This window comes from Falco cherrug, chromosome 3 (assembly GCF_023634085.1).
Source record: "Falco cherrug isolate bFalChe1 chromosome 3, bFalChe1.pri, whole genome shotgun sequence".
Classification (NCBI taxonomy): domain Eukaryota; kingdom Metazoa; phylum Chordata; class Aves; order Falconiformes; family Falconidae; genus Falco; species Falco cherrug.
In genome coordinates this window covers 42,705,996-42,850,174 of record NC_073699.1, presented here as the reverse complement: position 1 = coordinate 42,850,174, position 144,179 = coordinate 42,705,996, and positions in this window count along the sequence as shown.

The following is a 144,179-nucleotide window of genomic DNA, read 5'->3' as shown; positions in this document are numbered from 1 at the left end:
ATAGTACGCTCTTTTGATCCTCTTTACCAAGACAGCAGATTGATTCAGGTACCTTTCAGACCTACACACATCATGTTAACCTTGCCCTCAGGCAGCAAGCAGTTGGGGAATAGCTGACGGGGGGTAGCTGGAGTACAGGAGCCTTGTGAGCTGCTGCCTGGAGCTACTGTGGGGTCCACAACCAGGGGGAAGGAAAAGAAAAAAGTGGGATCTCTAATACATGTGGGGCCGGACCCAAAACTCACTTTACTGTATAAACTGCTGTGGACAAAATTATAAGATCTGAAGCTTCCATTTTATTGTGTGTTTGCATTCTCTGGAAGTCTTTGCTGGGAAACCTCTTGAACAGCCATTGAAGGTCTTAGCTGACGTGGGAGAATGAACATCTAGTTAGCTAAAGTAGCAATAAAAGAGGAATCCTTATGGAGAATGCAGAACAAGTAGTGAAATCTGGGAACAGCAGGGAAAAAAGGTCTGTCACGTCTAGGGGACTTGGCCAGGTTCTGAGAAGTACCTGGGGCTTCCCACTCTCCCTGTTCTCTGCTGACAGCAGACATCTCAGCTACTTCTTGACCAAACATCAGGTTTGTCCCCTCTGTCTGGTGTATATAACAACTGACAATCCACTTCTGTCACCAACTGCAGCTCAGACAGTTCATGTTGTGGGCTGACGAATTCTTACCCCGATAATATGCTTTTTAAGAATTCACAGGAAAGATTTTTTTTCTTTTGTAGATTTAACAGCTGCCTCTAACTGCAGCGAGAATCACGTAGATGAGACTGCCTTTGGGTTCAAACTCATGGAGTTGTGAGCTAGAAAATACCAGAACTAAGGGGGTGTGTTAGTTTTGGGTTTTGTTTTCCAAAATTAATTTAATCCTCCAGTTATTTCCTTTTGGATTATCTGTAACTTCTGTGATCATGTACTTAATTCCTGCAAGATCCCTGCCTTGTTCAGTGCAGTGAGTACTTAATGAACAACTGCTTAATCTTTTCTCTTTTTGTTTCTCCTAGCCTTGCTGTGTACTACTGCTAATGGTATAAAAAACACACTGGTAATTTCATGAAGTTTTCTGTAAGACTCATCACTTAGTTTTCTATTTAAAGAACTTTAAAAATCTATCTTTGAGGTAAAAGATTAATTTATTCAAGATTTTCTAGAAAGTATGAATACAAACTTTAAAATACTAAGGTGGTTTTATTTTAAATTAACACATTAATTTTGGATACCCAGTTCCATGCTCATAACTTGAACAAAAAGTGATAAGCAGCTTCTACCAAGTGAACAGCTCTGATGAATGTGAATAATGCACCTTGCTGAGCAACACCTAGGACCTCTGGGACAGTTTGAATCTAGTTGTTTAGAGAGCACAAATGTAACTTACTATGAGCACAATCTTTCTTTCACAATACTGCAGCATACCTTGTATTTCTTTCAACTTCTGCAGCAAGCAGAGGTCTTGCCAGCAACAGGTACCTCTATTCAAATTAGTCCTGGGCCATGGTCTACTCTGCTCTGTCAGGTGAACAAAAGCCCTGAAGAAAAAGTAATACATTGCAGTCTTTAATTTCACAGTTCGTGAATGTGCCTGCAGAAGGATACTAGCTTACAGCTACACGGGCAGTCTTAACATTGACTTAACTGTTGCACCTTACATTTTTTTTGTAATGTATTTTCTTTTACAAGTTTCTCTTCTTTTATAAGAGGTTTTCTAAATTAAGTATGACTTTGGAAGTCAAAAGGAATGTTCTATTTTAATACCCCTATATTTTCTTATGTATTTGTAAATACTTTGTTGTATAACAGTATCAAACAAACTCTTAGAACTAGGAATATCTCCATTAACTCATATTTACTGCTTCAGTTCTCCTGCATAATGCTTTCATGGGAGCTGAGGTAGAAGTAGGAATGGAACACTGGAATAAAATAAGATCTTAATGTGCTATGTTGACATTTTTCTTTCTACGATTAGCTTTACACATGAGACTACACTAGATTTGTGGAGTGTCTGGCCAGTATGTACTGCTAACATACTGGAGAATGTGCTGAAGATGTCAATTCTGTACTTACTTGCAAAACTTCTAGCAGGTCACAACCAGTGCTTTGCCTTAGATATCACAAAATCAAATCCTTATTATATCCCATGAGTTCCATATTAGGCTGGAATTCCAATGGAAATTCATGAGGGACTTTCTGTCTGCAGGGTTTTGTAATGTGGCTATGAATACCACTAAGAATGTTTTTCTTAAAAGCTGGATATCCACACATGCCCTGTTGGTAAACCACTGGGTTGCTGAATTAAGATTTTATTTACCACTGGAATAAATATACTACCCAGTATACACATAGTTGGGAACCACATATGGGAACCATTTGTAGGCTATATCAACATCAGTTAAGTTGTTTGCTGTATTTAGTGCTGTACGTTAGCATTGGGAAGCATGTATTTAAAATCATTAACTTTGCAAGCTAATCTCTTCAGCTCTTCCTCTGAGCATCTTGGTCCTTCCGGACTTGGAAGTATTTTGCTGTCCAGTCAGCCATGATTTGAACCCATTTTTAGAGAAAATTCTACCACCTTTCATGGATTTTTTTTTTTCCTAGTGTGATATTTGTTTCAACTTTCATGCTGCCAAAACCAATTGTGGAAACAAGATTTTCATAAAAGGAGGACATACGCAAGGCAGAGATATACTGGTTTTTATTGAACTCTCCTACTTGACAAAAAGTAATTATAGTGCTCTTAAGCCTTTTTCTTTTCTCCCACAAGAATCTATTACCATGCACTACATATAACTTCTGGAAAAAAGGAGTAAAATGCATTGGCCTGACTTAGCATTTTCCTTCTAATTTGTTACCTAGTGGTATGGGTAATGAGCAATGACCCTCTGAATAAAACATTTTTCCTGAATATTTTAATAAGCCATTTACAATTTTTCCAGCTTATTTATGGCCGTAACCACTTGATACTATATATTTTTTACAAAGTTGATTGTTGGCCCTAGCTGATACACCTGTCATAGTATCTATTTACAATATATACAACCTCTCTGCCAAGTTAGGTCATAGTTTACAATGTGGTTAGTACTGAATTCACAACATGGCACGATTCTGTACAGCAGTCTGAACTTGTGAAACCAACTAAATGGTGGTAATCTTATAGGGAGTTTTATTAAGCTGCAGCTACACAAGGGGATATTGGAAATATGTTGCTGAAGTAAAACTAAAATTTATATAATTAATCATTTTGAAATGAATTTTCTTCTCTGTGTGTGTATTTTTGTTCAGGATAATTAGCTAACCACATTTTGTTTATATAAGGTGTGTGTAATCTGTTTATAGAGCATGGCAGCTGACATAATGTAGCTCTTGGAGCACTGTGACATTCCCTTCCCACAAGTAACATTTGAAATGATAAAAAAACATTCAGATGAATAACTCCCCACCAGGTAAAAATCATTACAGCCCACATTCTCCAATAATATTTTCAATCCACCTTGTTAAACCATTCCACAGAAGCAAACACAGGTACAACCCCATTTGCTGTAACTGTAGAGCAATTCTTTGGCCAGTCTGGGGCCCCACAAATGTGTCTGAAGTTTACTGTTACTGAGAAGCATGTTTGTTGTAGACCAAAGTGTTATTATATGATCCAGACAAACAGAAATGAGATTTGATTAGGGGATTAGAAACATGAACACACAAGTCTCATGTCATTCAGATGGAAATATGACATATTAGGTCATGGGGAACTGGAGCCGAAGTATTTCCATTGCTGAGACTCATATCATTGTGCCTGGGCTCTGGAAAAGCTCTCTCTAAGATCACCCCACGCTGCTGAGAGGAGAGCTTTCAGAAACCCTAGGATATCAAACTTCTCTTTCTAATGGCCCCCCAAATATGCATATTTCTTGGATCAGAATCCATGTGAACGTCTTCTTTCTGGGCTGTTGTATATTCCCCTGCAGAATGATAAAGCAGGGACCATATGAATACCATTGTGGGATCCGCTCCACATGGAAGTGTCTGTGCAAAGATGGACGATGGACCAATTGCCTGTAGCTTCTGGGAGAGAGGCCATGCCAGCAGGAGCTAGAGCTGATGTGAACAGCTCAGCTTTGATTTGCAGAAGAAACACTGATCCCTCTTGTAGGGATATAGTACACTTCAGCAGGCCTGAATCTGATGGAGCCAACCCTCTAGGGCAAAGGTAACTTGGCAAAAGCGATGACTGCTGAAGAACAAATCTGCTGGCCCCTAAACAGCATAAACACGTGTAGTGGGAGGATCCAAACTAGAATAAATTATCCAGTGAAACAGTCTGGCAAGGGCCCGAGGGCTGAGCTGTGAACATCTCCTTCCATCTGCAGCAGTAAAGCCAAGCATGAAGAGGAAAGGGCAGTTAAAACAAGCAACCGTACTGACAAAAGAGCATGAAGAAACACTGCCTCTTCTTGTGCAGGGTCTTTTCCCCCTAGATAAAGCAGCTTTTGGTTCTTCACACTTACAGCCTGGCTCTCAGGACACAGAAAGAAAGCAAGGGGATGAATAAATGTTGCTGCCTTTTGCTACAGATTTCTATCAGTGAGATCCTCCTCCTACCCTGAAGGAAAGTCACTGCCATGTAACATGTCCCAGTATTGAAGCAGCACCAGTGTATGTATACAAGTGCAGATGTTTGCTCTGGAATCTGTATGCTCTCCAGCCGGTGAAGCCTCTCACAGCCACCCGGTTGCACAGCCTGCAAGAGTCCTTCTGACTTGGAAATTATTTGCAATGTCCACTAATGCTGCTTCTACCCATCTGTGGACTTTTTGACATGATGCCTTGATCTTACAATTGCTAGTTACTGGTGATGCACCTCTTTTATCTTACTGTGGTAACACAGCCCCCCACTTCACTGCAAATGAACTAGGTGTTTGCCCCTTTGTCAGCTCTAAGCTGCATGCCCGCAGTATCCATTCCTGCACTGTCCCTCCAGCTGAAAAGCCAAAAGAGAGTGGAAAGGATCATGTTCTGAAAATGAGTGAATTTAGTGCTGAATTCTATAGTGGTGGTAAGAGCGGATGGGTGATTGCTGTTCGCTTGCCCATTTCCATCCTGCTGCAAATCAAGACCCAGCAGGCACAGGTGAGATGGGGTGGTGACAGGTTTTTTTTTTACCAGAAAGGCATGTCAGGAAAGACGCTCGGCTGGCAGAACAATTGCCTTGAAGTGAGTTGAGACTTATGTGCAATTGAAGTTCTACTCCAAGGGGGAAAGTTCCCACTTTATTGAAGTAATTGGAAAATTTGCTGTCTAGTTCAGTAAGAATCAGTCCCAGTTCCTTGGGACAAAAGAAGACTGCAACGTGAAACTGAGAGATGCATTTTTCTTACTGCAGGTAGGTCTAGGGTAGATGTAGGAATGATGTAGGAGGTGGAAGGAGGACAGGTCATTCTTTCAATAGTTTGGACTGTGAGATGTGCATTGTGCTTACCAAGCACCTACCATACTGTATGGCATATATGCTGGTTGCAAATGCTCTTTCTTCTGAAAACAAGCTGCTATGGCAATGATACAGGATGAAGTGCATGCTGTTTTCTCTGTGAGTATGATGTTCTCATGCTCCTTTTTAGTATCAACCTGTGACTGTTCAGTCCTCTGACTAGTAAGTGGGCGCTGAAGGCTTCCTCATGGTGTATCTCATGCAAGAGTGGCAGATATTTTCTTGCTAATACTTCCATTTTGTAGGTACGTGTACCTGAAATAGTTATCCTCAGTTCTTTCAGCCTTCTGGGAGGTATTTGTTGTGCATGTACTCTGTCTTCTGAAAATGTCCAGTATTTGACCAGAATATTGAGAGAGGGAATAGGACATGACCTAGAGATTTATTTCTGAGAACATTCCTGCACAATAGTTATGTTTACACTGACTGTGTATCCTCAAGCCCACACTTAAAATGTAAATCAAACAATATTGCCAACATGTATTTTTCCTTGAGAGTTTCTCCGAATATGGAGTCATATTTGCTGTTCTGCCAGTACTCTTGCAATAGTGTCTGTTTTATATTTATGTGCAATTCTTCTTGTTAAAGAAAGAAAGAAAAGCATAATGGTCAATGTCTGGCTGAAATGTGCAATGGGATTCTTGACTCTATCATTATTTCATATGGCTAAATGATAAATAAATATACAAGGAGCATGCAGTGATAAAGCCTTGCGTATAATGTCGCTCTTCTACTATTTCTAATACATTCAGGTGACACTAAGATAATAAAGTAATGGTAGCAAATAGAAATTGGGTATTTAGGTAGTCTGCTTTCAAGCTATTTAATATGCAATGTACAGCTCAGAATTTTGCTACCGTGGTGATATGGATAAATAGCTAGGTCTTGCATGTTTGATTCGTAGTTTGTTAATAATATGTAATCAGTTAAAAAGTACAGAATGAATACATAAAATTATTTAATCATTTATAAATCACAAAATTTGCTAAATGATAGGGTAAGGAAAATTGAATTTGTTCACCCCTTTGTCATCACAGAGCACTCCAAGCTAACCTTTCATTTTCCTTATTGGGTCAAGTTACAGTGTCGCCTACTTCACAGGCGCGTTTTATGAAAGGCACATTTAGCAATCTTTGCTAGGAAAAATGCTCTGATTTTTCCTGAAGGCTCATAAGAAATTGCACAAAGAATGAAATAATCTTAGGCCACTGATCTTGAAAGCGCTTTCTTTTTTTGGCATTCTTTATACCGTAAAAGGGCAAAAGCCCAGTATCTGTAATGTTACTAAGTTCAGTATATTTCATCCTCTCCAAAAGACTTCATCTCTCTGGACAACCAAACCCCGTTAATCTAGGGAAAAAGAGTCAGCACTTAATAATAGAATGTAACTTTATTGAGCACTTAAACTGCGGCCAGGAAAAGCAAATGCACTCTGAATCAACTCAGTGCAGTGAAGTGGAATATAAATGTTGCAGAGCTTATCTGTGGAAGCATGTTGTCATTTTTCTGAGGTTTCTATCAAACTTTTAATCAAAACCATAGCTGAAATTGGCCTATGTTTCTGTGATCATTTTTGAATGTTCTGTTCCGTAAAGTCTAGCACACAGATTTATAATGTTTGAACACTAGTACTGTTGCCAAAAGTCACAAGAAAGTTGCAGGCTTCAGACACACATCATCAGTACATGTTATATATCTACCTCAGAAGCAAAGGGAAGTCCATTGGAAATGGCCACAAGTGCACTCCAGTGGCTAGAACCAACGATGCTGATAAAGTTGCAAGATGATCTGGGAAATGTATTACTTTAATGAATAAGGAGAAATGTATGCATGAAAACCAGCTGCAGACTAGCTAGGCTAAAGGCATGTATTGGCTCCTGTAAAAGTCAGCTTGGAATACCTATAGTTACAGTGCATTTCTGAATTGCCCTGCAGAATGGCAGCACTAATTTAATGTATCACTTAGTGACATGTGGTTTTTCTGTTCATCCACTTTTTTTAGCACAGCTGGTCATTGTGCCTCTTACCTTTCCTACAATCACCAATAATGTGAGAATCATACCAATATATGTGAAGATAATCTCCATACATAGTCCATAATTCTTATTGCACATACCTGAAGTTCACGTTTCAAACTCCTTCAGGTAGAAGGATCATAGCACTGCCATGAGCTTTATCTTAGGCTTGCTCTTTGTTTTGTTGTCTTCAGTGCATAAAAACAAGCACTTGCTTACGTGTTCTGATAGACCATGGAGGCAGACTTACCTGTCAGCAATAGGCAAGTTTCTTTTGCCTGATAATGCACCTACTAGCATAGCTATTAATCTAGTGATTTCATATAGCACTAGATTTTATATACAGACATCAACCCCCACATATCTCATATTTCAGCTATCTTTCATTTATATTAGAAACACAGAAATGAACACAACAGCCTAAATGAAAACCAGAAGAGAGGTTTACTTAATGCCACAGCTGATACTTTTGTCAAGATCTTAATAACATAAAAATGCTGTAAGGAGGATATAAAAAAAGAATAAATTAGTGTATATAATTATGTATTTGCAATGAAATGCTTATTTAGTAAATTATACTACCTAAACATCCCTTCATTAAAAAGTTTTGAGAAATACAGGTTGATCATAAAATATAAAACCTTATAGAGTATAAATTAAGGAAAAGAGATACTATGATTATCATTTATTGATACGTATTTTTTCCAAGCAGAACATTGTATGTTGTTGTGTTTTGATAATGTAGTAAGCCTGAAGAACTGACTTCATGTAAGAGCTGGTAGGCAATGTAAAATGTTAGGGTTTTTTACTAGTGGGTTGACAAGTTAGTTGTTTGCTTCTGATTAATAAAATTTAGAAGATAGAAAGAGTAAGTATATGGTGATAAAATGAAATATTGAATTGATTTTGTGAGGCATACCAAATTTGGGAAAATGCACTTCAATTGGTTCTCTTTTTCCTGAGCTCCTATCTCATTGGGCACTGGCTTTGGAGTAACTCCATCCTGTACTCAATTTTCAAAGAATTTCCATCTGGTTTCATGATATTGGCCCAGTGTTTGAAAGGTAAATAGGCATTCAAGCACGCAAAGATAGTTTTCAGAGTTAACTGACCACGATCAGGGCTTTCTGAGACAGTCACATAGTCAGTTGGGGGAAAAAGTGACTCATTTTTATGAAGCATCCAGCTTCATTTTCCTTTGTGTAGCCAAGACCCCAAATTACCCTGATGTGCTTGGCTGGGTATGTGATGAATAGGTTGGCTAGAGGAAGGAACTGGTACTGTCTATAATTTCCATCTACCTCTAGGAGGTCCATGTGAGGAAATCTCAAGCAATAATTTGAAGACTTTTCACATGAAGTAGTTCAGGATTACTATTTTTCTAGTTTTTGAAATAAATTGCATAAAGTTCTTTGGAGAGTAGGAGCAGTAAATGATGATGATTTTGAAACAGTACACTGTTTCCCGCCTAACATGTACTTCTTCCCTTTTGATTTTTACCCAGCTCCTCTCCCTGCAGCATCTGAACAACTTAAGTCTTTCTTGCCTTCCATAATCTTAACAGCAGTCCTGTTAAGAGAATAGTCATGTCTACATCTAAATGGCTGGCTGAGGGGGCCTTCCAGGCTCCTGAGTCCTTGGTGAGACCCTACCGTGCAGCAGCTGGCTCCACGGTTTCTGGAGAAAGAAAACCCAGGGGCTCTGACTTTAAGGACCCTGCAGTAACCACCAGCCTTGTCCCAGACAAGCCGTGATCCATGCCACGATCCACTCAGTTTAGGTGCTGCCATAACTGCCAACTGTGCCTACTCACTATAAAACTTCCTGGAGGGATACAGGGAAATAAAACAAGTTAGCAAGTAGGCTAACCTTTAGTAGACCTGTTAAGAGAGAAACTATTTACATATTCAAAACAGCAAAGGCCACGCTGTTTGCAAATAATATATGTTTTGGTTTTACAGCATCCATTGAAAATCATTAGGTAGCAGGGATCACAGAACTGCTTTCAGCTAAACCAGAAATAGAAGTCAGCTGTTACTAATAAACTCCATTTTCAATTGATTGAATAATTATTTTATTCAGCCAGTTTTCTTTTGAAAATTGTTGCATCAAATAGTTTGAAAACTGTTCCAGATGTCAGTTGTTCTTTACCACTGGGAATGCATGAGCAAATGGAAGATAGGTCATTTGATTGATAAAAATAACATATATAAATATGACCCCATATTCTATCTTACTATATCTGACAAGTAATTTTGCTCCTAATGAAACTAAACCTGAGAGTTCCTTTCCTAATTTAGACAAAAATTCAACTGTAATTTGGTGTGTAGTCAAAGAATACACTCCTGGGTCCCTTCCAGCAACGAGTACCTCTGGATGTTTGAAGGTGAAAGCTTTAATCTTGATACAGGTTCATCCTTCCTGATATCACTTAACTTAATGTCAGGGTTTACCGAAAATCTTCTGTCAAAACTATTAAGAACACATTGGTTTTTGATTGAATGACTCTTTTGTGAATCACACTGCTTCCAATAGAAAATGTTGACTCTTGGTGGAAATGCCGGAAAACCAAAAGTGCTACCTTGGAAGTACTTTCTCCATTCTTCCCATCCCTGCTTGCTGCTGTGTCCAGCTTCCTAGCTCAGATTACACTGTTTGTAAAGCATTTAAGTGCCTCTTAGAGCAGTGAGATGCAGTGTATTGTGGAGGCAGAGAGGACAAAATGTCACAGCAAAAAGTTTGCAAACAATTGTTTTTCTTCCCTCTTCTCCTGGCTCTGAGATCTGTTACTCTGAAATACTGATTTACAGCAAGATCATGTTACTTCTTAACATATTAGTCATACTTTTGACAGCTTAATAAGATTCAATAGCACATTTTAAAAAGCTGAAAAACATTTCAAAACATCATTCTTGACATGTCATTAAAAATAATTCTATTCTAAGGTACAGCACTTCCTTAAAAAAAACCAACACAACCCAAAACTTAAAACCAAACAACAACAATTCACCATGCTATTTTAGGGCTTAAAACTGAAATTTTTTCACTGGTATTTCAGGGTTTCTGAGACAGTAAATAAAGCAGCAATTTATAATGTCTTTCTGTGGCCTGTAAAGAAGTAGATACAATGAATACTGTAGTTTACACAGACCAGCCACAAAGAAGTGTTAATTTATTAAGACTAATGAGCTTATTCACGTACATTTGCTCCTTAGAAACAAAAAGTTCTGGATAAAATCCTGGCTACCCTGAACTTGGTGGGAATTTAGTCACTGACTTCAATAGCTTGGGACTCTTCTCTGCACCGCTGCATTCACGTTGCCTACTGGGACCTGCACAGAGGTCGTGCAGGAGAGGACTAACCGGCCCAGGCCAAAGACATGCCAAGGACTCTTCTGGCAACCAGCAGCATAAAATAGCATAGCCATGGCCAGTGAGGCTAGAATTTCACCTTCTCCATCCAGTCTCTTTTAACTGAAGTACACTTGTCCCCTGTTTCTCTGTTGCTCCCATGTCAATAGCTGTTCATAAATACAGGCATTGCCTAATTTTTTTCCAACGCAGGTCAAAGGGAACAAGAGTCTTTCTAGCAAAGTAGCTAGTTAGTGTAAAGCTGGATTTGACTGAATTCACTGCCCTCTCAAGGAAAAGAAATCTGCAGAGTAATAAAATTTTAAGTGTCCTTAAAGCTGTAAATGTTAAGCAACTATTTTATTTAATTGCATACCATATGCCACATTTGGCACACATTAAAATCTGCAGGTTTTTTATGTGTTTCTAACTTCTCACTAACTAGTACTTAGTTAAATTTTTAATCTAAAACTTCTTAAATACAGGAGTAGCCTACATGAGTTTACAGTCTTCTCTCGTGCAAGAAAGGAAAAGGTAAAAATCTGTAACTCTTTAAAGCTTTAGAGAGTCAAACCCCATATATAATCAACAGGCATCACCTTCCTGCTGGATCACTGAAACTTAGGTCATATGTTCCATCTAACATGCCATAATTTTTACAAATTAAATTGTCCTGTAGTGCAAGCTTAATGCATCCTGTCATCCACCATGTATCTATTTGAAAACAAACATCTAATTTGCATGTGTAAATACATGTTCTTTCAGGCAGGGAAGCCTAAATATGTTTCTCCTAAATCTGAAACTAAGCATTTAAATTAATTTTCTGTTTTTCAAGTCTTCAATATGAATTCTCTCTATTGACCATCTGTTGTGTATCTTCTTCCCTCAAATACATCTCCAAAGAGCTAAAAATAAGACATTATCCTGTATTGTAGAGTAAGGATGTTTTTTCACAGTAAGAAATCATATAAGATTCTGAAGGTAGAAAGGGCTCTACTATGTGCTAAATCACATTAAAAGTTATTACAGTTAATTTTTGTAGCCTTTTTTTAAAAGAAAATTGTTGCCAGAAGGAAGAATTTTAGACCACATAGAGGAAGAATTGCTGGCTTTTGATTCTTTCTTTTAGGTTGCAATGCCATAAATAATATTTTTTTTAGGGGTAGAATAGGAGTAGAAGTATTCATTTCATGAAATCAGTTTTAAAACAAAACCAACCCAAAACAACCCAACCCAAACCAAAGCCACAGTTTGCCTGAAGCTAAAGGCAGGAACCTGATGAAGTTCAACAAAGGCAAGTGTAGGGTCCTGCACCTGGGGAGGAACAGCCCCACGCACCACCACAGGCTGGGGGCTGACCTGGACCTGCTGGAAGGCAGCTCTGTGGGGAAGGGCCTGGGAGTGCTGGGGGACAGCAGGCTGGCCATGAGCCAGCAGGGTGCCCTGGTGGCCAAGGAGGCCGGTGGTACCCTGGGGTGTGTTAGGAGTGTGCCCAGCAGGTGGAGGGAGGCGATCCTCCCTGTCTACTCTGCCCTGGTGAGGCCACTTCTGGAGTGCTGTGTCCAGTGCTGGGCTCCCCAGTTCAAGAGAGACAGGGCACTACTGGAGAGGGTCCAGCAGAGGGCTGACTAGGGGACTGGAGCATCTCGTTTATGAGGAAAGGCTGAGGGAGCTGGCCCTGTTTAGCCTGGAGAAAAGAAGACTGAGAGGGAATCTTATCAATGTCTACAAGTATCTCAAGAGTGAATATGAGGATGGGGCCAGGGTCTTTTCAGTGGTGCCCAGTGACAGCACAAGAGGCAATGGGCACAAACTGAAACACAAAAAGTTCCATCTGAACATGAAGAAGACCTTCTTTACTTTAAGCACACCAGAACAGGCTGCCCAGGGAGGTTGTGGAGTCTCCTCCTCTGGAGACACCCAAAACCTGCCTGGATGTGACTCTGTGCAACCTGCTGTAGGTGAACCTGCTTTATCAGGGAGTCGGATTAGATGATCTCCAGAGGTCCCTTCCAACCCTGACCATTCTGTGATTTTGTGAAGGACTAAGAACTCAGAGCCTCCTCTACTCTACCTTTCCTCAGTAGTGATTTTCATAGATGAGATGCAAAACTATGTCGTATGTTTCACCTGTATTTTGCCTCAACAACGTGCACTTACTTTTTTCCTGAAAGTGACTGCATTGGAAATATGGAAGCACATGGAAATAAAAGAGATTTTTTCTCAAAAATTAATAATCCACAAAGCAAATGTTAGTACTTGGGTGCCTTCCCAAGGTACAATGGAAAAGGCATCTTTCTCCAGAATTTCTTTTTTTACTATTTTTTAGGATGGATTAAAACTGAAAAGTTTTTGTTTTTTAATGTAAGTCCTTCCTAAAGTCTTCCTGAACTCTGATTGCATATGGCATTCTGTAACTTTTAGTGTCTCTGATCACCAGGAATATTAAATCAAACCATGATCTAGAGTCATCAAAGGGATAATGTGCCATGAAAAGATGAACTTAATTCAATTTCAATAACTTTATTGGCACTATACTGTGCCCAGGTACAGTAGAAGTTAATCAAGACAATGAATATAAGACATCTGTTCATTCAAAATAATTCAGTATTAATTTAGTGTGGATTTTACACACAGAGAGCTAACTTCTGCAGTAAAACATCAGCTGTTTTTAATGCTGCTTAATATGCAAAATCAGCAGATTAGTTTGGCACAGATTTCTAATGGAACAGTCCTGACCTTGTATCAGAAACTAAAACTGTTTATGCTGTGAAAATAATTGTCTTCAGAAAGTTTGATATTCTGTGATGGTAACTTTTAAAACTGGTATGCTATCACTTGGAAAAAGGTCATTTGAAACTCAGAATTTGTTCCCTTCCTGTTCACATTTTATTCTTAAACAGATAAAGTGTTCTTGATTTTTCATCTGTGGCTCCACATTGTTGCAAATAGATACCCATCTGCTGTATAACTTGCTTATCAAGAAACTCAGTTGAAAGCTGAGGATTTGGAGTGATTGTACTGACCTTGCAGCATAAAATATTTCCTTACCATTGAAAAGAGTAAATACTAAATGCTTTTAATTGAGACTAATGAAACAGATAGTGCTTCCCATTTCAGTTGGTTCCCTGTATCATTTTTAAAACTTTCTTGAAAGCCATCTTAATGAAACATTCCTCCCAGTGAACTGTTTTGTTAAAATATTTGTGCAAGCCAAACATCTGAAGAGGCATGTTGCAAACATGAGTCAAGTGGAAACAGAGGTTTTAAAGTGCATTTGAGAAAAGTATTATTTGTAAGTTAGCTTCCATTTTCTGCTCAGGATGTCCCATCAACATAGTTTCTGGGAGGTTAATATCCAGAAAGAATTCAAAGCAAGTTGTTTCACATAAACTATCTTCTGTTAGCTAATAGTGGACTCTTTTCACTAGATTCTAGTAGTACATTAATAAATGTTTAGGAAGCAGAGTGAAAGAACTCGGATAGTCAACAACATGTAAATCCAGTATGTACTGGAGTTTTAGCATAATAATGTATTTGTCAAAAAGGTGGCAATGAGTGGGAATGTGCAGATATGTCTAAAACTGCTTCTATAAGTCTTTGAGAAAATTCATGTTAACAAGTCCTTGCCCGTCTACAATGGCAAAGGCATGAAAGACAGTGCATCAATATTTTGCCAATGGTAGATGGGATTCTTTATAACTAATTATGTGTTAGAGCTACAATTATTGACCTTTCATGGGATCCTTAGGAAAGACACAGATTACTTTTTTTCTTTCAGCTTTATTGCAATTGCTTTGCTACCCATTAATTTCTGAAGAGGCATGAGGACTGCAGCTCTTGTAAAGGACTGGGGTAACAGGCTCAAGAGTCAGGCAGGTATAAATCACTTTTCTTAGATGTCCTCTGTGGTGCTCACAAACCTGCATTCAGAAACACTATGGTAGTGTAAGTTTGTAACAGTGGACGAGTCTTAGCCTTTCTAGTTAATGTCATGTATTGCTTGTATGCAAATATGCAATGGAAAGTGAGTAATATGTGTGTGATTTTGTGTGGTTTAGCTTTTAATGCAGTTGTTAAGTACTAGATTAATTTCTCTCTACAAACCTACTGAATTGGCCAGATCGGTAAATATTCATTAAGTCTTATTCTGAGTTTCCTAATAAAGCACGTTGAACTATTCCTTTAAATATTGCTATTATGGCCTAATATAAGAAACAAGTATTACTTTTCTCCCAAAGGGGAAGTCAAAGATTAACACAGCCTCAAGTGGGATCTTTGTGGTAAGAAGGAGAAGTTTGAAGGATTACCTTAAATTATCCCAGCGGCCATTAGATTTCAGAAGTTCAAATTCACCAGTCCACTCTCAAAAGACTAAGTCTGCTGAAATAGCAGGCAATGTCATGTCTGTAAATAGCAAAAATGCAGTGGATTGGGCAGTTAGAAAGAAACTGCTGGTTTGCTAGCAAAGTTAACGAACGTCCTCTGCAAAAAAAGATATTGTGCTTGTCTTAAAATTAGAGATTTGGATCTTAACAAGTGATCAGAAAAAGGAAATCAGACTCTTTAATTCCTGATACATAGTTCTTCAAGTCTATTTCCAGAAGATTTTTGTAGCCAGGAGTGACAGACAGCAGAGGAATCATTTTTTAGTTATTTGTTTTAGCAGATCTACAAACTATGCTTTGACCTGAAGATTGAGATTCCAAAGACCCATTCTCCTTGGAACCATGAAGTTAAAGAAACAAAAAGTCATGAACAAGTGCAACTTTTTTTTACCTGTCATGAGGAGAATAAAGCTTTTATAATCGTTAATAATAAATGACTAAAACAGTTATTTTTTTCTGTGTAAGAAGCTGCAAGACCAAGGTAATAGAGCGTTCTCCAAAGGCATGCAATAGGCAGTAAAAACACTATTCTAGTATAGTGAAACAGAAATTCTTATCAAAATGGTGGTCATTCATTTTAAAATGAATGATGTTCAAGGAAAGACAAAGACTGTAGTTGGGCTTTTTTGAGGCATTATAATAGCAGTCAGCTGAAAGCGCTGAGTAATGAACCAGATGATACTACGTGGGGTTGTCCATCTAAGCTTCCCGGCAGTAAGGAATTTACTATAACAATTTATGGACTTGGGTTCCCATGGAAGGAAATACATGTATGCCTTTCTTGATGCAAGTGAAAGTAAAAGCTGAAAGATAAAGTAACTGTTCCCAGGGCTTTTCACATTAGACTTGATTTCTGCATTAATCATCTCTATCACAATCAGTCCTTGGCTGTAGTCCATGAAGACAAGGGAATGATTTCACAAAGCAAAGGAAGACATTTTTCATTTACTTGTGGATGCCCTCAGTCTGAAAGGTAATCTTTCAATAACAGAGGAATTTAATGTGAAAGCAATGCTATTGACAAGTAAGGTTAAACAGACTGAAGGAATGTCGAGTTTCACTTCAGATCCTAAGTAAAGTCACTTGTCTTTGTGCCCAATATGTTTGCAGCTTTGAATACTGGAAGTGTTAAGGTTAATCTTAACTTTCTTTTCTTTCCTTTTGCTTGCCCTTACTGGCCATTGCCAAACTGTAAACCAGTTGTAAACCAATCATGATGCTTATTGTGCTACTCAAAAGGTTTCCCCAAAAAGTTAAAAAGTTTTCCAGAAAAAAAAGAAAATTTCACAAATGAAAGGTCTGAGAGGTACCAGCCTGTGTTAATGCTCAATATAATTCCTAGCCATCTCACCCACAGCTGCCTGCTGAGATGCTCAAAGCCTGGAATTACACTAAATCCATGTAAACTCATGTCTGAAGTCAGAGGCAGCTGATAACACAAAGCTGGAATTTCTTTTGATGAATAATTCTGTAAGAATGACTATTTAGGCATAATGCATAGGGAATATTTTGCTCTGGGAAGCTGAAGCTGAAGCAATGCTGAGTTTAGGCTGTTGACTTGGCCCTGTTTCCCACAGCATTCTTGGGTGCAAGGTGGCCTAGGAGGACATTCAGCAATGTTCAGCTGTAGGGCTTGGAACAGGGTTCCCAGATCTGTCCATCCATTAGGACACCCGTGGCATAAGGAGTGCTCCTGTGGCAGACAGGGAAACACTGGGAGCCCAGGAGGTGACCTGAACAAAAACATAGGCAACGTTTCTACTAGGACTCACTTTTCACCAAATGTTTGCCTAACTGGCCTAACAACACAAAGTATTTTGATGACAGTTTTTCAGAATAAAACCCTCTCATTGTAAATTTGCAATCAGCGTCAGTAATTGGTGATGTTGCCATGTCGCCTAGCTTCTGTTTTACCTTTTCTTTTGTGCCGTGGAAACTTTAATATCTCTGTACTTCATGGAAGACCTGTGATCATGATTGTTTTTCAAGTGCTGTAATGTGCCTGAATTGACATATTTTCTTCTGCAAGATGAGTGCATAGAGCTGATAACTAAAGTTCCTGACTATTTGGATTTTCTTTGGGTGGGGGGTGAAGGGAGGGATGAAAGCAGAATATTTGGGACCTCTGGAGGTCATAGCTTCACATTTAGACAAAGTTGCTCAGAGTTTAACCAGCAAAGTTTTGAAAATCTCCAAGGACACAGATTTGACAGCCTTTCTTAGGCAGTCTGCTGTTTTTCCCTTGCTGCAGCTTGTGTCTGTTGCTTCTTGTAATGTTACTCTGTGTCTCTGGTACCACCTTCTCTGTAACCACTTGGCAAGTATTTGAAGGTGACAATAATACTCTTACCTGCAGCCTTCTCCTCCAGATTGAACAACACCCGTTCTGTCAGTTCTTTACCTACACCATCCACCAGTCCACTGGACCTTCTCATTTGTCAATGTCTTATTTGTATCAGAGAGCCCAAAGCTGGAGGGATTAATCCAGATGTGGTCTCATAAGTGCTGAATATAGGAATACAAATGCTCTTCTTGATCTGCTAGCAAGAGTATACTCTTACTAATGCAGCCCAGTGACTGTCCTTCATCCCTACAGAGGAACATGCTGGGTCTTGTTCACCAAGACCCCTAGCTCCTTGTTTTCAAAGCTTTCTCTCCCATCAATGTCAAGTCTTTATTGTTGCATGCTGTTAGTGCATCCCAGATGCAGGACTTTGCGTGTGTCCTTGACTTGGGAAACGGTGCATGTATGAGTGCATTGTTCTCCATCATGCTTTTAAACCCAGTTTATAGTCACTGACATATTACTTGAGTAATACAATCCAAAGACTTCTGTAGTCTCTAAGTAATTATAGCTGTGACTGGTTTCAGTCACAATATATGGCAGTTAAACCCAACAAAAACAGGCTCTAGAGTTAATAATTTAGCTTTCTGAAGTGAATGTTGTGCATGTAAGATGAAAACTGTATCCCTTAGGGTAATGGGGTTTTTTTCAGTGGGGTTTTTATTTCAGCACCCAGAATTATTAAGTATTAAATGCACATCCACATTTATTGCAAATGTTACAGTTCATACATTTGGACAGCTATATACTTAGCTATGCCTGAATAAGATACAAAATACCTTTTTTGCCTACATAAGCACCACTGAAATTCCTGCCACATATTCAGGCCCAGGATCTTAAGGAAGGCTTCCAAAACATGGTCAGTAGCTTCTGGGCTTATATCCCTTTGCAGAATCAGTATCCAAAAAAACAGGAAAAAGAGAGAGTCTTTGCCAGATAACAGAAGGCAAAGCATTTTGTTATTACGATGCACAGGTGGGGAATTGTGCAACTCAGTTTGTATAAAACCACAGTCCGAATAAGCCCAGGTGAGGGTTGGCAGGTGGATCCAGCAAAGCAGGCTTTGAGAATGTCCCTTCAATACTGATTGATGACTTGTAGCCAACTGAAGGAAAAATAAAAATGGTTGTGATGGCTTTCCTGCCACCTCTCCAGTGCACCATAAAGGGCCAAAAGGCTGCAACAATACAACCTATTAGAAATCACTTGCTCTTCTTATCCTTAGTTAGCTTTTACTTTTTCTGGTATGTAAGATGGTAGGAGGGATGGAATCTTAGCAGGACTGAAATCAGTAGGCATTTTCACTGTGCATTTTCACTCCAAGGATGGAACCAACACTTCGGCTTTAACTTAAGCAGTTTAAGGCTGACTTGTCTTTTCCAAAATAGCCATCTGGACTCCTCTCAGAAGTGAGAACAGACATACATAATGTGCAGAGTATTCCAGCAGGTTAGATACCTATCTTGGAGACCTTCTCTATTTCAGCTTTCCATTTTGAAGACAAATTGTTCAGCTACATACAGACTTCTAAAAGTGCTTGATTAGCACTTAAACATAATTTTGTGGACTTTAATCTTAAAATACATATGCAAGAGCAAGGTACTACTTTTTTATATAGGGTAACTTTTTAGCAGGTATGAAATTATATTTTTCAATCTGCAATGAAATCATAGTTGTTCAATAGGGAGGCAAGTGAAGGTCTATGTCTACTCTGTTTCACTGATTAGTCGCATTGCTCTGTTTCAGTCTGTCACAAAGATCAGGAAAACAGATATTAGAAAAATGGAGGGGAAGGATGTGTGTATGTTAGAATTTTCCTTGGATCTGATCTTGTTCTGAATCTGATGAGGTTGCTTTACCAACTAGTGGAAAGGATTAATATTGGGCACACAAAACTGTTAGCGACAAAAAGTTTAACTGTAAAAAGTTGAAATATCATCAGTTCTTCATGCACAAATTGAACTGGTAAAAAGACAAATATTTTCTGACCTCCTTCTATATTTCAAATTGTTCGCACAGTTGTTTTATTACACAAAATTCTTTGCTGTGGTGTTGGAAATTTCTTGTGCTACTCCTTTTTTTCTTGTGTAAGGTCATAGTAACTCCTTTGATAGCACAGGTCCAAGGCAAGTATAACCAGGAATCAGGCTGAGAACTTTCTCCCTAGAGTCATCTGAACTTTTAAAACTTAATTCTTCTAGGACTTTTTAACAACAACAACAACAATAATAGTAATTTGATTCATGACTTTAAATTTTATTCTTATTTTTAAAGTGAGCTCAGAAACGCAGATCGCAGCACTCCCATATCAGCCCTACCTATTGGTCATCAGCTTAACATGGACTTCATAGAGAACCAAAAACCTAAAAATCCTGGGAACTCAGCAGGGCATAGGTTTGTACTTTGTTTCAATGGATAATTTTGATCTCATAGTTCAACTGTGGTGAGTGTTAATGGTTCAGAAAAAGAAGTTAAAAATGATAAGCAGGGTGCTTGATTCTGTACCACAAACCATAAATGCAAAATTCTTTAGGTGCTGCAGAACTCCAGCTGACTTACTGTAGCTGGAAGGCCCTAGAAAGCTTTAAAATGGTTATTCAACACCCATGGTGATCTGTGTAAGGCAGAGCAAAATATGTGACCATTTATCACATGCATGCTTTGCTAGAGTCGAGAAACTTTTGCAGGACTTGGATGCGTGAAACAACTGGTGAGCAAAGCAATCAAGTAAACCTGACTGTTTTATTCAGTCTGGGCATATGAGACAGTGATTTCAAGCCATTGCCTTTCATTTTTTATGTTTCCGGAGCCAAAAACTCATGAGAGAACTAAACTGTGGGAAATCAAAAACAGAATATACGTTTGCATATTTCAAACACCTTCCCCACGACTATATTTTGGCTTGCTCAGCACTGAGCTATCCCACGGCTGTTCAGGCCCCGGTACATCATATCCGTGGCCTGGATGACAGGGTGTGATGTTGTCGGATAACAATGCAAAGTGCCTGCGTGATGAGGGGCTGGCCCAGTGCCGAGGGCAGACCTGTGATGTATGCACTGATTCAAGGCGCAGGATTCCCACATGGGAGCACAGCGGTGAAACAGTGCTCGGCGGATGGGATAAGTGCCCTCATTAGTCACACGCTGGACAGCATAAGTGCCTCCATTATTCACATGCAGGTCCATTGTATATTGAGGGAAATATGTATCATTATTGTTTACTCAGTCACAGCGCAGCACTTTATCAAGTTTAATGTTACTGAATTAAGTATGCAAGCACATGACCTTTTTAACCTTTTTTAAGCTGCTCCTATCATGCTGGTAGGTGATCTCAGGACTAAAAATAGAGTGACCTATTATATCACCAAGGCAAATGCTGTGCCAATGGAGGATTTACATCATTTAGTGGGGGACAATTTAGATATAATCAGACAGAATTACTCTTGATCGTAACAAAATGAAACTACTGCCCCACACATTTCATATTTTTTAATGGTGTTTTCTAATCTGAAGGCCAAAATGGAAGAAATACAAATGAAACTAACACTATTTGAATTTAAAATACAAAAGCAAGATCCAAATACTTTGATAGGTTGTAAGAGATTAAGGGTATTTATTTTCTTAAATAATATTGTGTCATGGATAGTATACAACCATCTATTTTACTGTTATAGAGGATTGATGACAGTTTTTATAACAGCTCAAGTATATCATGTTTACTTTGATATATATCAAAAGAAAGTAATATATATTCAGACTCTGAAATACATCACTGAAGGTGTTTAAATACTTTTTTGTATATGACACAAATTTTGAAAGCTTTTGGTGCGAAGGTAGAGGGTAAGTGAACAGTCCCTTTGCAGCTGTTCACACTGTGTTTCATGCCAGCGTGGACACCAAAGGCTTGGTGGCACTCACAAGCACTGCTTGGTCAGACATGGCCCTCAAAAAGCTACAAATTAACATTCAACAAACCAGAAAGAAGTAAGATGAAGAAGAGCAGGAGGTCAACAAAACAACCAAGGGACTGATCTTCTGCAGAACAATACCACAAATCAAAAAGCCATCCACGGACAACTCACTTAAAAGGCAATGAGGAGATGTTAACTGAAGTGCATGAATTGGCACCCTTAAAACATTACTAGCAAATTGTTGGGAGCAGGAAGATATGTCTTCCTTTCATTAAATTTGACCTAATATTTCTAGGAGTCTTTTTGATAGCACTTAAAAATTAAGTTAAAAAGCCCGTGGGGGAATTACTTCATGACATAACTCCATCCATTTTGGCATGGCCAAATTCTCCTCATTGCTGTTACACTGATCTTTTGGGAACCACATAATTCATTTTTATTCTCAGAAGTTGTTATTACAGAAACCTGCTCTTTCCTCTGCATCTATTTCCCTGATTTACACCTTTGCAAAGGTTTCCATTAGAGTCTTCTTTACAGCCAGCCTCCCTTTGCTGAGGGATAAGATGACAATGGGACCCCACTAAGCAGGGAGTGGTGAGATGTACCTCCTGGCCCACGTGGTGTGACATCTCCACCATTTCTGTAGCTGTCATCAACATCCATCAATATGCCTTTGGAACAGTGGATCAAAACAGATTAATGCTGAACCCTTTTATCATCTGGGAAATTGTGGAAGTGGAGTATCCCTCTGACTGACTTATTCCATATCCATTTCTAGTACTATTTTGATGAAGCACTTTCCAGACATCTCTCTGCTCACACTCCAATTCCTGCTTCCTCACAAGCATATCTAGTCACTGTTCATCATCACTAATTCCATGAAAAGCCTGATTTCTACTCAGACCCCCTAGTGCAAAGTTATTATATAGCGATTATTAATGGGCTTACCTCCAATTTCATTTTCCTGGTGTTAAAAGCAAATTTTACAAGCACATATACATTAACCCAATGGATCAGAGCAAAAAACAGATTGCTGGAAAGAGAGGCTGGCATGAGCCAACAAACTTACCATTCTGGTTGCTTTGTTTTGACAGATTTCCCTATGGGCATTTAGAAATAAGTAAAGGTGTTCAAATCTGTGCCCCTGGTAAGAAGAGTCAGAATTTCACCCAAACTTAAAAATGTAAAATTCATATTATGAGCCAAAATCAGGAACTGCTGGCCATAGATACATTAGATATACCTAACTGTACTGACATGTTTTTAGAAGACAGCAGTATTGCAAGGCAACTTTGAATTTTCATTTTTTCATGAGTGGTTTGGGTTGGAAGGGACCCTAAAGATCATCTAGTTCCAACCCCCCTGCCATGGGCAGGGACAGCTTCCACTTGACCAGGTTGCTTAAAGCCCCATCCAGCCTGGCCTTGAGCACTTCCAGGGATGGGGCAGCCACAGCTTCTCTGGGCAACCTGTTCTGGGAGCTCACCATCCTTATAGTGAACAATTTATTCTTTATAACTAATTTAAAACTACCCTCTTTCAGTTTAAAGCCATTCCCCCTTGTCCTATCTCTACATACCCTTGTAAACAGTCCCTCTCCAGCTTTCTTGTAGGCTCCCTTTAGATACTGTAAGGATGCTATAAGGTCTCCTTGGAGCCTTCTCTTCTCCAGGCTGAACAACTCCAACTCTTCCATCCTGTCTTCACAGAAGTGCTCCATCCCCTTGGTCATCTTTGTGGCCTTGCTCTGGACTCACTCCAATAGATACATCTCCTTCTTATGTTGGGGGTCCCAGAGCTGAATACAGTACTCCAGGTGGGGTCTCACAAGAGCAGAGCAGAGGGGGAGAATCAGCTCCCTCAACCTGCTGGTTGAACCTCAACCCTCTTTTGATGCAGTGCAGGCTTTGCTTGGCTTTCTGGGCTCCAAGCGCACATTGCTGGGCCATTGAGCTTTTTGTCCACCACCTCCTTCTCCTCAGGGATGTTCTCAATCCACTCTATGCTCAGCCTATATTTGTGCTTGGGATTGCCTTGACCCACGTGTAGAACCTTGTACTTGGCCTTGTTGATCTTCATGAGATTCACATGGACCCACCACTCCAGCCTGTAAAGGCCCCTCTGGATGGCATCCCTTCCCTCCAGCATGTTGACTGCACCACACAGCTTGGTGTCATTGGCAAACTTTCTGAGGGTGCACTCAAGCCCACTGTCCATGTCACTGACAAAGATGTTAAACAGTTCCAGTCCCAGTAGCAACCCCTGAGGAATGTCATTTGTTAGTGGTCTCCACTTTGATGTCGAGCTGTTGATCGCAACTCTTTGAGTGTGACCATCCAGCCATTTCCTTATCCACTGAGTAGTCCAGCCATCACATCCATGCCTTTCCAGTTTAGAGACAGGGATGTTGTGCAGGACAGTGTCAAATGCAGGACAAGTCCAGGTAGATGATACTAATTACTCTTCCCTCATCCACCAATACTGTAACCCCGTCATAGAAGTCAACCAAATTTGTCAGGCATGATTCACCCTTAGTGAAGCCATGTTGGCTGTCACCAATCATATCCTTATGTTCCATGAGCCTTAGCATAGTTTCCAGGAGGATCTGTTCTGTGATCTTGCAGGGCACAGAGGTGAGACTGACAGGCCTGTAGTTCTCTGGTCTTATTTCCCTTTTTAAAAATGGGAGTTCTCTTTCCCCTTTTCCAATAAGTGACAACTTCACCAGACTTCCATGACTTCTCAAATATGATGGATAGTGACTCAGCCACTTCACCCACCAGTTCCCTCAGGACCCGCAGATGCATCTAATCAGGTCCCATGTGCACCTTCAGGTTCCTTAGATAATCTTGAACCTGATCTTCTCCTACAGTGGGTGATTTTTCATTCTCCCAGTCCCTTTTCCTTCTGTGGCTTGAGTGGTATGGCTGGAGCACTTGCCAGTGAAGACCAAGGCAAAAAAGTTGTTGAGTAACTCAGCCTTCTCCATGTCCGAGATAACCAGCTCTCCCATTTTGCTCATGGTTTTCCCTGGTCTACCTTTTACCACCAATGCACCTATGGAAGCTTTTCTTATTGCCCTTGACATCCCCGACCATATTTAATTCTATCATGGCTTTAGCTTTCCTTACCTGGTCCCTGGCTGCTCAGAAACTATATTAGGATATTTTAGGATATATGAATTTTAGTTCTTCTGCTTGCTGCAATGATCAGATACCAGTCAAACCATAAAAACCAACCTAGATTAAAATTTTCTAGTTTTCTGGAGGATAACATGTAAAATTTCAGGTCCACAAATCAGATGCATATAAAACACAATAAGTATATAACAAGACATAAAACTACTTGAAATTTAAGAATTTTGCTAAGCTAGAATCAAGGGACAAATTTTAGATCCACATCAAAACAGCTCAGAGATGTCTGTGCCTATGATACTAGCTTACCCCTTACATCAAAGGGATGATATCATACACACAAGTAATTATTATTTAAATGTGCTCTCAAACTATAAGTCATGGAACTTGTGATGGAACTTTCTCTCACCTGAGGTAGAAATGTTCTGCTGAAAAGGAGGGGAGCAAATACTGTGCCTGGAATTGGAGGGAAACATGTCAACATGTAACTGAGGAAGCCTAACGAGATGAAGCCAAGCTTTCTCAGCATTCAGCTACTGAAAATTAGTTAAAACCTTCTTTACTTCTACTGCACTGCAACCACAGATCCTGGTCAGGTTCCAGCATAATTTTGCTACCTGCTGTTAACTATTGTCACAGCAGAGATAGTCCCTGCTACTGATACTGTACAACATTATTTCAACAAAAACATGACAAATAAATGTAATGAAAGTAGAGAAAGTGGGGAGGGTAGGGAAGAGTAATGGTAACAAGACTGTGTTAACACATAAATCAATCTGCCAGACTGCCATTCCAAAGCACCTGAAAATAAAATCAGTATTGCCCAAATGACATATTGCCTGTCCACAAACACTTGCCTTCCTTCTGGAAGGTATCAGATCACAACTTAGAGGAGTGATCTACACAGAGAAAGAAAACTGGCATATGCACCAAAAAAAAAGAAAAAAGAAAAAAAAAAAAGAGAGAGAGAGGGGAAAAAAAGGTTGAAGACCTTAAAAAATGAAGGATGTGATTGTGATTCATTCAGGTATTTTTAGGAAGGGAAAAGCTGTGAAAAAAGACAGCTACAATTTTGAATCTAGCTGTCTGTGTGAGGGCAATTAAAGACAAGGGTTTGAGGAACTGACATGGCTAGGGAAATTGTATGAAATGGAAACAGCTTATGTGTGTGCAGATGAAAGAAGAGGGAGCTGCTATAATTATGAAAGAACCACTAAGGTCCCAGCCAGGATGGTCAGCAACACAGACAACACAAGAAAGGCTGACTTTGGAGCACTGTGGGATTCTGTTTAGAAACGTGCATGAAGAAGAGATGCTCCAATTAACTGCTCAGAGTGACCAAGTGAGACAGAAAAATTGTCAATACCTACGCATCAACAGAGACATCTGCCTCAGCTGTTCTTAAGGTGAAATTAAGATGCAAGCTACAAGATTGTAAATGAAAGTAACTTGGCCGTTTAAAAGCAATACAAAACAAGTGACTTGAGCCAATGCAAGTTTTAGGCTTCATGTTTCTTTTCCCTTGCATTTATTACCCTCTGTCAGCTTTGCTGAGGAAGATCAGGCATGATTAATATTTCCCATTAGAAGAAATTTATAAGACTCCAACTATAAAAGTATAGAGTGAATTCAATACCTAAATTTTATAGCTTTCCATGTAATTGTTTTATTGTTGAAATATAACCAGCATTTTCAGTTTGCTGGCAGTTCACACATCACTTAATTCTTAGTTTCCTTTCCTCCCAGAGAATGAAACGCTGTGGAAAATATATACTCTATTTTATGCTGGTGGTAGGATTCCTTATTTTGTATCTGTCTACACAGAACACAGTTAAGGATGGGTAGAAAGGAAAATTCTGCCTGTAAACAGTGACCTGAAATATCAACAAAGGACAAGTTTTGGTCAGGTCAGTTACTAATTTACATTAGTAAATTGGGACAAACTGCATGACAGATTGCTAGATGCAGTCAAGCTGCCTTTGAGTGCTCCTGCTTTATATTCCTGTGTAGAGCCGCAGTACTTCTCCAGATGAGCACTGGCACTGCCTGTGCTCTGCAGATAGTAATTGTCCATTTGTCACCGGTTCGAATACTGCTTAAAATGTGTTGCAGACAGTTATCTGGTCATCTCTTTAAATGGGTTGAAACAGGCCTGTGCTCTAGCTTATTTTGGATGTTTATTATTACCACAGGGGTAGCAGAGGATGTTTGTATTCTCAGCATCTGGCCTTGTGAGTGCAATAAGGAAATGCGGACTTCTCTTCATTTTCAGGTGAGAAGAGTAATCAATACCAATCAGCAGAAGGACCAGCAGCAAGATTACCGAGGCTTGTTTGCTGGCAGGAACAATGCCAGATGCAACCTTGATACAAACTGAAGGGGGAGGGCAGAAACGGTTATTTTTCAGGTCTGTGGGTAATTCCACAGCTTCTACATTAAGAATTGCACCTCACACAGTGATATCAAGTTCTGATTTGTGCATTGTGCCTGATACTGTGCATAAATAACAAGAAAAGCAATGAAATTGACTTATTAAACGGAAATTCAGCAATGGGAACATTCTCACATGGTCTGTTAGACTTTCCAATAAATCTGTGCCTGGTCTAGGGGACTTTGAGAAGTTTAAAAATGCAGAGGCATCTGAGACAAATAATAAGCTAGCAAGAAATTGGCATTCATATCGTAGAAAGTGTTATCACATAGCCTCTTTTTCATCTAAAGGTACCAGAGTGTTTAACAGGACTTCAGAGAAGGATAGTAGATATTATTGCATTGTGGAGGCAAAAAGCTCAAAGCAGGCCATGGAGAAAGATGGGGACACAGGCTATACAGAGCATCAGAGGCTCATATCTTGAATTTCTGTTTTGCCTCTTAAGTGAACGGATCTAAACAGATGTTTGTTAGCTGCAAAATAAATCCTCTGGACTCCAAACATCTTCACTCCCCCTCAGACAATCTGCCTATTCAGTTAGCGTAAATGGCCTGCGCTAAATTTGGAGGTGTTCCACATCCCACCCAGCTATGAATCTTTCCACTGACTGAAGCTGGAATTGAAAAAAATTACATATCTCTGCACATGACCAGTCCAAATGAAGTTGTTCACAGCAGAAGAGAAGCTGTTCAAGTTGCTGCCACTCTATCATTCTAGCAAATACATCAGTCATTTCAGGTAGATTTCCTGCTCCATTTCAAACTAAAAGCAGAAAACACATCCAGTCATTTCCACACCCTAAGGAAAAGGCAAAGAGAAGAAAGTCTAATGTAAATTCTAACAATGATTTAGTAAACCTTCTGTAGATATCTGGTTAGGCTTTTAATGTTTTTCTACCTGTTGTTGAAGTCAAGTCATTGGAATACTTCATTTGCATGCATTGTTCAGATGTACAAGGGGTGTCCAGTTTCTGTTTTCTGAAACTATTAGGGGCACTTTAAATCAAGTCGAAACACTGAACTGCTCCATATAACTGATCCCTTTGCAAAACACAGGCGTCAGTGTTTCAACAAGGACAGAGGCAAAGCCCTGCACCTGACAACTGCTCCAACAGGCTGGGTCTGGGGACTGACTAGGTAGCAGCTCTGCTGAAGAGGACTTGGCATCCTGGTGGACATGGACCAGTAGGTTAAGCATGAGCCAGGATTGTGTCCTGCAAGTAGGGAAGGCACACTGGGCTATATTTACCATGAGCACAGCCTGAAGGGAAGTGATTATTCTGCTTTATCCAGCATGTGTGAGACTGCATCTGGCATACTGGGTCCAGTTTTGGGTCTCTTGGTTACAGGAAAGATACAAAGCAAGCTACAGCAGGTTCAGCAGAGGGCTTCCAGGAGGCTAGATCATGTGCCCTGTGATGAGAGGCTGAGGGAACCGGGCTTGTTCAGCCTGGAGAAGAGATTTGGGACTTAGAAGGTTGTCATCAAAAAGATAAAGCAAGGCCCTTGACAGTGATACAAGGAGGGAAAATGGGAGGCAATGATCGTAAATCAAAATAGAGGAGTGTTGTGGTTTAACCTCAGCCAGCAACTAAGTACCACACAGCTGCTTGCTCACTACCCCCAATTCCACAGTGGGATGGAGAGGAGAAAAAGGTAAAACCCATGGGTTGAGATAAGAGCAGTTTAATAATTGAAATAAAGTGAAAAATACTAAACCCAAAACCAACAATAAGCGCCCCCCCCCCCCCCAAATAATAATAATTGTAATGAAGAGGAGAGGAGAGAAAGAATGCACAATACAATTGCTCACCACCTGCTGACCAACCAGTCTCCAAGCAGTGATCACCTGCTCCAGACCAGCTCCCCCCAGTTTATACACCAAGTATGACATTCTGTGGCATGGAATATCCCTTTGGCTAGTTTGGATCAGCTGTCCTGGCTGTGTTCCCTCCCAGCTTCTTGTGCACCTCCTCACTGGCAGAGCATGGGAAACCTGAAAAGTCCTTGACTTAGAATAAGCACTACTTAGCAACAACTAAAACAACAGTGTGCTATCAGCATTATTCTCATACTAAATCCAAAACATGCTATATCAGCCACTAAGAAGAGAATTAACTCTATCTTAGCTGAAACCAGAAGGAGATTCCAGATGGACATACAGGAATAATTTTTCACTATGAGGATGAAGAGCCATTGAAACATGTTGCCTGGAGAGGCTGTGACATTTCTGTCCATGCAGGTTTTCAAGTCCCAGCAAAAGCAACCGTATCTGAATTCAGTGTTAAAGCTGCTTTGAGCAGGAGGTTGAATGTAAGACCTCTTGAGGTCCCTTCCAACCTGATTGTTCCTATGTTCTTATTGTATGATGAGGAATTCTGAACTTTTGACTCTTGTTTTTGTCTTTTTTCCTGGACGCCTTTCATTGCAATCCAGAGCTTTGTCCTAAACTATTTCATCTAAAGTAATATCAGAACATTTTGGAATAGGAGTGATTTATTGCAGGACTGCTGTGAGAGGAACATACGTCTCCACATATGTCTGCAGCTTCCCACCATGAAGGTGAATTTGAGAAAACTGCGTGGAAAATGTGTAACAGAGACTGCAGCTTGCCTAGTTTTCTTCTTCGTGTTAAGGAGCAGCTTTTTTCATTAGGAAATCAGTACAGAAGTATTTCACATTTGCCCCACATGTTCAGTTTTTATGGTGGAGGTTTTTAATCAGATGTTTTGGACAGGTGTGTACACTGGCTCATTCTTGACAAAATTATTTTGCTTCATTGGTGTGACTTGGGACACACTGTTTTGATCCAGCTTCCTCTTATTTTCTTACTGTAGCTGTTTGTTTCATTAGAGGTTCTACTTAGAATACCTTTTCTCTCCTTGAGAGAAACAAGAAAAAAGAGAAACTCCTTGAGAAAGACAAGGAGTCCTTCTGGACTCCTTGGAACACTACAGCCTCTTCCTAGCCTAAGCACAAGAAGCCCTTCTGCAGTTACGCGGCTGGGGCTTCAACAGTAATCCACTTTTTCAGAAGCTTCCTTAGAACAGAGTTCATGTTAACAAGCGGTGATTCTAGGACAGAGGCAATATTTTGGCAAGTGCAGATGGAAACTATTGCTGCACTGAAGCAGTGTTATCTTCTTTAAAATTTAGGAAGGATTGTGCCATTTCACATGTCATGTAACTTTCCTAAGCTAGTGAAGACTTTCAAAGATCTGAATTCTAAGCCCATTTAAAAAGGAAAAGAAAGAAGAAGAAAGGAAAGGGATAATAAGGCAGAAAAAATGTCTTTAATCTCATATCTAAAGCCATGTGTTTATTGCAAGGCTCCAAGGCTTCCCACTCTCTAGCACTTAACATCAGGTAACACAGCACCTCTTCTGTGATCTGAACGGCAGCACTTATCTAAATTAAAAGGAAGTTCATGAAAATTATGTATATTGTGTTCTCTCTAATGTTACTCACACACCCCTAAGAAATTGCAGTAATACAGTCCGAGAAAAGCATTGGGATCTAATGCAAGCTGATTTAATGAAAATATTAAATCTGATCTATTAAAAATATTAAATCCTGAAAATATTTTTTATTACTATTTTGAAAAAACACCTTATTTATTGATCATCTTTGAGATCATAACTCAATAAACTGCTGGAAAAAAATGCTCCAGGATTTTATTTTTTAGGAGTGGAGATATGAGTTAGTATTGACAGGTAGCTGGTAGAAGTTGGCATCAGTTATGTCTTCCCTTTCTTATAACTAGTGCGGTAAACCCAAACTTTACCACTCTGCATTTCGCTTATGGCTATATTCATGCCTTTGTTATTTCTTATCTAACAAATAATGTCTTGACTGTAAAATAGCATACTTCAGAGTGGGAAACTATCACTAGAAAGAACTGATTTTCTATGGAATGTGTACATTGTGCCACACTGCTAAATAAAGAGACACTGAGTATAAATGTCAGAAGGAGGTTTTTCTGGTTTCTGTGTCTTGCAAAAAAAGTTAAGGCATCAGTCCTTTTCCCCTTTACTTGTTAGCAATATGTATGGGGCAGTATGTATGCAGTAAGCAGGATTCTTAGGCATTTCACAGATTGTCAGTCAGAAGAATTCCACTGTGTATTAAAAACATGAATGTGAATATACAGGGTTGTGCAACTATAAATTGAAGTGATTTGATGTGTCAATAAAATCATAATGGCACGCTCTAAAATCCTTTGGCTCTGAGTCAAGTGTGATGTAAGAGTTTCAAAGAATGACATAGTCCATTTTTCTTGCCTGTTTATTGCATTAACCCCTGAGGCTGCCATTACCAGTTGTTACTGATGTCTGAGGTACTCAGACACATAACAGGTAGATGTAAAAATGTCAATATTTCTGCCTTTCACTTATGAAATTTCTATTCAGGAGTTAGTGCTGTATTAAAAAATGTACATGTTTATGATGAAGATTAGTATCATTAAAAGTAAATAAAACAGTAACTATCTCTAAAGTTTTGCTGTTTCACATAGTCCAAACCAACACTTTAAGGAAAATAGGTGTTAAAAAGCCCCATAGTTAAAGCAATTATTTCTTATTTCACTGAAAAAAATATGATTTAAGACAGTTATTGAAAACTTTAGTAATTTTTTTGGGGGGGGAGATGTCATTTGTTGTTTTAATACAGTAATTCCTTAAACCCCCTCAAACAGCCTTACTCTGTGCTAGGGCATCCTTAAGGAAATGGTCTGGACTGAGGCACTAAGTTTTAGTGTGACCTTTCTATGTCTAGTTCCTCAGTCTCTCCACCTAATTCCTACAAACTAAGAAGGTTTAATTCTTCTCAACTGCCTATGTATTCTTCGTTTTTCAAAGGTGCAAAGCTTCCCATTGGAGTATTGTCTAACTGACAAGTCATCCCAGTGTAGATCTGCTTGAAAAGGGTGAGAGGTTAAGCACCGAGTTGATCTGATGACATGCAAGTAACAAATAACTGGTGTAAGTGTGGGTTGTTAAAAGTCTGATGACCTGCAAGGTGTTTTCAGAGTTGCACTTCTCCTTGATGACAGGTCACAATGGTTCCAATGAGCTGGAGGCTGGCATGCTGTTTAATTAATAGCTCACACCAATTAGATTATTTCTGTAGACCACATGGGCAATAAGAGGTTATTAAAAATAAGTCCAGCTGACAAACAAATCTGCACCAGAATTTTTTTATGTAAGTGGTCAGGTCACCTCGTCAGGTGCACTCACCAGCACCTTTCTTCTGTCAACAGCTTTACCAATTGCTGTGGCGTTGGTTCTCTCTTTTATTCTGCATGACCCCCTGCTCAGAGACTATAACAATTAAATTGTTATGCCCTTTTCAGAAGTATTTTAAATTAAATGGATCTTAAGACTTAGGGCATTTAATTTGGTATTATCCTTAGGTACTACATGATCTTAACGAAGCTTTAAGGGAATGAACAACCTGACTTCAGGCACCTGAATGAAGTGCTTTAGTGCCAGTTCACTTATCAGGGCTTGTCCAACAGTCAAATATCTTACCCTAGAATTAATTTAGAAAGTGTTTAATTAGGAGCTCTAAATGGAATGTGCATTGGTGTACTGAGTTCTCTCACTTCATTTATTTTGCAATATCTATCAAAAATGTAGTTGGAATGCTGCATACGTCTCTCCCTCAGACAAGGCTCAGTAGAAATATTGAAGAGGTGCTATTAGATGTTCTTCCATGTACTGATCACTCCTCCATTGCTTTATTCAGGCTTGGAGTCCCTTGTTGTGTTACAGTTGGTTGAGTCTTGCTTTTGCTTTCTCTCAGCTAGATAAATCCCAGGTTTTTAATTCCAAAATAAAACTTTTATTTACAGGTTTTATTTCAAGGACATAAGAATGGCTGCATACAGGTGTGCAAGCACCATGAGCAATACAGCCTCTACAGCTTTGCTCCCTTTACTGCCAACTGGTATGATTTACTCTAGGGAGAGACCTTGCTTTTCTCGCTTTCTAGGACTTGTTTGCAATGGATTTCCATGTGTTGCCTATTTACAAAAAGGCAAATGAATGGTTCTCATAGTCCTGAGTGATCAGAAGATTATACAGCTAAGTAACAGCACTTCACCAAGTCATTGTGAAGTGATTTGGGTAACCGGCTAGCACTCTTTCACTCCTATTGTCTTCTTCCACCCCAGTTCCTTCAAGCTGCCTCTGCTGCCATCTCCTGCTCAGAGCATGACCACGGACAAGCAATTCATATTGGCAGTCAGCAACAAGAACAGCCTCCAACCGTCTGAAGGGCTGGGGATACTGTGGGTTTAGCACTTAATTCTGCCAAGCCCCTTCTGAAGAGTGCAACTGCCTCCTGCATGGAAGAGGGAGAGGTAGCCTCTACTTGTGTTATCATCTTAGGAAGACCACTCAAGTGGAGGAGGTAGGAACAAAGTGGAGGGACACAGAGAGAAAAATACTGGCTATAACTGCTCTGCTGTGTTTTCAAATTGTGCTCTGACTTTCATGAGCCAGAAAACCACATGTTTGGCCAAAAATCCCAGATGCAAACAACAAGCAATAAAGATACTGTCTTGTAAGAAATCATGAGTTATTTTAGGATGGAGATCCTTCTCCAATACTGGGCATTGTCCACTGTAAAAATCTCCCGTCTCTCTGTATCACTTGTGCTATGAAAACAGGATTATAATTTTTGTGTGTATTTAGAGATCAAGTTGAAGTGAAAGGAAATACATGGGAATTGGTTTTATATATCAAGAAGCAGATAACATTTTAAGCTGTTTCTTTTGGTGTACAACACCTATTATGGGTGCGGAAAGAAAATACAGTGCACTTAGTTCAAAGATAAACTGTGCTGCACTCCTGAAAAAATGTGTTTTATAAAGAATTTAGTTCTTGGGGACTTCTGGATCCAGCAGGCTATTAAGCCAACCAGCCTTGTTCCTTCCTCCCTCCTTCTCTCTTTCCCTCCTTTCTTTTTTTTTCTTTCTTTCTTTCTTTCTTTCTTTCTTTCTTTCTTTCTTTCTTTCTTTCTTTCTTTCTTTCTTTCTTTCTTTCTTTCTTTCTTTCTTTCTCTCTTTTTCTCTTTCTCTTTCTTTCTTTCTTTCTTTCTTTCTTTCTCTCTTTCTTTCTTTCTCTCTTTCTTTCTTTCTCTCTTTCTTTCTTCCTTTCTTCCTTTCTTCCTTCTTTCCTTCACCCCCCTCCCTCCCTTCCTTCCTCCCTCCCTCTCTTCCTTCCTTCCTTCCTTCCTTCCTTCCTTCTCTCTCTCTCTCCATCTGCATGTTGGAAAATTTCTAGCTTGAAATATGTTAATGAAAAATTGACCAATTATCAAACCTGGAAAATATTTGCTTTTGTAGAAAATATTTTTAAAATAGAATTTAAACTTTTTTGGCAGTTCACATTTAAAACGGGCTATTTATTCTATAATTGTGCAGCACATGGTTTATTGCAGTTTATATGGTTATACTGAAATTACATGAACTGGGGCACCTAAGGGAATGTTTATATTTCAGGGGAAAATAAAAAACTTGGCTGGATTGAAATGCAGCATGAATCATGAGAGAAGTTTAGAAGCACGTGAAGATGAATATATCCCTAGTGACTCAACAGAGAACATCTGGTAGGTGAGATGCTGTATAAATAAATACCTGAAAGGACTTTGATTTTAACAGATACCAGTAAAGCATGAAAATGTACTCTAAAAAAATGGAGAAATGTATATTATTTTATTAATTTAGGAAAGGTAGAATATATTGTGTATTTGTCTGATCATGCTGGGAGATTCATGGAGCTGGCAGAAGAGCTAACAGGGATGAAGTCACTCCAGAAACTCAAGGTCAGCTCTGTAGAGGAATACTCGTGCAGTGGAGCTGTATGGCAACAGATTTAAAGTTTAGGCACATGGCAACCACACTGACAACAGGAATCCTTCTCTGAGAATCTCCTCTCAGTGGATGGTTTTAGGGTGGGCATACAAGTAGCTGAAACTACAAAGCGGAAAAAAAAGTGTGGTGGGACCTTCCCTTCTCACCTGGCTCCACCTGGTTGCTGGCCTCCCGTCTTTGGTCCTTCCAACTCCAGTTTCCAGTTGAGAGGTGGAAGCACTCAGGGGCACACTGAAGGAGGGCACTTGCTCAGCTCCCAAGATCCCTTCCAAGACTGTCTATTTGAAGAAAAGTCAATCATTGAATTAGCAGATTTCAACATGATTACAGTTTGTAAGGCCGTTCATCAGTTACAGATAGATAACCCAAATTCAAACCCAGATTTCCCTATAAAATATTTTATCTCTTAGCTGGGGGTTATTTCCTATATTTGTTGTTATATAGAGAGAAACATAAGATTCACAGGGCCTGGATAGAGAAAATACGGATTTTCAATTTGGCACTTGACTGATAGTGAGAAGACTTTTGTTCTGATCCTCACTTCAGGGATTTCTTAATGTTTGTTTTGAAATAAACAACCATTGCATAAAATGCACAAACATTTCATGGAACAGAAATAAGAGTCACAAGCAGTGTCTATTCTAGGAAATTAGATGTACCTGGAACAGTTCGCTTGCAAAGAAGCCAAATGGCATAAGAATGGCCCATATTCATCCTACTAAACACTCTTACCCTGCAAAACAGGGTAGCCAAATTCAACCTGTCTTGTGGGAATTGTTGCTGGCACACATTAACTCCCTAACCATGTCCAGGATCTGTTTGGAGGACAGCAAACTGGCTGGTGCTAACACCATCCCGGAATGTGCTCTGAGAGTAAAACAGCGTGGACACTCCTGCAGCAGTGCCTGGGAATGCCCCCTGGTATGAGTTAGCTTACTGCAACAGGCAGAACCAAAACCTTCTCCCTCACAGGTGGGTTTCATTGGGACAAGAATGCTATGGTCCTTTTTTCTGGTTTATTTCAGCACACAAAAAGAAAATGGCTCCCCCTTCACACACCCACACACCATGGCAATCTCCAGCCAAATGTACTCTCTTGAATGAGACCTGTAGATCTGGATCCCTTTGAGCTGAGGAAGCCACTCTTCCACTGGAATCACTGTCTCCTCTTCTGACTGGTTTTACTTTCACATGGTTTTTTTTATACACATCAATCTTGTCTTCATAATCACACAGTGAAACCCCAGCTCTCCATTCTTTTCTGCACTTCCTTAGCAGCACAAGCGGCTTCAACCTGGTGATGCTGTGGTCTCAGCCCCCTCTGTGTCCCACTCTGAGTCCCGCTGGGACATGCTTGCTGTCCCTTCTTTCATGTCTGAACTGATCCTCATGTGAGTGACTATGTGAGTTCGTTACAGGAATTGATCCAACCAAAACTTAAAGTCTTTAAGTTTTCAGCCAGACCATTCCCCAGAACTGGCTTGCTGCTAGCCTCCATGTGAGAGAAGAGGTAGGAATAAACATTTGTAGGCAGCTCCGAATTATACAGACACAAGCTCAAGGGGAACTGTTGTAGTAGGTAGGCAGGAACACCGCCACCAAATCAGGATTTCAGGGGTGAGTGAAACACAGTGCAGCACGCACTGAAGCAAAAGCTGAAGCATGCAAGAATCTTTATGTCAAAACCTTACCTACCTGCAGCCTTTAAACACACAGAGGTTATCGGTGGATTTCAGTATGATACATTAGGAAACAGGCATATAACTGTTGCCTACCACCAACTTCAGGTGCCTGATTTTTGTGAATTTGGGCCTAAATTCTTCATAAGGAAGCCCAGTTCCCAAGCATTCTGAATCCCTCTATTTTTCTGAAGCTCCCTTCAAGAAAGTGAGGTCTTCCCTGACAAGCTATTGCAAATTATGTAGTATGTTTTACAGTAAGTTATTAAAGCACTGCTTTTCAGTATAAACAAAACAGTCAATATTTTAGTTGGTGTGAGATCTTAATTTCTTTTTCTTTTTTGTAAAAGTGCCTGATGTCCTGCACTTGGACTTAAACTGTGTGTTTGATTGTCAGGAAACAGAGAAATGCATGATCTATTGTATGATTTACTTAACTGAGTACATAAACAGCATTTTTTTAATGTGAGGAGCTAAAAGAGAAATGAAGCATATAATACTTGCATATTTAAGGAATTGCAGCCTATATTTGGTGTGTCTTAAGTTTACCAGCCACCTAGGGTTTTTGTATAGCACGTTCAGGTCTAGTAATCTGAAGAGATACAGTAAATCTTTTGACACACAGAGTCTGAAAGACTTTTGTTTATTGACAAAAATGGAAGGAAAAATCCTCCAATTTTTTTGATCCTTATCAAAATAAGCTCTATCTGTGCTAATTCACAATGTTAGTCCCTAAACATTTTTTTAAGCAGTAAGGGAGGGAACACACACACACAAATATTCAGCATGAAAATACTGTGGGTACACTTTTCTGTCAACATTAATCCCCTAATCACATGGAACTCCCCCTTCATGTGAATCCAAAAGAACTATGTCTGGGCAGATACTACCTTTTTCTTTTTCATGAATAGTTGAGTTTTTTTAACGAATTCATTCTGGCTGTATTAATGGGTGTTCTGTATTTTCTTTGTGTCAGAATTCAGACAAATGCTCTTATTGTCCAGCAAGTTGGCAGAAACACTGAATATTGGAGAAAAATGCCATGTGACCTATAATTCCAATCAAAACGAATACTACCACTCAAACAAGGCCAATCCAAAGCCTATTTTAAGTCAGTGGGAGATTTTCCATCAACTTCAATAGGCTTTGGATGAAGTCCATGCTGCATACTGGCAACAAACAGCTCATTCACAAACTACAGACCACTGCTTGTTTGCTGAAATTTTGGAATGAATAATTTTGAATAATGAAGAAAAAAAAATCCTCAAAATTGTAACCAGCTCATGGGCAATTTGTGCACATGAAGGGGAGGGAAATTCTCTGAAAAGAGTTGCTGTGCATTAGTAACCTTACTTTGATACAACAAAAGCACAGCAGTGAGCCACTTGATGGCTGATGTCTAAACTCAGTGAGCATCTGTCAGGGGATATGAAACATTGGGGTTGAGGTTTCGGTTCACTTATTATTCAGTGCTACCTTATGTATATTTCAAATGGAGCTTTAGAACAAGCTTGCGAAAGAGTTGGTGGCTCCTGCAGCTGGCAACTATTAGTGATAGTCTTTCCTGGCACTAGCATCACCAGTGGAGCTCACTAAACTGCTTCTGGTCTTTTGCAGCTTCCTTCTGTTCCTGTTTGATTAAACCCCTCAATCTTGTAAGCATATGGTTTAGTCATTACATAATTACAGAAGGCAGACTGAAGCCAGCAGTGTCATAGATTTCTAGCCTATATAAGGCGGGAAGGCACCTCCTAGGTCTTCTGACCAAACCCTCAGCTCAAAACAGGGCCAGCTTACTCCAGTTTGCTGACAACCGTGTCTGGTTCAATCTTGGATCTCTCCAAGGCTGGAGATTCCACAATCTCTCTGGGCACCTTGGGAACCCCGTTCTAATCATGGGCTACTCTCGTGGTTTAAATCGTCTTTCCCTGATACTAAATCAGGTTTTTCATTGCTGCACCTTCTGCCTGTGGCCTTTTGTCCTGTCAGTGTATACCTGGAAGGAGAGTCTGGCTCTATTTTTTCTACAACTTTCCATTAGGTCACTGAAGACCTGCAAGACCTTAGACCTTTTTCTTTTTAAGTCTCTCCCTGTACACTGTATTCTGCAGGTACCTATCCGATAGCCTTCCACTGGACTCACTCCAGTTTCATATCAGGAGCTCAGAACTGGACACAATACGCCAAATGCAGTCTCTCAAGTGCTGAACAGAGGGCAAAACCAATCTGCTGGCAGTGCTTATGCTGTTCTTGAACTTCATGAGGTTCCTGTCAGGCTGTCAAGATCCCTCATATCTCTCTTCCTAAAATAAGGCATCAAAATTCAGCCAAGTAAAGCAATTGGCATATTTTCTGCTGATGAAGACCATATGGGATCCATTTATTGCTGGTTAAAGTCTGCCAGAAAATGATACCTGCTTTCTGTCTAGCTTTTTGTTATTGATTGCCAGGTCACCAGGTCTTCACCAGTAAAAATATGGCAATAATATGGCAATGAAGTCCTATAATGTCTAAAGCAGCTTAGCAGATCCTGATGTGTCTACTGATACAATATGCCAAAAGTAATTATGTCTCCAAATAACTTGCTTATTATCTGTAAGACCAGCTCAGAAATCTTTGACCGATTCTGGCCACTTAGGTATTTTTGTGCATTTCACATTTAAAGATTATCTAGCTTGGTTTACCAAGCCCTAGTCATTACAACCAGTAAAACTTATCAACCCTGACCATACATGCATGCAGGAAATACTGCAGTTTCAGCTTGGCTATGAGTAGGTACTGCAATAACACTGAAAAGATTTTGAACTCTGTACTGCCTTGCTTCCTTAATACTCTTTCCTGGGCTGATCCATTTCAGGATAGAGAGGAATGCATATATTGAGTAAAATATTAAATTCAAAATGTTCCCTTAAACAAGCAGAAAAAATCCATTAAGGGTCTTACAATTTATCTGTTTTAAGAACTAATCAGATTCTCAGATGTGACAACCACACTTTCATTTCAGGCTGATTTAGGAAGTTAACTGAACTGTGTGTGATTACTTTTGCTGTCATCTAATTTGGAGAAAACTTGTGAAATTCTTTAAAATGCCTAGACATTCTGTGAACTGCTTATAATGCAAAGCTTTGTTAGTCAAAGCTGAAAGTACAATTAGTTGCTAACAAGCCAAAAGGTGACATTTTCTTCTGAGCTATTTCTCCACAATATCCAAAGTGCTGTGATTTGAAAGGTTTCAACCTGCCATACTTTCCCCTAAAGCATATGTTATACAGCAAGCAAGAAGATGGAAGTTCTGCTGTGCAGAGAAGTATAACCTGAGGTACTCTTGAGGTGGAAAATCTGGGCCCATAGTTGTATCAACATTGTTTACTTCAGAGCTGTTGAAAAAAATATTACTTTGCTCACTTTAGGTAGACACAACGGTTACCTAGTGACAACTGTAGTTAATTTTGCTCATACTGATGAAAACCATAAAGAAACCAAAGGCTCTGATTCACAGAGAATGAAATTTTTTATTTTGTCTAAATAGTTGTTTCAATTTACTTGCTTTCTACCTAAACTATTTTTTTGACAACTGAGTTTCTTAAAAATTTAGTACCTCTTCTTCGTCCAAACCCAGAGAAGAATAAATGATGTAATTTTGGAGATAGATTTTTTTCTTCCTTTACTTTGAAAGTAGTATTTGACTTTTAAAGACATGTGCTGGCTGGTAATTTTACTTCTTTTTCTATGGATTGCCACTGTCACAATTTCTGATGTTTCAGTTTTATTTCAGTGTTTCCTTACTGTCATGACTCTTAAGTCCCATTTGTCTCTTACTGGTTTTGTTAAAAGCTCTTCACTTGTGTCAACATCTCATTTAACCAGGCTCTGAGACACTTTGCATAAAAATATCACTGTTGTTTTCAGCTGGCGCTGTGTTATGAGTTTTGATGAGATGCCATGTATATTTTGGCTAATTGCATGCATCTGATCAGAAATTTAGTAGATTGACTGTATATGGTTGAAGTGTTTTAGGGAGAAAAATTGTTCTATCTTTTGTCATGTGCATACTATAATTAATATTTCTTCCTACAAAGAGATATTTGTCCAAAACCTGGTTGTGTATCTCATAATTCTACCAAGTTCCCATATCTCTTCTGTACCACAGCCAACTAAACAGTGCACAAGAATTGCTTATGTGGACAGTTATATTGCCTGATTTCATAATAGACCTCAAAGATATATTTCATACTTTCCATGGGATGGGCTAGGGAATCATGACTGAACAGAGATGAGCACACTTAAGCCCGTCAGTGACGGATGCCTCATTTGCAGATTCATTTGTGTACTATTCGTTGCCCTCTGCTGGATGTGGCTTGGCATTTGTTTGGGCAGGATCTAACCAATCGTGCTGGTGTCTCAAACATAAGAACAGCAGCAAAAAAAGAAGTGCAACAGGTCCTAGTGAGATGGTTCAGAGCGTTTGTGTTAGGTGCCTAGGCAGCATGCATCTTCTTGAGGCAAAATGAATTACCTGCGAGGAACAATTCATAGCGCAGGAGAGGATCTGACTCCTCATTGTGGAGCTCCTTAGAGCTAGCTTGCATGAAGTGCCTCTATGAACATAAGAACATGGTTAAATTTCCATGTCATTAAATCTTGCACATTATGTGATTCCATCTAGTCACTGTCTAGGACAGGCCCTTGCTCTTGCTAGGCTGGCATCTAGTTAAGTCTTCAAAACACAGTTGAGAGAGGAGAAGAAAAGACCAGTCTTCCAACGAGAGTTTGTCTAACTGTAGCAGTGAAAGCATTCAAAAGGGAAACCTGAAAGTGACACTTTGGCTGAATACCTGGAGGTTGGGGAATGTGGATGAGACTCCACCAGCAACAAAGCTCCCTCTTTGGACTACAGGGGAGCACAGCTGGGGAAGGAGGCACATTCTTGTTCAACATGGGGGGGGGGGGGAGGGGGGAACCCCAAACCCAACAGAACCCCACACTGCTTTTGTGGGAGCCTGAATTCAAAGACTTAAATTTCAGGACAAAAGTAGTCAGGAAAACTGACACTTCTTTTCTTATTGGAGTTACTTTTGCCAGATAATTTTTGTAAAACTGGAGCCTGTGTCCTATCTAGGTGACCATGTAACTTCTGAGCCTAGCACCATGCCCTTGCATGCATCTGGAAGGTATGACTTATAAAATGGAAAATTATTTTTATTTTATGATTTGTATTTTTTTAATATCTTCAAGTGTTAAGAATATGATTCTGACTTCTCCACTTCATGATGCTTGTGGTTTAGCTCTCCATCTTGGTGTCTGTCATCATATAATCAGGGATTATGTGGCAATATAATGGCATTTGATCCTAGATCTTCAAAACAGAAGATCTTTATGACAAATCTCTCCTCAGTCCTTACCCCATCAATCAAAAAGCTTTGCTGCTCCATTGCCAACTTGTCTTTGAACATAATGAGATGTGATTGAAATGAGTTATTATTCCTTTCCTCTTCTTTTCTACCACACTGTCAAACACTACCAATGAAGGAGTGAATGTCATGAGATGCTGACTACCTAAGTTAGATTCAGACTTTTTAGCAATAATAAGGCTATTACATGAAATATTAGATCACTTCCTGTTACACTAGGCAGCAGCCTTTTCCAGAAAAGCAAACATTTATATTTCCATCATAAAGTAGTGCTCACAACATTTTCCTTTAGTCTCACGGTATTGCAAATACAGCACTAGACTGACAGATAAGCTTACAAAATAGCACCTGGCCACCTACCTTAACTCATAAACCAGAAAACTGCAAGCATTAAAAATGCCATCGCCTTGCTCTCCTGGTTTGAGCTGTGAAAACTGTAATTATGCAGGAGCCAGACCAGTCAGGTTGGATGATGTCATTTAGTAGAAAAGGAGACTGTAGTAGGAAAGTTCTGCCAGTTCTCTTTACAGCCATTCTAGTGCAGGATTTGCATGTGAAATGAGTGTTCCATAATTAATAGAGTAGCATAGGTTGGGATACCTGGGACCATAAGGGAATGTGGTGCATTAGGCATGCAGACATGCTAAAGCTGTATTTCTATCTGCTTAAAGAAGAAATAGGAAAATTCTTTATATGAATATGAAGCCAGCTGAATGGAAGATTACAGTCATTTGTTTATTTATGTCTTCTCTAGAATAAAGTTCTGCTTTTACCAAGGAACAGGAGTTACTTCAGTGAAAGCACCAGGAATGAACGCGCTTTGTTCAGTATACCTGTGCCACTCTTATCTCCTTTGTGCTTTTCTTTATTGTGACATCCATCTTCTAAATATCTCCTCCACAGGACGCGCTGCAGCCTCTTACAGCAATGCCTTGTAAGAGATTTTGCTGAGTAATTCTGTGGTAATTTAGGCATCTTTTGGAGAGTTATGGGAAATTCTGAGATATATTAGCACCCATAGTTTTTTGAAAACTCATTTAATTTCCTCAAGATTTTGCACAGTTTTCCTTCCTGGGGGAAAAAAAAAAAAATCTTAATCTTTTTTCCAAAGTGAATTCTAGCTTGGAGACACCACATTCACTTCTTCCACTACTGCATGGGCTTTGCTAGAACTGTTGAAAAGCACTGTTGCAGATTTGGGGAGATATACAGTGAGAAAATTCACCAAAAAAATCAATGAAGACCAACTTCTTTCTTGTGCAAATAGGTGTTGCAGCATGAACAAACTAGTAGGCTGCAACATGGCTTTTACTGTCAGATTCTACTGTCTGTGCTGTATCTCCTTCCTCTAGAGGGGAGGGGAGGGGAGGGGAGGGGAGGGGAGGGGAGGGGAGGGGAGGGGAGGGGAGGGGAGGGGAGGGGAGGGGAGGGGACAGGGTGGGGCGGGGCAGGGCAGGGCAGGGCCACTCCTCCTCCATCCATCCCCCTCTCCCACAGTCCTCAGGGCTATTTGCTTAGCTGGAACGAGCTACAGCTGCACATCGTCCATGCCAACCAACCCACTGCCTTCGAGGCAAGGCCACAGCTGCATGTTATCAATGCTAATCAACCCACTGCCTTCATTCCTCTACAGATAGGATCTGAGCAAAGGTAGTGTTAATTGAAAGAACATTAATTTTTGTTGGACCACTGATGTCCTTCATTTTGCCTGAGACAAGGAAACCATTAAGTGGTAAGAGCTCTGATACATTGTTTGTTGCTTTTTTTTTTTTTTTTTTAAAATTATATGTACATGCAGAACCCTGGTGGGTTGCATCATTCTCTCATTCTTGTTCCCAGGTATGTCCTATCAATACAGAAGAACTTCACGTCTCATGTTAGCTATAAACAGCTTTTTAACTCAGAGTTCATCGCAGTACAAGGAATGAGTAAGATCTGTCCATGGTCCTCACAGTTAGCTCTTTCCAAGGGTGGTTTAACTTGTAAAACAACCAGCATACTCTTGCAAAGCAGTCTCTGGGTTTAGCTTTGAAATCAAATGTTCTCCATCAGGTGATAAGAGGTAATACCATCACTTACCTTTCAATGAGATGTACAGAGAATTTCTGCAATGCTTTCATGTCAATGAACATAACACAGTGTGACATCCACTGGAAACGAGCGCAGTAGTTATGAGATGGTGTGTGTATGACTTCCATCAGGATAGTCCTATGAGCATGGCTACTCCATGAAAGGTCACTGAAGAGCTTCCACCCTCACCATAGTTCTATGATAGACTAGGAGCAGTTACTGAAGAAAAGGAATTCTTATTTTTGGAATGGATATCAGAACTTAAAAGACATCAATATACAAACATAGCTACTATGTGGTTACAGGGACAGAAATCCTGCTTCTGACATCATTCTAAGCAAGTGGAAATAAACAAATTGAATTATATCTACTGATACTACTACAATTAAAATTATGTTTGCTTTAAAGCTATAAACACTGTAAGTTTTGCTTGCATCGCATGGTCTGCGGTGGCTGTTAGAGAACATTTTCCTTTAGTCTCACAGTATTGGAAATACAGCACTAGACTGACAGATAAGCACGTGTCTAAAAATGTAAACAGATTTTCCACAGACATGTTTTTTATTGATTTACTCGGAGCTAGAAATTAATAGATAGCTAGGCCAAAAAGGAAAAGTTACCCACTGTGTCCTGCTGGAAGATATACCAGGCTTACTACAGAATACAGACTAAAGACCCAGAAACATGTGTTGACTTGAACATATTGGAGCTCCTATACGTCATGAAGTATTCCAAATGTTTTTGCAATTGCTCACTTTGATAAGCTTGTTGGTGATACTTAGCTGATAAAAATCCAGTGGCACTTGGCCTACGGTGACTCCCCAAAACAACCCCAAACTCAGCTATGGTGTAAACTACATGCAACTATTGATCAAAATTTTTTGTTTGAAATACTTTATATGAAATTAAGTCATATTTCATTGTTCTACTGCCTGTGATTGAAAAGAGAAAGATGATTTCACTTAGTATGAATTAATTAGTTCAGGAAAAATGCAGGGAGAATGCAGGCTCACTACAGAAAATAATTCAGCTTGTACTGACTTCAGGAAGTTAATACAATAGAATAAATCAAACCTATACTTCCTGTTTCCTTTACTAAAACATCTCTGTAAAGAAACAAGGTTTCTTTCTCCTGTAAGAGCTTCCCCTATAAGGTTCTCTTTTTCTGAGAGTTTCCAGTTGCCTAAATTAGTTATAGCACAGACTGTGAATATGAATTCTTCATGTTACATTTAAAGTTATTTTTCTCAATTTCTTTAATGAGATACAGCAGAAAGCTAATGATGACCCCAACCATTTAGACTGCTTTTCTTTGTAGTGAGTTCACATTATTTTACATTGGAGAATAAGAAAAGAAAATTACTATTGTTTTGTTGACAATCAGAAACCAAGACTTGTTGAAAAAGAGCATATCTGAATGACAAGATACTGAATATGTGAAAAATACATCATCTAATCAGTAATAAGCTATGTATCCATCTGAACTAATTTTACTTTTCCCTCTAAAAGGGGTGAATGGCACAGCACTGATAGATCAGTTTAGGTGCTAAGTAGTTTTTCCACAGTAGTATTCCAGTTTCCAGATTTTTGGTTGAATGGCAGCACCTTTACGGCTAAGGTTTTAATGCTCGTTATTCATTATAATGAAAAGTTGTATGTTTAACACTTAACTCTGTTGGTAACATGAATCTTCTGTTTTGTTCCATTTTAAAAGTAAGAAAGATGAAATATTTTTATATTCTAAGACAAAGTTTTTACAGTATTAAATGTGTATTCTACCTTTGGACTATGACAGGGGCTATTTAACTGAAAAATGAGGACACCCAGTAAAGTCATATAAAATAATTAATGGTAAAAAGGAGCTTCTGTGTACATTCTGAAAATAAAAAATACCATTAATTTAGCAGGATTAAAGAAATAGAGAAAAACAGCTTTTTATATAGTTAAATATATTACCCATAGTTATGACACAAGATTTTTTTAATCGTAAGTTTTTTGAAAGGGATATGAAACCTTATGTGTCAGGGTATAATTCAGCCTCTAGTTAGCAGCATTTAGGAAAAAGAATTCTTATAAGTAAGTTACTATCTCAGAAATTAAGTAGATACGCATGTAGACCTACGCTAACTTCCCCAGGCCTGTTCATGCAAAAAAACCCACCATCAGTGTTAAGTTCTTTCCTCAATTTTTCTTCAGGAAATCCTCATATTAGAAGGACTATCATCAAAATATAGTTCTTAAGTATTTGAAAATGGATGTTAAAATTCTTCCTGCTAGTGGAAAGATACATCAGATCTGGGCTTTTTCTGATACAGCTGCATATGTCTTTATTTGATTTTATCTCCAATGATGTCAGTGTGGATGTTTCCTGAAATAAAGAAACCTATGGTGCACTTCTATTGTGTACTTAGGATATATGAAGAATATATATGAAATACAAGTACATATTAGTGTGTGTATGTATATATATGGAAATATATATATATGAATATATACAAAATGTAAGCACATACAAGGATGTGTATTGTAGACTAGTCCAGCACTACCATAATTCTTTTCCCTATCTAATCCCTTGTTGTTCTTTGTTCCTGTTTCTGACTAATCTTTCTAAAGTTGGGATGATTTTCTTGAGCACAATTGTCAAGAATCTGAATTGTTCTGTTCCTTGGACTCCTGTCTGTGCTTCTCCACAAAGTTGTGAAGTGTCATAACTTTGTTTAAAATGTATTGCTTTGTATTCAGTGGTCCCCTGGAAAATTTAGTCATATAAGCACTACTTCCATTTTGACAGGGCATGCTTGGACGATGACTGGATTAACCAAACAAAAAACAGCTAGACATTCCTTCAGACTCCCAAAGAGATAGATAAGAAAAGTATCAGAAACTATGAAGAAAGGAAGAAGCAATCTCTACTTATAGGCATCATGTTTTTAGGTGTTTAGTGCCACACCACCCAAGCTACCAGTTCTAGTGCTGACAATCCATCTCATGACTGTTTATGTTCTTCTGAAGTGTTTTTGAAAACTGCCTCTGAAGTATGTAATTTACTAACTACTAATTTGCCTTTGATGGTACAGCTGCTTGCTGAGTTTATTCCTTGCCCAATAAGTGAGAACAATGCTGCAGTTTGATTCATTCTGTGCAAAAAGAAATTATATTGAGAATCTTGTCAAATTGAATTTAAACAAAAACCTATTTATTGATGTTCCTAAGTGATCTGAAGTCTTAATTAGTGGGAAAACGGTGCATAAAAATTATAAATAACAGAAAGGTTTCATTTCAGCTTATAGGCTATAATACTTTTATTTCCACTTCTAAAAGAAGGTTCTGTAAGGAATTAACCTTTGTATTGACATTTTTCAGTCCATAAATAGGTTTTAGGTTACACTTAAATGAGGCTTCCATTGCTGACTCTGGAAGTTAACTAGTGAATGAGCAATTCAGCAGAAATTCATAAACATGAATGTTACAAGTTCCAGGTATCATATTCTTGTTAGAAAAACCTCAGTACTTAAAATTTCTCCAGAACATTTTTTCCATAATTGACCTTTAAAATCATGAAAGGGAACAAAGCATTGGCTGACATTTAAGGTGAAATAGGAGGATTTCCTCATATTTTATTACTAAGTTTGTTTTTCTTTTATTGCAGACTATGGGAGGAATAATTTGTGTCTGTTTTTAATCAACTAGTATCGGCATGGAAAATTACTAAGGGTGCCGCTTCACTGGAGGTAGAAACTGTTTGTTTCCTTTTGAAAAAAAACAACATAATAACTTGTAATTTTCAGATAGACACTCAGAGAATGATATGACAACAGTGATCTCTTTTTTCATAGTCTCAGAATTGCTCCGTCTGTGTGTGCCTATTTGAGGACAGAAGGAGAATTTGTGGCTTAGTTTTGTGCCTTCCAGTTGTACTTGCTCATTTTCTTTTGGGAGATAGTCTGTTCTAGATTTATGTAAGGACTCCCAAATTTGGCACTCTTTTCCAAACCTAGTATAAGAAAAATCTGGAAGTGGAATTGTTGTGACAAGTTAGGCAGATGGTACAAACATTTAGTCCTGGGTCTCAGATCACAGGTAAACCTACTCCTTTGTGTAGCAGCATTAATTATACGTGCTATCAAAATCTCATTTATGGGAGACTGTCATAAGACCAACCCATGAATTATTTCCTATTAATACAGTTCTTGACATCTGGGCTGTCAGTGCACATAGGCAGGAAACAAATCACCTAAACAGTCTGTGTGGAATGAATTGAAGAATAAAAGCATGTGACAATAAAAATGGTAGTCTAAACATCTCAGCAAAAGAGCAGGATTTAAGAGTACAGTTAGTTGATGGTTGCTTAGACAAAAAGCAGTAAATTAGAGACTATAAATAACAAAACAGTTACAGGCTTTGTAATAACGTCCTGTAACACAATTTCAGAGTCAGTGGTTTACTATTATTACCTCTAATGACCAGACTCTGTATAAAGAACAAAACCTGAGAGGCACACTATACCTATAAATTTAATGAAGCACATTTAGTCTACAAACACACACACACAAATGTAAATGGCTGTTTTATGTACAGTAAAACAGGGAAAATAGACAAGTCCCAAGACAGAAGAGCGAATCCAAAGCTGAAGTCTGACAGTCACATTTATTACAACTCCCCTTTGTGCTTGTCTCACAGATAATGTGCGCTGCTTACCCTAGAGCTAACTCAAATTGAACACAGAAGCTCATTTCTTTTTCAGGGGTTACCCATTAGATTTCATTCCTGAAGTTGAACCTGTATGTGTGCATGTATGTGTGTGTGTGGTAAGGTTTCTTCTTTTCCTCGTCTTCAAAGGACTTCAGGTATTGCAGATCGTAGCTGCAGATTCCTCACCCTTTACCTCAAGCTGTACCAGCTAATTTTCTTCTCTCCAGAAGTTTCTGTTTTGTGGTGCTCAAAAATGACTGCAGCTTTGACAGCAGGTTTGACACCACTTCCAAAGTTAAGATTTTCCCTTCCCAAAGAATTTAGTATCTCCCTGGATCTGTGGCCAGGAAAACAGGTCATATTACATCTACAAATCGCTTTCCAGTTCAGAGGCTCACCTGATGGTTTACAAGACATCACAATTTCTTTTTTTACTGAATGTGTGAGTCTCCCTCCACTGGTTTATGCGGTACGGTGATGCTGCCTCTACTGATCGCCCCATGACAAGAATGGTCCAGTGCATCAGCTGAGGCCCACAGCGTGGAGCTGCATGCAGGGCGCAGTGGGGGCATCAGGGCTGGTGGGAAGCACACGCTGTCCTGTGGACGCTGAGCAGTGCTGTAGTCCCACTTCTGCTCTGGGACCTGACCACCTCAAGTGTGTTGAGTCAGTGGGTCTGTGCCTGAGAGGTGGGAAGAGGCTGCAACATATCCTGGGAAACAACCAGGTGTTGTTCACGGCTGAGAGAGAGGTCTGAAAGGGCTGTGTGAAATGACAGGGGGGGAAATAGCTCCTCCCATGGAGAAAAGCTTGCTCTCCAAGAAACACAGGAAATTACAGCTCAGAGCAAGCATGGGGCAGCTTCCTCAGAGAAGCTGCAGACCCAGCAGCACCCTGCAAGGGCTAACCTAAGAACCTTTCGGTTAGTGTTTTGAAACACAGCTACCATCCTCTAGTCACAGTGATGTCCTGCATCGCCATTATCTCGCTGAAAGGGGCTGATGATCATCTCCCCCGGTGCCTGTAACTAACACAGCAGGACAGCTGCCCAGGTTAGGCTTCCTTAGGTTTCAACGGAATCCTATGAAACAAGGAAATAGTTGATGTAAAATACAGTTTTGCACCTTGCCCTCTGTATTTAAGACATTACATAAACAGATGGTTTAAATAGAGATAATGTGGAAATTCTGGATATATTTACCAGTCTGCTTTCTTGAGAAAGTGCATGTTTATACTGTGTGCATGTGATCCACAGAATGGCAAAGCTGTAACTTCTTTATACAAAACACGGGATCTCTGACAACTTAGCAGAGGCATCCTCCTGCCTAAGACCTCTCCTTTCTCTGTGCACATAAATTTCAAGATGTGGTGCAATTCAATGGTATAAACACTTCTGTTTGTTTTATAGAGCCAGTGACAGTGCAGGATCAGAATTGTTTTCCTTCTGAAATGAAAAAATCCCCAACTCTCTTTCAGCTCTGTTACAGTCAATTGTTCCTTAAGTGCCAAGAAGGTTACAAGAAATGCCTGAACATTTATGAGAAGATGCTGCATTATAAGCATATACATTCCTGAGTGAGAGCGGATTAACATAAACACCAGCAGCTTATCACTGTTACTCTATTGTATAAGATCTTCTTTTTATTTTGTTTTTACTGACAATCAGTATAGAGAAAATGAAAGACAGATGGTAACATTTCAGTTTTGTCAAGAGAAGATTTCCCATAACCATTTATTTAAATATTTCATTTGGTGCAAGGAAATTATTAATTGTTCTTTAAGTAATGAACTTTGACATTAATTGCTTCGTAAAATCTGTCTTTGATTTTCTGAGAAACAATGTTAATGCTTTGGTTAACATAAAAGAATAAAACATTTCTTTTGTTATTTTCCATGATACAAGATCATGATTCAAGCATTTCTGATCCCTTTATTTTTAACTTGATTTTAAAGTTGTCAAACTATATAACTTGTACAAAGAAATAACTTACTTTACAGAACTTCACAGAAAACTGACACGGTTACGATTTAATCATTTCAGTAAGCCAATTGTTCCATTAGCTTTGGAGGCAGCTTGAAATGGTGCCTGCATAGTACCTGCTCCTGAAATTGGTTTTGAATGACAAGAACACAGAAGGTGAAGTGCTCCGGGACCAGAATATTTCTTCTGTTACTTTGCCAGGCTGAAGGTAGTTTTACTGCTTCCCTACCTTCAAGCAACCTCCACTGTTCTCTGAGAAGGGACTGAGTAAAGTGGGAGCAGAGAGGGAGGAGGAGGAGAAGGGAAGGTTTTGCCTGCTTTTGCATTTTCCCTTCTGTCCTGACTGTATGACACCTTGGCACATGCAGCAGCCTTTTCCCGGAATATGACTCAACTATATTTTCATTTAAAAATACAGGTAGTTGGGAATTTGTATCATCAAGCCCAGGGAGCAAGCTCAGGTTTTTGGGCGCAGCAAGTTTACATCTTGGAGCAAGACTAGCTAGTTTTGTGAATGAGTTTCTGCTTCCCTGGAGGCCCAGGTCTTGACAAGGGCAAACCAATAATAATTGTAAGCAACAGTGAGAAATCTGTAAATTTAGATGTGAATGTAACTTCATTCCAATTTGTTACCAGTGTTTGAGAGAATGGGGAGCTCTGAGAGTTCAGTTTGCAGAAAGACCCTGAGTAGGAAATAGGAGACCTTGCCGGCTTAACCTGCCCCTCTCCCAGGAAATTCTTATGGACTGTGAGATCCTGACTAAATGTTCTTACTCGTGCTGGAAAACACATTCAGAAGCTGACTGGACATGACTAATTACTGGTTATTTGTTTTGGAAGTATTTATACTATACAGGACCAAAAAAAAAAAATACATTTGTTGTTGCTTGTGGGGGGGTTTGGTGGGATATGTGTCTCTGTATGTGAAGTACCCCTTGTGCATTTTCACTTAAGAGCATTTTCACTTTAAGAGCATTCTCCACCTTAAAATTAATCCTACTGTTTGTGTTTTTTTAAAAAACAAAACCACTCTGTGACAATGTGGGTGGCTGGGTATATCATAATCCTGTCATGCACTTGGGTGCCCAGACTGCAAAGAATCTCTTAATTTTCAAGCAGGCAGGAGAATTTCTTTACCTGAATGGAAGGCAGGCTGCCTCTTTGGCTCTGGAAGATGCCACCCAAGTAGGCTGAGAGGAAAAGACCAGTAAGCCTCTCCTTTTAACTCAAAATTGCCTCTTGACGAACCGTTTGATTCTGAGTTGTATTGTATTGTTGTGATATTTCTGTTCCAGAATATGAAATACTGTGCTGTTATTAAAAACATGTTAGCAGAACCCAGCAGTCAGTGGTACAGAGGAAGCGGTAAGCAAAGCAGGCAATCGATGTGCACTCCGAAAGTTAAAATGTGCTATGGAAAGTAGGTGTGTTTGAGTATGTGATCCTGGCGAGTCTCCTGGGCTGCTAGACAGTTTGGGGAGCAAGAAATGCTGGGTAAGTTGATGGGAGACAGGCTTTGACTGCTACTGAGTTGAACCAGATGAGTGAAAATCCATTTTACTGATAAGATTTAACATGTGTGACAACAGTATGGCAAACTCGCTGGAAAAAAGCCTGCGAGGATATCTTATAGTATCAGCCTACAAACTCTTTTTTGTTCAAAGCCAAGAAAAAGTTGCCTATATATTCCAGCAGGATTGTATCTTGTCTGGGGCTTGACTGTGAGAAACCCAGGCTATTGAAGTTGAAAAGTATCTTTTAGCATTTCTCCTTCAATAATAAAGGAAGACTGAATGCTGTGTGATGGCTGTGTAGGTGGACAGACCTCTGCGAGTGGATAGGGGGCTTGGCAGTTCTCTTAGTTTTCAAGGAAGCATTACAAAGTGTCAATTATCATTTAGATACTCTTTTTTCAACTCTGTTAGTTCTGAGGAGCACGAGTTGCTACCAAAAGTGATAGGCCAGGCAGTTTTTATAGGTTCTGCTCTTCTCCTTCAGTGGTCAGTTCAAGTTCCTCTAAGTCAGATAAAGTGAGTGGCTTTCCTAGTTCTCTAGCTGGTAAGTGTCTCAAAGATTTACTGTTTGTATTTTGTTTTCAAAAAAAAGATGGGAGCTGTTTGAACTGACTGGTACTTCATTGAGAAATAGATCCAATGAATTAACTGAACAGTTACAGAGATTTATCCAAATTGAAGGAGTTTTAATGATATACTTGAATTCTGTAGTGTGACAGTGAGTTATGCATTCATTGTATCTTAGCAGTTTCTTGCAGCTTCGGCACCATGCTGCTTTGTATTCAGTTTGCACTGCTTTTTCTCTAGACTGAAGATCGACAGACCCTGCAATAAAATATCTGTCATGGCTGTTCTTTTCTATCCTTTGCTTTGTTATGCCCACAAAATACTTACATAAAGACTGGTACTGATTTCACAGAGCAATGACTTATCTATGGGTGGGGAGCTGTTGGACCATATAGTTTGTGCATGGATGAAGAGTAGGATCATGTCACTGAAGTTTAACCGGTTCTAAAATAGATATTCCCCATTAGCAAACTATTACTTCTCTAAACATCTAAAAAACAGCAGATAACCTTTCTTGTATTTTGCTGTTCGCCTGCAGCTGAAATGATATCCCACGTGTCATTTTAACATGCATCTGGAAGTTTCAAATATTCTCAAACAAAGCCAAACTGGAACATGATGGAATGTCATTAAAAAGTGAGTTTTCATTCCACTGTTGAGGCAAACCTATTCACTTCTGAATAGTCCTCACGGACAGGGAGCAGCACGGAATGAGATAAGCAAACCTGAAGCAACAGCAAAACACAGACTTCATGATAACTGTAGAATTGCAAACCACTGGAACACAGTGCCAAATTGTGGTTTATGTTGCATTGTGACAGAACACTGCGAGGCAGGGTAATATTGCCAAGCATTAGCAACAGTCAATTCCTATGTGAGGAATTACAAGTTACATAGAGAAATTGTTCACATCTGTTCAACGTTCTCTATATTAATATGGCATTTTGTCTTTCAGATACAGTATTTTCACTTAAAAGTTCAGCTACTTTTTCAACATATTAATTTGTGTTGTCATCTGTGTTACTAGACATGGACAGGTAAAACCAAATTTTTAAATGGTCCTTCACTTCAATCAATCTTACAACCTTTTTTTGACAGCTAATGACATAATTTAACTGCCAAGAAATTAGCAGGTACTAGATATTATTTAAGCAGTGGGCATTAGAAGTATTAGAAGTAGAGATGACTCTTTGCTTACATGATCATGAAAGGCAGAAGCAATAGCCTTACAGTTTTTACAGGTGATTACAACCTGGTCACTCAATTTGAAAAGAAGATATGTCAAATCAGTTCAGAGAATAAAGTGTTAGAATATACCAACTGAGTAACTGAAACAGATAGAGTTAAGGTAATTGTGATGTGAGAAGAAAAATTCCTGAGAAAAGTAATTTTGGAGTAGCTTAGGCACTAGTCTGAAAGCAGCAAGTTATGTGGTGCAGGCGTAAAGGAAATTTGAGTGGACTCTGTGACATAAAGTTTGTAAAGATCCCTTTCCATTTAGGAATGCCTATTGAGTAAAGGGAAAGGGGAAGAAGACAGACAAGGAAACATGCCTCAAAAGCTGCAAAGGATCAAGGGAGACAGGGAGAAAGAAGGAAAGAAGATAAATAATCTTTGACAACCATTTAAAAAATGCATTGATAGATAAGCAGGACACAGTTGTAAGTGTTTGGCCACAAAGTTGCATCAGGAGTCCTGGGAAGTGTTGGGAGCGTGAGCAAGAAAAGTGAGAAAGCATTAAGCTGATAATGTAGGAGTGAGTTCTGAAAACAAGATGTGTAACAACATCGGTATTTGGTGCAGAGATGGGAAGTGGTAGACAGAAATAGAAGCAAAACAAGCGGCTTTCTGAGATGACAGTGGTACGTTTGCAAGACAACTGAAAACATGGGATTAAGCATAGCACAGGGAGTGACTTGTAAAGCAGCAGCAAATGTGGTAGCTGAAACTCCAATAAAGTAAAGACTGTATTGATGAAGAGCTGACAAGAAAAGAACAGATAATCTATGATTCTCATCTTGAAGGATTCTATTGCAGTAAGGCAAATAAAGAATCTCAAGGGTCGTGAAAGGAGATAGACTAAAAATCAGTCTTAAGTATCCATAGAAAATAAGAGATAAAACCAAGTAAATCACAGGAGGCAATTTGCGACATTTACTTTACTCATAAAAAGGATACATTTTTAATGTAATAACTGTGTTGCCTACACTAAGCAGTAATATTAGCCTCCTGAGTCTTTTGGCTATTTTGACAAGCTAAAATGTTTATTTTAAATTTGTTATTATTTACTTTAAATGGCAGTGTATTCTGGCTTTGTCTTCAGATGACCTGAACAATTTCAGTCTGAGTTATGCAGAATCTTTATCATAACATTTATTTTTTACTGCTTTTGCATATGAATTCTTTTTGAGTTGTCTCATGAATCCCTGCAGCAGTGATTGTAATGAAGATCATATCTCCACTACAATGATCTTTATTATAGTAACGAAAAGTTTACAATTTCAAACTCTCCATTCCAAGAAACATTATGTGGTTGAATGAATTTCTAAGTGGTGAAATATTATTTTCCATTGCAGATTATATATCCCAAATTACATTCACATAATTTTTAATTCCCATAATTAATGCTACTACAGCTGTTTAAAAGACAAAGGTTGTGGTACTCCTAGTTACTATCATTAGTATTATTCTCACTGTAGAATAAAAACTTTAGAAAAAACTAAATTTGAGTGCAAAAAGGTCCGATTCTACTGTTCTGTTCATCCCAAAATAACTTCAGGTTTGTTTAGACCAGAACTCAGTTTGGTCTATAAATATAAATGATTTTATGAAGTGAAATGCACAGGAGCCAGAAAAACGCTTAAGCAAGGACGCCAGAAGTATGGCAACCTCCGCTGGATGCGTTGGTATCCAGAATGATATCATGGTAGTGAGTACATAACAAACACCTAGTTAACCAATATAAACTAACTGACACTGCATGAGACCAGTGTATTATATAGCATGAAGCCAATGGAATGATGTAATAAAGGATCAAGTTTAGATAAAAATACTGACTTTACTGTTAAGATATTTGCAACATTGCCAAACTCAGATGCTCAGAATCGACTGTTTTGAATTTGACTTAATCATCATATCTTTTTAAGGAATACACACTGTATTTCTAAAAATATTTTTATTTTTAAGGTTTGAGGCTTTTTTGAGTTTTTGCATTTAGTGGGAGCAGGCCACATTTTGAAGTTTTTCTGTACAATCATTACAGACTGAAAACCATTTAAAAAAAGACAAGACTCTTCTAGAACCCCAAGTCTCTCAGAGCAAGGACTTCAGGTAAACAGTGAAACATTATGAAACTTGCCAAAAAAACTTGAAAGCTTGCAGCACCACTTGTGAAAGACATTGTTTTCCATATATGTATGCAACTTTTCAAAGTATGATAATACCAAAGTCAAGGCTGGTCATACAAGCCCCTCAAGCAAGGACATGTTGTATCAAAAAAAATTATAAATCCTCCAAATACAACGGAGGCTAGAATTAGTCTGGGCAATGTAAGTCAGTGAAATCTTGTTCATGCTTTGTGACTTGATTGGACAGTCAAGGCAATTTGTAATATATATTGTTATGCCCGGGATTAGCTGTTTTCCTTTTATTTTACTCTCTGTTCAAACTAAACCTCTGTAACTTCAATTTTTCATGTCACCTGTTCTAGTCAAACACCAACAGAAGAGACTTAATCAAATTGATACATACACTAAAAGCACATACTGAAAGAAAAACTAGACATTCAGCACTAACATTACCGATTTACAAGCTTTTCGGCTCTGACCCATATTAGAACCCATGCAAATCTCCGTAAATGACTCTGGATAATTAAATATTTAGAAATCACATTACAGAAGTTGCCAAGAGTGTGGGATGTACCCAACATTTTGTTGTCATTTTCAGTAAATTTCCATTTTATCATAGTGCCCTCAATTCTTTTAGGGCTCTGAGTGTAATGTAACCACAAGGAAATCCAGAGAGGCATGCAGTGAGGCTTTGGGGGTTTTTTTTGTGTTAAGCTTTTTTGTTACATGAATATTTGAAAAGCAGATTGAGTTAATTATGTGTTTTGGTAAATATATTTCAGTCCAAGAAGGAAAACCTGAAAATACCTGCCCATTTTATTGTTGTTAAATAATGTAACCTGGCAGGCCAGAATGGGGATGGACAAGAGCTTTATACAATGGAGCAGAACAAGGAAAGCCCAAGAATCTTATATGTTTTTACCACCGGCTATATTACCCACCAGCACTAGCCACAAGATCCTGAAGGTTCAACGACGGCACATTTGACCACCCCTCACCGAGGTGCCAGAGTTACTGCCAGACAGGATCTACCTCTTCCAGCTAAAAGCCATAGAAATGCAAACGGTTCCTTCCCTTGAAGGTGTTGCAAGCAGCACTTGAGATTGCTAGTACCAAAACATGGGCTTTTACTTCTGTAAGGAAGAGGGTAATTTAATTAGCAATACAGTTGTAAGTTCTTCTGTGAAATGGCTTCTAGAAAGATGAAGGACAAAGGGATAATAAATCTACTAGAGTTTTATATTATTCACATGTAATTAAGGGTGGAAAAGAGAGAGTTCGTTCAGAGATTTTTTTAGGGGGAACACAAAGAGAACTTTTCCTCCCTCTCTTCTCTAATCTAGAGGGTAAGTGCCAGAATGGGAGTATCCCTGAAGGAACACTTCTGGAAGGTATGTGGCTTCATTCAGTTAGGAAAGATGCTAGTCACTGAAATTGTGATCAAGAGAAAGGACTCTGAAGTAGCAAGATTTTAATAGTAAGTCAGTGATTTTAATCGAAGAAGTCTTTAGTGCAGGCCATTCACTTCAGGAGTCAGAAAGTTCAGTCCCGTAACAGCTTAATAAACAGGTAACAACCTCAGAAAATGCCTTTTATTTCTTTCCCCGTTCTTAGTGGTCTTGAGGGTACAAGCACACTGGCTGTTGGTGTCTCCAATGCAGTTGTAACTGTCTAATGGAGTAATAACACACTTTACTTTCCAGGATAGCCAGTGCAGCTCACAAGAGTACATTTGTCTTTAGAAGTCCCTGCCAGACAGGGAATACTGCTCCCATTGGTAAGAATGATGATAGCCAAAGTAAAAAACAGAATACAACCTAGACTTGGATTTTTAATGTCTTTCTTAACGAAAAGAAGACATTCTTCCGGCTTGATCATCTGCATAGTCAAAATCTGGGATTTATTAAAGCATTAAATATGAACTGGGTTTTTTTATTCTTTTTTTTTTTTTCTACTATTTCCATTCCTCCAGAATAAAAGGCATCCTAAGTCATACAAAACTGAAAAATTACAAATTATAGACTGTCTTTCCTTTATGGAATAAGAACATTAGTATTTAGCATAGGGTGGAATAAACCAACTAATATAGTGCTTCTTAACTGCATATATATTTGTAAAAATCAACAAAAGCACTCTAAATGCACTACAAAAACATTCCTTTGGCCTGTTTATTAAAGATAATGTTCTATCTTAAAGAACCACACGTTAAGAGCCAGACACTGGATTTTATTTCTGCAAGAGCTGGTCCAGTTATTTCTGATTAGTTGCTAAGACATTTTAGAAACTATCAGATATATTTATCCACATTTGCTTGGCTGACTCTCAAGGAGAGTATCAAGAAAGGAAATGGAGAACACCAGTGATAAACCATTCCCAGGAACATTCTGAAACTGGCAAACTCTCAAAATCATGTTTCACTGAGATTCAGATGAATTGCATATTATGTACAGTCTTTGGAAAATGAGCTAGATGAATGCATTTTGTGCTGTGGTCCCTGAGTTTAAGACGAAATGTGTACTGAATCTGCCATGTTTTCTGTTGTTGCATTTGCTGGTAAGCAGTCATAGCTTAAAATGGATCAAAACAAATTTGTGAAATTAAAAGCCATACTTCTGGAAGTATGAAGAGCACACTGAATCACCTGAGCATGTTTGCTTGTTGAGATAGGCTGGCTCAATGATATTTACTTGCATAATTCTCATTTTTTATTTACCGGTAATTTAACTTGTACTGTTAACGTAAGAGCTACTATCATTTTTATTGCAATTATATATATTTTTTTCTCTCAAGAATGTCTTACTAAAGTTGTATTAGTAAATTAATTGTAGCCAAATATTCCAAAAATCTGCTTTTCTTCATATACCCATATGCTAGTTCCCTATTTCAGACAAATTGCCTCTTCACATTACCTCCACAGAAATCTTATGGTATGTTTAATTCATGTTTTGCCTCCAGATTCCCACTAAGTGGGTAGAAATGTGATATGAGGGAGAAATTCCTGTTGGACTTATTGTGTGACAGACAATATAGTTTCAACTAGAGCTATGGTGAGTGACAATAGAATTACATCTATAGAAAAATATTTGGAAAAAATGTTATTAAGCAGAAAAGCATCTATTTTATCTACATCACAGCAAAGGTACTTTAATCACTAATAAAATCTGTAACATAATCTCTAACATAGTCAAAGTAACATGAAAGAGATGCAAAAGAACTCTGTTGTGGAAATTATAGACACTGATATACTCATTCTGTTGCTGAACTGGCCAAGACTTGCTTCAAGTGTGGCTTTGCCACTGTCAAAGTCTGAAGTAAAAGGGAGGATCATGAAGTTTGAGACTAGCTTCATCCAACTGCTGTGTGTCATTTACAAGATCAGATCTACTTAACGGAGCTGGTATTTTAGGTGATATGTTGCAATTAACATTCAATTAGCAATAGTTCATATATAAATTATCTTCTTAGTTGTTAAAGCAAGCTGTTTATGCAAGCTAAAATTATAAAACATAAAAGCCAGAAATTACCATGAACTAGTAAGTCAAACTTTCTATGCTGTTACTTAGCAAAGAGAAGGCTTTAAGTAAAACACTTTATTAAGACAGGCACATTTTGTTGCTGAGTTGTCGGTATGGAAATGACAACATTTGACAAAATAACCACCCTCACTGGTTCTACTTTTCTGCAAATTTCATACTGCTTTTGAGAGGTACCCAGAAGCTAAAGCAGTGGCATTGCAACAGGTCATTACTGTAATACTACATTGTTTAGGAGGTTACAGGTATGCATGTATGGGAGAACAACTGTAGAATAGATGGGCATAATGTAAACAGACAGATAGAAAGCAGAGATATCTTTGGCAAAATGCAGCTCATGACATAAGGAAAGACCACAAGACTGGTCCCACATGAGGGAGATACAGGGCATTCAGTTTTGTGAGATTCCTGTTGATTTCATTGTTCTTTGTGAATAAAAAAACCAATACTGCAAATATTATCTGTGCAAAGTGTTTAATTTTGAGTGGATTAGATTCATTAAAAATATAAAATGCCTCTTTTTTGATGCATGGAAATTGAGTCTCTATGTTTTTCTTCTGTATGATCCTCATGAAGAATCATAAAAGTCTATGTACGTATGGTTTCAACATGCATTGTGTCTCCAACCCCCTCTTAAACCTATCAGGAGCTTGAATGAATATCTTGGCCTGGGCCCTCTGAAGTCAAACTATGTCTCTGTTTCCATCTGGGATTTCACCAGGAAGTGCTTGAAGTACCAGGCTGTAGGCTGATACCATGAGATTTGCAGACGTGAGAAATTCAGATAAGTCCAGACAAGCTTTGAACCTCCAAACCTTTTGAAGTTTGCCTGTCACAAAGTGTAACTCCACTGCTGTCTGCTGACAACACTGAAACGCGAATAGAAACAGATCTGTGTTTTGAAAAGCTCCTGTGGGTGGTTTAAGGACAAATGAATAAATATAACTATATATGGAAATACAATCTTTCAGAGAAGCACTTGGTCTCTTTGCAAACTTGAGTATTTCCTTGCATTCAAGACAACAACAAAAGCTCATAAAATGAGTTGCTTTCCGGCTCATCCCTGCATTGTCATTGTGGTTGATCTGACACGGTGATGTGTTCTTTAAACATTCATTTACACAGCTATTTACACAGTCAAGCTGTTGTTGTTTACTGTTTTCCCATTAAGCTGGTCAAGGGTGTATATATGAGGGGAAATCCAGCAGCAGCCAGAAGTTGCTGCAGTAGAAGGAAGAGTGAGTAACTGTCATACACTGACAGGGGCTCAGTGTGGAGCAAAGCACACACCCAGCCCATGAGCCTATGCCAATTTTTCTAAAGTCTGTCAGCTCTGACTGCTGTGTGTAAAGGCACAGACTATCATGAGACCTGCTATCCAGAGTTAGACTACCACCTTGTTTTTAAGAATGACAAACAGTAGATAATTTGGGAAAGTATACAAGGATCAGGAAAGTTTAGGGTGATATTTTCTCTTGCAAACTTCCCAGATTCTAATACTCTTTGAAAAAGGTATTTCCTAAACTGAATGTTGCATAGACATTAGATTGAGATGTTTAAAGTCTCCCATAGACTTTCTTCATGAACTGTGTGTTCAAAAGCCTATTTCTAGGAGACAAGATCATAAGGAAAATAATCCTGCAAAGTCTAAAAATGTCTGCGGTTTACATCACCTACAACTATATATTTGTTGGGGAAAAAAGTGGTTAATCTTTTTTGTTATAAGCTTTTTGTTTAAAAATTTTGTTTGCTGCCTTTTGTGTTATGAGAAACCCTGAGTGATCATCATCCATCTTCTCCAAGAATGTCATCATTAATGTTATTGATGCAAAACTAAAGAGAAGGTTTCAGGCAGATCTAAATAACGACCTTCCAAAACTTAAGAGGAGATCATCTAGATGACAGAGCGAGGCTTTTCACAATGGGAGGACAAGAGACGATGGACATATGTTGAAACAAGAAATTGTCAGATAGGATATGAGGAAAAGCTTTTCTACCATGAGGACAGTGAAGCAGTGTAAAAGGCTGCCCAGTGGGTCTGTGCAGTTTCCACCTTTAGAGGTTTTTAAAGACCTGAATAGATAAATTCAAGAGATCACCCTATTTGAATAGGCGTTTGGACTAGAGACCTCCTGAGGTCTTTTCCAAACTGAATTTTCCTATGATCCTGTGATCCTGTATCACACCCTCTGCTAGTTTTCCCTTTTCTAAACAGAAATCATTCCTCATACAGAAACCACTGGCTACCTTTGATCTTTTTTCTTTTTTTTCCACTTCTATATTTAAAGGTGGTTTTTTTTGATACAGGTCAACCAAAACTGCACATGCTTTTCAGGAGAGTGTGCACCGAAGATTAATGAAGGGCATAGAGATGTTTACTCCTGTGTTCCTTAGTCCTTCAGTAGTATTTTTGTCCTAGTCTATTTGTCTTTTTGACTGGACCTCACTGTGGAGTTGATATTTTCATGGGATTGTATACAATAATCCAATAGCTGTTGGTAGGTGAAGAGCTGTCAAATGGTCACAGCATATTTAGAACTTATGATTTTGTAGGCACAATTAAATCCAGTTTTGCTTCAGTGTATTTTTTCGCACTTATTGACTGGCTTTCATGTGTCGTTGAGTGTCTAATGTTGTTAACTCCTCTTGCAGTACTTTCAGTCAGGATAGTTTTGAACTAATCTAAAATTTTTGTATCATATGAAAGTTTCACTACAGACCGAACAGCAATGCATATTATATATTTGTTTCATATTATGCTTTTCTCTGTTTTCAAGGCACCTTAAAATCTGTTTAGAAAATGAAAACTCCCCAGCTAGCATGTAGATCAAAGGAGAATGAAGACATAAAGTTTTGTTACTAGAGTCCATGCCTTTTTTTTTTTAAATACTTTTTCCATTGTTATAGTTTTTGACCTAACTTGCCAGAGCTAAGGCCAATTTCTTTTCATTCTAGTCGTATATGGCTTCCATTTCTGTGGGATAACTGTTGTATTAGCCTCCTTTACTCTGACTTTTAACCTTGAAGTTGTTATATTGTTCCTTTCAAGGTTATTTGGCTTGATAGTATATTTATTCAAAGCTTCTGTTGTCATATGTCTCCATACCTTTTGACTATTCCTAATAAATTTCGATTAATAAAGATGCTAGTTTAGTTTAATAATTACATAGCAGACCAAGTCACATATGACTCAGGATGAACTCAAGAATTGCTTCATCTTTTGTGCATTCTCTAATTTGTTGTTCATAGAAGAAATCATTTATGGCATCTAAAACCACAGACTTTGTGTGAGGCTTTTATGACATCTACTTAACCCACCCAACAGACTGAATTCTTCAGCTTTCGCAGTCTCTCCGCTGTGGCTACATGCTAGTTGTATGTACTTACTGTGGAACCTCTGATGGGTTGTGAAGGGAAGGGCTGCAAGATTTAAGCTACTGGGGGAAAACTGGCTGCTTTTCTAAAGGGAGATTTGACCGTGTCAGGAGTGCTTGCATCATTTTGATTCCTCAGTGGTTCCCGATGCCCTCTTAATGTGGCATTTCTTCATTAAAGACTTATGTTTAAGACTAGTAATGTAATACAGCAAACAATCTGTAAACACTTTATTTCTGCATTATCATTGCTTTTATTGTTTTAATAAGCATAGGGTTGACATTTGGGTTTGGTTTTTTTCCTGACTGAAGCTCTGAAACCATTCAGCTGTTTCAGAGCCCAGAATCTTGACACCAGAATGCAAGTCCCAAAGCTAGAAGGCTTCAAGAGAAAAACACTAATCAGTAGGGAAAGGGAAAATTACTTCTTAAGTTTCATTTACATAGATTACAGCTTTGCTAAGAAAAGATTTTTCCAGTGTTTTCAGTTATGTTTTTTTTGGAATGTGTTTGTATTCTGGCTGTGGAAACACAGTGTCATTACTGAGTATGCAGGTACAGATGTTCATGGAAAGGGAAATAGTTGCAAGAGACAGATCCTCAGGTGCTTGCATTCACAGTACTAAAACGTAAAAAGTAACTACCATATTGTCCCGGACTGTAAAAACTATCCAGATGAGAAGATGAAAAGAATGACCATAGCCAGATGGAGCTGAACGTCTTTCATTCCAAACCACAAGAAAAAAAAAAAAAATCCACCTACCAAGGGAAGTTTCTTCAAGCTGAGTCCCTGAATGAATCTTGCAAAGCAATGTGAATTTTGTTAGATCAGAGCCTGCAAAGCCACGCGGTACTGCAGTAGCTGCATCTATGGACTATCATTACACAGTAGATGGCTTTTATGAATAGTCTTTCCAGCTAGTTTTATGGAGACCTTACTGGAAAAGAGTAACCCAATAAAAGACCAGTAGAGACCAGTGAAAGGGGATTGTCTTGCTCCTATTAGTGACTGAGGCCACCGTTATGCTGAACTCTTAAGGAGTTAAGGCAAGCAAAGGAACTCAAGACTTTCAGATTTTGGTATGCTGTTATCAAAACCCACGAAGTCAGTGAAACTTGCACTTGGATTCAGGTCTGTCCAACAGCTGTCTGCACTGAACACTAACTCAGTACCTGAGAGGCATTCTCATACTGCTTGGAAATAGAGTTAATGGACATTGTTGCCTGTGTGACAAAAGAGACTTTGCCTGAGGGTTACTTCTACTCCAGTATTTGGCCCTGGGCTGGGATGGAAGTGCTTAGGGTACTGACTGAAACGCTTAGAGAGGGAAGAATACCATTGTAGATGCCAGCAGAGGAAAAATAACAGAGAAGTAAGCGAGTAATAGAAAATGTAAAACTTAATTTATGTCTAAAGACTAAAAAACATGAAAAGATTTCTATGCTAGGAATGAATAAGATGTATTTTTTGTGAAAGGGAGAAGGTGCTTGGCAGAGACAATTGCATCTGGTTAGCTGATCCCGACAGAGAAACCGGTCTGTGCTTTACCATCAGCTACCTTTTCAAAATAAACTTATCATTAATAAGAGTTTGAAAAGTAGAGATGGAAGGTTATCATGAGACAACTATTGCACATCTGGGAACCATAGGTCATGAAGGAACACCAGTCAGCCAAGTGGGCTGGCACTGATGCTATAAAGACTGTCAGCAGTACTCTATACATTTATGTCTGTGCTCTTGTGCTAGGGTCAGTCTCCCCCACACTGTACTCCTCTGAACTATTCACTTACTGCCTGTGCTGTGTAAGGACACGTGTGTGTCAGCAATCTAAAACAGGTTTAGCATTTGTTCTAATTATTGCAAACCATACTGGAAGCTTGCTATTGATATATTTTATTTCATTTGGTTATTGCATACAACTGAACTGCCAGTTTGAGCTTTTTAGTTTTGGCTTGTTGTTGTTGGGGTTTTTTTTTTTCAGTTTTGACTTTTGGATTTATCTAGACAGGTCATCATAACAGAATACATTTTATTGCTACTTTTCATTTTTACATCTTTTCCTTCTCCAAATTTAGTGAGGTTGCACAGGTCATTCTGTGGGCCTGTCAATGACCTTGTCAATGTAAACATTTTGATTAAGACTAGTCTATTTTAACCAAGTCTGTCTAACAGACACTTCTGTCTTCTGTGGTCTTTTGGAAAGTCAAACAATTGATCCAGTTCCTACAGTAAACATCTGAGCCCAGATCTCACTTTGAAGTCAATGGCATGGCGCCCATTGTTTGGTGGGAGCAGAGTCAAGCAAGCTTACTTTATGCAGAAGGACACAGACAATTTAGTATTTTTAGCATTGCAGAGCCTGACTTTTGATCGCTAACATTCCCACATTCTTTACACCAGATAATGTTCTAATTACAGGACAGTTAAAAAGTATCTGGGTGAATTTCAGTAATGTTGTGGTATGGAGGACAGTGGGTTAGACAGCTAGTTTGTCAGCTGTAATATATTCAGCAGTTTATAACAGGTCTGCTTACAGACACTTGACCGCATGCGCACAGTAAACATCAGGCTAGATTAAATGTAGGAGGTAGGCCTGGCACAAAGAAGAGGCAACCAGTGTGCTAGAAGTGCATAATGTAGCTGTTTAAGGGTAGCCATATTCATCTGGGACCTTGCCCTTTTACGTGCCTCCATGCTGTAATGAAGTGCTTATAGGCACTTAGTATCTGCTGCTGAGTCCTTGTCTTAAATGTAAGTATTTATAACCACTGTACAAAAGGGTCAAGCTCTGCCAAAAGTTATCTGGAATATCTTCCTTTTTTTGTCACATAAAACTCTAACCTGGCTCTAACCTGGTGTATGCAGTTCTCACGACAGAAGTGTGAGACCTGGACTGTCCCCCAATCCCTTACCCAACAGCAGCTGCTGCCGGTGCTGATCACCCAGTCCTGGTCCCTGTCACCCTCTCTCTGATGCTGGGCACGGTCCCGCTCCCTGTCACGCTCTCTCTCTAGCATGCTGAACATAGAACTGATGCCTGCACAATGGCTTATCTTCAAAGTGGGGCCGTCTCCCCTCCCATACCACCCTGGTGTATTGTTTATAGCCTGATTGTTTCTAGTCTTGTGGTTAAAGTGTTTTCTGGGAGATGTGGGCTTGCTTGTCTGTATGCACTTCAGCTTCCTAAATGCCACTTGTCTACTGTGTGAAAAAGGGAGGGGGAGAAGAAATATCCCCGTGGACCCTTTTAGAAAGGCAGGCACAACTACAGAGGTCCTGAGAGTGCTCCTGAAAATCTTTCAGGTGACTGTGGCAGAGGCGCTGGGGAGAATACACTCCAGCACTGAGTCCTTTTAGGATGCCATAGTGGGGTCTGTCACTCTGAGCTTCTCAGGTACTTTAAGGTCACGGTGTGGTGTTCATGAAATTAAGGTTGATGAAGTAGCACTTGATTAAATAGGTTCAAGATGCAGTTTTGACTCTTAGTACTCAATTCCCAGTATTTCAGATGCTTGTGCTTTGGTTTTTTTGTCTAGCTCCCAGCACCAATTGCCATCTGAAGCAGAAAATGTTTGAAAGGGAAATGGATGTATTTTAATGCCTGGGTCAGTTTTGTGCTGAAATGAGGACTCTTCTGGATGCCTCAGCTCCTTTTGCTTTTTGCTTGTGTACTCATACTCTGAGATTCTATTAGTGTGACTCTGTCGGAGACTTAGCAATGCTAAGAGGGAAAGATTTTGGGTCTCTTGCTGACATGATGTTGCGATAAACCATTTTCTTCCCTCCTGATAACCAATACATAATGTCAGGTCAAGGAGCCTGGTACAGCTGAGCAGCTTTACATTCCACCCACTTTTGCTGAAGATGGGAACTGCTGGTCTAGAGCTTTGTTCAGCATCTAATTTAGGGAACTGTAAAAAGGCAAACTTCACACAGGCACAGGCTTTCCAGACCTCCCTTATAATATGGGATTTCCTCTATTGTGCCTTCAAACTCTATGGCCTGTATGAAAAGCACACAGGAGATAATTTTTTCCATGTTTTTCTTCTTTGGCTCCTATTTGTTCTTCCCAGGCTGCAGCTCTGAGAACATAAGCATTCACAGTGCCACAGAAGTACAGAGGGAGAGAGGGCTCCAGCATTCCTATTTTAGTATTTAAAATCTAGCATCCACCTTACATGTTTTACTCCATCAGTATCTTAGAGATCGACTGTGCTAGAAAACACAAAAAAAGGGGGTTTCTGTAATCAATAAAACTTCCCATAAGCCTTTCAGGCCTCCTATAACTTCAATGACTAGTTTCTTACTTGTGATCCACTGTTCTTGGGGTTTTTTTTAACTCTCCTTTGATATAAACACTTTCCTGAGGGACAGAAAGTCCCAGGTATACTCTTCCTTTGAGATGTTGCATTGAAATAGTACTTTGGTGGTTCTTTTGCTCTTCTGGCATGAGGAATTTTGGTCCAAGAGAGAAGTACATGTCATTAACTAGTGGTCCATGGCATTTTAATGCTTATTATCATTTCTTGCTTCCTTAAGAAGCTAAGATAATTCAGTGTATTAAATAAACTGAGACTGGGTGGAGTAAGCAGGAACATCTGCATGTCTTATGTTATGACTCCCCTAGCAGTCATTTATAGTGCTGTATAGTTCCAGAAAGTCTCTCAAGCATATAGATGGTGGCGTTCCAACAAGCTGGAACTGCTGGCTACAGCTGATGTTTCAGCAAGTCATTTTATCTGCAGCTGCCTTCATCTGTTGCTGGCTTTAGGGAAGAATATCAAGTGACCTTAGATTTTGTATGTTGAAGGAAGGACAGATTCCCAAATGATAAAAAAATAAAGCCAAAAAAACCCCAAAAAACCAAACAAACCCTACCAAGAAAGAAGAAGAAAAACAAAGAGCAAAAAAGGAAAGAAGGAATATCAAGGCTGAGACTGTGCAGTTGCAAAGAAGTTTTAGAAGAGGTTATGTCAGTGATGCCTTTTAAGTACATGGTAGGATTCATTGAATGGAACTAGAATTACATTAGCAGGATGACCTCCTTGAATTTAGTCACTACGACACAATCCACTATCGTTAAGGATGGATTTAAATCATTATGCAATCTCAGTAAATATTGCTAATTCTTACAGACAAACCCATAGTTATATTGTTGATGAACAAAGCCCAAATAAGTATTTAAAGCAAAATTGTCATGTCACCTTTCCTCAGAACTATGAACATTTATTGCAATAGTCAACTTCAACTCAATTTCTTTTTTGCATGTGCAATTTAAGTTTATGTGCTACAAAAAATATGTACCTCACAAGAGTAAATAGCTCACAAGTTCCAGCAACCACAATAGCAGCTGTCAATTTGCTCAGTTTATGGTTGTTTTGTTGGTAGATCTATCTGATCAGATAGGAAGTCTCTAACTGGACAATCCTATTTTATTTGTAAAACTGAGATGTTGGAGAGATGGTTTTTATGTTACATTTGTACATCAGTATTTTTTAGCCATCATTTCCACTACTGCAGTTCTCACCTTACTCCTTTTGCCACCCTGGCTCAGTTCAGTGAATAGTATCTCCCCTACCAGCTGTCCCTCTGCTTCTTCATTCTCTCAGATCTGCCTTAAGTGAGTAATATTAAATTCTGAACTGAGCTTTTTAAAACATTACTGCTAATTCATAAATGAAGACTAAATTAATTTTCTGCAGGTGGATTTTCTTTGCTAGAGAGAATGAGAATTGATAACTCGCTAGAGACAAAGGAATTTATAATGCCCAAGATTCACTCAAGGTGTTGCTGTTATTGCTTATAATAAATATGTCTGCATTCAGAATATGAATTTGTAGTTCATAAGGGAAAAGCACTAATTTATGCATAGTACAGAGCTTCTCTTGTTGGTTTGTCCCTTATGTACTGGGGTTTGGCACCCATGTTTCTTTGTGGTTTTAACTGTTTTGCAGTGCATATCTGGACATTAGCTCCAGAAGCTGTTTCTTACTTTCTGCTTATGCTAATGTCCAGCAAAACCGATTTGGGAATAAAACACTTGAGTTGTTCAAAAATCTGAGCCCAAGCTGAATGCAATAGCTGAAGCCTTCCTGCTGAACTCAGATCACTTCATCTTGAAGGGTGACAGCTGTATCTATTAACTTTATAAAAGGTTTCCTAGAGACAACATGAAGCTACAACATAAGTCATAGAATTGCTCTGTAATGCTCTGATTCAAAGTGCAAACAAATAGTTTGGGGTGTGGTATTCTTGCTGTTCATAGCAACCTTTTTAATTGCTACCTCTTGCTTTGGACTAGGCAAGCTGCCTGAAAAAGCTCAGTTATTGGTCTTTTTAATTTCACAGTTAATTTCACACTGATATCACTCCTTAGCCACAAAGAGCTATTCTGGCAGCTGGGTAGAGCGGGAGCACAGTGGTAGTCCAGCCAGACTTTAGACAGGGGAAATTTCCAGTAAGACAGTTACTCTAAATCTTCCCCATGAACTTGCCTACAATATTTTCAAAAACTTTTCAGGTCCAAGAGAGCACACACGACTTTCAAAAAATTAGGTACTTAGCTCCTAGTTGTAATAGAAGAAGTTCTTGCACCATCATTTTGATATCAATTGATTCTTAGCCAGACTAACTCCAACCCTTAAGCAAGTTTTCAACTCCTCCACAAACACACACTTCCTTAGGAAGCAGTGCTCTGCTCAGTGTTATCTCCCTGTCCTTCACAAGGTTCTCCTCTATGGCATGAGTCCTGTGAGGAAAAGCTGGAGAAACTACTACATGGAGTACTATTTTAAGCATGTAATATTGAACCAGGGAGAGCATGGAACATTGTTATTCTTTTCCTCATTCAAACAATAGACAAAGGCTGCAGCAGTGGGTTCATATTTGTAGCACATGATGCTTCAGCCTGGGGAATCCACGTACGTACAGCTTTGGAACTGCAGTTGAGACTAAAGCATCTTTAATGACTACTACTGTGGCTGTTGTGCTTTCTCCCCAAACTCCTTGTGTTACAAAAATTGTTGAAGAGTACGCTCTGTGTCTGTCTGTTTATCACTAAGAGCTATTTGTAGTTATGTGTACACCGGGCCTATGTCAAACAGAGTACCTCAAGAAACTCATTTTTCTGTACATTGTCTTCAGAAGGGTAGGCTTTGACTCAATTAGATTCTTCTCAGTGGGAAAGTAAAACACTTTAAAAACATATTGACCAAGTTAGTCACACATAAAAGGACTTCAGAGTCAGAACGAAGAAGAAAGGCACTTATAATTATAAATCAAAGGGACTCCACCAAATTCAGAGCAAAACAAAACTGAAGAAAAAGCTGCAATAAGAGAGGATCCATGTTGTGGAGAAACCGAGCCCAGCAAAAATACACTGAGAGGATGTATTGCACATGCAATACCCATGCATTGCTCAAAAGTGGTGAGGAAAGTATGATGAGGTAAGGATGAAAGTGTTTCTTGTTTTGCCCATGCTTGTGAAGATCTTATTCTGCTTGAAGAATATTCTACTAGTATGAAGAAAATTCTGGTGGTTTATAGTACTTGAAGGTGTACAAAATCTCTGTCTGTAGGCCTTCACTACATGCCTCTTGAAAAGTGAATTTTAAGTTAAAGTACCAACAAGACAGGAGCTATGAAAAGGATAAGCTTAAACGGGTGGGAAGCTTCAACACAGAATTCTAGTATGAAAATCTTCATTCTAAAAAATCCATGTCCAGAAGCAGTGTCAGAATTATCAGAAAAAAAGCGCTATAATCCAGTTTGTGATATTAAAGAAAAAAAGCCTATTGAATGACTAGCCAAAGGATTTTAACTAATCTGTGCTACACAGGAATCACAATGTTTTTACAGATTTTGTTGGTTAGTTGTGTGCATGGTGGCTGAATTTTACTATCCTGTGAATATTCTTAAACGCATAGAGAAGTAAACTTCCACAGTTATATATGAAATAATACAAAGTTTGAAGTGTTATAGGACAAAAGGAATTATTTTACTGTGCTTTATCTTATTTTGGTATCTATTACTTTCCGCTTGTCCTTCTTCCTCACTGACCAGCTTTTAATCAGTGAATTAATTTTCCTTAGCTATTTGCCTGGGAAACTTTCCAGTAGACAACATCATGCAAGATTTGGAAAAAAATCTAAAGAGCCCTGAACCAGTTTTAGTTCTGTTCTAGCTATTTTTGCTCACATGCATGTTTCTTTGTGTGGCACTCACTTAGCACTGCAACTATTCCAAGTCAGTTTAACAAAGTAAAGCTCCATTTAGCACATACACAATAAAAGCACATTTGTATCCTTTCAGTTTTTTTCCAGAAAGTTGATGCCACTTGATGGTGGTTAAGTATAATAATATCTGTCTCTGGGTAGATTTAACATCAAAATGTGTAAAGTAGTGTGAACATCTGATTAACATATGGAAATATTTTTTAAATAAGGCTTTCTTTTCAAGTGCTGAAAGTTTGACAGTCTTTTATACTGTTTTATGATGCTGCGGTAGCAATTCTATGGTTATAGCTATAATCTGCTTTTGCGTTTGATTTTGAAAACCCAAACCCTTCTGTATCTCAGTTTTGGGAAACAAAAGTATTGAATATGACATTTTTCATGTGTGGTCTTCAACAAGAGACAGAATATACTTATGGGAAATAATCAGATGATATAGAGAGAAATGTGAAAGTTTGTATAAACAACCATCTCTTCTTTTGAAAAAGCTTCCAAACCTATCATAATGAACACGGACCACTGTGTATGTATACATAGAGCACTGGATCATATAGCAAAGTGGTATGGCACTACTAAAAAAATATGGGAAAGGGTCATACTTTGATATAAACAGTTTTATGATTTTATGATTATACTTACCAAAACTTTAACACAGAATGTCCAGAAAATCCAGCTTTAGTTTTTAGAACTTTTTAACAGAAATGATGTTGCTTGCAGCCAGGCATTGTTGCTTCACGTGAGCAGAATGGGTTATAAAACTTTGTTTCCTTTCCCTCAGTTGAGTTCAAAGATGAGGCAGGCCTAAGCTATATTAGACTATTCTCCTTGACATGGTCAATTCGATCTGAACTTGGATAGATCTGAAATATTCTCAGCAGCTGACTCACTGAATTGTGATCTTGAAAAAATGAATAGACAGAAAAAACATATTCGAGATATAACAGAAAAAAAGTATGAAAAGTAATCAAGTATACAAAGGAACACTGCCATACAATAAAATACCATGTAGGAAGGAATTGAAATACTTTTCTAATAAGTCCTCTTTTGTGACTGTTAAATATCCTGTTTCTTATAAGGCTGTTAAGTAATCCTTCAGTTTTCCTGAGTTTCTTTTCCACAGCAGAAATTCTGGAACCAGAAGTACAAATTAAGTAGAGTAATAAAAGTATTTCTTTTATTGGCTGCCTAACTGGTGGAACTGAGAAAGTCATGCAAATTCACCAATTTTACATATTGCTTACTGTCCGGAACATATCTGGACCTGGCTCCGTTGCAATCTTGTCTGTGGAGGGGGAACTCAAGTGTCTCCTGTATACAGTCCACTGTCATATGAACAAACCCTGACACTTTGTGCTTGATGTCTTTCCTGTAAGCTGCAGGAGTGCTGTAACCGCCTTTGAGAATACATGTGCCCAGAGGTCAATGTTGATGTCGTCACCCACTAGGACACCTGAGATTTCTGTGAAATATGAGTTTGTGGAACTGCGTCTCATACCCAAGAACGTCTTCCTTAGTCCATACAACATCAGATAAAAATAAGTATGTTGTTATTTTATGTTTATGTTAAGAGGAATGCTAAGAATATGTGGTCTTCTTTCATCTACACTACATATTACTCTTTCTTCCAGTGCCACTGTTAAGACATTTTTGAGTAACTTTTGTACTGTACTTGTGGTAAAAAATAACTGAGGAAGAATGGTATTAAGGACCGTGCTTTTAACTTTTTGAAAGTTATTTGAAAAGAAAGCCCTTTCAGATGACTTGGAGAATATTTTTAATAGTATTCCATATTCAATATTTAAGAAGTGTCCTAAATAAATATATAAAATTGTCATTTGCAAAATGGAAGAGCGCATGAGGTAGTCCCACAGGCCATGAGGGCATCTCCCTCATTCCAGACAGAGAACCCATTAATATAGTTTACACAAGCCTATGCTAAGCGCTTCTGATAAGCTATGGCTTCTGGTGGGTCTTGGAAATTCCAGAGTGACAATATCAAGTAAATTATCCATAATGACGTTCATGGAATGTTTGTTTCACACACAGCTGCTGGGTCCACATGCATTCACAGAAATCCACATCTTCTTTTCAAAAAAAGGCATGGAAACAGTGATTATGTGTCTCTTGCAGTCTGTACAAAAATAAACAAGCCCAAAACACCAGTGCAGCCTTCCTATTTGAAATGGCCTTGGTGACACAACAGGTCTTGGGGACAGAATGATATATATGCTAGGGGAGTAAGGCAGAGAGGAGTTCCTCTATTTGATTTTTTTCTGTCCAAAATCTCAGAGTTGACAAGGTAGACAGAGTGGCATAAAGATGCAATGCTTCTTATGGATTTATCTATGAGGTGTTTTTTTTGAAACACTTTATCTTCCTAAAACTGTTGGCCAAACCTTGAACTTCAGTTGTTGGATATTTCAAGGTCCAGTGGGTAAGATTATTCCTACCTTTTGTACTCCAAATAAATTTACACTTTTATGGTTACTATAATGTCTTTACAATCTCTGCAAATCAGTAATAGGAGATGGACCTTTGTGTTCAGGATCCATTGATCCCATGCCCCTTTCCTTACCTTGTAGATACAGGAATGCCCTGGGTCACAGCAAGCAGACAGCTGGAGCAGGGGCAATGGGACATCTCCTGTGCAGTCCTGGACAACCCACTGCAGCAGGTGTCTGCTGCTCATTGCTTCTCCAGGCATTAACTGTCCAGTAACAGTCAACTGTCCAACTAACTGTCTAATAAGCAATTCCTATGTCCACCCTGTCCTTCAAGTTCTCCCTCTCATTCTCCTTGAGTTCCTGCACCTTTCTCAGCCTTGTGTACCAAGTGTGTTGGTGGAGATGACGAGAAAGATAAGAAGATTGGGCGGGAGGGAAATGGGAAGGTTAGGGAGAGGTAAATCATTACCTCTCCCTGGATAATATCTATTGGATTGTGTTGAGTCTGCAGCCCTCACAGTGCTGTGCTTGTATTGGTAGCTAGAAAGGTGTTGATAACACACCAGTGTTCTGGCTACTGCTGAGCAGCGCTGGCACAGCATCAAGGCTGGCCCTCCAACCTTCCCTCCTCACCAGTAGGCTGGGGTGGGCAAGATCTTGGGAGGGGATGTAGCCAGGATAGCTGACCCAGGCTGGCCAAAGGGATATTCCATACCATATGACACCTGCTCAGCAATAAAAGCTAAGAGAAAGGAGGAAGAAGGGGAGGCACTTGCTCTTTACATTTGTCTTCCAGAGCAGCCAATACATGTACTAAAGCCCCACTTCCTGGGAAGCAGCTGAACATCTCCTGCCGATGGGAAGTAAAGAATAACATCTTTGGTTTTCCTCCACTTTTGCATGTGCAACCTTTGTATTGCTTTATTAAACTGCCTTTATCTTGACCCACGAGTGGTTTTTTCCCATCTTATTTTCTGCCCCTATCCTGCTGAGGAGAGGAGTGATAGAGCAGGTTGTTGGGTACCTGGAATCCAGTCAAGGTCAAACCACCAGAAGTATATGTAACTCTTGTCTTCGGCACAAAGCGTGTTCAGAGTTAATAGATTATCTCTCACATGTGAGCCCAGTTTTGAGTAGGACAGTAGGGCAGGTTTAGGACAGACATGTGAGAAAAGGAAAGAATGGTGGGCAGGGTAAGGGGGAATGTGTGAGTGTGTGAGGCAGAGAAGAAAGAGAAGTCAATTAACCTGAAACACCACAGCTGTTTTAAATGAGCATTTTGGGTTAGTAACCTACCACACCACAAAAACCTTTCAGCTGAGATAATATAAAAAACAAAAGCAACAAGGAAAGCAAGTTAACAAAGACACAGGCTGAGAGAAGTGAGTTGCTTATTACAGGACTGGAGGCAGTTTTGTATAACAGCCTCCTAACTGGCAGCTTGTGCTGTCAGCCAGCTATCTGATTCCTGGAGTAGAATAGAGGAGTAAGTATACTGTGGCTGAGCTTCATGCTGAAATACCTAGGAAGACATGGGGTCAGGTTGTTAACTGGAATGGAGCATAACTTACCAAGCAGTAAATGAAATATCTGGGTGAAAACAGCCATTCTATGCTTCAAATCTCTATTTCTGGTTAAGTGAAATGTTCTTTTGTAGAACAAAACATTATTGTGTGGTTTATCCACAATTATTCTAGTACCAAAGCTATAAGCATTCCATAACAACTCTATAGGTATTTGTCCTGGTAATTAATGTCTCTTTTCTTGTTTGTATTTTCTCTTTTTCTGCTTCTGTAAAAAAGGATTAAGCAGTTAATATCAGGGAAGGCTCCACAAGATTTTTTTTAAACATTAAGTGGTATTTAGCTTAGACTTCCTCTGTATGCAACACCCTACTTATTTTAGACATCTTACTTAGCACCGAGTGAATTGCCCTCTAGTATTACCTACATCTCTTCAGATGTACTGAGGGGCCTAGATTACTTTTTAGGATTATACAAATAAATTTTAGAGAGCTAAAGTGTATTTCATCCTGGATAAATCAATACTTGCTCTGTTTCAAGGCAACAGATATAATCTCCAGCTCTATAATGAACTCTACAGAGGTGGAACACATGGCAGAGTATCTCCACTCAGAATATTGTTGTGAGTCTAATAGCATATTGGGTATTTTTTCAGTTGAACTTCAAGAAATCTGTTCTAACTTTCCTCTTTTTCTCTATATTGTCTGTTACTGAACCATTGTAGGAATAGGTAGGATTTTCCAGCGTGTGTTTTATAGATCAGCGAGGATGGGGAGGAGTGGCACCAGATGCTTTTGCTCATGGTTGACAGAACAAGGTAACTGCTCTTTCAGATTGTGGATGAAAAGATGAAATTATGTTGCTTCCTCCTGTCAGCAAACAGACCAAGTATTAGAAGTTACAAGAACTTGTTTGTACTATAGTAGGTGGTCAATGAACTGTTCCCATGCTATATGACTACGCTAAATGGGGTAATCAACAGCATTTTTTCATACTGTTTTGATATTTTCAGGATGGTTGGCAAAAGATTCATGTGGCATAACAGAAATCAGGCTCACTGTTACCTGTTTCAGAAACAAAACAAAAGCGTGTGTTGTGCTAATTGAAAATTGCTAGGAGAACAATGCTCTTAAAGCTGGATTTGGAAGGGCTTGTTTGTCTATTTGTTTACCTTGGAAACTATTAACCTAACTACTAATCTATGGCAATTCTCCTTTAACCATGATATAAGCCCCTTTTTCAAAGAGATGAAAAAGCTCTTCCCTGGAAAACCTGTCCCGTCATCCTTATTGTCTCTTCTGCTTTGTCTTGCTTCTTCTGGAATGGCCAGCTGCAGCTGCTAACACTGTGTTGCTTAGCTAGCTTCCTCCCTTGCAATCGTTCTTTTTATGCCATCATACTTTCTGCCCCATTGCCTCCTATAAACTGACCAAAATATCCCCAAATGATTATCCCTTGCAGGTGTATTTCAGGGCCTGTCAATTTTTTGCTTGCAGCATTATGATCTAGTTGTAATTCAGACCAGGAGGGATTAGTATCAAGTCACGCTTTATCCTTTGTGATTTTTCTCCATATGCTGTTCTGCCATTGCTCTAGCCCAGAACTGTTCCATCAACTCTTCTCCAACCTCTCCTACCTTTGTTACCTCTCAAAGATTAGAATGGCCCTTTTTTCTGGTGTTACTGCCACTTGTTTGAAGAATCTGAGGCACTGTGTAGCAGAATCCCAAAGCATTTCATAGTTTCTGTGTTTCACCAATGAGTTAAATACCAGAAAGAACCAGGTAGGGTTTCACACAGCCTGTGGGTAAGTGACAAGAAAGACATGTAGCAGCTACCTAAAGCCACAAATACTCTGAGGTGTGCTGCAAAATGCTGGAAACTTCCCTTCTATTTGGCAAGCACAACTTCCATTCAGTTGTGTTTGTACGTTAAACATTGAGAAATAGCTAAAATGAGGAATGTTTTCAACATTGGTTGTAACTTGTTTTGCTTAAACTTATTCGTATTTAAATTGTCACCTGAGAACTGCACATATGTTATTGAGTGTAGTCCATTCGTTGGCTTTTGAATCTAAAAATCTCGAGGGAATGTCTCAAATCCACATGAAGTTTTCATGGATGTTATATTTGCATTTAGGTGAAAACGACATAAAATCACGCATTGCCAGATAATCTCCTAACTAAAGAAGAGTCTTATTTGGTTAGTCTTCTGCAAAGATTAATGTAAAATTGGTGAATTAATTTCTGATGCTCATGTTTGTCAGAGTAGGATGGAAAAAGCTGCAAAGTAATAGGAGGATATACTATTTGTGGTTGAATCAGATCTCAGCATTCTTTTAGTAGCACCCAAATCTACTAATAGATACAGATATCCAATGTATAAATTCAGAAAGAAAAAATATTAACACCAACAAACAAAAAGAATTTCAGAAGTGTATGTATAATTATATGCATGTACATAGATATGTACATATGCATATATAAATTTAGACACACACATATGGTCCTATTACCAGCTTATTGCTATAAAAGCTGAATAAATACTAGTTATCACAGAATGTAATTCACAGTAATATCTTGATCTTATTCATAAGTTCTCCATCAGGTTTTCAATAACACATCTAAGAAAAATGCATAGTCCTCTGTGAAGACCACAGATAACATTATTATGGCAACTAGAAAAATGATCTAAATTAATTTTCAAGCCTAAGTGTAGCTTTTTAAAGCTAAAATCAAATTACACAGTAGAGTTTCTGAAATTTATTAGTTTGATTTTTAAAAGCTACTAATTAAGAGGAAAAAAATCCATGTTCTTTATAAAATGGAATATAATTTTTAAACTTTTGCCTTTTGTAGTTTTTTGTAGAGTTCTCAGAGAAATTTGCTCAAAAAATAGGGATCTAATCAGTTCAAGGGTTCTAGAGTAATTTCAAATATCATTGGAGTACCCTTGAAAAGTTTTGTTGATATGTACTCCCTTTACACACATAAAATGAAAACCAAAATCAACATATTAACCTATTACATTCAGATATATTACTTGAATAAGAAATACCCCTTACAGCCCTACTTGCTTGTTCACACACTTAGAAATTGATAAATATTTACCTTAATTTTGCTATAAAACTGCATGGGAATTTTAAAGTGAAAACTTCAGTAAATGAAAAATGTAGTTATTGGTATGTATCAAGAAACATATAGAAAAAAATAATCCAGAGCAAACTGTCTCCATTCTACTCTTGTTCTACCAGCACACTGTATATTAAATAGTTTGTGTCTTTGTAAGCAAGGTAAGACTAACTACCTGATTTAAACTGAGTAATTTCTAGGAAGACTTTTTATGTTTAATAGATCAATCATCAATTATCCAGAACTCCAATTGTTCCACTTACTAGAGTCAAAAGAAACCATTAACATTGACATTTGTTTTTTCACACTAGAGCCCTGTGCTGAATATAACTTCAACAGCTTTGCAGGCAGTTCCTGGACAGTCTCATTGGTTATGGAGTTCTCTCTTGCATAGTTAAAAGGTGTCTGTTTCTTTTGAGGGTGCCACAGTTAACTGATTCATAGGAGAGAAACTTTTTAGAATTATTTCAATATCATTCTGGTCAATTATGTAGTCTTGAGTGAACTGAACAGCTTACATTTTTGACAAAAAAACCCCATTAGCTTGGACATTGAGGAACTCAGGTCACACTCTGCAACCTTAGGATGCTAAAGACACACTTTTATTCACTATCATTACTGTTACAGGTGCCTGCATAGTATAACATTCCTTATATTTAAAAATGAAAATTAATTTTCTTCCCTAAAAAATACTTTTCTATTGATAACATATGTAAGTCTTCTGTCTCCAGGAATGAGTAGTAATATTGGACATAACCAGATATAAATTTTCAAGTTAAGAGAGAATATGCAAGCACACTTCTCAAATTCAGCAATTTATGGCCCTAAGTTTGAAGTCTTAGAAGCCTGATGACAGTAACCCAACAACAAAATTTGTCAAGCCATCTCCAGCTCCTCCAGTGATGCTGTATCCTGATTAAAACTTCAACAGAGAGACATTCAGCACTCACTGACAATTCTGTTAGTGGCAGGATTAAAAAGGGGCTTTCCCCAGGTAGCTTAAGAACGACTGTTAAGAAACTGAACTGGAGATAGGTGGAGTGCATTACATGTAATTAACAAACAGCTTTGGTTTCTTAGTGTGATTTTCTAGGGCTGTGAATACTAGAAAAGCTAATGCCCAAGAGAATAGAATCAGAAACATTTAGGTTGGAAAAGACCTTTGAAATCATCAGGTCCAACCATTTACCCAGGACTGCCAAGTCCACCACTAAACCATGTCACTAAGCACTGCATCTATGCTTTTTTTTAAATACCTCCAGGGATGATGACTCTACCACCTTCCCTGGGAAGCCTGTTCCAGTGCTTGACAGCCCTTTCAGTGAGGAGTTTTTTCCTAATATCCAGTCTAAACCTCTTCTGGCATAACTCAAGGCCATTTTCTCTTGTCCTATTGCTTGTTATCTGGGAGAAGAGACAGACACCCACCTATCTACGGACTCCTTTCTAGTAGTTGTAGAGTGCAATAAGACTCCCCTCGAGCCTCCTTTTCTCCAGGCTAAACGCCTCCAGTTCCCCCAGCCGCTCCTCATAAGCCTTGTGCTCCAGCCCCTCCACCAGCTTCGCTGCCCGTCTCTGGACACGCTCCAGCCCCTCAATGTCCCTCCTGCAGTGAGGGGCCCAAACCTGAACACGGCATTCGAGGGGCGGCCTCACCAGTGCCCAGTGCAGGGGGACGGTCACTGCCCTGGTCCTGCTGGCCACACGGTTTCTGACACAAGCCAGGGGGCTGTTGGCCTTCCTGGGCACCTGGGCACACTGCTGGCTCACGTTCAGCCGGCTGCCGACCAGCACCCCCAGGTCCTTTTCCTCTGGGCAGCTTCCCAGCCGCTCTGCCCCAGCCTGTAGCGCTGCGTGGGGTTGGTGTGACCCAGGTGCAGGAACTGGCACTTCTTGTTGAGCCTCCTACAGATGGCCTCAGCCCATCAATCCAGCCTGTCCAGATCCCTCTGCAGAGCCTTCCTGCATCAACAGGAATTAAGCGTGATCAAGCAGATCAACATTCCCTTTCAACTTGGTGTTTTCTGCAAACTTACTGAGGGTGCACTTGATCCCCTCGTCCAGATCATTAATACAGATATTAAACAGACCTGGCCCCAATGCTGAGACCTGGGGAACACCACTTATGACTGGTCACCAGCTGGGTGTAACTCCATTTACTATCACTCTCTGGGTCCGCCCATGCAGCCAGCTTTTAACTTGGTGAAGAGTCCACCTGTCCAAGCCATGAGCTCAACCAGTTTCTGCAGGAGAACACTGTGGGAAATGATGTCAAGGGCTTTAGTAAAGTCTAGATAGACAACATCCACAGCCTGTCCTTCAGCCACTGAGGGGGTCACCTTGTCATAGAAGGAGATCAGGTGAGTCAAGCAGGACCTGCCTTTCATAAATCCATGCGGGCTGGGCCTGATCCCCTGGTTGTCCTGTATGTGCCATGTGGTGGCACTCAGCATGACCTGCTCCATAACCTTCCCTGGCACTGGGGTCAGGCTGACAGGCCTGTAGTTCCCTGGATCCTCCTTCCTGCTCTTCTTGTAGGTGGGTGTCACACTGGCTAACCTCCAGTCTTCTGGGGCCTCTCCAGTCTGCCAGGACTGGTGATACATGACGGAGAGTGGCTTGGCAAGCTACTCTACCAGCTCTCTCAGTACACTTGGTTGGATCCCATTGGGCCTCATGGACTTGTGCATGTCTAAGTCGAGCAGCAGGTCACCAATTGTTTCCTCCTGGACTGCGAGGACTTCATTCTGCTCCTCCTCATCCCCACCTTCCGGCTTGGAGGGCTGAGTACTCGTAGGGAAGTTGGTCTTACTATTAAAGGCTGAGGCAAAGAAATCATTAACTACCTCAGCCTTTTCCTCATCCTTTGAGACAATGTTCCCTACTGCAGCCAACAAAGGATGAAGGTTATCCTTGGTTCTCTTTTTAATGTATTTGTAAAAACATTTTTTGTTATCTTTTATGAATGTGGCCCGTTGTAGCTGGGGTTTTACCTCTCTAATCTTTGCCCTGCATAACCTCACAGCTTCCTTACAGTCCTCCAGAGTTGCCTGCCCCTTCTTCCAAAGGTGGTAAACTCCTTTTTTCCCTGAGTTCCAGCCAAAGCTCTCTGTCCAGCCAGCCAGGCCTGTCTTCCACCCCACTGGCTCATCTTTCGGCACATGGAGACGACCTTTTTCTCAGTTATAAACCCCAATATTTCAGGGCAGAGGTATCTCACTCAGATCTAACTGCACTACCACAGGAGCGAAGAAATGTGGTGCAGGGGCATTTAAACCAGCTGCTCAGAAGCCAAGTTTACAAGGAAAGGAGTGAAACTAAATGAAGTTTCTTTTCAGAGTGGCTTGGAGACTAACTAAGGTGTGAAGGTGATCAGTAGGTCACACAAAAATTTACCAAACCATGATGGAAAACGGGAAATCGGTAATGACTGCTCACCTTGACAGGTAGATTGGACCTGATTGCTCACAGAAGAAAGGATGATCATAGCTTGAAAGAGTGTCCATTACAAGATCTGTGGCTCTTCTATACCTGGGCACTAAAAATGGTTACGATTTTAAAATAATTTCCCCCAAAAATTCTAAAAATTCATGTCAAAAGTGTCCCTTGTGAAGCATATGTCACTGCCTCAAAGGTCTAGACAGGAATTCAGGTCATTCCTAGAGATGAAATTCCGGCCTCATAAGAAACAAAGAAGTGTCGGCTAGTTGGAGTGCTCGTTTCAGGAGTTGAGGCAATTTAAATACAGAGTCTGAAAGCCTAAGGGAGCAGAAATGATCTCTACAAAACCTAGAGTTTGAAGCGGATTCGAAGCTTTCCAGACCTGTCTGGCATGGAAGCATGAAGCATTCATTCAGTTATATATTTAAGTGCAGAAAACTAGGGAGACTGTCAAATCTCTAACATTTCACATGGTCATACTCGTATTTCCAGTGCTAGGCCTATATGCAGTATTTTGCAGACATCAGTCATACATTCTTTAAATGTATGGGGAAGATTAGCAGGCTCACAGGAGATGGCCTTGGTCATTTAGATCAAACAGAGCTCAGTTTTGCAGGGTTCTATTTATACCTCCAAAGGTTCATCTACCAAATAATCCTCTCTTCTCTGTTCAACATTTACTTGAAATTATAGTAGAAAAGTCACTGTGTACTAAAATAACAACAATATCCTAAAATCAATTGCCTGTTCAGCACATTCAGGTTCAATGCAAACAGAACAGACTCCCAGCTGTCCTAACACTGACTGGGTTCAACACTTGCATAAAGAACATACGGGTGAAAGCAACTTTGGGAGGATTCTGGTGATGTTGGTAGAAAGAATGAAATATATTTACATAGTTGCTCCCTGCAGCATCTGTCTGTAAAAGCACTTCCTCCTTAAGAAGATCCATTTGGACACCTTTCTGCTTCTTGGATGTTCAAATCACCATAGCTGCCAAAAGTGCTGCCTTCCATACACTGTGTGTAAGAATCCCTTTTCTCTAGGCTCAGTCTTAGACTTGCTGACCAACCATCATCCCAGGATGAAATTGTTGTAATTATCTATTCTTAGATATGAAATCTCCAAAAACACACCAGCCAAATATTCCTTCTGCAACTCCATGGTTGGTGAAAAGCACAACAGCAAAGTTGCTTTCTAATGTTACCAATGCCTCCATGAAAAAAACCAACTGAAGTTCTACTCTTTTATTTTTATTTTTAAAGACTTCCATGGGAATGGCTAAGGAATCAATGCCACACCGCTGAAATTCCATCAAACAATAAAATGTTGGCGACATACAGTCTGCTGAGGACCTCCTGGCAAACTGCTGCAGGAAGGTTTACAGTAGTCTTCTCACAGGAATGTCATGGAACAAAATGCAAACAAACAGCTCTTCTTCAGTCCAGCATTGTCACAAAACACATTATACGCTGTAATAAAGTTGATACCCATTACATGGCTGCAAAGTTTTGTCTTTAAAAATGAGAAGGAAGAAGAAAGACAGACAGATACCTTGTGTTACGTTGTATCATTCAGAGAGATACAATATTTATTATTATCACATAAAGACCAGGATAGGCTGAAGGATTAAAATACAATTAAATGGTCAGGGAATCAGTCCACTTCTTAGGTAAAGGAAATGAACATTTAATAGACAAGTGTTTGATTGTGTGTTTCAAACCACAATTATAAAGTGACCTGTACCTAGAAGCAGAACTGATCCCTTGGAGTTACAATCTTTGACTGGTTTTGTATGGGTATAAAAAAATAAATAATTTTTTTTATACATAATAGTTTTAATTACATGTTTTCCTATGCATGGGAAAAATACAACAGCCAGGGGTACTATAACTGTTATTTTAAAATCACATTTGAACAAATAACTTCTACTAGTCTGGATTACTTCAGGCTTACAAAACAAAGCCAGGTACTTTCAGTTCTGCGCTAGCGAAGTGTCTGATCATAGCTGATTTGCAGCAGTGAAAAGGGGTGCTGAAATTCCCAGCTGCTTCAAAATCTGCATTTCCCCCCTCACATTTGTTAGATGTTAATAATGTAATTTTTGAGAAATTTGAAAATTAATTGTGCATCAAAATAAACATAGCTATTTGGTTTTCATGTTTTTCTTCCATGCATTCTGAAATGCCTAAATCATATTTTTAAAATCATAATTCCTATCTGTTGATTGGGAATGATTTAGCACCATAATGAAGTAATTATAATAGGCTCCATAAGGACCACATATGGGAATTTACATCAAAAGGCCTAATATGGAATTCATAATAGCATATAAAATATATATATATTAGATCAAATAGACTCTTTTCCATGAAGCTTTTACTCTACCACTTACAGTGAATAGATAATACTGAAAGGCTCATTAAATGCTTGATCCTTGAGCATCAGAAAGAATATTCTAAGCAGAAGATAAAGGCATTGCATGTTCCCACAACACAGCAGTACAAAATTGTTCTGCATAAAAAAAGTGTAATGGTCATCAATCATAGGAATGCATTAGAATAAGGGTCTATTTGTATTAATATCTGTTGTGGGTTTTTTTATACAATGGCCTACTTCAGTTTCAGCAAAGGAAGATTACATGTAGGGTTTTCTTGTTGCATCCCCTCCAGCAGCAATGCAGTCTTAGGTGCCTGATTGGCCTCTACTTCCAGTAGCTTAAAACGAGTATAACCCTGTTGCTTGTTTTGATCACAATAGATATATCCAACATCTCAAAAAAGTGGAATATTTTCATAAGTCTTTTTTTATTTTCTTGCCAGTTTCACTTATTTCATGCCATTAAAATTTTGGAGAGAAGCGATGGGTGTCTATTTTGCAGTTTTGCAACACTATAATTGTGTGGTTAGAATAATTTTTGTGACTGAAAGGGAGTATTTCCTGCTTTGGAACACTGCAAAATAACTGCAGGTAAGATGTGATAACCCTAATGCTCATAAACACAGACCCCCAAAGGCACATTTGAGAGGACCCAGCTCATATCAACTTTTCTTAACAAAGATGTATACTATCTGGGTTGCACTAGCCATGCCATAATTTCCAGTTACACAGTCAGCATACTAAGTGCAATTTCCGGGAACAAAAATATTCATTAAAAGCATTCTTTAGTTATGAGAAGGTGACTGACACATGTAATTTTTCTAGGATGGTTTAGTATCTAGGATCTTAAGCTAAGGCTTAAAATACCTTCATGCAATTCTTTGTTCTACCACTGATTTTCAGTGGTCTTGGGTGGGTGATTGAACCCGTGTCTGTAATTAACTGCTGGTTTCCCATGCTGGTGCTCTGAGAGAACATGCTGCTGCTGCCACCTGTGCCAACCCTCTGAGTCCTTCCTGGGGAACCCAAGGTGTTCACAGGATGCGCACACTGGTCTTCCCCAATGTACAGTATGGATAAAGCTGGAACATGCGTCAGACCGGAGCGTTCAGAAGCACTCCCAAATTCTTACATCTGACCATAGCCTGGGAGTATTGTTATGTGTCGCAGTTCAGCAACAGCATGTGCTAGCACTCATAATAACTCCCAAACTCTAGCACTTAGCCCAGACTACCATGCTTTTTCTCTGCACACTTAATGAGGCTGAAATAGAGGATTTAATTCTGCTGCTTCTGCTAGCCAAGCTACAGTAGTTAATGCTAGGAGCCCTAGAAAATTTGCACAGTAATGCAATGTTTTCTTCTGCTTGAATTGCTTAAAAAGTCAAGACAACGATGAATTCCCATTTTCTCACTTCCTCCTGTTTTTTCACAAAGGTATACCTCTATAGGTCCTGCACCTGGGATGGGGCAACCCCCAGTATCAATACAGGTTCGGTGGAGAATGGATTGAGAGCAGCCCTGAGGAGAAGGACTTAGGGGCGCTGGTGAACAAAAAGCTAAATGTGGCCCAGCAATGTGTGCTTGCAGCCCAGAAAGCCAACGGCATCCTTCATTCTCATGAGACCCCACCTGCAGTACTGCGTTCAGCTCTGGAGGCCCCAACATAAGAAGGACATGCATCTGTTGGAGTGAGTCCAAAGGAGGGCCACAAAGATAATCAGAGGGCTGGAGCACCTCCCCTGTGAAGACAGGCTGAGAGAGTTGGGGTTGTTCAGCCTGGAGAAGAGAAGGCTCCAGGGAGACCTCATAGCAGCCTTCCAGTACCTACAGGGGGCTGCAAGAGAGATGGAGAGGGACTTTTTAGTAGGGCCTGTAGTGACAGGACAAGGAGTAATAGTTTTAAACTAAAAGAGGGTAGATTTAGATTAGATTTTAGGAAGAAGTTTTTTTTACTGTGAGGGTGGTAAGGTATTTGAACGTGTTGTCCATAGAGGTTGTGGATGCCCCATCCCTGGAAGTGCTCAAGACCAGGTTGGATGTGGCTTTGAGCAACCTGGTCTAGCGGAAGCTGTCCCTGCCCGTGGCAGGGGGGTTGGAACTAGATGATCTTTAAGGTCCCTTCCAACCCAAACCGTTCTATGTTTCTGTGATACTATGATTCTATGATAATTGGCTTGCTACTACTTATCAGTCTTCTAATTCCAGACTTGCTTTCCGAATCTGCAACAAGGCAGGAATCCTAAAGAAAGAATATTCTTTTGCAACACACCTCTGAGGTAGTCATAGCAGAACTGCTACTGTTCACTGAATAAAGTAGAAGTGTTTAAATACAAAAAAATGTATTAGGTAAGGGAACCTTAATTAAGGATGCCGGGGATATTAATTCTGTAATTTCTTAACTCTAAGTTCTTATTTTTGTCATCATCAGCAGTTTTGCTGAAGCTGCTACTTCTTTGTACTACGGCAGCAACCTGAGTTGTCAGGAATTGCATTTACTGTGCCTTACTTATACAAATTTAAACATAGAGTAAGAGGGCCAGAGCCCCAGAGGGCTTACAATGAACATACCTAAGGAGAAACAACAAAGACAACATTTGTAGTAAGACTATTATAAAATAAGAAAGGAGAGATACATCATATTAATTGTCAAAAGAGTTTGTAGAGCTCGTGGCAGTGGTAAACATTAATGAGATATTTAATATTGGGTGTCCACCCTACTCGGAAGATGTGGCATGGATCAAAAGGCAAATGTAGAAAGGATCTTTTATCTGCTAAGTAGTGAAAGCTACATAATAAGCAGAGAAGGATCTAAAATAAACAGCTACAATTCAAAAAAAAAAAAAAAGTCACCATGGCAGAGGTAAACTATGCATTAAAGGAGAAGACAAATGGTTTGTTATTGACATATTACAGCATGAGAGTTCCTGGGTCACTGGAGCAGTCTCCTTTGTCACATGACTCATATAATGCAGGGAAAGTACTTATAAGTAAGTCTAGATGACTGGTACCCAGATTTAATTTTCTTTTATTCCCTCCTTTCCCTGTTTCATAATCTGATTTCTCGGTGTGCAACGTATGTTTGGTGCTGCCAACAATTAAATGATCAGTTCCTAACACAGGAAAGGTAGTTTCAGTCAATAATTACTGCCATAATAATGAAACTGGTAGTGCCCTGGGGGTGACTGAGAAGCTGCTGTCTACTTGTAATGTTCTGAGACCACATTTGAAATTTTGTGAAACCAGAGGCTGAGGAATACTGACATAAGCTGAATAAGCCAGGCTCCTTCTGCCTTTGCTCAAGAAGTTCTGTGTTCAGTGTTCCCCACCTCTTTTAAGAAATTATGAGAATTAATTTCCTTGGTTGCAGATGATCAGAACTACTGCTTTCTGCCTTGTATAGTGGCACTACTACTGCTTTACCCATTAACACTGCTATGAATATCCATCAATGAACAGCTGTCAGTATGACACTAGCATTACCAGGAATATATCTTCTACTGAATCCTGGATTACATTTGTTGCACCAGAAAGGCAGCTCACATTTCTTTAATGAAATAGCGTGTTTAGTTCATTTTTTCCCCCTCTGGATGCTGTCCACTGGTAGATTTCTAGTGGGCATTCCTTGCTGTTAGTCTTGGTGACGAGGCTCTGCAGGGTTTCTGTAAATGTAACAAGTATGTGCAGTGGCTGGGGGAAGGGAAAGGTCCCATCTGTTTTCAGGTTGGTCTTATGCTGTGCCATGTATAGCTGCTCTGCTACGCCACAGCAAGCTAAATATAAATCAAAAGGAGCTTGTATAACGGATGCTTCTCATGGTATTGCACTTCTAAAAGCATGCCACTATATTGAAGAAACTTGTAAGCAAGGCAACAGGTGAGAACGTAGCAACCAAAAAGTACTGCAAAAATCAAGACACTGAAGCACAGTGTTGGAGATAATAAAATGGCAATTCTCCCTTGTGATTTTCTACTCCCCAAACACAAGGACTTGCTGGGGTGTTTCTGCCACCAAACACAAGGTGGGGTGGCAAGTGGACCTGCATGCCTCTGCTAAGATGGGCTACAAAAGGAGCAGACGATGGAGGGAAACAGCCGCAGACAGTTCTAGTCATTCTCGGTCAAAACAGAAGCAAGAAAGATGCAGTTTTAAAACTTTTTAAGGCATGCCCCCGAGGAAGTTGCAGAACCTTGTTAGCCAGCCTCAGAGACTACTGGAGAAAGTATATCTGCTACTGAGGATTCTTACTGTCAAGTATAACCTTAAGAATGTGTTTTCCTTTTATGATGTTATTCCAACATCCATCTAAAGTTAAAATAAATGTATAAGTTAACCTTTAAATCTTTACATAATTAATGGATCTGATATGAAAGGCATCCCATTCACTTGGACATGGAGGATCCATGATTCAAGGATGGACAACCAAACTACACACCACTGAGCTGTGGGTTCCTAGTAATGCCTTGGTTCACCCATCACTGAACACTGAAGTGAAACACACTCAGAGGACTGCAAACAGATGATTCTTTCAGCATTAAACTGAGCCTTTTTTTCCAAGAAACAAAATAGAAGGAGACAATGCAGGACTTTGGGGTTTCCATGAATTTCCTTCTAAGATTTCTGTATGCGTGATCGTGATCCTGGTTTTTTACAGTACTTTGTTATACCTGCAAGCACATTCAATGTTTCTCTATGATCTCTAGAGCTGTTTAACTCCAGTTTCTTCTGTAAACCCCGCCTTTTCTGTAGTACCTGCTGTCTTCTGTCATTAGGATATGATATATGTCATTCTTTTGTCTCGTTTGTTAGTTAAGTCGTCTCAGCCAGACTGTAAAGGTTTTGGAGCAGGAAATTACCTACCAGTTTATCACTTTTATGTATCCACAAATCTTTTGGATATTCTTGATTAAAACAGGTTTGTGAGGTTATAAACTTCCTTAACTGCCTGCATCTTTAAAAGTATCATTTAATTTTGAATTAAAATTTTAAAGTAATGGAATTTATGCCATGGCACTCTAGCTACCTTACTTTCATTGTTATCTGCTCATTCAGGTGCATGTGCTGTTAAGGATGTATTTTGGTTTGGGTTCTTTCCTTTGCTATTTTACAAGCATCAGTAATTCATACTCTTGATAAATATCAAGTGATTTTTTTATAGCATTCATCACTACAAGTTTGAAAACATAATATCCTATATGATGAAAGACAGAAAAGTTATTACAGAACAGCAGCATTCACTGTGCTTCTGATTATAAATACACCTGAAGTTGTTTTAAATATGGAAATACATTTACAGCAGCATATTAGTCTCTGTCTCCCTAGACAGAATACTACTTTGTGAATGGTACATTACTTTTGTTGCTGAGTTTTAAGTTCATTACTCTGGTAACAAGTAGCATTATTCTGAATAAAGGTCCTCTCTCAGCTTTTAAAGTCTCTAAACACAGGAATTGCTTTGTAGAAAAAAAAAATCCTAGCTTTTGTATAAACTGTCAGTGAAATCATGTCAATCATTTTTATGTTACACTAGTCTATATTAATTATTACAGGTTTGTTCTCCCAAGTAAGGTGATAGTACTTAAAGACTGGAAGGGTTAACTTGTACCCTATCCCTCTGCAGTCACTTCATTAGAATGGGCCAGCTGCAGCATAAAGCACATTTTTCAGTTCAACAGCTAATCTGTACTATGAAATTAAATGCTGCCAGGGTCCTTTTCTCAGCCTGGGCCACTGACATATTCTGATCATGATCATACTGCATAATAATACTGTGGTACCTGAAGGAGCGCACAGCTGCTAGTTGACAATACTGCGAGGACTGGGCTTATTCCCAAACTCTGCCTGGGAAATATCTGGTTGCTAAAAACTATTCCAGGCAAAAAGAACAGCAGTGACCACACTATGAATTTAATCATTTAGATTATCAGCACTCTGACACAGTTTAATTTTCTAATTTAGATATAGTCAACATGGCTGAAGTTAATGGATACATTGGAACCAACTGCATAAACTCAAGGGACTTCAGCAGGGCTGGCATGACAGCCCTTAAGTGTTTATCAACCTCTACCATGAAATGCTAATACTGCCATTTCCTTGTTAGATTGACTAACATGGTTTGGTTCAAACCTAATTAAAACAATAGGGAGCTTTTCTACTGACTTGATCTGTATCTGAAGAAAGTAGACCCCCAGAGTTCAAGTACGCTACTCCTGTGAGTTGTCCACCCTCCATTGTCCTCAAGGGCACCCCTGCTCATATTTAGGATAGAGTATTTCTTCAGTAAGAGTACTTTAATTCACCATTTGGAATCATACTGCTCTCCTTGGAGCTTCTCTTTACATGTCTCATTCATCTGCCTTTTATCTGTACATATGCCTCATCAGAGGAAGTTTTCGTAATTCTGGCTGAGGTTTTCCCTCCTTTTTGCACTGGTTAAATGGTTTACCTACAGCTAGAGATTTCCTATAATGCTGTCATCCAAGTAGCAACACTCTTTATGTAACACTCACCATGAATGTTTATTCAAAACCAGAAGGTAGTACTGGAATGGAAGATGACTCCATCCCCAGCATTTTTTTGTGTGACATAGTTCAACTTCATACTGGCTGGCAAGGAGGCCGAGAAGAGTGTGTTAATAGAGTGAAATGAGGCTGAGGACTTGGCACCGCTGTATAAGATCTGGAGATTTCTTTTTGGGCTAGTGCTAGTCTGGTCGTGTGGATTGAGTGGCCATTTGTGGCTGGAGCAAATTAAATGTACTCCTGGTCTTCTAACTTAGTTTCATCCAAAGGAATTAAATTTGTGCACTCCAAGATGACTCAGTGATGTTAAGGGGGAACAACTGGGACATCAGTTTCAAAGTGCACTCTGGTTCAAACTAAAATGCACCCATAACTTCATTATCTGGGTCAGGAAAAGGTCTGAGGGTATCAGAAGAAATTTTATATGGATGCTTGGCAAATACTGTCAAGAGATGAATGTAGACAACATTAACAACAAGCAAAAGGTTATAATATTTACCTGAATGGCACAAGTGAACAGCTACTCCTGAATTGAAACACTGTTACAAAGTATAAGATAGGACACTGAAATCAAAACAGTGAGAAAGAAAGAGTCTAGAAAAAAACCCCAAACATTAGATATTAATTAGAAAAAAGCAAAACATTAGACAAGGAACATAGAATTAAAGACCAGGAGCTGACTCTTAAAAGCACACATCTAGTCTATGTTAAATCATGGCTCTGAAACAGAGTTTCAAGTAATTTTTTATAAAGGAACTTCCTTAGCGGAGTTGAATTTAGATTGTACTTTACTGTCTTAGTGTATATATAGCACAGCAGACTACAAATAACGCACATATAGAACAAAAATAAAGTCATTAGCATCTGTGTCTTCCTTGATCCACTTAATTAGGAAACATCTGTGGTGTAGTCAGTGTTCTTTCCCATAATTGCTTAATGTGAGACAGGATGATATGAAGCCAAAATATGTCTTTGAGAGATTTTAGTTCATGAATTTATCATGCATATGTTTTAAATGTTTTTTAAAAGGTGCTTTTTCATCATAGAAACCCCCCAAGACATAAAATTTCAACTGCCATTAGCTTAAAAAAACAGACTTTTTTATTATCAGTGGGATTTTTAAAAATAATTTTGTGAAGTTAAAGTTAAGTGATAGCTTACACAAGGATGGTTTACATAAACAAAATCAGGAATTTATTAAAACTAATAAGAGTGGAATTCCATTCTTCAGAAGGTTTTGTACCTGGGTCTTGTAACCCATGAGATTTTAAAATCTCATAAACTGGAAAAGCCCTATAAGGTATTAAAGTACCAGAACATAGATTAGGAAAATAAAAGTTAAATATGAATTTCATGATTTTTTTTTTTCCATTGAAGCATGAACACTATTGATTTTAAAATATACTTTTCTACCTACCATGTATTTGTTATAGTTACCAAAAGAAAAGAAAATCTGCGTAGTGCTACTTAATAATGTTCAGTGACAGGAAAAAAAAATGTAGTGCATTTTTCTCCCACTTATAAAAAAGCAAAAGAAAATAAGATCAAACTGAAGAGAAAGTTTGTTTATGAAGACAGATATGTAGGGAATGAATTTATCTGTGAGTGTCCAGGCTGGGCTGAAAAAAGGCCATGTCAGAAACAAATTTCGTCCCTAACAACAATCATTGCATGACATCCCTGGCAAGCATTTAATTTGCACTTTAATGTCCTTTAAAAATCTTTACAGAAATCAGCTATACATCTATGACCTACGATCCTTGTAAAGCGTGGCAGGCCAACTTTGTGACTTAACAATCTGTTAGTATGTGAATTAATAATTTTGGTTGTCATGTAATTTCTTTGGGTTTGTACTTGTTTTCAGTAGAAACAATATGTAGGTTACCCTTAACCTTTCAGAAGGGACGGACTGTGAGAATGAGCTTTTATTGTCTTATCTTCCTCTTGTTTTCTTATGGGCTGCTCTCCAATATTACTTTCCATCCTCAGTGCTTGATCTGTGGTCAAAACAATCCTCAGAAAAAAAAGAAAAGGAGGGTTGTTTACCTTCTCATTTATCTGTAGCCACACAGTTCTGTCACTGGACTGTTGAAAAGCCACCAGGGAAGGGTAGGATGGTTGTGAGGGGGGGAGGAAGGGGAGGCAGTGGGAAGAGTGGAGTCAGGGAAGAGAGGTAAAGAGTCAGTCAACAGAGCCTGTTAATTTTGAGATAGCTGTCTGACTGGTTTTGTTTTGGGAGTATAGACTTTCTCACTGTTAAGTGACCAAATTATTTTTCTTTTTGTCCACCTTGGACTGTGGAAAGATGAGGGCCCCAAAAGAGTAAATTAGAATTTGATGGCTGTGGTAACAGAGAGGCTGAAAAGTCAACGGTGTTGTTAAAATAAGCCTTTCCTCCCATGTATTGCCATACGTGCCAGCACCGAGTGTTCCTGACAGGAGTGAGAAAATAAGTGAGATAAAATTCCAATTAGATCAGCTTAATTCAGTGATGAAAGTGATGTTCTAAACACCAAGAAAAAGGAGTGAGAGCAAATACCAAAGCTGCTGTAAGACAAACTCCTAGTATAATATACGGGTAATTACATTTAAAAAATCTTGTGTTTTTTACTTTCCTCCTAGTTCACATGGAGTCATTTTTCTGACATGTTTTCCATTCACAGTCCCGTCAGATTTTAACAATGTATTCAGCTTATGTCAGAATTTATTCTGAGACAGTGACAGCTTCTGGTACATACAATCAAATGTCACTACAGGACAAGTAAAATGTTGTGAAGGTATCTAATAGAGTCAGAGGAGTATGGAAAAGCATACGTATAAATTACAAAAAATCAAAATAATTGACTATTTAAATTAAAATTGTCTTAAATCATCTCTCATTTAAATGGATGACAAAGTTGACCATATGAAATACCACAAGCATTACTGGACAGATATTTTAGTAGTATTGTAAGGCTAATTCCCTTTCTCTAGCTACACCTAGTTTACATTATTAAGAACTGAAGGGAACATGAATAGTTATCTAATGTAGCTTTATTCTGTCTCTGCAGAAGACAACACCTCTCTCACAATCAGGGTTATAAATCTTTTCACAGACTAAGGGCTTATCTGAGGTAAATTTGGACAGTATAACTATTTTATGTTGGTATTCTGCTGGTAGAACGTCCATTAAAATGTAATAAAGAGTTTTCAGGTTCTCATAATTACACCTGATTCTTCAGCACATAAACAAAGAAAAAATAAGACAAGAACACATGAGCTTTGCTGCACATTGTGCCTAGGACAGAGATTTTAGAAGTCTCCTAAAGAGAAAAGGAAAGATGATGTCTCTCTATTGAATATGTTTATGGTCTGTTTATATTTTTTATTAATCCAAGACTTCACACTTTTCCTTGGTCTGCAGCAGGAACCAAGAAGATGTTATTCTCTCACTTTATAAGGGGGAGAGAACAAATGGAAGAAGCAGCGGCTAAAGACCTTCTTTTATAATCAGAAACTTGCCATACTTTGGGCATGTTGTGTGGGGTAAGATCATTCCTAAATAATATTAAAAAACTCCTGGAGTTCAGTGGCACAACCAAAACTACATTCTTTCCCACTGCAGGGTCCTTTGACCTTGTCAATGGTTTTGTTTCCTCCTCCTGTTTCCCAATGGCGTATTACAGCTTTGGGAGGTTTGTTTCCCTTCTGTACTCTTAAGTTCTCTGATACTAGGAAGCAGTATTTGGCACATATATCCTACAAACTTTTCTGGATTAGACTTTTGCTTGTGATTATAAGAGTCTGGATTTGATGATCCCAGTGGGCCAAGTGTGGGTCACTAGCTGTGTTTCTAAAAGCTTTTTATCGATTTTCAGTAAGAATGGTGATACTGAAGATGGAACAGAGGCACGATAGCTGTGGGAACATGGAAAAGGAAATTACAACAGCTGAAGTGGAAACCAAAGGTCAAACAACTTAATGGACACAAGTTGGCAGAACCAGATAATCTCCTTGCAATAATGCATGAATTGGCATATGATGTTGCAGATCCAGCAGCAGAACTTTTTAATAAATCTGTTACATCAGGGAAGGTATAACTGGAAAACAGTCAACACAGGATATACATTTACCAAATAGAAAATACAGAATAGTCTGCATAACTACATAGTAAGTTAGTTACATGCAAGTCTTTAGAACACCTCAAGAATGATTAAAAATGCAGAGGTAAATGAAAACAGAATGAAGCATGGATTCACCCATCTTGCCTTTTACGAAAACATTACAATGCCTTTTTTAGATGACTGATTTTCTAAGTCAAGGAGATCAAAATCCATCTAATTTCTTAGAACTCCAGTAAAGAATTTTATGCAGCTTAATGTAAAAAATTTAATTAGTTAAGTTAGAGGCAGTTAAATTCATTTAAGAGTTGTTAGACTTTACTGACGCTCTATACTCAAAATATCATTATTCAAAGATTCATTGAGTGGTTCCACTGGTGATTTTGACACTAAAAGTAGGAGTATGCAATGATTTTTCCTAACATTAGAAAATGTTGTTAATACAGAGAAGGACAGGAATGTCTTATGAAGGGTTGAATAATCCTGAGTACACCAAAAAGCCTATGTAATGAATGTAATAGTACAGGTGAAAAATCGAGCACTGGTAAACTAGGAGGAATTTCTGCTATAAGATGAACTGACTGAAACAAAGAAAGAAGGTGAATAATATTGGAGAACTAGTTGATCATAAGATGAAAATGTGCCTGTATCATGAAGCTCGGAAATTTTTAAAAAAACAGCTGTAATCTTAGGTGGTATCTTGTGCAATATTTCCAGTAGATCTGACACAGTAATGCCATTATCAGAGAGCTTTATAGTAGGGAGTTTCAGAAGAGCCTCCCTGTCTGGCATAGCTGTGCACTATTCTGCTTATCTATCTTTAGATTAATTCAGGCTGGAATGGGAGCCGAGGAAATCTACCAGCGGATCAAAGTAATGAAGAGTCAAGCATGCAAGAGAATGCAAACAAGCTTGGCTTACTTTTTAGTGCAGGGAAATGACTGATGAGAAAGCAGATTTTTCTCTATCAATAAAGAGAGAAAAGCTATGTAAACTGAAGGATGCAGCTGGTATCAAAATACTTGGGTGTAAAATGGCTAGTAGTTTATGTAAGATGTAAGTTTCTAAATCATCAAGATTTTTGAGCTAGAAGATTCCTAGCTCAGTCTTCTTATATTATTAATGGGTGTTAAAAACACCTCTGTGGTTTCAAGATGGAATTTGGTAAATGTGTTAAGGGGAATAATGTGTGGTTATGTATGTATTCTGTCTGTATGTACTGTCTGGAAAATGGAACCCGTGAGTCACCTATCAGTTCTGTATTTCCTCAAAAACTGAATGTAATTACTTTTACTTTTCTTTCTGCTTTCCAGATCTACTTTGTTCTTAGACATGTCTTCCAGAGTTTGAGGGCTGCAATCCTACTTTTTTTTCTGATAAAATTCTCATTTCTCAAATAATAACAGTGCTCTGGCAACAGGGTCTACAAATTAGAAATCTGGCTTATAACAACACCACAAACCCCAGCCAGTTCTACACAGTCAGAAGGGCCAGGAGGCTGCAGTCAGGCAGTTCTCCCCTAAGACCTCCTGGTGACAACTTACAGAAAGCTTTTCTATGCCTTTCCACAAATTCCCGATGTGCTACACTCGTGTGCCATCCTGTTTCCCCCTCCCCCATATCAAGAAGGATAATGTAGCCACAAGTAAATGTTTGGGGAAGGGTGCTCAAGGATTTGGAAAAGCATCCATCCATGCAAGGCACAATGAATTAGGATAGGACTGTTCAGCCTGGGAAGAGATAACTACGAAAGGATATCATAGATATGTATAAAATATAGAGAATGTGAATGTGGATCAATTTCTTACTGCTTCTTCCAGTAAAAAGAAAGGAAAAAGCATGTTAAATGAAGCCAGAAGGTGACAGGCCTTACACAGAAATGAAGGAGGCTGGTTTACCAGTAGTGTCAGTCAAGCTGTGTAACTCCTTGCCTCAGGATGCTGCCAGGCCTGGCTCAGAAAATCTCTGAGCTGCCTGCTGCTGGAGATGAGCCAAGTATCCTGGAGAAGCATCGTTAAAGCTTGACCTGATCTTACACTTTCCCAGTCTTTCCTACTGCCAGCATCAGCTGGGAGAGGTGGAGTTTTGCTTTGACCTTATACCTCTTTCTTCTTGTGTTCAGTCTAGTAAAAGCTGGAAAGGGTAGGTCAGCTTTGGAGCTTGCAGAGGGAACATATGCTTGTCTGATCCACCACAAGTTTGCGTACTGATGTGATCATAGGTCTGCAAGCCATGCATCAAGAGAAACAAGAGTTACTTCTTTTCTGACTGCCCCACAGGCAGCCAGCTGAAGCTGCCTGAAGATGCAGCACAAAACCAGAAACACAATCTGTTTTCAAAATCTTTCTGATAAATTCAGAAATTGGTCTAGCGAATATTTCAGGGCATTTCAACAGGGTCTGGAGTAATGATCAGCCAAAGTTTCTTCCTATCTCCAATATTCTGCCATTCTTTGTGAAAATGGCATCCTTTACAAATGTGCTTACCAGTGTACTGTCTCAGCTGCTTCCTTCCCTGGCAAAATCACTCTAATTCTTGCTTTTCTTGCCCCTCAAGCCTCATGAAACCAAGTCAGGAGAGAGCTGCACTGCAGCTAATTGGAGGGAAATTTAATTCGTCCTCCTATTTCATTGCAAATAGAATTGTTCCAGTCAGCTTCTCACATGCAATGCTGGTGAATACGTGTGACAGCGCAGGTTGAGCCTTTAACTGGTGATTATTCACAAGAAACAGAAGACTTGGCTTGCATTTCAGAGGGCAGGCTGTGCTTCCAGGGCTTTGTAGAAGAGGAAAAAAATGAACTGTTTACTTGCAAGCTGAACATACTTTATGTGGAAATTATGGGGAGATAATCAGTGTGAAATCCCATGCCATGGTTTTCAGAATAAAACCGCAATTTAAATTAATTAGTAGAAAGCTGGCTGTACATTTGCCTTATCCTTTTTAACTGCAACACTTTTACTGTTTTCTCAGTATTTATAAGCTATAGGATTTATGAACTTAGGTTTTGGTTTGGTTTGTTGTTGGGGGTTTTTTGCATTACGTGATTTTTGATGTTCTTTATCTTCCTTTTCTGTATATCAAGCAGTATAAAATGGTAACTCAGTGGAAAGATGTTTATTTATAACATGTCTTCCCATAGGTCCAATAAATGTAGTTTCAATATTATTTGACAGTTTTGACTTTGAAGGTGGCCATTATCTCCAAGAAGTGGAGACAGGACACTTCAGTAAGTACATTTGAGGAATTTCAAAAGAAGATGCAAGCTTTACATCCTTGTTTTATCTTTGAAATACCAGACACAGATTTCCACCCATTTACTTAAAGCCATAGCTGGCAATTTATGCCGAAAGGTTCCCCTTCTTTTGTCATGACACTTGTAGCTACCAAGATGTACACCTGTTGGTTTGCTTGATCCTTAAAGCATAGAAGTTGATTTCCCATGCATGTTTAAAAAATTATCAGCTTGAAGACCAAAACTAATCAGGCAACTCTTTTTGTTCCAGTGAACCAAGCCTTCATGGCTATCTGTTATACAACTGTTTTTAACCGGGACATTTATCCAGCAGAGAAATTGGGAGCTACTGTAAAACTCTTCTATCAATCGCAATGTTTGAAATATGTGTCTTGGTCTCCTGCTGTTCAAGCATTGCAAATTGTCAAATTATATGTGACAGACTGATCATGATTTGTCTTTTTCATGACAGGGAAAAGTGTTTTTCCTCACCCTGGGGGGGGGAGGAAAAAGCATTCAAACACATTGAGAGATTGTTTTAATCCCATTTAGCTGTTATTTTGCAAAACATTGATTTGTTTTAACAGACAGCTATAAATTTCTCCCAAGATAGTATTCTATAATTGATGTAGGTCTTTTCCATATTAATACAGTATCGTATAAATTTTATAAAAATTCTGTGATTGCAGCACTTACCTGATGAGTTGTATTAATGGACATTTCTATCTGTTAAGGTACAGGAAAATTAAAATATATTTCATGATTATTGCCTGTACTGGTGTACTACAAAGAGAAAGCCAGTGAGAGCTACACAATACTTCACCTATGAAGGAACAGCTGTGGCTGTCCATGGTGGAAAATACTTGTGGTGGATGAAGTATGGCCGTGCATTCCAGTGTGGATGTATTGAACACTGGGGGTAACTGTGCTGGAGGCATATTTGGGTAGTGCAGTTGCATATATACAGTACAGGCATTGCTTCTTAGGCATGGTTATTCATCACATAATGACTGTGTTATAGCTGTTAGAAAATATTCTCCTCTCTTCATCACAGTGTACAGCAGACAACATCTGTTAAAAAGATCCTAAAATAGAGCTGGTGCGAGATGTAAAGAGCTTCTAAAAAAAAAGAAAACAGAAACAAAGAAATTACAATTTTTCAGACAAATACAAGAATCATCATGTTCTGTACTGGTTAGCTAGTGGAACTAATAGCTAATGGTCGAATTTAAAAAAAAGTAGCAAGCTCAAAACTTCATTACCCCCTGTTGCTGGCACGTAGCAGGAAAAATAGTAGGTAGGATGGAACATGAAAAGCAGGTCCTTGAGATTTTTATTTAAAAACACCAGTTCAGGATCCTGTTGAAGGTCACATTTTTAAGTAACTCATTGTATTAGCTAATCGTATTATTTGCTGACATCTTAATTAGATAATTATATGTTAATTATTCATTGTCCATAATCCACAGCTGCCTGAAACTCAGAAATTGTGCTCATTGTGTATTCTGTAATGAATCTTGAGTGAGTCAACAGCACTCTGCTTTAAATTGAGTGCAAGAGTAATTTGCAACAGGACTAATATCTAATGTTCCTGATTCTAAAAATTCTTCAGCATGCTCGTCACTTCTAAGGACGCTGGGATGGACTTCATAGATCTGTTTTAGATTATTATTTAAATTAATCTATACCTTTTTTCTATATCTATACAAATGGATGTACTTATATGTGAGATAATGTAGAAAAAAAGGCAAAAATGAGAATTAAAATCTAGAAATTTGAAAGCAGTGTAACTGATACCGAAAACATGCTGTTTAGCATGAAACTGATGTAGTTTAGACTGACAAATTTTTCAATAATATTGCTCTTTTTGCACCCCCTTAATGAGTATTTATAATCATCATACAATAAATATAGTATACTACAATAGGTATATATATTTTGAGGATTCAACTCTATTGGCTCTACTTAGCTTACTCTAGGCGTAGCTGTTTATGTTCATTACCTGGCCATTTGTAAGCTACTTCCATCAATTTTCTGTTTCCGTGGCTTTTTTTTTAAATTCTCATTGTGTCACCAAACTTCCTTTTACAATTTTGGGAGCCTAAAATCTGACATTTGACCTCCCTCCCTATGCCATCAGCCTTGACACGCTAGTTATTGCACTGTAGCGTGCAGTGTACCTAGCCCCACTTCACCAGAGCCAAACATGCCATCACTTGGGTTTATGTAACTGAAAGCAGAACCCCCCCCCAAGTGATTTTCAAACTGCCATGCAGCACTACACCCATACAACAGAGAGATGCTTATAAACCTTGCTGTCATTTTCTAGCCTTGCTGTTTGGTCTGTCACTTGGAGAGGGGATTTGATGAGACAATGCAGAGACAGTTGCAGGAAACCCAACCAGCCCACTGGGGAAGCACTCTGAGATGCTGATGCATTTCTGACACCTGCATCCACTAGTTGTCAGTGGAGGAATGCTTCACTTCACTAGGCTCAGCCTGACCACATGTAACCAGAAGTCAGTGCAGCTTTCACCTACTGTCATTTAGAGCACTGCTTGTTAAGCTCTTATCAAAAGGACAGCATTGAAAAAGAAGAAAACTGTTGCTAGAGACATAGCACGTTCTACACAGAACATTCATCTGATGAATTTTGAAGTGAAAGCGCTTTTGAATTATAATGCATATGACCTTTTAATAGTTTCTGTACAACAGCACTTACAACTGATCTATTGTGTAAAAGTAACTAACTGCACATTCATATCCACGGCTCGTTCTTCTTCTCAAGAGTGCAAAATGCAGCTCTAGTGAGATGGTTCAGGTCCTCACCTGCTGTGAAGGACTTATCAGGTGGAGACTGAGCTTTACATTAACCAAACTGTTCTCTTTTAGAAAAAGTCCGAGCTACCTATTCGAGATTATTTTAAATGTCCTTCAGACCTACAGATCACCATTATGGCTCAAAGTGTAATTTGATTTAGAGAAAGAGTAATGCCAAAAGCCTATAAATTTATAAACAGAACTCATGGTAACTTTCTAATGTGGGAACATTTCAGGTGATAGGAAAAAAAGTCCCCTTCAAATGGAAAATGTTGTTTGTTCTTTTTCAGGACAGGTGGTAGGGGATGCTCTTGAGGAGATAAAAATGGCTTTTATTTCCTTTCCCTATGAAGAAGATCAAAAAAGTAGGCAACTGCAAGACTTAATGAGCCATGCTGAAGAGCTGCATCCTGACGGAATTAATGCATCATTTATAAAGTACTTCGTAGGAAAATGATTTAGCGAATCACATATCACTTTGATGTCTTGTAACACTCCTGCCTATTAATATTTATGCAAAGAATTCAGCAGTTACAAATGACAAAATCATGTATGGAATGGCTGGAAGAACACATTGTGGGATCACTGGTGTGGAATGGTTACAAATAGAAGACTTGGGAAGAATCAATACACACCACAGGTTTTGGGACCTGAGTACAAGGCCTTGACTGGGACCCAAATTAATGTCACTCAGTGTGGTGGAGAGATGGAGATGGTCTCTGGCAGGCTGTACACTGCTTTTGAATGATGCTGCTCTGTGCATTCCAGCTGGGACTAAAAGGCTCTGAGCAGAGAACTATCAAGCCTGCTCTTGCCAGAAGCACAGGGCACTGTAATGTAGATCTGCTGTAGAAGGAAACAAAGAACTAAATGATGTCTTTCCACTAGACGTCTGTAAAGGGGAATGAGTACTCCCAAATCACCTGTGCAGATGTAGCTGCACAGGGTTTTTCAAAGACAGTGTTGCTTTGGTTCCTGCTTCTTGGGCCTCCTACTATATTGCAGGAAGATGAAAAATGGCTGAAATAGGATGCAGGATGAAGGAATAAACACAGAGCTACAGCACTTCCTTTCTTGTAATGCTCAGAGGTGCCTGATGTGCTGATGGTATTTCATAAGCAAAGACAGGACATACCTCTTTCCCTTAGTGCAAAAAAAAAAGCATGACAGCCTACCACTTCTTTTTAGTAAGAATCCTACCACCTTTTTTCAGTCGGGATGTGTCTTCAGTAAGAGTACCCAATTGCTTTGTCCCATATACCAGTGGAGGCGGGCTCATCCTAGTGCAAGGTCTGTAGGGTACTAAACAGAACAGTAGTTTTCAATCTTTTCTTTGAGACACAGGAATCCAGTAGCGCTCAGACCTGGGCCTCAGGTTTCTCAGGTCTTGCAGTGACTCAGACATTTTCCTCTGATTTCCATCCAATTCTAGGAACTCTGGCCTCTGGCTTAATAACTTCAAGCATAATTTGGCAAGCAAGCAACAAATATAACCTTAGCCAAATAATTTCTTAACCACAGTCACTTTGCTCTTAGAAAGGCACAGAGGAGTCAGAGGGCTCTGGAAAAACATCAAACCCTAAGGCAGAACCTCGCTTGACCTATTCTTCATCTTTCTATAACTAGGATTTCAGGCTAGGCAAAATTCCTCTTCCTTTGTCTCACCTGGCAAATTCTTATCAAGCCCAAGGTAGCACCTTCCAAATGTGGTCTTGCTCTGTCTCCTTTTTCCATATATCCAGACCGAAGACCTGTAGGTATACAAGTTATACTGTTTGGTTCAGCAATTAAATGCAAATTCCCAATCCTTCCACGTGGCTTTGCCATTTATTGTAGCTCTGAAGCATTCTTCCTGGTCAGAAAAGCTGTCTGAAGTATTTCACAGCATCCTGCTTTGCCTTCAAATGGACAGGAGTCCAGCAGATAGCAGAAAGAAGTGGCATTCCTACTTGGAGTCGGAAATATCCTTGCCTATCATAGAGGAAATTGGGCAGTAGGTTGGGTGTGGATTCATGGTTCATCCCTGACATTTCTTCTTGAACCCAAGACTTTGCCAATATACTCAGTTTTGCCTAAAATTTATCTAGAACTAAATGTCTTTGCAATCCTGGTGTGACTAGCTCCCAAACTCAGTTTTGGTAGCACTGCATCATTTCACTGCATCAGGAATACCTTAAGAGGGACTTCTCATATTGTTTTTGTACTTTGCCCAAGGATAGAAAAGCATTACCTTTCTACTGCACCCTCAGTGAGTATGGGGATTTATATCTTCCTTGGAAGCATCTAGTTGCTGTTGGAGGCAGCTAAATGAACATTTTTTCTTTTCCTGTGGTCTGCACTACATTCTCTGGGAAAAAGGGGAAAGAAAGCTCTCATATGAAGAACTCTAAGTAGTATGGTACAAAAACAAAGGGAGATAATTCTTTTGACCCCCTCTGACAGCCTGCTGTTTATTGATTTTGCCATTTTCTATACTTAAAAAAAAACTTGTTCTTTCAATGAGTTTAAAGCTCACTTGGTTTGCCTGCACGCTCTAACGGAAAGATAAATATGCCTTCTTTTTTTTCCTTAGTGTGTAGCATAAAAATAGACAAGATTATTGGGATTCATGTAGACAAACGTAGCTGCCATCTAGCATTGCATTTTAAAATGCAATTTGGGACCACAAAGAACAAATATAAAAGTCTGATTAAGTACTTATTTCTTAAGGTCAAACATAAGAAGTGATTATTAAAACTGTTTTTTACTTTATTTTACTTACAGCATTTGCCATTTCAGTGGGAGCAGTTACTGTGTTACTGTGCAGATGTAAATTTGTCTCAAGAAATTACACTACAGGAACAGGAAAATACTAAGATCTAAAAACTCTATGATCTGATAAATTTTCTTTTAAAATACTTCCGTAGATTCTGAGGAACTCAGAGTATCTGCGCAGAATCCTACTGATTTGGGATATACTATTAAACTTCCTCAAATAAACTCAGTCCAGGCGGAAAGCATTTAGTTTAAGCATATTTTTATTCTGTTTGGTGTAACTAGAATTTCTGATGAGCTTATTTGCTTTTGCACATGCTTTTAGTGGCTTACACAGGACCTGAATTTTGTGCAAAGCATGGAGAGAAAGAAAAGGCTCTGATATGCCCGAAGGTGCAACCAAAATGTACATCTAAAGATCTAGAAATGTAGGAAATGCTGTGAATTTCTAACCTAGGGATCAAAACCAGTCCAAAGGAATGATGGGAAAGCTCCTCCAGCCATTCTTTACTTTTACATTGGATACTGCCTGGAAACTCTTTTCTCTAACTGTTTCCTAATTAGGAATTCAGAAGTATCAGTGCAGAGGCTTCAGCAGAGGTAAATAATGCTGAATGAGTGAAGCACTGCTTGTTGGGCCTTTATCATTCCCATGCAGAACCTCTGGATAACCCAAATGGTACAAAACTAATGTATTTCAGTATTCTTGACAAGAGGAAACACAGCACGGATTGCCATTACCTGAGTCATATTACAGACATTTTAGAGATAAATTAGACACAATGTCCTCCACAGAGATTAATGATGAAATGTACAAAGGCCTCTTTTCCTTTGTGCACATGAATATAACTGGGATGCGTGAATTAGGTCTGCTATTTGGATCCCAGTAAACCAGCTAAAGGTTGTTTTCATTCAAGGAGTATGACAAGAATACTGATCTAACATTCAGTGGGCTATAGGTAGTACTGGAGAGCACAGAGACTGCTTTGACAGGTATAGCTGCAAATCTGTAATCAATAATAGAAGACGTATCTCAATTTATGACAATTTATTTTATTTCCCTGATAATCATCTTATTCCACTGCAGCCAGGGAAATCAAATTCAAGTCTATTTTGGCAGATGGTAGGGCAGGAAAAGTATTTCTAGCATGCATAATTGATTGAGGATTGCCATTATTTAATGGATTTTGGAGGAAAAATATACATCTTTTTAGATGTTGGCTTTTTTATAACTTATTTTCAGCAAAATCAGAATTAACATAGTTGAATATATTCAGAATGTCTTCATCGTAGTATCTCCCAGTAGAATCACTAAAGAAATGTGTGTCTTACAATGTAATACAAAAGTTTAACCTGCTATGATATGACTAAGTGGAGGATTTTGAGAACTTAATTTCAAGCACTGGTTGTTCAATAGATTTATTAAAAGCTCTTCACACTTCAGTAAACTTTACATGTTGTGGATTTTATTCATTTCCTCTTCGACAGGTTGAATGAGAATACCAATGCAGATATTGGATGTTTACCTTTACTCTTCTTTTTTTTCTTTAAACAAAACAAGTATTATTGGCTTTTATTTAGATTTATAAGTGAAAACAATCCAATACTACAATTCAGGCAGCAAAGGAGTATGACACATATCTGAATTAATTTGGAGACAGAGTACTTCAAACTGACAGGTATTTAAAAATCTGTTTTATGTTAACAATCATATTTCCAGACCACAGTAATTTAATTATTACATCCAATGTGTCACCTCTAAGTAGTACAATTGTTCTTCATTCACAGAAATGCATCATGGCACAACAATTCTCACAACTAAATTGTCCTTTTGCTAAAATATTTCTGGCTAAAATACAAAGTTCTGTTAAAAAATCTTTAAATAGTACAAAGGCTCACACTGGAAAAAAGGCATCAGTAAAAAAAATACAGAGCTGAGAAGCACACAACTTTTGCATTCTGAGTGAAACTCAATTATGTTTTTCCATTTCCCTATAATTGTATATTTAATTTGTATTCTGAGCAGAATTGTATTTTTCATACAAAAATTTTACTGATCATTTTTAGAGAGCTTGTTCCATTTTACTGAATAATGGTAGTATTTACAAATCTACTGAGTAAATAATGCATGTAACTGAAATCTGTGCTGGGGTGTTTAGAAGAGCTCATGAAGATGACACATATTTCTGTGGGAAACACCGGGTGAGAAATCTAGTTTGTTTAGGTTTCACCTAACAGACAATGGGACACATCGGTTTCTCTGTCACCTTTGCTGAGGTGTATGCAGAATAGAAATGATCACATAAAGATGTATGCAGCCATTCATGAGAAATAAGAAGTCAAATCTTACACCTTTTCTCCTGCTCCTGCTTCTCGCATACTCCCCTGTACTGGTCAGCAGGAAGAAGAAGCTGTTGTTTTGTAAGAAGTTAATGGAAGACATCCACAGTGAGAATCCTAGAAGACTATCTATCTCCACAAGTTTGTTTTGGATTTTAAAATTATTTTGTTAAGGACAAAATGGAATTTTTCCAATATTTATTTAGGTTGTTTTATTTATTTAACCAGGCATGTTACCGTGTTACCTGACATCAAGAAGTGGAGCTGTTCCTGCGGTAAATCGTTTCACAGAATGGAGTAAATACTGTAGATATTAAGGGAATCCCATCTCGGGCCAAATTCAGAGACAGCATCAGCTGGTGTAAACCACACTTTGTTAAATTCATGTACAGAGTCTTACATTGATGAAATCTTAACCCCAAAAAGAAGGATCAAGAACACATGAGGGAGCATAATTTAAAGGGTGCAGGTCTCATCCTCACTTATTTTTAAACCATAAATCACTCTGGCAAGAGAAAGAGGCCTGAAGGCACGCAGAAGTATACCCCCACAATTTTTGCTTATGCAGTGGACTTTCTTATTCAGGGCAACGGCAAGAGGATGCACCAGGCTGGCACCCAGCGTGTGGCATAGCAGCAGGTAACAGCCACATTTGTATGTGGCCAGACTGGCCTTTGCTTGTAAAGGACCCATGAGGAACAGAGCATGAAGCCAAGCAACTCCAAGCATACCACAGCTTTTGCTAGGGGCAGGATAGCCCAGAAGATAGATCAAACTGAGGCAGTTTTAACTTCTCTAATATGCCTTTACATCTAACCGCATATGCAGAATTTCAGCTTTCCATCTCACAGGCTGGTTTACAGTCTCTTGGGATTCAGCTCCCTTCATGTGAAGGTGCTTGAGGCCACCCTGTCGTCCTTTCCCTTGGCTGAGCCCTAAGGTTGCAGCAGCTCCAAGCTATGCTCTTATTTCACACAGAAGGCAAAGGAGCTTCCCTGAGCACATGACAAAGCCGCAGGCATTTTGTAACTCCTGTCAGATTCCTCTAACCACTTAGAGACAGGAATAAATCTGTTTACAGTTTTTCCTTTGTATTACAGTTGCTGGAAGGTAGGGAAGAAAAAAGGTAGGAATTACATGCCTTTTTCTATCCAACCGCTTTGTTTGCATTTTGAGCAAGACCTTCAGCCCTACTGCAGCGCAAAGAACTGTCACTCCGACACATTTTATTGTAAAGAGGGAAGGACCTGACAGTCCCCTTCCAATGTAATTTTCAAGTAAAGTATCAAAAGCTCTGCCTTTCAATCACCAGCTAAGGATATTTGTGATCATTTCTGCACCTTGGTAGCAGAGTACAATGAAGTCTTTGTCTTTGGTTGTGACACGAGGTGTTCATGATAGCTTCTGCAACAAGACCATGTAAGCCTACATCCTTGTGAGGTTACTTTCTTGGGAGCTTTAGGGCCATTTTCAAGACAGCACTTGATTTTAAACTGGAATGCTTCATATTTCTAGTCCTTAAAGTAAACAACAAATCCAATGTGCATATTTGTCACCCGATGCTGTCTTCTGCTTTTTCACAAGGCGGTCACCCCACATCTTTCTTTTGGGAGGCTGGCTTAATGCTTGCCTCAAAAAGCTCCTTGCTTTGCTCTGTTATCCTCAGTCCCATCTACTGCATCAAGGTCTGTCTGAAACTTTGTTCCTTGTTTCCACTTGCAGTCCCATTAAATTAACATGAGCTGTTTCTTCTGATGCAGAAAGGAAAACAGTGTTGGTCCATCAACACTAAAGGTTGTGAGGCTCAGTTGGTAGCTCTCTAGTCACACAGGGACAGCCATGAGAGTGACCTACCTGTGTGACTACTGCTCATTCTTTGTATTGTTTTATCCCTCTACTCTGAAAAATAAAAAAGAATCCCTTTAATCCAGTTAGGTAACCACGTAGAAGTGAGTAGGGGAAAGCAGAGCACACCCTTTATATAAAGATAATGCAAACAGTTACCCTGTTCTTCACAGGCCTGTCTGAGTCACACAAACTATGTCCTTGCCATAGTATGCTCCCTGCATATTCTTATTGTTGTCCAGCTGAGGTGAGAATGAATTCGCCTCTGATCTCTCCACTGTCACTTCTTGCAACAATCTTCTTGGGTTAGCCTTTACTACTAATTCTAACTATGTCAGTGTTAAACAGATGTAATTTTGTGCTTTGTAACAAGAGAGTAGCTCTCTTACACAGTGACAGCATTTCCAATGGACATATCATTCTAGTTGGAGCTGTGGCAATACAGCATCTCTGTTGGTAAGTTACTAAGGAAGATCCTAAAGAGTTTTTGCTCACCAGGGTTCCAAAACCACAGATTGATTATAAGTGAAAGAGCAGAAAATTAAGAACAAAATTCATTCTTACTCTGGACTGAATTTTCTTCAGACTATTTTTCACAATTTGGGAGCTGGTCCTGACTCTCTTGAACTTCTTGATCACTTTAAATAAAAATATTTGTGGACAATGTATAAACACATTGTGTTCTGTAATTTCAGATATCACATTAATTATAATTAACCTGCAGCACAAATCATGGACAAAGTGAACAAAAGCAAATGCTTTATCCTAGAAATGACAAATATCAATAGAAATTCCATGTTACCAGTGGGCACACAATTCAGGTTGTATATGATTATGATATAAATAAACTGAGAAAAGCAACATATGCAAAATCTATACTGTTGATGTTTTTAAGTGGTCATATTTTATCCTATGTAGCAGAAATATTTCATTCATTTGACCCTGAGATGCAATATCTTCAGACATAAGAAGCATGAACACAGCCACTACAAAGACAGTCCTATTAGACATACGTTGCAATCCTATATGAACAGTGTCTTCTACCCATCTCTCCCTTAGTTCCACTTTTATTCACTATAAGGTTGTACGCAGATATTTCCTGCACAAGCTGGCAAGTACAGTGTTTATGTTAAGTAAATGTCCGTGCGGGTCATAGACCACTGGTGATGTAGAAGGGTTTTGTTAGATTATGTTGCTGTAGAGTCTTTCAGGATTACCGTAGGACTAACTGTGATAGCTGCATCCCTGCTCTCTTTGGGCAGCCGTGTACACGTACTCCAGCCAGATGAAAGTTATTCTCCAAGTACTGTGTTCAATAAAAATGGAATCTATTAACTTTATCTCATCAAGTTCTACATGACGCAGTCTGAATGTATTTTATCTTGGAAGACTTGTTTTATAATAAAATTGCAGATAATTAAGTCAACTATCAGCTAAGTTTTAATTCTTGTATTTTCTCTCACTAGGCCAAAAAGAATAGATTACAGAGTGTCACTTGGATATTCTAATTCAAATAAATCTAAAAAACTGCACTGTTTTACTGATAAAGAAATGCATAATCACTTTGGAGAGATAAAAGAATCACACGATTCAATGCTTAGGAATGAACTATTAAAGGTATGTACAATAGTTACATAGTACATATATCACAGTATAACAATAATCATATTCTTAACTAGCCAATGTGTTGGCTTCTTCCTTGTCATGAAATTCCATCTGCAGTGTTGCATGGCCTTTGCTTCACTTCCCAGCCTCTAGTTTCTCCAGACAATTGAGTGTGAAGTCTCCATACTCTTCAAATGGACATCAGGTAACTGAGCTTAGTTGATGCTCTCTGGCAAGAGGGAACATCGCTATTGATGTTTTTTTGTTCTACACCGTGACCTGGTGCCACCTTTAAATCAAAATTCATCTACCTCTCTGAAATTGAAGAGTTTTATTTCATTTTGTTTAGAAGAATCTGTTAATCTTCCTTCCTGACTTTTATGTCATAAATATATTGACAATCTGTTTATCCTTATGAAAGACATGAAACACAGGACAGCTTTAATCTCCTTTTCCTAATACAGCAAACTTTCTAGATGGCAGTTCTGCGCATTACCATAGCAGCATTTTTCATCCAAATGTCTAAACAAAGATAGTCACATGGATTTAGTTTTAATTTTGCCTACATTAGAATGAATCCTAACACTTGGGATATTATAATACTACCAAATAGAACCTCTGAGGAGAACACCATGCTTTTTCTTGAGCCATCTGTCTTGGTGTATTACACCTCCTAATGATGTGGAAAGTGTACCTTCCCATTCCTATTGAGAACATATCCCTAGAAAAAGATAATTCAGAAAAGCAAACACTTCCTTTTTAAGATATAAGTCTTCTATAACTACATCAAAAGCTGAAAGACTACCAAAACCCGGGGGAGGGGGGGAATATTGTTTTCTTAAACCTGAAGTATTACCAATTCTTCTCAATAACTCAGATCTTCAGAAAAAGAAGTGCAGGGAATGTTAACAAGTACCAACTTTCTGAAACTTTAGCAAGTTATTTTAAACAGGTCTCTTAGCTTCCTCCATTTTGCTGAGTATTGGGATGTTTGAATCATTTAGCTTTTTTAACTACATTATGTTTCATACCACAATCCAGATTTTGCAGTATCAACAGATCATCATGAAACAGAGCCAATGCAGCACCAGGAAATACCTAAAACAAAAGAAACAAACAAATTTGTTTAATTTTACACATAATCCTTAGAAATCAGTGATGAGGGTAAAGAAAATCCAGAACACTTACAAAACTTCCCTAAAAAATGTTTGGATAAATTGAATTTCATATTTGTGAAGTTTTCCACAGACTGAAGGCTTAGTAGTAGCTGTTGCCAAAACCTTAATTTCAATCAGTTTTACTGCACTTGACTTATTCCTAAAAGTTTTTTTCAAACAACAGATTTAGAAGCTAGCCAACAGTCAGGCTTTGAAAGGAGCAAGAATCATTAACAAATCATCATCTTTTAACAGTGCTATCTGAAATGGTGTTTTCTTCTCTTTTGAAATACAATTAACATCCGTGTTTAGACTTATTAATGATAAATATTGGGTGTAAGTGTATGTAAGTCTGTAAGAGCAAATAATTTTGCATGCAAAATGTTTTCCACCAGGTTTACAGGAATGAAATACAATCCAGACAGTCTTCACATCGCAAAGGGCCTCACAATTTCATACAGAGAGTTGTACAGTCTTGCAGGGGTATATAGGTAAAAGAGGATTTGTCCATTTGATAGCTCCCAAGAAAAAACACTACAAAAGACATGAAAAATATAACATACATAACATTTAAAATTCTTTTCACTCTTTTTAGCTGCCAGTACCGAGGATTGTAACACTTAGAACATCTAATTGCCTGATCTGAAAAAAATGTGACTTTATGGAAGATTTGGGATGATCAGACTCTTATGTTTCTGTTTAGAGAACCCAAAATACACAACTTTCTCACATCCAGAGGGTTCTTCTCTACAGCTGTGGAATGGAAATGTCATCTTTGCATGATTTCTCTCAACTTCCTGGAATTTGTTTATGTGTGTATATCATAAATGTAGTACATAACCCTTTTCTGTCCCTCAACCTTCCCTAGAATACCACATGGCTAGCATCAAATTAAAAGAAGCTTTCTTCAGTTTAAAGCGAAGTAAAACTGGAGAGAGGTGCTCTGGAATAATAAGGAAAACACAGAGATTGAAAAGTACTTAACATTACTTACTGCAATGTTTGCAAATGTCTAAGACCACTCTCAGGCAGAGGTTTTTTTCTGTGTTTAAAGACTTTATTGTCCACAAGAAAGACATGAAATATTTCCATGAAGATGTCAAGGGATAGCAGGACGGTCATTAATACCAGTGTACTGAATAGGAAGGAAAAAAGGCAGAGTCAGGAATGCTTGTAATGTCACAATGCAAACATGACCTGGAGCACAGAACCCAACAGCAACAGGGAATACTGCAGAAACTAGGTGCACAAGTTAACTCCTTTTCTGCCACCTTGGTCTCTTCTCATTTAAGTACCTTTTACCTCCCCCAGCTGGGTGAAGCCAGAACATCAACAGTGAAAAGTCTCAAATATTAAACTGTAGGGAAAGAAACAAATGCAAAACAGCTGGCCTACTACTCAGCAGGTACACCTGCTCCCACCTCTTTTATAGCACTCTCCTAAATACCAAAGATTTTAAAGAAACAGGGACATTTACCAACACTTTCTTACACAGTATCAAAGCACGCAAGGCAGGTGCAGTCATGTAGAATACAGTTTTTATTGTTAAACATTGGCAATGTTTCAGTTATGTGATCTCTGGGGAAGCCATGCAGCCCAAGAACCAGCTCCAAAACATCATCATGTCTGGCCTGGTCAACAGCTTCTGTATGGGAAACAGAAGTTCATAAAACCAAGTTTTTAGACAAAATAACAGCAGTTACTTCATCCAAGAGATGTTTGATAGATACACTAAAATACAGAACAGCATTAGCCAATGACTAACAATCTGGTGGCTCTATCATGAAGGACAAGAAAGGGTGGGTAAGGAGGTTTTAGAATCATAGAATCATTTAGGTTGGAAAAGACCTTTGAGATCATCAAGTCCAACCACTTACCCAGGACTGCCTAGTCCAACACTAAACTGAGCCTTTAACTGCCACATCTACATGTCTTTGAAATATGTCCAGGGATGGTGACCCAACCCTGGGCAGTCTGTTCCAAAGCCTGACAACCTGTTTAGTGAAGAAATTTTTCCAAATATCCAGTCTAAACCTCCCCTAGCATAACTCAAGACCATTTCTTCTTATCCTGTCACTTGTTACTTGGGAGGAGAGACGAACACCCACCTGCTACAACATCTTTTCAGGTAGTTGTAGATAAGGTCCCCCCCGAGCCTCCTTTTCTCCAGGCTAAACACCCCCAGTTCCCTCAGCCGCCCCTCATAAGCCTTGTGCTCCAACCCCTCCACCAGCTTCGCTGCCCGTCTCTGGACACGCTCCAGCCCCTCAGTGTCCCTCCTGCAGTGAGGGGCCCAAACCTGAACACGGCATTCGAAGGGCGGCCTCACCAGTGCCCAGTGCAGGGGGACGGTCACTGCCCTGGTCCTGCTGGCCACACGGTTTCTGACACAAGCCAGGGGGCTGTTGGCCTTCCTGGCCACCTGGGCACACTGCTGGCTCACGTTCAGCCGACTGTCGACCAGCACCCCCAGGTCCTTTTCCTCTGGGCAGCTTCCCAGCCGCTCTGCCCCAGCCTGTAGCGCTGCGTGGGGTTGGTGTGACCCAGGTGCAGGAACTGGCACTTCTTGTTGAGCCTCCTACAGATGGCCTCAGCCCATCAATCCAGCCTGTCCAGATCCCTCTGCAGAGCCTTCCTGCATCAACAGGAATTAAGCGTGATCAAGCAGATCAACATTCCCTTTCAACTTGGTGTTTCCTGCAAACTTACTGAGGGTGCACTTGATCCCCTCGTCCAGATCATTAATACAGATATTAAACAGACCTGGCCCCAATGCTGAGGCCTGGGAAACACCACTTATGACTGGTCACCAGCTGGATGTAACTCCATTTACTATCACTCTCTGGGTCCGCCCATGCAGCCAGCTTTTAACTTGGTGAAGAGTCCACCTGTCCAAGCCATGAGCTCAACCAGTTTCTGCAGGAGAACACTGTGGGAAATGGTGTCAAGGGCTTTAGTAAAGTCTAGATAGACAACATCCACAGCCTGTCCTTCAGCCACTGAGGGGGTCACCTTGTCATAGAAGGAGATCAGGTGAGTCAAGCAGGACCTGCCTTTCATAAATCCATGCGGGCTGGGCCTGATCCCCTGGTTGTCCTGTATGTGCCATGTGGTGGCACTCAGCATGACCTGCTCCATTGTGCTCACATCATGCTGGTTTTCATGTTCTCTTAAAGACCAGAAAGCAGCAAAGCTTGATCATTTCAAGTTCTAATGGAAGAAGTCTGTTTTTAAGGCATTGGCAATTAGCCACTTTGGTGTCTAATAGCTTTTATTAGAGAGGTATTTCTTATCTAGACCTTTGTATATCAGTTACAATTGCACCTTCATTAGCATAGTTTCTCAGTGCCTGCCAGTAATACTCTGGAAGACATGAGTGTCATCTGCCATATGTTGGGTTGGTTTTTTTTTATTATTTCCCCAAAGTGAAAATTGTTTGTGAAGTAAAATTGTTTTATCTGGCGGATTTTACTTCATATGTACATGCTGCAATGTGCTTGTGTTAAATAGAACAAGGTCAAAGAAATTATGGCTCCTGTGGGAGTTCATTTCACTGGCACCAGAGCTGAAAAAAATCACTTGTCTCCTGCAAAGACTCTTACCTTTGGGGTAAAAAGTTGTATTGCAATTGAGAGTCTGCCAACAACTTAAATGGGAATACACATCTTTAGTAAGACCAGCAATTTTTGATTTACTGATTTTTCTTCTTCAACTACTAATCAAATATTTTGTTAATTTTTTAATTTTAAGCAGAAGACATTCTGTGAGGATTTTCTCCTTTTGATCAAAGCATCTGAATGACTGGATACACAGTGATGTGGTGAGATTTTACAACTATTCAGGGCTGTCCTGCAGAGCTACTGGTCTGCCAGCTCACAGTACTTTTTTTGTTGCATATAACTTGACATTCATTTTGGTTTCCTCTCTACTTTTTTCCATGAGAAAATGATACCTCCTAAACTGAAAAGGCTGAAAGGACTAGGGAAGGAAAGAGCTTCAGGTTTTTAAAAAGATAAAGCTGAACACAGGACAAAAAAAGATCACTGAATAAATACAATCATATTGGTCCTGATTTTTGTACCACTTTTTATCCTGAGCATTAGCTTGCTTCTGCCAGTTTACTTATGGTTGTATATGAATAAAGTAGAAGATTCACTTTCAGCATGAAGTATTTACCACACTCAGCATATGATACCCATCTTTACTATGAAGACAATTGTATAGTTATGTTAAGGAATTAACAACTCACTAAAATTCTGAGTGAAACACCAGAGCAGGTATTGTTATCAGAACCAAAGTACTGCAACTGTGGAGAATTATTGGGATAGGAAGACATTAGAATCACCTTCATCTAATGAAAGCTGAGCAATTTTCTAACAAAAAAAGAAAAATTGTTAATGAACACATGTAAGTTAAGGTAAGAGACTTAGAGTTCACTGCAAAGTAGCAAAATATAAGCAGACTGTACACACCTAATTCTCTCCTCATTTCTAGGTTCCAAATTTGCCAAAAATAAAATTCCATTCCACAATGTAGGCAGCACTTTGGGGTAGGGAGCATTTATCTAAATGAAGACATGCTCCTCTATCACCTCTGTTTCCTTACTTCTTATCTTGCAGTCAGGTTGAGGAAGAAGGCTAAACACTGTGCTGTCTTCAGTGTGAGCCCTCTTTAGAAAGAACTTCCACAGTCAAAACAGGTGGATCACATTTACTATACTATACACATACCCCTCACTATGTATGAAAAATAAGGCAAAAGCATCAGATTTGCTTAGCATAGGCAGAGAAAGCTGTGACTGTTACACATTAATGCGCACATTAAACAGAATCACTCCAGCATCTTAACAGGTGTTTAATCAAAGCTATGAATCACCTAGATCCATTCTTTTCTCAGTCAGAGAAAAGGGTCTTGTTTCTATAGTAAGGAAAGGAATTATACATTTCCTTTTTCTAAGTCTCAGAAAATACAACTTTGAACAGCAAAACGGAAATATATCACAGCCACAAATTTTTTAAAAAAATTCTTAAATGTTCTTAAAATTTCTTAAAATGTTTGTTCTTCCAAATACTTCAGTGATTTATAGATTTATACTAATCACATCCCAATTAGACTTTGGGGTATGTCATTTTGGATAAATATCAATATTTTACTACCACTGTTAACAGTTTCAATACAGGCCACTTTAATGTAAGACCTAGGCAAAATGAAGTAGCAAAGACTCCATTTTTTTAGCACTTAAGGCTAGAGACATTATTCTTACACATATATAAAACAGTAGTCAGTGCTGCTATACTTGAAGTCAGACCAGTATCAGACAGCTGCCCTCATTTCAGTTACATGACACATACTCCTATCAAAATCTCAAATCAGCTTATAGCTAAGAAATACAGGCATACCATGAGTCTGCTCAGGAGGGAAAAGTAGTTAGGCAGAGACCTTTCGTGGCTGATATGCAAGGTACATAAGAGAAGACAACAAGAATAAGAGACATGAAAGAGACAAAACAGGAAAAAAAAATCCCCAAATCACAGTAGGTATTTTTACATTGTGTTTTGAGATGCCCAGATAGTGAACGTGGAAATATAGCTCCAGGTATTCTTTCCATAACAAAATGAGACACCATCTCTATAAGCATAGTTAATGGTTCAGTACACCATTGACATGCTCTTAGCTCAGTATCAGCAGTTTGGATGCTCTCAGGCACACCTGCATACCATATCTATAGGCTGCCTACACATGTCTCTGCAATCATTATACCTGCTGCCTAGGAGCTCTGTAAACCAGAGGCAAACAGAGCTGGAAATATGCCATGCTTCTGGCTTCTTGGAGACTCCTCTTTAAGACAGATATTGACAAAGCCAAAGACTCTGGTAACATGATCCCGGAAAAAAACTCCAAACCCCTCTAAAGAACGTATTTTTGTTGGGTGCTGATTGCCAGAGATTTGGTTTAGATAAGAGAATTTTAAAAGTAAAAAAAGATGGACAAAATAACCTGAAATGAAAGTAAATCTCTTAAGGCAATTTAATCTGAGGCCAGAGGAAAAAAAAAAAAAAATAGGTGTGTAAATACCAGTAAGAGTGGCAGACATTTTGAGATGCAATACACTTCTTCCTGCCATCTCTCAAAAGCAATAAGCAGAAATAATATTTAACCATCATAAATAAACACTATACTTAATTTATAATATTCATATGGCACAAATATGTCCATTACTGCACAAGAAAGAGCTACAGCCTTGGCACAGCTATGCAGCTTTAAAGCCATGCAGGGCCTACAATCAGGCACGTAAGACATATCTCGCTTTTCTCCAGCTCAGCTCCTGCTTGTGGGTTAGCAGAAGACAAAGGGATAGCATTTTCTGTCTCATGATTTTAAGGCACATAATTAACCAGCTTCTATTTACTGGATACACAAGTGCTCCCGTGAGAGTGAGCTGTGGTCCTTTGAGGAGTGTAACAAATAAACAAAATGGACTGGCTGTTTAATCAAGTAATTGCCCTGACGATGCCCTCCTAGGCACAAACATTGGTGGGTTTGAGAGACAGCTTGAATGGTGTTGACTTTTGGTCATGTTACAAAGGCCATTTATTTACTCAGATTTCTTCTCAAAGAAAAGCTGAATGGACAGTTATTTCCTCTAGTCATGGAGGAGAGTTTTTCACATTCTGGATAATTCGATTATATTTTATTACTCTCTAGCTTTTCTTAGTTTATTTTAAGAAGTAGTACCTTTTAAGACCTATTCCAACTCACTAATCAAATATTTTCAAGAAAGTGTGCATTTTTCTGGGTTAAAGGATTTAGTCTATAAGCAAAATTCAAAAGAAAAATTAAATATTAATTCAATGAATTGCCTAATTTCAGATCAGTACGGTGTATGGAGGGCCATATTTACAGGGAATTCACTGAGCCAATATAAACCTGTGGCCAGCTGTATTCAAAAAGAGAACTGAAATACTCCCAGGAGGGAAAAAAAAGATGAAATTAATATCATACTATCTTAAATAAAAGAATTTTCTTTCCAAGATCTGGTCATCTTTGACAATTTTTTAAACAGCTATAATCATAAAGTAAGCAGTCCTCAGCAATTACCTGTCAATAACACTGTCCCAGCAGAAATGTACACCCAGAGAAATTAATTCTTCATACTAGCAGAACAAACTCCACACACCTACAACACCTTTCCTTCAAGTCTGAAGAAGACTGAAACTTATTTTATGGCATAACACTAGAAACTAGTAGACGGGTTCATAAAAGACAAATTGACATGGTTCATGAGTGTAGAAACAGCTTAACAAGACAGCCACCAGATGTTGCCCCTACGGAAGGTGCTACTCCATGTACTGCTCACTACTTGTGTCCTGCAATAAGTTGCTGCTGTGTGTTGCAGCACTATCAAAGCTAGCTGCCTGCAACAAGGCTTTTACCATCCCATACCAGGTTAACTTCAATAAGTAGCTCCCACACCTTGCCCTGGCACAGCCCCCAACCCCCCACAAGGTTTCAACAGTTCATCTACTGTCCATACTGTTTCTTCATCCTCTGCAGGCCAGTCCACCCTGCTTCTTGCCTCTGCTGCATCTGGAGTCTTCCTTCTCTGGGCTCCTCTTTCAGCCAGCCTCTCCTCATCTGAACCCCTTCTTCTCCCAGGGCCTCTCCTACATCCAGGGTGTTCTCTTTCCTCCCACTGCTTCTTCAAGATCTCTTTTCATACAATCCTCCACTTCATGTGGTCCTTAGAGCTATTTAACTGCTTAGCAGGCACCAGCCACAGCTGCACACTATCCACGTCAGCCAACCCACCGCCCCTGAAGCCAGCCCACAGCTGTATATTATCAATGTTGATTAACCTTCCTTCATTCCTCTATAATTCTTCTACAGTTGTGCTGTCTGTATCTGGAAGAAAGGAGGTACGACATCCTGTTGTGCAAAGCTTATTAAACTCCTTGCACTGCTAACATCTTTCTAGTACACCTTTGTCTGCACTTCCTTTCTGTAGCTTCAATAAATGCCTCATAATCATCTAGTAATTAAGGATCATACAGACTGATCCTTCCCCAGCTCATGAAAATAAACATTATTCCTTTAAATAAGAGTGAAGAGATGAACAACAATGTTATCCCCAAAGTTGCAGTCATTGCCATTTTCCTCTTATCTGGCTGGAGCATTTTGCACCTGCCCTTCCTCTATCACGCTTTCAAGCAGCTGATCTTGAAGGAACTGCTCACATGCTCGACGTGGACAGCTGCTGACTATCTGGGGAAAGTGGGCTCTATATGTTAGTAAGACCAGGACCTACAGCACTACCAGCTCCTTGTCAAATGTTAATGATTTAATTTCTAGGTGCTGGAATGCGGTACTAATGTGTTACCCTGTCATCAGTCTTACTCCACTAGGGCTGGGTCCACGTCCACTTTTAATCATCACTGCAGTGTTTTGCAATGTGTAGCTGACTGTCTCTCATGTAACAGACTATTGCATATGATTTAGGGCTGCGTGATATATCTGCCTTCCTGGTAAATGGCTTAGCTAGTGCTTCATTCAATCAGCCGAACACAGATGCAACTAGCAGGGCAGAGACAAGAAAATGTGGTGGTTTGGGTTGGGATTTTTTTATGATGTGGTAATTTATTAATGATCACTGCTCACATTCAGTACTTACATAACTCATCACAGACTCCTAAGGTATTATTCACAAGTGCATATGAAGGGAGATGTAAGTATATATTGTCCTTAAATCCAGACTGAACCTAACTCACAGTAGAGTGTCCCAAAAGTTGATCTCATCAGCATTTTTGTCAGATAATGTGATACAAAAACCCAAATGCAAACCGGCTGCTTGCCATTGTTTGCAGTTTAAAACAAATAAAAAATTGAATTAAAACTTCCTGTAGCTTTTGCAAGTGGAGATTTTTCCTGTGCATACTCACACATAGTAGCAGTCTACATTAAAGGGTCTGTCATTGGCATAAGGATTGAAGTTAAGGTCTTTTCTGCTTATCCTTGATGGCTGTCCAGCAGGGAACAAGCTGGGAATTTGTACTGTACATTTGCTAAAAGTTTATGGATGAAGTCCAGTGTTTCTCCTAACGTTCCCTTTTTCACTAAAACAAGTTGTGATGGCCAAGGTTATGCATAAGCTGTTAATGAGGTCATATAATAGTTGCTCTGTTACTCTCAGATGTTGCAGGAACCACAGTCCATTCTGTCCTCTTTGTAATGCATTTTGTGATAGTTTAATGGTGAAGGCACTATGTCTGACCAAATTTCACGCAGGCATGGCAGAGTTATAAAAAAATATAAACGTTATTTGTGGTAGAAAACCACAGTCCACTGTCCTTTGTGTATAGTATCATCTCTTTCTTTCAAGGACACCTCATGTCTAAATTATATATATATTTCATCATGCCTGATTTCTTAATTTGTTTATATTTTTCTTTATTTTAGTACTGGCTGACTGTTCCATTCTAGCAGTGACTCTTAAATGGAAATATTGAATCTAAGTATCATGAGAAAGTCTTCACATCATATGACACCTATGTTTGTATTGCTTGGGGAGGTGCTAGAAGTGGATGATTATCGTTGCTTATAATAGGCTCAACTCCATAAAGTAGTATATTAAACATTCAATTTTATATACATTATTTTCCTGAAGATACACAATGTACAAATATTAATTACAATTTTAAAAAAAGACAACAACAGTAGTCTACAGAGGATCAGAGGAGGTAAAAGGTTTTATTTTAATTTATTTTATTTTATTTAATTTTATTTTTTTTCCATAAGGGAGATTGCTAACCACTTCAACAAACCTACTGCCTTGTTCAACAACTTGGCACAAACTTCAAGGGGCTATTCCAGCTGCATCTGGTCGATTCTTACCATGAAGTAGAGATGAAATAGACTTTCTGGGATTATGGGTGTCTGTCTTCTTTCATTCCTACTGGACTACAAAAACTGTCCTTCACACTGGCTAGTTTTCAACCATGGAAAGACAAGGTGTGCATTAATCTATGGGTGAACTGCATTTTATTTGACCTAAGTATTTTTCTTATATAAGCAGAAGAAAAAGATCTAGCAAGGAAAATAAGCAAATACTGTATTTTCTTAAATTATCATGATATGAAAGCTTAGTGTATCCAAGAGAAGCTTTGTTTACTCCTTTTTACAGACACATTCCTTTGAAGTCAGTAAAACTAAAGGTATTTCATTTGTCTGATATTCTCAGGATAATATGCCCAGTTGCAGCAATCTTTTTTACGTATTTTCTTTTAAGACTAACATTCATTGCTCTTATTTATGTTTTATGTTGGTATTTCAGAAGTTGTGTTTGTACAGAGTTACATACTTTGGCTTATGACTATGCAAAGGCAGTGCAAACTGGAACCACCATTGTCAGCCAGGAAAAGGCATGTTTGCATAGAATTTATAAATTTAGGTACAGTCAACAAAGCGATATAATAAGAGGTGTCCATCCAGTCAGGTAGGATACTTGAAAAATATCTTTATATATTGAAAAGGAAACTTTAAATATTGAAAAGGAAATACCTTTAAATATTGAAAAGTAGGATACTTTAAAAATACTTTTATATATTGAAAAGGAAACTGTCAGGCAGAAGCGAATTTGCATAGGAGATAAGGTAAAGAAATGTGTTACCATCTTCATTAAATCCATTTGCAGAACTGGAGGCTAAGGTCTCCAGGGGCAGTACCCAAGCCCAAATAAAGGAGAAGGTTGTCTGAGAGTGTCAGGATATTTCAGACACAAGACTTCTCCACTGTCTTTAGTTCAATAATTGTTCAGGTCCCTGTGCCTCCTGTACCACCACCCTCTTCTCACAATAGTCTTGGTTTTCCCTTATGGGCCCCTGTGTACTGCCTTCAGTGTACTCCTGTCTTCCCTGTGTAAGATGCCCACTGAGTCTACCATGATCTATTAGACCCATATTTTTGTGTCTCCTAAGATTAGTTTAATTATGTTGGCAGCATTATGAATGGTACAATGTCAAAATGTCTTTTTTTCCCATTGATTTCAATTACCTCAGACTCATAACTTAAAGAGCAGTGAAAAGAGATATGGGGATTTAATTTGCAATAAAGAGCATAGAGAAAAGAAGGCAAGCACTAAAGATTAAGATTTTGTTAGTACTGGTTTTTTAGTACTAGATTTGAGGGTCCAGCCTAAACTTATCTTAAGCAAAAGGAAGTTCATTCATTAAATTCACTGGCTTAGGATCAGACCCTAAAAACGTAATCTTATTTTTCAGTCTACTGTCCTATTGAATTGAAAGAGTTCAAAAAACAAAACAAAAGTGAGTGTAAATGAGGTATTGGTTCAGAGACATGTGAAACTAAAACCCAAGAAAGTCTAAGTATTTTGTGTTAGGAAAAGTTTCATGTTTACCTTTAGAGCATGCCCAACACTCTTAAATGTTGTGATTTATGATATGACAAAGTGTTACACAGGTCCAATTACTTTTGACGTGCCACAGATATCAGTAAAAGATTTAACACGTTCTCTCTGTTAGCTTGTTGCCATATAAAGCTACTGTAGACTACTTACAAGAAAATCTGAAAGTACTGTTACTGTACTAGTACCATACTTTAGAAGGGGAGATAATTATAAGCAATTAATTTGCTACATCTAAGTTTACTTCATGACAGTAAAATCCTACTACTAAATATAGCACTAACATTTTCCTTTTCATCAAGTTCCCAAACAAGTATGATTTATCCAATGGCTGTGTTCTTGATGCACTAATGTGTCTCAGATGTTTTCTCTGACTGTGGGGTAAGAACCAGTTTCCAGAGGGAGTCCTACAGACTTCAAGAAAACAGCCTGGACAATCAAGTTGTGTTTTAAGAGCTGCAAGACTGGCTTTGATACACTGCTAGTGTGAGGAAATCCCAGTGTTTGTGGTCCAGTACCAAGAATTAGAAGTTTCTGGATCACTGAGTTATAGCAGCTCACATCAGACTCACTGACAGTAAAAGGAAATAATTACACCTAGCTTAACTGGAAGAGATGATCATTCTTGTTTTGATATTACTAGTCTTGGTTGTTGTTGTGTAATTGCTATTTATATCATGGAATTTTTGTATTTCCGTTCCGGTTAAGCATACCTTCTCCCTGACAAAAACAAATGTTTTGTTTCTGAGTCAAGTATTGAGATTAAAAATTGGAACTGACGTTCTAAAAGAAAATTAATTTGTACTTGAAAACTGAAAAAAATAATTTAAGAAATGACAACAGAAACTAGTGAGATTAGACTCAGCAATGAAATTGGTATACCTTCACTGCAGAAAATCCAGTACACTGAGACAATTTCATAAAATATTTCAGGTTGAGCTAATTTTTGTTTCTTGAAAATAATGAAAATAACAAAAGCATTTTGGCATATATTTTGCCCCAGTTCTACCAGGAATATTCTGAATCAGCACGAACAAAGTCCTCAAGACCAGAAATTCATTATCCCGAATGATCACAGTTTGAGGGAAAAAGTCTTTGCAAGTGGGTCCTAGATAACTGAAACTTATAAAAAGACACTCCAGTTCTGCCTATTCATAAGCTGAAATACAATATGGATCAGCTGATGTGAGGTTTTTTTACTCTTTTTTACTTAACAGTAGAAGGTAAGCAGATCTCAGGAAGGAACATCACAGGTTGATGTAAGATGCCAGAGTGCTATTTATGAGAATAAGAAACATAACTCGAATCAACACAGACTGAATTCAAAGATGCTCCAACATTGTGAAACTTCTTCATAACTGCAAATAAGTATCCTCACCAAAGGACTGGGTATATCACCCACTGACAAACTCCTAAAATGTTTGAGTGTCAGATATAAAACACATTGATGAAGCTACGTGTGGAGTCTTGTACTGCAATGTCCCCGTTCTTTGGATAATACAAAATTTCAGTCTCTAAGCCTCTTAATTTGGCAGTTTTCATGAGATGTATATTGACTGTAAAAAGAAAAAAAAATAAGATTAATAGAAACTTTTAGGCAATAAAAATAATTGCTGTTTAAGCAAGAATTTCAAAGTCAGTTAGTTATTCCTTGAAAACACATCCCTGACCATTTAATTTTTGGCTTTAAACCATGTAGGTACTTTGCAAATTGTTAAGAGATTTTATGCACTGGGGCAATTTCAAATGAACCTATTACTTCTGCTAAAACCGAAGAAAAATGTCTTGGCAGAAAAATAAAAGTTGTTGACACTTACAGAAAAAAAATGTGAGTAGTTATTTGAAGTAACGTGCAATTTCTTATATGTAAAAGGCTTAAGCTGCTGTTGCAATAATTTCTATGTTTTACTTGCCAGTAGAGCCATTTATAACAGGGATGGTTCAGACATTCAGTGCAGATTGTATTACTATATTCACCAGTTACTCCAGAGAAGTGAGTTCTTTGTGTCTTCACCAAAGCCATCCATCACTAACCTTAAACACTTAAACATTTCCTAGAGAGCTTAGCATTGTATCAGTTCTAAGCCCCACTTGAAAAGACATTTAAAATGTGATAAGCGCAGGAGAAATATAGGAAGCATGAGTGATCTGGTATCTCCAGATGCTACTAGATTATAAATGACAAAAAGCACAATTTGCAGAAAACCACAGGTAGATTGTCTTGAACTGTTCCTTCATTGTTGAAATCTATGACTTTCCTTCCTCCTAGTATTTCTCTTCTAGCAGTGCACTTGACACTTCTCATCTATATTAAGTTCTTTGAGAACTGGCATCTTCCATGCATTTATAAAGCAGCTGTTAAAAATTATTTTAATTCCTTGTATTACTTTCACAATCCAACTATGACCGATACCACAGCAGCACATTGTAATCAACTAGTCATTTTTATCGTCTTGAAGTTATGTAGTGATACAAGCTAAAAACTCCACAAAACTAATCTCTACTTACATGCCTGTAGTGTTGAATTCTAACACCCTCCAACCTGCCAAGGAAGCACACATCTGCAGCCTAAAACAGAGACTTTCCTGGTCCTCTTTTTGTTTGTTTGGGTTTTAGTTGGTCTTTTTTATTATTATTTAATTGCATTTTGGTTAGCTAAAGATAACTTGTTCTTCAAGCTTCACATCTTCCAGGAAACTCGAAGACAACAGCTATAATTCCTAAAGGAATAAACGAGCCCTAGTAGTCTCTTGGTATTTTATATCTCAAAAAGGAGAAAAGTGAACCTAGTGTTACAACACTGCAGAATTCCCCCGTCAGGTGTCAGCTACCCAAATGCAATAAGCTATATAGTTCTGTTTCTCTTTCCTGCCTCTCCAAGTCTTCTCCAAAATATATAATGTACATTGTCCAAAATGACACTTAGATTCTGGTCCCTTAACTTCCGAAGAATCTTAAGTGATTTGTTTTTTTCTGGATACTTGGTTATTTTCACATTTTTCAATGCAGAAACAAAGATATTTGAGAACATTTTCCTGCTAGATGACAGACACTTTCATGAATTTTGATGAAAATCAGTATTTAAAAAGACTGGGTGATTTTTACGATTAACTTTTACTGGATACATTTTAGAAGTTTCTTTGGAGAGATGGGTCTTAACAAATGCTACTTCCTTTTTATTGCATGCTTTTCTTTGTGGGTGGTGGGGTTTTTTCATTGCTTTACAACAGTTAACAACCTTTTTTTGCTTTAACCCTGGATTTATACCTCCAGATAATGTTTTAAATTTTCATTTTCTTCCCAATCATAACTAATAGCTGAAGCCAGAAAAAAAAAAAAAAAAAAAAAAGGAAATGGTTATTCATTTCTATATAAACAATAGATATGTTAATTAACATTTCCCCCTAAGGGAAATACATGTTTTCACAACCATCCAAACATTGTTATGCGGCCAGCTCACAATTCCAGAGTTCAGTAGATCCAGCTTTCATGGAATAATGCAGGAGGTATTTCAGAAAAGCTTAAATTGTGCTTTTATAAATCCTTTACTATTTATATTTTGCTGATTATGTATCTTTACTACCACATAAGAAGAACAGAAAAAGGAATAAACCTCCATGAGAATAACATACTCTCTGAATGGCACATTGTTTAACTTTCTGTACTTTTTATAAGTCAGTCAAAAAGTCTTTCTCTTGCAGAGGGTGGATTTCTCATAATCTTTTATTCCTGTCTCACTGATATCAAACACAATGGAGTTATACAAAGTGATGTTATGCAGTGAGAGACAAGGATTTATTAAGTGACTGTGTATGAGAAACAGGAAATGATATAGCTTCATAAATATCTAAGTTTTTGTTCCCTGACTGGAACAGTTTCTGAACCTCGCTTTCTTTGGTTCTACCCACTAGTTGCATCTAGCGATCAGCTGAAATAAACTTTTAAATATTTTCTGTTCTGTTTGAGAATATTTTTTCATCTTTTATGCTCTAACTTTACAAAAAATTTCCGAAGGGTCAGACACTAATTTTCAGATGACAAACATAATTCTTAGTGTTCACAAAGCTAAACAGAGTTCATTATTATTATGCAATTAGTCACAGAGTACAAATAATAAATAAGAATTCAAATGCATTTCATTTGAAGTTTTGAGCAGTTACTTATGGGTAATTTTGGGGGGTTATTTTATCTGTGATTAGCTTGTGCTTGTGTAACTCTCTGCAGTTCATAGAGTTGTACACACACACACAAACCTCCCCAGATATAGCAGGGACCTGCTCTGCTTTTTTATCTCCCTACATCTGTTATTTCTCACCTGAAGAAGAAAGCTTAGGAATAGCACTTTCTTTTCATCCTCATGGTTTGTAGATATCCCAAGATAGTTTTAATGTCTTCTTTGGACTTTGGCAAAAAACAATAGTTAAAAGTGCGCGCATACACACACCCAACTTATTAGTGAGACATTTAATTTGTTTTATTTGGCGACCAGTTGACATTCCGAGCTTGCACGAGAAGTTGCTTTCTGTAGATGAGTGGGTGAGCGAGTAAAAGAGCAGGAAACTTTTTGTTTTTAAAATATGGAATGAAATACAGATCAAACAATGTTTAGTACAACATTAATCTTTTAGACTGAGGCATGCCAGAAATGGTTCTTTTCAGCTGTGGTTAGGAAGGAGAAGGAATCCAGAAGCAGTAAGTTAAGAGCAAAGAAGTTACCTGTGAGCAATAGAAAGACTGTAAAGAAGAGAGGCACATTGAAAAGAAGCAGACTTCTTGGGATGAAGTAACAGCTGGCCAGAACATCCAGGAGGAAAACTGTTCCCATATTACATAACTGTCCATCCTTTTCCCAGCACAGGACAAAAATGGGATGACTAGTTTCCAGAAAAACAAGTTAGAAGTCTTTTCTGAATTACAAAACCTAATTCATCTTCCTGGGAGGCACAACGCAAGCAACGTTATGCAGTGGTCCATTGAGCAAGACCCTTCTTTCTAACTGTAGCTAACTAACATCAACTGCTGTCTGCAACAAAGGACCTTGTGGTAGATAGATAGCTACCAAATAACTGAGCTTCAGGAAAAAATTCTTCTTGTAGACAATAGGCTACAGTTTACTAGCTGTTTTCAAGCTGAAGCTTTACTTTCTAGTGGATACACTTGGTTTTTTCCTATTCTCCTGCATTTCAGTCAGGAAGTCTTCCACCCATACTTCTTTCTTGAATTCTCACACGTTTTTTACTTCAATGATACCTTGTAAGGACAAGCTCTGGCGGTTGACAATTTGACTTGTAGAAATGTAATTGCTTTCACTGTGGTTTGTTTTTTTTTTTCAAAGGATGCCATCTTCTTCCACGTTAACAGAAACTCTCCTGGCTCTATCTGCCTCCATTTAGCTATTCATTATTTTGAATCTCTCCAACCCAGCCTCTTCTATTTCTCTCCTTTCTAAATAACAAAGTCCCAGGATGCAGGATGTTCCAATCACTCTTCATATGGAAGGTTTTCTGCACTTCTGATATCTCTTATCAGGCACTTCTATTAATAGAGAGTTAGGGAATTGGAAATTTAAACTAGGACTAAACTTTGTAGCTGGGCCCTTGCTTGTAAAATGAGGCAAAAAGAATCCCAACTTGCTAACATATTTACTTACAAGTCTCCGTGCAGATTTTGTTGTTTGTTCACACTTTTATTTCCTATTTTGCTTTTTTTCTTCTGTATCCAAGTCTACTGTCTCCATTCCCATGCACAGTCCACCTTTGGGCAGAAGTTACCAGGATAAAACTAATCTCAAGGGATGACTTTTCTCTTCCTTTTTGTATTTTACAGCAGCCATAGCATCATCAGTGTTTGCTAGGTGACATTGGTGTTTTGTTGCTCTCCACTCCAAAGATTACGTGGGACGTCTGTACAGTCATTGCTGCTTCTCCTCTCCCACCTCTCCCAGCTCCGTGCTCAGCAGGGGATATAGTCAGTAGGTAACTGCTGGAGCATGGCAGTTCCAAACAGGCAGTGTAGGGTCTGCTATCCCTGTGAGTTTTCTATATCCTATTTCAGTTTTCATTCTTTCACCCTGGTACTGGCATTAGTCTTGCTCATGAACACATTAAAAGAAATGCTGTTATGGTCAGGCTTTAATATGTCACTGCGTATTTTATCAACATCATACAAGATCAACAGAAGAAACTCAGTCACAGAAATTAGACATAATCTCAATACACAATCCAAAATGGAAGTCCTGGAGTTTACAAGACAAAATGGTGGTTACAATTTAATATGGATATAATCCACACTGCTGCAATGAGCAATGCACTTCCTCAGTTCCTTGAGGACTGAGTATAAGATTTTCTAAAATACTAAGCAGATTTTCCTTTGCCTGGTGCCTCATGGATCCAGTTAGCAATGCCCACTGGATACAACCCAGAAAATCTCAGCACAGCAAGTTTATAAAAAATACAGAGCTAGCAATTTTCTTCAACATGAGTGACAGGGACAGCATTCTTGCAGCAAAGAAGAGGTGGACATGTTTCATGGCATAGCCAAGATTTTATTTTTTCCCTAATGTCTGCCAAATCATTGAAACCAAAAGGAGGCAGCTGGCAAGACTTCAAAAGGAGTTTTGTGGATGAAGTAACTTAAGCTGCACTACTTTACCTGGCTAAGCTCTTGGAGACCAACAAAGATAAAACATGTAGCTTTTGGGTCAGCCAGGAACCTCTTCGCAAAACTACAGATGGGAAGTTGCCTGGCCATTGTAACGTAACAAGGTATTCAAAGATGATAAAATGGTACACTGTCCTTTAATTTTGGATGTGCATTTCTTTAAGAGATAAATCAAAAGTGTAGTTTAGATATGAGAAGAAATGTCTTAGGGCAAAGCAAAAGAATACATACTCTGCATAGGTATTTCCTTGGTATAAGGACTCGTTATCAATCTGTTGTGCATTTTATTCAGCCTATAGTTATTCTTAAGTATTGAAACTGCTAGCTTCAAAAAACATTTACATAATTGAGAGCAGAAGTGGCCAGTTTCTTTTCCTCAATGCAAAATATTGATATTTGATTGTATTCTAAGTTGGACAAAAAAGGCATCTCTTGACTGTTTTGAGGCAAAGCTTAGGTACTCACTAATGGACTAAATGTGCTCCCACGGAGATATGATAGTAAAATACCAATTGGACCTAGTGACATTTAACTATTTTCTATAGCCATGTAAAAGGAGAAAAACTATTAAGACTAAAAAAAAAAAAAAAGGGTGAACTCCAAATGCTTATGGTAATTTGTCAGCATGGCTTGTTGTTTGTAGCCATGTCTCAGGACAAGTAGGGATTTAGAGGAAAAAACCTAAAGGGGAGACAGTATTCCAGCTTCCACAATGGCATAGAGTAGGGCATGGAACAGTTGTTGACAGAAGGAACCATTTCAGATACCAGAGCACAAAAATGCTCTAGCCCTTATAAGGGACACATCAAGAAGACTGCTAAAATCAAGAAGAAGCTTACCCTTGATTGATAGGTACAGAGAGCTAATGGAAGAAGTCAAAGGAAAATGTTTTTGAGCTGCAAGCAACAGGCAAACTAATAGTTACTATTAACTTCTGGCTACCTTACCACAGCTGAAGGAAAGGTCCAAAGCCAGAGAAGCTGCAGTAGCGATGTCCTGATGCCTATATATGCACACACGCATAATGCAAGCATACATACACATATACAGGTGCATACACTTTGCTTTTTTTCCTTATTGTCACCTATGGTCACTACGATAACATTGCAGCCCTAATAATGAAAAGCCTCCTGTGACAAAGTCTAGAATCTCCACCATCTGTAGTCGATTTCTACTAGATGATATTTCTGTGGAAAAACAACAAAGTGAAGCTATAAAATCAGTTATCTTATTTATAAATTCTGCAGTGTCATATATGAAATCTGCAAAATTGACCCAGAAGAGCATTACAATGCAGTAACAGACCATTTTATCCATCATAAATTAGTGCAACCTCACCCAGAATCAAATATATTTCAAGCTTTGCTTCATTCTTGTAAAGAATTTTGTCTTTCATTATGTTATAGCAACATACCCTAAACCCACTTGGAAAAACACCAGCTTGAGTATTTCCACCAGCCTTTTTCCCTGTCAAATGCTCCATAATTACAGCTAAAATTTAGAAATATCTAAAACTCTTTTTAATCCTCTGAACCTATTTTACGGCAGGTAGGTAGGGAAAGCAAGTTGAAGAGTAGCCTCTTGATCAGCAGGCTGGGGAGGCTTTCACATATTTCCCATGTCTCTTAGGAACAGAAAAAGAAGGGATCTTAAAATGCTGTCTTAAACTTGTGTCCATACACAATGTGCTCTGTCATATTCAGCAGATTGCCCACAGCATATAAGTAAATTCTTTAGATTTAGTAATAAATAGTAATGGTTTTGACTCATTCCTCTGGAAAAAAAAAAAAAGGGGGGGCATGCTGAAAAATAACCGAGCAGCACTTTTTGATAACCTTGCTTATAGGCTCTTTTAGCACCACATAAATTCAGAAATTGCATAGGATTATTTGGCAGCATGAGTGTGAGAAGATGGCCAGGCTGGTACTGAAAAATCAAGCCTTAAGAAAGGCTTTACATGATTTATGGAAGGAAAGGCTGCCATTGGCAGAGAACTCTACGTGTCCTTTGAGTAGTAGGAGAGGACAAAGTGTGTCGAGATATTTCACATCTTTCCTACCAGCCCTGGAAGAGGACCAGTGAGTCTGTTTCATTCAGTCATTCCTCAGATCCTCCTTGTGCCCAGCCCCACAGTCTCCGATGACATTAACTGAAATCCAAGAAGAGTCAGCCGTTGGGGACATTGACTTGGAGGTACTTTACACTCCCTTAAATAGAGAGTGAGTGCATGGACTCAGAACTGATTGAAATGAAAATGGAAAACTCCACAGCTTTAACATTTTTTCCAGGGTTGGGAGAAGCAAGCAGGTTTTAAAAGCAATGTGGCCTTCTGCCAACACCAGAGATGTGTTTCAAAGTCACGGGACGATCTGGTATGATACCCGGGACTATTTGGTGAAGCTCACAGGACTGTACTACAGCAGGTGCTGTGACAGACAAGAAGCTTTGCACATGTAAGCCAAATCAGAATTGGAGATTTACTGCTACTCATCAGCAGCCTGTCAATGTTAAGGTGGAAAATAAAAAAAGTCATGTGAGCTATTTTCATCCAACAGTGTGGGATGTCCTTTGGAGTGTTTTTGGAACAGGTCAAAATTCATATAAAACTGTTGCAATTATCTGATTAACTTCTAGCCAAAAACTTCCACATAAAAAATTAAAGATGAAAGTATATACATCTTCAGAAGGGAAGACTTTCACAGACGAAGGGCAGATGCTTTGCACATATGGATTATACTTTATTATGCTTTAATCAGTATTATCTTATGTTTATTATAAAAAAAATCATATAAATATGTCTGAAAGGGTTTGAGAAGATGTTTGTCCTTTAGCTTTAGAAAGTGAGGAAGATTTAGAACTATTTTGATGAAGCAGGAAAGATTAGAAAGTCTAAGGATGGCTTGGATCCTTTCAGATGGGTCCCTTTTTACCTGTGATGAAACTTTAACGAAGCATTGCTGTGATCACACATTCACAATGGGGATGATGGTTCATACTGGATGTATTCTAAAAATCTCTTGCTTTTTTCTGTATGCTTCCTCCAAAATTAAGGGGCCCACTGAAGTACTGATGTAGGTGGAAAATCAAGTTTCTAGCCATGTAAGGGTGACATTGATAGCCAAGGCAATGTCATGCATAAATACTGTGCTAATGATTATCTGTGAGTCGTATCTGTGAATAAGTGTTTCTCAGAAAGATTTAGCTTACTGAGGGGCAATGATCCCTCCAAAGTCCTATAAGTCAGGAAATAGCTGTAGCTCAGCTTCCCTCCCAAGGTATCAGAGGAAAACCATGTCAGTGGGAGCTGGGAAAAGAGAATATGTCTTTGTCTTACAGCCAGTGTTTGCTGAAGTATATTGTTCCCCAGTATGGGGAAATTCTTCAGTCTTACTTTTGGACAGCATTAATTTATTTTGCTGTTATAAAAGTCCAGCCTTCATGAAAAAGATATTGCTCATTACTTACACTAACAAGTCTACCAATAAGCCTCATACAGGCAAAAGTTGTCAGTGAGAGTGTGAGTATTTTGACTTTGATCTCCACTGGAGACTCTAAAAACAAACTCCTCAGGTTTCAAATTTACCGTCAGTCTGGCACATCACTGCCATAAACACTAGGACAAAGAGAAAAGGCTTTTTTATATGTCTGCATATAGGAGGATATTAATTATAAATAATGAGTTGAGACTGCCTGCAGAGCAGCTGTGGTTCTTTTAATGAATATTGTCTTCCAATGGCTGAAATAAAATGTCATGACTGGTGGAGATTTGCAATTGGAAAAGCTATATAAGCTATTTATAAAAGCAAATCAACTGTAAAATCAGATTTTCTAAACGTTTCTGGCTTCTATAGTGCAGCTGTACACTGCATTTATTCGTAAAACATCTATCCTCATGGCCAGTATAAACCTCCCAGAAGTAATGTACAGTCAGTTTGCTTGGTGAAGATCAGAGTTCTGTGTTCTGAAATTGGAGAATGCCTTCGTGCGGTCTGTAAACACAACAGGACCAACCACCCCCATGTTTCTGAGGAGATGCGTTAGCGGGTGGTAGGCCTTGCACTTCACCAAGGGATTTATTTTCCCAAAGGTGATATGGAGGTGACCAGGACAAAACAGCTTTATAAATCTAATCTGGTTTATTAACATTTCTCTTAAGACTAAACGAACTCATTTGAAACTATGTAATTTTAGGCAACCTATCCTATTTCTGCAAGATTTCAGCAAGATCCACCGTGCTGCCTTAGCAATGGAAAAGCAAGGGTATTACGGCCCGGCTGCCCCCGGCTGCGGGTGTGCAGGCGGCGGCAGGACACGCGTGGGAAGGCAGCGGGAGGCCTCGGCCCGGGCAGCCGTTCGGCCAGGAGCAGCCGTGCCGTGACCCGCCGGGGGTGCCCCAGCCCGGGCCGCCGGCCTCTATCGCGCACCCGCAGACGGCCCGGCCGCCGCCTCACCGGCCGCCAGCCCCCCGCGCCTCCGGAGCCCCGAGAGCCGCGGCGGGGCTCTGGGAAGGCCGCGCCGCCGCCTCTGCCCGGCTCTGCCTCCACCGGGGTGCGAGGGTAGCACCGCGGGGTCACGGCTCGCCGCGACAGCCACGGGCGGCGGGGCAGAAAGCCCGTGGAGGGCGGGCGGCGCCGCGGCACAAGCCTGCCCGCTTGGAGCTTCCGCGCCCCCGCTCCGCCGCCGGCGGCCCCGGCGCGATCGCCCCCCCACTCCCCGCCGTCCCGCACGGCCGCCGCGCCGCGGGGTGGGCCCGCCTGCCCCCGCGCCCGACCGCCGCCTCCTCGGCGGCCCCTGCGGCTCCGGAGAAAGCGGCCGCGGCAGCGGCGGGGCCGCCTGCGGGCGTCGGGCGTGCGGGAGCCGAGCGGGGCCGGCCCCGCGGCGGCCGTCACTTGTTCCTGAGGGAACCCCCTGGGCAAACCAGGCAAACAGCGACAAACCCGCAAAGAGGTTGGCTTGTCACCGCCCGCCCGACTGGCCAGGGGCGTCACATAACGCACCGTGGGGACGGGACAACAGCGAGCACTGAGGGAGTTTTAAGGAAATGGAGGAATTTATCCTCACTGTGGAGGAAATTAAATGTTTCTGTTTGGTTTTGTTGCTTTTGTTGTGGAGTGGTATTTTTGGTTTTTTTTGGTTTGGGGGTGGGTTTTTTTTGGGGGGGGGGTGGGGGGGTGGGTTAGTGTTTTGTTGTTGTAATGGTTGGACTGTTTGCTCTTTTCACAGTAAGTCGCCAACAGTGTTTTCTGAAGTTAGCCACAGCTCAACACTCTTGGAAAGTATTTTTGTTTCAGAGTGGATAAAACATTAGGAGTGCAGTAAACATTTTAAACTTAGAACTGCAACAGATACAGTAAATCACATGTTGTTTGCGTGTTGGGGCAGGAATCCCTGGAGCTGCAGCAAGTTGGATCCCCACAGCAAGTTCACCCAGGGACAGCTCCCCAGAGCAATTTGGGCTTTCGCAAAGTGCCTTTTGTGCTTTGTTGTATTTCCCCTATGACATGTAGATCACAGTATTGGCTGATAGTTAAAGCTGGCCACATTTTCAGCACCTGACTTGTGCCAAACGCAGGAGTTGAGTAAAAGTAAGGTGCCTGGCTGGGTTCCTCGATGGTTGATGGAAACAACAGAAAAACCCAAGTGTGACTCTTTCCCTCCAGATAAAGTTCTGGAGGTGGCTTGCTCTCTCTGACAGTTGGACAGGGAATGGCACCCTAACACAGGCACTGTGGTTTGATGTGCTCATGCTCACTCTGGTGACATCTAGCCCAGCTTTCAGGACTCAGTGTCCTTGTCCTCTGCAGACAGTGGTTAGTGCTGGTGCACCAAGTACATCCCAGTACGACAGCTGTCGGCCAGAGGACACCAGTCAGCCAAAGAGAGCTGTAGCGGTCTTATTTCTAGATGATAAATAGAATTAGAATTTGAAAACTCCCATCCTGTCCATGGGGGTTTTTGTTGCTTGTCGGCTGAGTTTGTAAACTCAGTTACTGTAGCTATTACACAAATATTAGCTGGCTACTGGTGGGATGGGAGGTGGCCCACAGTCTGTATGGGAGGGAGGTGGTCTCCTGTAAGATATGGTTCACAAAATGGAAAAGTTTGTGTAAAGGGAGTTGTCTCTGTTCTCTTTTTTGAACAGGTGCCCACATTACAAACACCACCACAACTGGCAGTATTAGCAGAGAAGTTAACAAACTGGCTGATCCCAGCTAATCTTTCCAAATATCCTTGTACTCTGAAATGTAAGAGTGTGGCTCAGTGAGAATAGCTCAGTAAGGTGGTGGCCTGCCTGCGCTATCACCTCTTCTGTGTGTAAAAGAGTTTTACTGTTTGCCTCATTTTCTATATTAGAAGCCTTTATGGAGGTTAAAAGATTTCTTCTTCCTTAAACTCCTTTCTTATCTTTTTGCATTTTGGCTTATAGTAATTAAGACATAGAGAGGCACCTCATCACTAAGTTTTAAATGACCTTTACAAGTTTGCCCATAAACTGAGATTATGTTACAGCAAGGAGATGGGGGAAGAGGGAGCAGTTCTGTGACAAAGCCAATTTAATACAGCCATATCTGTGTAAAGCAGGGACTGGCCAGAGTAAGTGCCTCAAGTCTAAGCTTGTTAATTAATTACGTTATTAGCAAACTTAAAGTAAGCTGTACACTCAGGAAATGAAGTGGCTTTAAAAGAATAGCAGGAAAGTGATCTTGTTTCTCTGCACAATTCAAAGAAATTACAGTCTCCTTTCGCTGATGTTCACACAGAGTGAAACTGGAAGTTTCCTCCCAGTTTGTTTTCAGGGTGGGTTTTTTTCTGCATTAATTCTAACCTAGAATTTCTGTCCTTGTTAATTTCAGCATAATATTTGTACAATTTATTTTGAAATTAACTACTGTTTAAATGCATATAAACATACTAGTTTAAGAGTGCTGTTCAGTAAATCCCTGAAAGATTTACAGACTGGAAAAATGCCTTATCTATCTTTTCTGGATAGCTGATCACAAATACCATAGTATTTTCCATTCTGCTAGTGGACCATCTGTATACATGCTAATAGCTAGTGCTAATGCCATATGTATCTAATGTAGTATTGCTTTTCTTGCTTGCTTGCCAGACAGACGTGTCAGAACCGTGAAGGCTATTTACCTTCACATTTTCCTTACTCCAACTAAATTCTGCTTCACTAGTTCTAATTCCATGCCTATTGGTATACATGTTGCTGAGTCACATGAGATTCAGTGATGCTTTGGGGTTGTGTCCTTTATATTTTTTTCAGCAAGCACAGCCAGTGGTGTCACACAGATGACACAGCAGCTAGAAAGAGGTAAGCATGGGGAATGGAAAAGCTGCTGGCTCAAAACCACTGGTAAGATATTATCTAAAAAGGAATGAACTGTCAGGAATTTGACAGGTGTCGGTTCTAGCTCCCATTGTAGGTATCAGCTTTCCTGCTGTTAAGGAGGTATCCAGATTCGTGCCAGACTTTCAGATTCAGTAATAGTAGTAACAATCATAGACATCTCCCCTGTTCTCCTAAAGGCCAGGCACCACTGCCATTTTCTAGATGGAGGTGTATTTCTTTTCAGGCTGAATTATTTCATCTCATTCTGTCGTAGTTATGGAAGGTAGTAATTATGGAAGTCAGAGCTAGTACAAATGAGCTTAAGGGTGAACGTTCCCATGGAAGTACTTTAAAGATTTTCCTTTCTATTGCTTCCTTAAGCAATACTTCTGTTGCTTATATTGCATAGGAAATATCTCACTGGCTTTACTGAATTCTAGTATGCAGGTTTTAGGACAATTCAAATAAAACAGGTATCGATTCATTTAAAAAAAAAAAAAAACAAAACAGCCCACATTTAAGAATATGTTATCTTCGATTTTCTTAGTATAGGGCACAATATAGACATTTCATGTTACCAAGTGTACATGATATTACAGCTCTGTGGTAAGTGGAGATAGGATATTAGACATAAACATGGAGGTCACACAGCACCGGAAAGAGCTGCCAGACATGGCTCTAGCCAGAGGAAGGAACCAGCTGATACTGAAAACAACTGCTGAAATCAGTATCTATCTATATACATTTCAGGCATGAGTAGCATTCAGAGTCATGTGAAAGCAGTTGATGTGGTATTTTGGAGGAAAGGACATCAAGGACAAATTAAGGGCGCTTCAGAGAATTTACTGTAACTTTTTTTTTCTTTTTTCTTTTCATAAAAAGATTTGTCAATTAAAACTAGATCACAATAAATCCAAAAATATCTTTGAATATTTGAATCTGAGAAAAGATTGGATGAACTATACCTCCAAAATACAGGTCTGGAGGCTAGTAGGTGCCAAGCAGGGAAACAAGAAAACATAAAATTATATGACTACAGCAAAGGTGCCAACACACTTAGGGAGGTCATAATTTATCTGTCTGGTTTCCAAGAATACACATTTGAGTAGCACATGGTTTCTTGTTTCAAGACAGGCATCAAAGTAGCAGTTCTGATATATTAGCAGACATGGAGACTGAGGATGTCAATAAATGCTGCAATCTTTCATGAGATGCATTTCTCAAATGTGGCACGTTGATTAATATGCTAATTAAAAGTGAAGGCACAGAGCAACAGTGACCATGGTCTTGTCTACCACACAGCTCCACCATTGCTGTAGCTGGCAGAGCACCCTGCAGTGCACACTGTTCAAACTGACAGGAGTTTTTCTGGCATAGTTACACCGCCTCCCTAAGTGATGTAAGTTGAGCCAATATAAGCTCTCCCCTTCTGGCAAAGCTGTGTCCGCACCAGGAGTTCTGCAAACATAGCAATATCTGCTGGGGATGTGAATTTTTCACACCAAAAACTGACATAGCTATGTTGGCAAAACATTATAATTTGGAACAGGCCTAGAAAAAAACCACATTTATCACCCCATCCTCAGCCATTTGTAAAGCATTAAAGAGTCCTAAATTCTTAACTTTCTGATAATAGTTATACTTTACAGGCAAAAATTCTGATTTCAGTGAAAGGTATAGTGTGTTATGTTCGTTGAAAATGCCGTGTTTCCTAATTCTTAGCGATTGCTATCACTAAGTTGTCTAGTAGCTTTGCTGATAGCATCTAGGGTATCTATAAAGGATGTAAATAACCAAAAACAATCTGACTGCTCTACAGAAGCCTAATGCTTCAAGTGACTGACTGTATCTTCTGTTGGACTGGAATCCGGCCCTCCCATCCTCAGTCAGGCTAGGCTGGAAGGACAGCGTGTACAACCATGGTTCCTGGGACTACAAAACCTAACTATGTGTGAGGAGTCCTTTTCAGAGTTACAGCCAGCACCTGTAGTGAGCCAAAAATGTCATATTTTTTTTTCAAAAGAAACTATTTTTACTTTCAGTAATCTTATCAAAGTAAGGGAAGGAGCAAATTGGTTTTGCAACACATCCATGGTGATGTTTGTGCAAAACTCAGGTAGGCCTGGTTTAATCGGGCACCTTCAGTCTGGAAAAAGTTTAGCCTGTCTCCTTGTAGTCTATGGGTGTCTCAGCACCAGTGGTTCACAGTTTCCACAGAACATCAGGAGCAGGGAGGCAAATGCAAATGTTTGCACTCACATTTCCCCTTCTACTGCATCAAAGGTCACCACCAACTTGCTGGGGGTTACCCTCTCTCCCACCAGCTACATGACATGTAGCTGGAAAGGTTGTGTAGCTCATGTCAGCCAGAAAGAGATGGGTAAGCAATAATTCACTGTTTAAACAGGCTTTAACTAAGCTGGCTCATTTTAAGCAGCAATTCTAGCAATAGCTCAGCCAGAAAGTCAGGAGTGGGAGGGTGTGCAAAACCTCTAGGAAGAGGGTGGTGACAAGTAGCTGGCTGAGGGCTGCGTATGGAAACCACTTCTAGTGGCACAGCAGCAGTCAGAGAAGAAAGAATGACTATACTGATGGTTAATACTGCTGGCAGCTTGCTACTGGCTTTATCTGAATGGAAATCCTCTAGATCTCTCTCTTGAAAACTGCCTACACCTGTAACAAGGTGGCAGGGAGTGGAATTATTTATGAGTTATCTCCTATCTTTCACACAAAAAAGAGAAGGCAAGAAGCTTTCTTAATCAAAAGGGATAAAGTAAGGGCAAATGTAGGCAGGATATCAAAAAGCGTCTTTGCCAATGAACTCCATTAGCCTTGAAGTAACCTCCTAAGGGAGCTGAAGACATTCCCACCGCTTGGGATATTTGAAACTAGGTTAGACAAAACACTAGGAAGTGTACAATGGGGCACAATCCAGAATCAGCAGGGAAAGGGATTAAATAGTCTTAATAAGCCTTTAACATAGATTCTGTGATTTCAGTGCCAAGAATTCACATGTCCCCCTGCTCTCTCTCCTCCCTGCAGCTGCCATAATGGGAGATTATGAAATCACTGTAAATGTGGGCAATTAACTATTCTAACAGAATTTGATAATGTAATGGTGGTACATCATTCTTCCTCTGAGTCTCAACTAAGACACCTCTGCAGTGGATTTAAGTTGACTTTTAGTGGAACTATTACAGTCTTGCAGTACAGAGATTTAGTATGATTATTTTGTGTTTCTAACAATTTGTTTGGGTTTCAGGCAGGGATTTTGGTTTTAGTTTAATCTATCAGGGTTTTTCTCCCCTAAACTCCAAAAATCCTAAGTTGTGTATCTAGAACTTCTGCCTTTTACTTCTGTGTTTAATCACATGTCATTATTATCCCACATCTTTCTAAATCTGTAGTCTTTTGAGAGCATAGATGAATCAAGGGTTCATCTCAGTAAGACCAATAGGTAAAAGATGTACTTTGTGGCACAGAGATGAGTTAGTATTTATATCTCTGTTCTGTAAATGTTAGGTCACTGCTGAAGTATGCAGATCAACAATGTATTGTTTGTAAACATTGTCTAAGAAGAATGTATTATTTCACAAGTTCTGCTGTTTGCTGTGATCTCTGATAATTTTTCACATTTTCCCGGTACATATGTGTCCTTAGGTCCAGACGGCTGCTTGAATCATGTTCCCACTGGAACAGGGAGTACTTTGTTTAGTTTCATTGGCACAAAAACCAGTACACTGTAGTTTAGAGAGGTCCTACGAGCGGAGATAGCTCAGTGAAATCATGCTTCATCGTATACGTAAAAATTACTTACAATGACTTGCAATTGACACAGCCTTTGAAATCCTTTCAGTTTATGCTGTGATGGAATTCCTATGAAGAATTGCTTTCCATGTGCACCTCCAAAAGGCCAAAGTCACATTGCAAATGAATGAGTTTTAAATAACGTTTCATTCTGTAGTTTCTTTATGTAATTTTGCCTGATAAATATTGTGCCTGGAAATCACGGCTAGTCCGTTTTGGTCTTTTGAATATTTAACAAATTCTTTAAGTAACATGTGACATTCAACTTGGGTGTAAAACTATCTTCAGATAGCTGGGAATTCACAGCTAGAATAAGAAACCTATACAGAAAGATGTAGTAAAAATCAGAAAAATGGTGATCTATAAATGGCTTTCTAATAGAGAGGTTTTTACTGTTCTGTGGAACTACAGCTGGTAACATGAATGATAGATGTAGCACTGGGGAAGGAATATAGTGATTGAAAAGTGAAGTGGGTTCCATTTTCTTTTTCACAACCAAATGGTGCTTAAAGAGACAGATTCTGTTCTGTACCATTGTTTGCAGTGAGGCTGAGCAGATGATTACCTGCAAAACCTTTAAATGGTACACACATAAATCTAGAAGAAGCCCTCACCACAATGCCATGAGCCAAATTGAATTTTCAGTATGTAACATCATTACAAAGAAAGCTCTATGCTTGGTAATTGATTTTTTTAATGTCTTGAGAATTAATTTTCACCAGGAAGGTTTATGGTAACATTTTTACAAATGAAGTAAACAACTATATTATACTCTGGGAGCTGGATCCTGACATAGATATCCATCTTAAAAGGACTCATTCTTCTCAAACGTCTTCAATTTTAACCTAACTTCTTGGATGACAAAGCATTGCTTAAAGGTTGTGAGAAACTTAATTTGTATTACTTGCCAATATTTTATTATTATTGATCTAACATAAAAATAAAGGTCAGTGATTTTGGAACAAGGATTAATTTAGCCTTTAAACTACATCTACAACAATATGATTACCAGCCTACTTTTTCCCTTGCACCTGAAAACTCAGTATAAGTCGATACATTGGCATGCATAGTTGTTTTTAACTTTCTGCTGCCTATCATCTCGAGAAAGAGAAAAGGGAACACATGGCGTGTAGCTATGCTGGTAAATTTAAAAGTGCCAGCGAGTGCTCTCTGGCATTGAAGAGGCTGGCATGGAGCATCTCACATCTACCCAAGTACATTATTTTCTGAGCAGTGACCACCTGCAAACTGCCTGTTGCTGCATCTGTGCCAGTTTCCAGACTCTGCCCAATAACTGCTAGGGAATTCAAGCTGGCCCAGGCTAAAAGCACTGCAGGGACTGTTCTTACAGTTTAACAATATACATTTCTGCGTACAACTGTATGCTGATTTTTTTCATGTACGAAATTAGTTATGATCTACCACCATGTCGTAGGATTTGCTTTGACACATGGGATGGGAGATCATAGATACATTTAAAGCTTTTGTTTGTTTGGGTTTTGGTTTTGGGGGTTTTTTGTATTACAGAAAACCTCCTGAAGATAAAAAATTAAGCTAAAACACACAGGTGTTCCTTGGCAACATGCTTGATGTATAAAAACAATTACAAAGAGGCATACAGTCATAACCTCTGCTATATTCCTGTTCGGGTAACTGACAGAACTGCAAATGAGCTGACAGATAATATTTTAATGTAAATAGGCTGGTTTTTTTCTGTTTAGGTTCTCAGGAATAGAGGCAGAGGATTTTCTCTTGTCTTAGTAAAATGGAAGCTGTGTTTACCCAGGCAAAGTAATTGCTAGAGAATATACATCAGTACCCAACAGTAATTTGTGTTATCCAGATTCTCATCTTGAATTCAGTACATTTAATAAATATTGACACTTGAGAAAATATTTTATGTCTCAGTGGTATTTGTTTGCCCTGAGACCCACTGTCACCCTTGGCACCATTGCAGCAATTCAAGGACTACATGAAGATTTTGAGGTATCTAGGAATTCTTCCTCACCAGGAGAGATGCTCCTGCCCATAGCCCTCACACCTACAGCACACAGCTCTGGGAACAGCCCTCACTAATATTACTTTTGTGCCATTGCAATAGAGTAGTAATTTACTTAGAAGACAGATCTTTTGTAGTGCACGTCAGGATAAGGCCTTTAGAAAACATCTGTTCATGTTTAAAAAATATAGTTATGTGAACTTTAATGGGTTTCCAAATAGCTCATTGATTCTTATTTTAAATGAAATGTAGTTTATCATTTGACTATTTGATATTGCTGTAGATGTGATAATAAAGTATTTTTAACTTAAAATTATGCTGTCTAAGCTAGAACTTTCCCTGAGTTTTAATATAAAAAATAAGACAAGAGCAGACACAACTTATGTGTCTTCTGGAGAAGAGCCCTAGCATTAGCATAGCTGTACAAATCCTTGGGAATTGCCATAAGTTCAGGTTGCTCCAGGGTACGATGAAGAACCTGTCCAGGCACACATGTATTTCAGTTGGATGGTTTTGCTTACAAAGCTGGGATCCCACAACATCCATCTGGAAAGCACACCGAAAGCTTAAGGAGGCATAAACAGTGTTCCTGACAATTCTGCAAGAAACTGTCTAAGGAAATTTGGTAAGACTCCAACTCACATTTGTATTTCTTTAACCCCTTCTGTTTAAAATGCTAGGTGGTTGACTAAGCCAGAAAAAAATCAGCTGGGGTACCCTAAGAAATTTCCTAGATATTTAATCCGAGTCACTCAATCACATAGAAAACCAATGAACTCAGTCAAGGACATAAGTTAATATTAACAGTAGGTTAAATAACAAAATGAAGAAATTTGATTTTAATCAAAGTTCACTGTAAACTTATGAAGCATATGGAGAGCAACTGGGTGGATCATAGCTATATTTGCACATGAAAGATCTTCTAACTGTATGGCAGGTAGAAGTGAGGTGATATGACAGCAAGGTGATCAAAAATCACCCTCCATTGCAGGGACTCTTCATATTCAAGAAGTTGCCTGCAGCGCCCGAGTAAGGCTGCTTTGGGCGTCATGTTTTTCTGTCTTACATAGCCAGCTGCTCGTGTGTGAGGATTTTAGTATGATGGGGGCAGATTAGGTCTGTCTTCATGGTGCTATGCAAAGAACAGACCCAATCTTGGGGACTGGAAAGCTGCGCCAGGCTTCTCCTACGCTTGTGTTCCTGACTGACCTCTGGTGCATGGCTGTTTCATTTGAACACAAAGGATATTTTGTCCTGGCAGCCCTGCAAGCCTTGTCTGGGAGCTGAGAATCAACCCACTACATCTCGTGTTCTGTATTCTTATGAGTGATCATTCTGCAGCCCACACTATAATCATACTTTATTTCCACATTGTTATGCTCTGCCACACTTGCACAGCACAGTTATCCTCAATAGGATTTATATAGACATCTCTTTTAGAAATGTGGCCTTCAAGTAGAGTCTTCTTCCAGTGTTAGACATGTGAGAAGATGGTAAACCTATTGTTTTATTTTAGCTGTGCTGACTGTAGAACACATGAAGGAAGTATTAGAAATGTTTTCCCCTCCTACTAAAAATATACAGATTGGAATATCTTAAGAACAGAATGCTAAAGGTGTCTTTTTCATATAATCCATTCTTGGCATAAGAGTCCTCTTCGAGCAAGCTGATTATCAGTTTTATTTTATTTTTGGTAAAAAATCTATGCATACAAGATAACTGAAGATGTCCTGTTAGGCTTTTTATAGGAGATATATATATATATATGTTAGGCTTTAGCACAATAAAATATGGTTTAAAATTTATATAAAAATAGTCTGATTATGTCATCCATTTACTGAAATAATATCACTTTCAATACAGTCATGAAAATCTTGGTTTCACTGAAATCATTAGGATAATTTCTGTGACTTTTAAACTTGGCTGTGGCTTAGATCCTTTTTCTACTTTGAATATTCTTCATATTGCATTACTAGACTTTACATTTAGGAAGGCTCCTAATGTTTTCCAGTTGAGCATATTTATATTTATGCACATGTGTGTGTTTCTGTGCAGAAACAGGCTTGAAGAGAGCTGTTTGCTTTTTTGCAGAGAGCCATTAAAATGTCAGTGTTTGCCAGCATATGCCACAGTCACTCTGATTTCAGTGACTGGAGACAGCCGTAGCAATAATGCCACTACCTGAGTGACTCCTGGTAAAGAAATGTCGGGTTGACAAGGAATGTTCCCAGCTTAGGTACCATGCTATATTGCTAAAGTGTCTAACAATCCATTTGTGCCACTCTGAGAAAAGGCTTCAGGCGCAAGGGTGAGGTTTTTGATAGCATCA